The sequence below is a fragment of the Brachyhypopomus gauderio genome, chromosome 8, assembly GCF_052324685.1.
Source record: "Brachyhypopomus gauderio isolate BG-103 chromosome 8, BGAUD_0.2, whole genome shotgun sequence".
NCBI lineage: Eukaryota > Metazoa > Chordata > Actinopteri > Gymnotiformes > Hypopomidae > Brachyhypopomus > Brachyhypopomus gauderio.
Genome location: NC_135218.1, coordinates 25,988,144 through 26,132,322, shown reverse-complemented (window position 1 = coordinate 26,132,322; position 144,179 = coordinate 25,988,144). Strand labels below are relative to the sequence as shown.

The 144,179-nt window shown below is 46.0% G+C and overlaps 3 protein-coding genes and 1 pseudogene across 6 annotated transcripts in view; all 4 read left to right on the top strand.

Moving 5' to 3' along the window:
• Positions 1-1,211, top strand: part of LOC143522253 (axin-2-like) — a 10,389-nt pseudogene extending 9,178 nt beyond the window's left edge. The window contains exon 8 of the transcript XR_013132970.1: positions 1-1,211. This exon is cut by the window's left edge and continues 392 nt beyond it. The product of XR_013132970.1 is annotated as an axin-2-like (transcript).
• Positions 1,212-33,312: 32,101 nt separating this feature from the next.
• Positions 33,313-36,042, top strand: LOC143521098 (myeloid-associated differentiation marker homolog). Its single transcript, XM_077013670.1, has one exon. The coding sequence runs from the start codon at positions 33,648-33,650 to the stop codon at positions 34,506-34,508; it is 861 nt and encodes a 286-aa protein (XP_076869785.1). The 5' UTR covers positions 33,313-33,647; the 3' UTR covers positions 34,509-36,042.
• A 2,186-nt stretch (positions 36,043-38,228) lies between these two features.
• Positions 38,229-65,103, top strand: LOC143522153 (testis-expressed protein 2-like). Of its 3 annotated transcripts, none has more exons than XM_077015891.1 (12): positions 38,229-38,417; positions 51,785-53,318; positions 54,562-54,762; positions 54,992-55,277; positions 55,538-55,767; positions 56,053-56,196; positions 56,300-56,399; positions 59,007-59,127; positions 60,264-60,386; positions 60,738-60,941; positions 61,198-61,318; positions 61,717-65,103. In XM_077015891.1, exons 2-12 carry the CDS (start codon positions 51,810-51,812, stop codon positions 61,861-61,863), a joined length of 3,186 nt encoding a protein of 1,061 aa, XP_076872006.1. In that variant the 5' UTR covers positions 38,229-38,417; positions 51,785-51,809; the 3' UTR covers positions 61,864-65,103. The 3 variants fall into 3 exon arrangements, with proteins under 3 accessions (XP_076872006.1, XP_076872003.1, XP_076872004.1); XM_077015888.1 differs by having other exon boundaries at positions 60,732-60,941; XM_077015889.1 differs by lacking the exon at positions 38,229-38,417 and adding an exon at positions 46,472-46,609 and having other exon boundaries at positions 60,732-60,941.
• A 643-nt stretch (positions 65,104-65,746) lies between these two features.
• Positions 65,747-117,452, top strand: LOC143522154 (cytoplasmic phosphatidylinositol transfer protein 1-like). Its single transcript, XM_077015892.1, has 10 exons — positions 65,747-66,301; positions 104,288-104,436; positions 107,913-108,001; positions 110,299-110,306; positions 111,542-111,613; positions 114,869-114,964; positions 115,386-115,541; positions 115,686-115,749; positions 116,634-116,767; positions 117,313-117,452. Exons 1-10 carry the CDS (start codon positions 66,254-66,256, stop codon positions 117,316-117,318), a joined length of 822 nt encoding a protein of 273 aa, XP_076872007.1. The 5' UTR covers positions 65,747-66,253; the 3' UTR covers positions 117,319-117,452.
• The last annotated feature ends 26,727 nt before the right edge of the window (positions 117,453-144,179 follow it).

Genomic DNA, 144,179 nt, shown 5'->3' with positions numbered 1-144,179 from the left:
TCTGGGTAATGTAGTTTTTGAGTATTTGCTCGGAAAAAGAAAATCATTGAACATGCAGATGACTTCACTACAATGCAGCAATGCCCTCTGGTTGAGTTGAGAGGACCAGCTGCATAACGGAGCAGACACCATAACACCTACTTTGCATATTGATCTTCAGTCTGTGTTAAATCATCTATATGTGTGTATATACATACAGGCCTAAGTGTGTATATATACATGTATTCTTTAAAGAGTGTTTGTTATATATTTTTTTTATTAAGTATTTATTGAACTATACTGTCCCACTTTCCCCAACCCTGAAGTCCACAGAATGGACAAGCTGCTTCAGAACGTTGCTTCAGTTCCTTTCATCACCAGTGCAGCACCCACACGGCCCAGATCTTCAGTGTGGGCAGTGGACCATCACAGATGAGCTTCTGGAAGCTCACGCAGAACTCTGAATGTTCTTCTGCATTGAGGTCACGGGAACGAATCCTGTGTAAACTAAGTAACTACTTTGGGTTTTTTTTTTTTTTTTTAGAATGTTTTACGTCCATGCCGTTACCAGAGTTTGAGGTTAGCACTATGTTTCGATAGCCAGGGGTCTGCAGATCACCAGGTCTTCACTCCACTGTCATTCCATCCTGGCTGCTGTCAGACTGCTGACGGCCTTCATGCGCAGAAAGATCTTCTCCATTCTTGTGGTGCCTTTGTTTGTTGACCAGACATTTGCATCGACAGGAAAACGATTCCTCCTATTAAGAGATCAGGACTATAAGCTTTGCTGTCCAACAGGTGAAATGCTTATAGCTTATTGCTTTCTTTATATCCAGCCATGTCCAGGAGATGCATGCATTTCATTTCAATGAGTCAGATTCATACTATCTGGTCTTCTGTATGTTGTATATTGGAATGATCCATTGTGAACTGTAGGGGGGAGCACTAAAGTTTATTTGATATCAGTGCAGCACCTGTGCCTACATGGACCGTACCATGTGCTACCCTGTTTCAGGGTGTATTATTCCCTTGGTTTTCAGAAGGGTATTATGTTTAAAAACACTTTCTAAGCTTTTAATAATATCATTTACGTTATTGTTTTTGTTACTTCATTTTATTTGATCAAATCTGTAAATTATACATTATAAAAAGAGTTTTCATTTAAAGATTTTACTTTGATCTATAATTATTGTAATTATGAAAAAGATGTAGCCTTTTATTAAAGTTTTATATTTTTCAAAAAAAAAATTCTGCTCTTAATTAATTCACCTCTAAAACGAAAATGACATTTTTTATGAGGCAATATTATCTATATATATATAAAATATCCATGTTTAGCCTACAACACAAGATTGTTTTTTGATGAGCTGATTTCTCTGGTAAGTTTAACGGTTGCTATCTCTCACGCGCTCTCTGAGTCTGTCTGTCGTTCTCTTGGTTACGTTGAGCAGTACTTGACGTTTAGCGTGGTTTTGGCCGTCACAAACGGGCCTCGTGTGTGTGCTTCTCTCTCTCTCTCTCTCTCTCTCTCTCTCTCTCTCTCTCTCTCTCTCTCTCTCTCTCTCTCTCTCTCTCTCTCTCCCACGTCTTCTGGGAGCCGTGGGGCTATTGTGCTCTGAGCCTTTGTAGATTTGCAGCAAGTCCTTAAATCAGGCCTTTCATCCCACCGCTCCCATTAGCATATTTAATTGCCAGGTAAAATCATTTGTTTACAATCCGTTTAATTATTTGATTGTACAGTAACCGTGAGGAACAAAAAGAAAGGGTGGGGGTTGGGGGTGGGGGGGCGTTAGAGAAAGGAGAAGCTGTCCTTTGCCAGAACGCACATCAAAGCAGAGCCTTGATGTGGATGTTGAATGGGCATTAACGGATTCTGAAGGCAAGAGATTGCACGGGGAAAGAAAAAGAATAGAAAAAAAATTAAACCCCTCTCTCATAATCCCGCCAGCGATCTCAGCAAATGCATAAACATGGGAACCTGCCAGAGAGGGGGGGGGGGGGGGGGAGCTGAGTTCAAAAGATCTGGAGAGTTTTGTTAAGTTTAGATTAGAAACACTGGCAAGGCTATTCCCGCCTCTTGAAATCATTGTTAATGAAAAGTGAATTGTTCACATGTTCCAGATCAACCTCAGTAAGTGAATTTTTTTTTCCATTCAATCCGCCTCGTTTAGATGGAGCCAGGGTACTTAGCATGCAATTACGACAGATGGGCTCGGTGTGTTAGCCCACAGCTACAGCGGCCCAGTTCTCTAAACACTAGCAAATGGACCAGCCTTGAGGTGACTTCCAAAAACAGGTGAGGGCAAATATTCATATTTGCGTGCGGAAAAACCCGAAGAAAGCACGTGAGGTTTGTTAGGGCGTCGACTGCAGCACCCCAGGAATGAAATGATGGTTTGTGTAATCATGTAAAAGTTCCACCCTTTGGTATGAATCACCTCTTTTCTCTCTGTATGCTGTCCTGTGCTTATTAGCATGTTCAGGACATTTGCCAGGTGTGTTACTCCCCTTCAGGTGTAGGAGTTGAGGTGACGTCCTTAGCTCCGATTTACTGTATGTGGCCAATTATTTGTGAAGAAGAAAGACCAACTTCAGATCTAAGGGTGCAACAGGAAAACACCAATCTTAAATCAGCTGTGGACCTCAAACCAACTTTGAATCACTGTTGGGTCCAGAACTGAATTTGTATGCAAAAAATCTCTCATGTCTACATGAATGTTAAAAAGGCTGTTCCAGGATCAGGCTTTGCCTTTTTAATCCTAATTTAATCCCACAAACAGGAGCGTGCCAGTCAGAGCTGCTACTCTAGATTGGGATGCTGGATAAAATGAGGTGAACACAGTAAGTTCCACCTTAACAAACAGAGAAGGGGATCATGTTATTTAGACTGGATCTGGTCACATCAAACCCTGATTCCCTGATTCCCTGATTCCCTGATTCCCATCCTGAAGACCAGGGAGTTCTGGACCAACATTCAGTTTATATTACATTTCATTTTCCATAAATGAAACATCTTCGCCTTTCTCTTTTCAATGCTCCTCTGTCTTCCCAAGCCAAATGTGGAAGGGGTGGTAATTCTTTATTTACACAGACCTGCCCCCCCCCCCCCCCTCAGTCCTTGGGCGGGTTGGTCACTTTTGCCTTAACCACTGTAAACAACGGGGACGGTTTCTCTGGCCGGAGACATGTTTACCAAAGTAGAGCCACAAACATTTTTAGCTGACTCTTTTTGTTTGGTAACCACGGCGTCCTCTGATCTTGGTATTATTGGATGTTCCCCTGTGGTCGGTGTGGGTTCTACTCTCTTCGCCATTGTTCTCAAAGCGACATGGATTCAGAGAATTGCGTTGTCGGCGCGGAGATCCGATAACACGGATTTTTTGCTACGCAGAAAGTCCCGCATACCAGTCAGAGCCGCAGCAGAGAGCAGTTCTGTCACCGGATGGACGGGCCTGCCTCGAGTGACGTGCTTCTGTGTTCAAAGTCTCAGTTATAAGGCTTTACTGTAAGTGGGAGGCTAGTTTGAAGGATGGCAACATCAAAAAAAAAAAGACAAAACACCAAAAACTCTCAGCAATATCGATGCTGTTCATACACACCAGACAGATTCTGGGGGTGGACGTGTTGCTGTTTCAGCATTTTCTGACCAGGACTTTAAACTTCAAAGGGAATTTATTCCTGTTTTGTCCGCTTGCTGTTTGAGTCAAGAAGCTACTTTTTTGCATGTCCTCCCGTGCACCCCGTCAAATGAAAAGCATGATATAGAGGAAACTTCGCCCCAAGCCAAGTATAACTTTCCAGAACACAAAAGCAGTTGCCTATTTTTCAAATTCCCAGCTTTGATGTGGTGTGCGCGGAGCCTCCCCATCTGAAAACCGCACCTTTCTGGATTGCAGGCTTGCTGTGGGCTGTTCATGAGACATGTTCCTTGATATATTAGTCACTAAACTCAATCTGTGCTCGCCACAACACCAATACTGAGCAGGGGACCAAATTTCCCCTTCAAATGGCAGCACATGGGTGTTACTGGATGGCAGATTTGTCCGAGAAACTGCTCCCCTGTTTCAAGGTTCTCTGGGTATTGCATGTTCCTTGTGTGACGGTGTCGTGTTCGGGGGGGTCTGTGGTCTTACCGCTCCTGCTCTGGTTTAAAGCCATAAGCTACTCAGCAATGTGCAAGCACACACACACACACACACACACACACACACACACACACACACACACACACGTACATCCAAGCCCACATACTAGTGGGTTTATCTCACTTCATAACCAACCTGCTTTTCTGTCCTATCATTGTGTGACTTCTTAAAGATAGAGAAGAATTTGGAGCTGTTGGTGGATTCAGACGTCTTCATGAACACAAGGGCACTGTGGAACTTCTTGTTGCCTCCTGGATGGGTCAGGCCTTCATGCCGTGGTCCTCCATACGAGTGCCAGCGGCCCCTCACACTCCACATATAGTCGGACCGCTAACAGTTCTACCTATCAGCTAGTAATCAGGCTCTATGGTGTCTTGGCAATGTGTTGTAGACCACAGAAAACACAACAATGCACAGAACATGGAACCAGAACACAGTGAACTTCAATTTCAAAACCATCACTTAGTGATCTTACGTTCTCTGCCTGATCTTGCCCCATTTAACCTGTGAGGTTTAGAGGAAAGCAAAGTCAACACAGGTGTTGCACAAACCCCAAACACAGGCAAACGTCGCTGTGTAGTCAGATGTTCGGAGCTCGCAATTAAATTAGACTCAACCTAAACTGGCTCTAATAGGTCAAATTAAACAGCAGGTAATCACACTGCTGAAACGGTTCATTGAGAAAACGCTTAAACGAAAGCTTAGCAAGCCCTTGAGTTCATAGCTCCAAAAATCTCCCCCGCGCACCTGGGCCTGAGATCAGTACTGCGTTCCCAGCATTGACTCTGAGCAGCACTGGAGCAAAAGCACACCCATACCTCACCATCGTGTTTTCCCGCGCTCACACCTGTTTGAGATTGGGCCTGGCTGTAAATCCCAGCTGTGCACCATTTCGTCCAACACCCACACCGCCAAAGCTGCATCGAAAGCCAAGTGATTCAGCAGACGAATAAAACATCTCGCCCACACCGGCCGCGTTTTAATGATGGGAAGGACGCCACTGTATACAGAAGCGAGTGCAGACGCAGACACGATGGTAGAGACGGAATGTGAAGGAGGGGGAAACGTTCACAACCTGAGCCCGAGGAACAGTTAGTCAGCCAAACATCAGAAATCAGCCACGCTGCGATTAAACGGGTGGAAAATTCCGGGCCACGCTGATCTGTTGCATTTCATCTAGAGATGTGACAGCCAACATGATCATTATTGCTCCTATAGTGTGCTGTATACTATACATACATAAGAACTGCTCTGTAAGAAGAGAAAATGAGGAGACTGAACTCTGTATTTCGGACTTTTCACACTGACATCGTTTACACTGACATTTTGCCATGGAAGGAGTTGGTTCCTTCCGTAAGGAGTTTACGGAGAGGGCCTGCTATCTTAGGAGAGGGAAGTGTCGCTGTTTTTGTCAACCCCACTGCCTTTCAACAGGCCAGTTCAACAATGTGGGTGTTTCTGTGGCACCCTCATGTGGCTGGATGGCTTTGCGTCAGTGGAGATGAAAGCTGTTTGGGCCCAGTGGACTGTTTACAACCCTGTCAGGTTCTGAAACGGCCCGGGCTACGGGAGAGAGGGAGAACAGGAAGCTTCCATTCACACGTTTGAGACATGCCACATGTGGCTCTAGGGTTCTCCATGATGCTTATGGAAAAATAGGCTATTCTCTGATGGGGGCAAAGAGAGAGGGAGAGAGAGGGAGGGAGAGAAAGAGAGAGGGAGGGATGGAGAGAGCGAGAGAGACAGAGAGAGACAGAGAGAATCATATGGTTCTGGTTTGGTGGTATGATTAGATGCAGGCCTGCTTTTTCTCTCTGACAAACAGGAAACAAACACTCATAACTGCATAACTGTCCTCAGATGCGTGTGTGCTGGAATATGAACTAGTGGAGCACAGAGACGGAGCTTTTCTCTCCCTGTGGCTCACCAGGCTTCCTGCACAGCCTTGTTCTGGGTTCCCCTCACCAGCGTGAAGTCACAGTATTTTCCCTCCTCGTCTGTGAAGACTGACTGCTATGATTACCTAGTCGCCTATGAAGCAGAGCGGGGTGCCTCCAGCATCACTGACACCAGAGCAGCGCCGTGTTCAGTTTGCACTCGCACTGCTGTGAAGAAAACACATCAACGTTTGGGTGAATACTGCACCGGCAAAGGACAGGACAAGGACAGGACAAGGACAGGACAGGACAGGACAGGACAGGACAAGGGCAGGACAAGGACAAGGACAGGATGAGTGATAAACTGCATTTTCCGTTTTTTTCTTCTTTCACCCACAACTCTACATTTTCCAATCTGAGATGGGTCCACACTTATGGCAAATGGGGGGGTTTTAAAACACCAGACATGTTTACTCTTCGCCCCCCGGCCTTCAGCTCGTTATCTGAGTTGTTCTCGTCTGTCCTGGGCTGATGGCAGAAGCCCACTGCTCCCTGTTCGCGGGGCCATCACCCAGCAGGGCGATCTCCACCACGGTTCCTCCATCACGGTCCTGAAGACTCCTACCTTGAGAAGGCTGCAGGGATAATAGAGATGATGAGGGAAGAGAAAGAGAAGGTTGAATCGTTGCCGAAAGCAGGACTTTTGATTCCTTGCCCTATCTCAGTTTCCTTCCTCTCCCTCTTTCTCTCCCTCTTTCTCTCTTCTCTTTCTCTCTGTCTCTCCTTCCCCATGATGCACAGGCCCCTGAGCAATGTATTTCAACATCAGTGGGAGCGCCATCTACACGTGAGGACCTGAGACTAGAGTTTGGTGGGAGTCTCCAGGAAGCTTTCAGAAGTATTCAGGCTTGTGTTACGTACAATGTGTGATGCTACAAGAAACTTATTTTGATTTTATACATGAAAAACGATGAGAAAAAATGTGTGAGAATGTAAAGAACACAGAAGAAGAGATGTAATGTTTCTGACTTACAACATTAAGTATTCCTGGTATTTTATATTGTTAAAATGTGATATTTGGAATATTCTTGCTATACAGCCTCCTGGACTATGTGAGCAGCTGTATCACTCACCGTCTGCCCAACATTCAACCCTTTGGTTTCCAGTAAGACATCCCAAACGTGGACTCTGTTACTGATCATAGTGGCATCCGATTGGTTGGTTGTGTTTGGACAGAAAGCTCCACCTAGACTCACCACATCACAGTGTGACATCACACTGAGTTCAAGCAATTTACATTTAAAAAATGAATCCATTTGTCAACTTGGAGTCATCCGTTGTGTCACATTGATGGACGAGACTACGCACCTGAAGTTACAATAGCTGATTTACACAAGCATAGTGAAGCCCTTTGTCAGGCATGACACACACTGCTTCAATGTGTCACAACCAGGTGGCTGTGCATCAACAAGCCTTTTTTAGTTCAACTGTCCAACTGAACCAGAGGGTAATTAATTGGATTTTTGTTAAGACAATTGTTAGCTTGTTTAAAACAAGGTTTCTTTTCTCGCATGCCAGGACACCAGAGCTACAGCTCTGTGTTCCGACAAGAAGAAACAGAGGGTGAAAGAATCGTGTTTGCATCCATTTTTCATTATTACCTGTTGTTCTTTCATTCTTGAGTTAATCACGGAGCTCAACTCACCTGTATCCCGAATCTGTTACCGCATCACCTGGGAAATACCACATGCACACATCTCTGTTGAGTTCTGGGCCTTGTTTATTCAGTCACACCCAGTGTGGATGTGATGTGCTGGAGAAAAAGAAAAAAAAAGATGACAACCCTCAAGGGCAGCTTCGCCAACACTAGTTCTATGTATCCAGGCAAAATGGTATCATCTGGAATTTGAGGCTAGTTCAGGCCTGTCAGACCTTGTCTAAACAACTGGGAAGAGGATGCCAGGGAGACATCCCTGTAGTTTTGAGTTTCTGTCTTAAGCATTTAGTCCATTCATTAGATAGCTTAGCCAAGCTTAAGTTGCAATATGCCGAACACAGTGGTTTCCTCAAGCATCCCTCCTGTATTTTCATTATCCCAAAAGAGCAATTATAGGCATTGAAAGTTCACAGACATTCAAAATCCAGGTTATTTTGCCATCATTAAGTTTGGGTATGAGAAGAACTACTGTATGACCCATTTCCACAAGCTAAACAAGCCGTGGAAGGAGAGACGATCTCACAAGGTTCTTGCAGTTGCCACGAGTAGTGAAGGTTGTTTGATGTGCCGTGAATCAAAGGAATTACCAATTTAGAACTGTTTGAACTCGCTCACATCTGGTCTCTTCTATTGTGCTTTGTGAACAAACAAACTATGAATTTCAGAGAGCAATATGGATAAGAGTGTTCTCCACAGATGCGAAGGCGGCGTGCAAAGCTGCGCGCCATGACTTCCAGAAATGTTTCAACTCCTTTTCTGAACGTCTTATTAGTCTCACTATCAAGCTCTGCACCGAGTCCCCCCCCCCCCCTCCAAAAAGAAAAGGATAAAGAACGTTAGTAGACAAAAGAACCCAAAAGCAGCTCCCCCCAAGATGTTAAAATTAGAGTCTCAGAGGGGTAAAGGGAGAAAAAATCAAAGGGGACGAACGTAAAAAAAAAAAAAGAAAGAAAGAAAGAAAACCCAAAAAGGCTTGAAATGTCGACACTGCAGAGTGAGAAAAAAGGGCAGGAGATAAGAGATAGCAGCAGCACACTTTGGTGCCACTTCAAAGGCCCGGCTTTGAGAAAGTGGGTTAGCACCGAGCTGAACCGCCAGTCGGACCATGCTCCTCTGACCACTTCCGAGGCTGTGAGTTTAAGCCAGCCAGCTTCAGAATTAGCTGCGGCTGGATTGCTCTTGAGAACTTTAGCTTAGAGGAGGGGCACTCGAGGTCGCGGGTCAGCTCCGACACGTGTCCGCGAGGTCCTAAACCCCAACCCCACCCCCCTCCCCGGTCCGTCTCAGCGTCCGATGGTGCGTTTCGCGCTCTTGTTATGACCAAACGATGGCCTGCTTTGAGGTGAAACAGTAACAGCAGGAAACATGTCAACTCCGTGTCTTCTTCGGTGCCTGTCAGAGGCGTGCTGGGCGCCGGGCCTGAGTTTTAACTCATTAAAACCAAACACACACAGCACACGAACTGTGCGCTGCACCGAAAGAGAGATAGAGAGAAGGCACAGAGAGGAAGAGCTGTCATCTTGTCCTTAAAATGGTAAGGATTTAATTGGTTTGCTTACCTGGGTGTGCCGACTGTTATTGGCTTTGGGTTGGGAGGGGGTGTTGTATGGTTACAGACAGTGACAATGGACCAAAAACCCATCCTGATTGGCTATCCTTATGTTGCTAACAGGACATCTTATCTGGAGATATTTGCTATAAGAAAGTGCCAGTACCCAAGTAACAGCATTTATATGTAGCTCATGAGTTACTGTGTCACACTGCTGAATGAAGACGTCGTACAGACACCTGCTTGCTTAGGAAAGTTATAGCGAGGGAAGACCACCTAACAGACATCAGCGTGGGTGCAGCCTGCTTCTTCACTGCTGACCACATGGGACCATCTCAGACTGGGGCCTCAACATGCATGATGTACCATGCAGAAACTTAGAGCAGATTTGTTGGTGTGACACTTTAAACGTCCAATATTGTCTCCTAGTGCGAAGACACGTCGCACCACTGGGATTCAAGCCTTCAAGGATTCAAGTAGTCCCACATCTCATCACTAGATGATGCAGATTATTACTGATGGTTGTGAGGTGGATTTGAAAATCTGGCCTCAATCACACTGTGGTTTGAATCAAAACTTTTTTTTCCAAACTCAGCAGCAGACCAACGACCTGCTACAAATTCCCATATAGAAAATGGTAAAAGGATTCGAATCGATCTGTGAAACGGTTTGCAGAACACAGTTTGCACAGTGAGTCATCCTGGAAGTTAAACAATGAGTTTATAGTCGTTGATTTTAAGTCGATTTTCAGTAGCTCCCCAATTAGTACATTAGATTAGTCTTGATGACAAAAGTTACACCCGGTTTGCAGCATATAGTGTGAAACTATATGTAGAATATATAGAACTGCATATAGTGTGAAACTATATGTAGAATAGAACTGCATATAGTGTGAAACTAGACCATCATTTCATTCACACATGGACTCAACCAGTGTGAAAATTAACCAATATCTTGGCCTCACTGAAGGCATTGATGTGACTTGGCTGTTCGATTAGATTAGTTGGAATTAAACCCAGGCATTTTAGAAATATTATCGAACATCAGTGCTCATAGCGTACTAACCATCTGATTCAGTTTTTGCTTTTTCACTGCCGTTTCGTAACGACTCGGGGTCACGAGGCAATTATTCTTTAATAAATGACACTATAGTGACTGTGGACGCTCTCATTGACATGAACCGCCCGCGGTCTTGGGTCACATTCGTGCTGTACGTGGCACGTGGCACGGCCGTAGATCGTGTTCAGCATTTCTGCAGTACAGTACGAGATGTCGCTCGGCCGAGACGACACGACTCAACAGTATTTACTTAAGACTTTAATTTTCCACTTTCAGGGACTTCAAAGATCTCGTGAATGGACAGTCCGCCTTCCTCCGAGCACTGTCTCCCAGATTTCATTCTTTCATTTCAGCCACGGCTCTTAAGTAAATACGCACAATCTCCCCTTCTTTCCGGGCTGATTCGTTTTCTTGTCATTTATTTATTTTAAATGAATATTATTAGTCCCTTGCGTTCGCGAGCGGCTCTTATGCTAATCTGGTAGAATCAAAGGCGACGGCCTGTGTTAATGCGAGTTATTCTTTAACGACTATTACCCCGCAGTCTCCGCAAATGAGCCGGTAACCCCGGGCCTGCACCAGCCCGCTCCACCACGGAGAAAACGCGCTTGCTTTGATCACAAGTTTTCTTTGGATCCGCTGGTTGTGTATTCCAACATCAATGGAAATTTGCGAGTGCTAACGCATGCTTTTAATATCGGAGACAAGGATCAAATGAAAAGGAGAGCGCGAAAAAGCGAGATTGTTTCATCGACCGTTTTAGTGACTGTTTTAAATGTGTGTTTGTGCTCACATTTCAGAGTCTGTGATCACTCTGGAGACTCTTGTGATTTTCACTGTTCCGATACTGTTTAATGTCGGCCGAAATGCAAAAGCACGCGAGCTCAGGACAAAGCCGCAGGACACCTGCGTTAGATGGTCAAACCACAGAAGACTAAAGTCCATCAAGATGGAGTGATAAAAGAACCCAGCACAAGGATGGCCAACACATGGATGACTAACACAATAACTCACCCATTCATGCCGCGTGTTTGTGGCCACGTGAGTAACCAGTCACACACGTCTCACCCGCAGCCCATCTCACAAACTCAAAGTTTATGTTTTACCCACTCAAACCCGCCCTCCAAAGTTTTGTAGAGATTTTTATACCCCTCAGTTCCTTCTGACAAAGCCCTTAATCTGTCAGGACGTTGTGTGTCGCGGTGTTTGGTCTCGCTCCCCCGCCATTTCGCCTCGCTAACGATCTGCGTGACTTTTGTCAGAGCATCAAGGCTGCAGCGTGGAGAACAAAGACCTTCAGGAGGAGTGAGGAGCACCCGGCCACTTTGAGGCAGGAGAATGCAAGATTGGAGGGAGAACACCACGCAGAAAGCGTTTGTTCTCTCTCTCTCTCTCTCTCTCTCTCTCTCTCTCTCTCTCTCTCTCTCTCTCTCTCTCTCTCACTTTCCCTTCACTCTCCCTCTATCTCTCACGCTCACACACTCGCAAACACCTTCTCTCCGTTGTTGTTTCTTATTCTAATCTCTAATCTCCCATTGTCTACGACAAACACAAAGAACTGACACATCAAAACAAATCAAACTATCAAACGCACAGCGCCCTTTCTCTTGTGTTTCATGGGGGTGGGGTTGGGTGGGGGTGTCGGGGTAAAGAGGAGGGGAGAGAGGGAGAGAGGGAAAGTTCGATAGCGCGAGCCAATCCCGCATTGTTTCCTTTGGCTTTGATGGAGAAACTTGAAACATGGCGTCATCAAATGAGTCCCGGGCAGGAGGGCGCGAGCGACGAGGAGCGGAGTGCCACGAGAGTTCGCGCGCGCTCTGATGTGTGCAAACCCGGGCCTTTGTTTTTATTAGCGTGCTACTGATAACCTTTATGAGGCTGGATTTGTGAAGCTGTAACCATGTCTTTGAAGCCACGACTGTTGCCTTCCTGTGTTTTTTTTTTTGGGTTGGGGGGGTTCGCGCAGAACGCAGGTTGTGGTTGCGAGATAAAACACTTCTGAGGCGTATTAAGACTTGAAAGTCCCTTGGCTATTCACTGGCACATTTGATGTTGTTCTTTGCTCCTCTGGCAAATTAGCATATCTTTTTCAAAGGCCTTCTCTGATGAACATAATACGCAGGCACGGCGCATTTGCTAAAAGTCATGATTGATATGTTATTGTGTTGCGAAGTAAGACGTTAAAAGGGTGATAAACAGATTACTCATGAAGAACCGAGTTTCCTTCTCTTCCTCTCCCCCAGATTTCCAACATTTCTTTTCACTACCACTAGTTTCTTCACCTCTTTCTCACCATCCTCAACCACCAGTAACTCTCTCCTGTGTTTGGTTCGCTGTGTGTGTGTTATTTTGTTTCCCCCCCTACACATTTAGTGTGATCTTTCATTAGCGTAGAGCATTTGATGCCGTCGGTGTACATATCCACATTAACATTCTCTCTATTGACATAAGGGCCAACGTTTCTTTTTAAGTTGCTGGAAGGCGCCCCCATCCACCCTTTTTGAAGAGTATAGGCGAGCACACTGAACGCGCGTGAGAAACGCTCTCTGGCTGCAGACGAATCGCAGCTGCTACATAGCCAGCCCAGGCCTTCCCTCTATGTATGCCATCAAATCAGAGCCTCTGACATCCTGATTGATCTATTATTAATGTCTTCATATTTGATTTCAGCTCAGTCAAACAAAATCATGCAGATGGTGTTGCCTAGATGCTCCATCACGACTATTATTATAAGCCACTTTTGCCTTTTCAATATCTATTTTTATTTATTAATTTATTTATTATTTAGGCCAGTTAGGTTGATGTGAAAAATTCATTTTTATGTAATGGGTGCTTCAGTAACAGATGGGTTCCGATCAGATCAGGACATCACGAAGCCCCACAGAATGGCTCTTTAATGTGTGTGGTATGGGGTGGGGGTGTATCGGCACAGATGAAAGCCGCCCCATCGCGGGGCGTCTGTGTGGGTCCAGCCCCTCATTATTAATGCTAATACAGACTGCGAGGTGCTTTGATGTCAAGCACACAATAGCATGTACAGCTGACGCTTAGCAAGGCGAGAGCCACAGTCTGGGTCTGTGACACGGGGCCCAAGCACGCAGTGGGACACCAACAATCAATCATATCCTGTTTCTGATAAATACAGGGGTAGGGGTGAGAGAGGGAGGGAGGGAGGGAGGGAGGGAGGGAGTGAGAGAGAGGGAGAGACAGATGGACTAGAAAGAAACAAGATGGAAAAGGAGATTGGGAGAAGCAGAGAAATACATTATGACCAGCATAGAGTTGAATTAAAACTGAAGACTGAGAAATTCTCTATGTTTGACGGTGTTGTCTGGTGGTGGCGTTCAGTCTAGTGAAGTACACCCAGTTCTTCCTAAGCAGTGAGTTGGTATTAACCACAGACTCACTTAGGCTGCCGAAACGCACCTAGCCTCCTGTTCATTTGGTGGTTTAGGTTAACTAGCGTAGTGAAAAGCCATAGTAAGCATGTGTGCTTAATAAATCATGTCCACCATAGTGTCATGGGTCCCTAAGTAACATCTGTCTGGGTGAAACACCATTGTTCAGCTCTCGCGTCTCCCATTTGCCGTATTAGCATATCAATGCTAACAGTTGACACCTGTTTTGCTCTATGAACAAACCACCACAATGAAACAAACAAACAAACAAAACAACAGAGGGTCAGTCATGATCCTGTCAGGAAAAGGGGGCGGGAGAGTTTCTGAACAGCGGTAAGCTGGAGGTCGTGCGCTCTGCCTCGCCTGTGCTGTGTGCTGTGTTTATCGTGGCGTTTGTCAAAGCATACGTTGCTAGCGTATCGCACTGAGGGTGGGGTGTTGGGGGGGGGGGGTGTTTCATACCAGTTTCATATTCATTCACAGCTGGAGACAGACAAGCCTGTCACACCCCAGTGATCCTCCCCTCGGCTCACCCGCTCCGCTCCCGACGAGCCTCTCTCGTATTCCAGAGAGGAAAGAAACAATGGAGGGAAAAGAAAGAAGAAAGGGAGAAAAAACGGCGGAGCGGCTTTTATCAATCTCAAAGCTAGAGGCCTTTATCGCAGCCTCAGATACTTAGCGCTTCTCTCCACTGTTCTATTTCCAGCTGTCGCTTCTTTCTGCCTGACTACTGTATAGGGATCAATGTGCAACCTCCCTCTCCCCCTCCACACACACACACACACACATCACTCTTTTCTGTCACATCCAACGCTTCTTTCTTGGCTGGTGGGCGAAAAACATAACTTCCTAAGATGAGTTTGCTGTCTAACTTACTTCACTGGTTGCTGCCTTACTTTGGCGGAGAGGCTAGGTGAGGCGGCCAGAACCTGAGAGCTAAAGTCACACTGCAAAACCCTGAGAGTGCTATGTTGGTTCAGAAGGGTATTCTCTCTCTCTCTCTCTCTCTCTCTCTCTCTCTCTCTCTCTCTCTCTCTCTCTCTCTCTCTCTCTCTCTCTCTGTTTCTCTGTGTCTCTCTCTCTCTCTCTGGAGCCCACTGGCCTCCTCTGTTCCTGCTTCTTCATGACTCCCTGATCACGTGAGATCACACAGCACTTCCTGAAGAACATGGCCGTGCCTGCGTTCACCACGCACACCACTGCTCAATGTTCTTCTGAGCGTCCTCAATATGGTGGAGAGACGGAGGATCAGGATGTGATCTGTTACCACACGGTCTGAAAACGCTTTCCTGGAATTACTAGCTGAAATGTTCCCTGTCACTTTCAATTATGTTAATGTAAAAGCTAAAGATTACTTCAGTAATTTATAATAGGAGCTTGTTGCCCATTAGTGATTTGGGCTCTACCTTAATTGTTTAATCAACACATTGTTTTATTAGTATATTAATTCAGATATCAGGTTCACATTATCTAAGAGCAACAAACCTTCTTGTGTTGTGCCTACAGATGTATCCAGGAGAAGAGTCACCCTTTATCTCATGACAGCTCTCTCTCTCTTTAGTGTCTGCCATCATTACTGGACAGGACTGCAGTCATGTACGTGGTAGAAGGAGGAGAGGTGTGTGCACTCATGTGTTATTAAAGGGACCATCTACTGTTTATTTATTCTAATAATAATAATAATAATAATAATAATTATTATTATTATTATTATTATTATTATTATTATTATTATTATTATTATTATTATTACCATCCAAATATATTTAATCTGATTTGTTCTGAATGTTTTCATATTTTTAACAATAACAGCCATGGCAGTCTGAATAAGCTAATGTGTGTCAATGTCAATGTTATTCAGACTTAATATGCTTTGAATATGAAAAGGCGTGAATGAAACGGGTTTCACCCAGCCCTCCAAACAGGCTCCGTCTCACCCAGCCCTCCGAACAGGCTCCGTCTCATCCAGCCCTCCGAACAGGGTCCGTCTCTCTTAGCAGATCTGAAATTCCTGCCATCCTGTAAGCAGACGTCTCCTTTCGATGCCGTTAGTATTTCCCAGATTATCGTGTGTCCGAGTGAACGGCCGTTTTCATGCGCGGTGTGTGTTTGTGGAGAATTAAAGTCCTCCAGACCCCCTGTGAAGATCTCAGCAGGGAGGGAAACGTCTGATTGGACAGCAGACACTAGTTTATCTTGTCTCGATGCTGTACTGGTGAGTGGTCGACCGGCTGCACGCCAGCCCGATCAGACGCCATCCGGCTGGTCCGACACGGATGTGCCGCGCCAGTTCCAGGCAGTGACCCGACCGCACGGGGGACGATGTGAAGCGATACCTTCTGTACAGCATGTGACGGAGAACAAAACACCCGAGATTTTCGAAAAGTGTTACTGCAATCACATTTTGAACAATCATTTTTTCAGGTCTGGACTCCTAAAGAGTTTTTCATAAACATGTGAGGAGCTCAGAGCTGAATGATGGTCATGAATTCAGCTAGTGAATGAACCTGATGCAACATCTTCACTGTTGGAGATGTTCAGGCATCTCCACTTAGAATTTTGGCTCGGAATTCTGAAATAAAGGGCCAGTTAATTTTCTGCAGCTATTTTCTAGAACTTTCTAAAAATGTGTATAGTGGCTATTGTAATGCGTATGGACTCTGGGGGCCCGGGAGCTCTGGGGGCCCGGGGGCCCGCTGTGGCTGTCTGAGCGTGGGAAGGCAGTGGCTTCAGGCAGGGAGCAGGGTGGCTCAACTGCTATACTCTCATAAAAGAGTCTATGGGAAAACACACACACACACACACACGCATCCATCCACAGCGGACTCCAGCTGTTCACAGCAGCAGGTGCGCCGGTGTGTTCAGTGTGCGTGTGTGTTGATGCCATTATTTTAGATGAAAAACGTGAAACTGAGTGTGTTTGTGTGTGCACACGTGTGTCATGTGTGTACGTGTGAGTGTGCATTGGTGTAAAGGTTTGTTGATGTTTGTGTAGCTGAATAAACATGAATTTGCTTTTGACCTAAACATATAATAAATGTCCATGATAAAATGGATTACAGATTGCCGTCGGTGTAGATTAACTGTAGGGCTGAACCCACACGGAGATTTATGTGTGGAAGTCTTTGCTAATCTTAAATGGTCTTGCTGTGTATTTCTAGAGAGGGTAAAATGGCTCTACCTTCACTTTTACGATACTTCACGGGTGGCTATGAATCCAAGTTTCTCCATTTGGAACAGTATTTTATGGGTTTAATGTATTATTTATTATCTCAGTTCAGTGAAAAATGACAAAATATGGATGTAAATAAAAAAACACTTGGTTCTTTGAAAGATATATTTTACATGTGAATTAAATACACTTTGTTTGATGTTCTGTGTTAGACGTTGTTGCACATTTATGGAAAGGGGCAGATAAGTGTAAGTAAAAACGTAAGACGGCACATACAAGAGAGTTAACGCGTGGCTCTAACTAAAAAATGTCCAGGGGATAATCGGGAGGATGGTCTTCACAGCTTCTCGCCATTTTAGCTCATTTACTATCGATCTTGGGAGAGGGAGCGTGAGATCTTCCTCTGCGTCCATCTCACGCAAAGAGCCGTGCGTGCTTGGTTATATATAAGGAAATAATCAGATTTCATCCATCTTGGGGAGATGTGTCTCGAAGATGAGCAGGTTGACAGAGCGGAGACACACAGTCACGGCGGCGAGCTGATCTCTCGCTTTGATGGGCTGCAACAACAGCCAAATCCCCATCCACTTTCTTCTGTTTAAGTTGCTGAAGGCAGCTGGGAAGAGACGCAACTTCTGCGAAGTGTCTCCGAAGCTTTAGGTGAGCGTGAAAAACGGGGATAATGTTTATGCATTAGAATTTCAAAGTGCTTCTTTTCTCAGCAAGAAAATTCAGATTCGAAAGGTTCTTCTTCTTCTGAGGGGATCTAAGGGAGTTATTTCCTTTCCACCTTCCTTTGCTCCCTTCTTCCCTCCTGCTCTCTCTCTCTCTGTCTCTCTCTTTCTCTCTCTCTCTCTGCTCACTATCTATCTTGTAATCTCTCTGTCTTATAACCACAGGAGTGACCAAGTCAGCAGTCTTATTTAGGTGTGGGTTGGTGTGTCTGACCTAGATCACTGTTGCCCGTGTTCTGTCTGGTGTGGCTTCACCATTGTCTGTGGTGGGTTTCACTATTCTGTTTGGTGGGCTTCACCGAGGTTGGCCACCTGTCCCGTAAAATACATAATCGTATTTGTCATTTAAATGTTCCGTTCCGCATTGAACCAATATGGGTGTGACTTGTTCCGTATTTCCATAAATGTCCAATACACATGTAATTTGATACTCTCCAAAAAACACCCACAATCTCGATCTGTTAATCATACAAACCCCCCACCACCGGATTGCACACAAACACATAACCCTCCACCCCCACCCACCCAACATCAAGGCCTGGTTAGATTCTCTGGGCTGTAGGATTCTATAGGAGTTTAGGTGGGGGCAGAAACTGAAGTGAGTTTAACAGTGAGTGACCCTCTAACATTTAAACATTAGATTAATACAGTCCTGGAGATTATGTAGGGTTGACCGTTACAGTTTTAAACAATGCAGCAGATGAACACAAAGACGTTCTTCCTCAGAAGTCTCTGCTTCCCTGTGAAATATCGATCTCCCCATGACACATGTTCTGAGTAATGGTGAGATGTTTTGAAGTTATGGCTCTTACATAAACCACGTAGCATATTACTTGATTTATTAATCCATCGGCTAGCGTAATCCCTTCTTTCATGTCCTCCCCTTTATCCGGAGCGGCTGCGAAACACTGCTTCATCCGCGAGACTGCAAACTTCCTCTTAAAGAGTTCGAAACGGTGCTTAAAAGAGCAGAAGCGAGCCAAAGTGCGTTAAGGCGAGAAAGAGCTGAGCGCAGCACCCAAAAGTGTGATTAGAAATTCACACGCACTTCGCCTTGAAATCTACGCGCGCCTTTGAAGGTCTCTTAATAAGAACCTATCAGAAGTTAAGCATTCGGAGTGGAAGCAAAACACAGCCCATGCTGGAGTGGAGGGGGGGGGACCCCGTCTTTGATGGCGGCGGATCTCTGCGGGGCGTAGCGCGGAGGCACGGGGGGTCCGCGGGTGGTGGTGGGGTGGGACGGCTGTGTGTGTGTGTGTGTGTGTGTGTGTGTGTGTGTGTGTGTGTGTGTGTGTGTGTGTGTGTGTGTGTGTGTGTGTGTGTGTGTGCGTGTTGTGTGGAGTGGGGATGCTCTCTGAATCCAGTCGTAACCATCCCTAGCGACACGCTGTTTCCAGCGGTCCCTCCCGAGTGCCACGTGAGAGTGGATGAGACGGCACGGGGAGAATAAAGCACAAAAAAAAGAGGACAGCAATAGGAGCGCAATGAAGTGAGTTAATTTATCGTGAAGGCAGATAGAGGGACTGAGAAGAGATGAATCACTGATTTGGCCATGATAATGAGGAAGAAGTGTCAGAGAATTAGTTGAGGGGACAGTAGAGTGACGCATTTAAAAGGCAGTCGTTGGGATTCAACAGTCTCTCTAACATCCTTCTGGGAAAAGGGTCCATATGAGGAGGAGTAACGTGGGTTGAATCAGGTTTTAGGTTACACATGTGTTTGGGAGAGAGAGACAGAGAGAGAGAGAGAGACTTCTATCTTATCTTTCTGAATCAGTGGGAGTCTGGTGACTCTTTGAACCGGGCGCAGTTTTGAAGAGGGCTGTTCAAAGGAACCTGTTCGTTTATGATGCATTCGTGCTTTCTCTCCATCTTTTCTCTTTCCTCTGACAGTCTTTGAAATCTGTCACATTCTCCTCCAATTTAGCAGCGGGAATCTTCTCCTTTTTTCCCCCACAATGCTGCAGTTTTAGAACTACTTTAAAAGGCTTCGCCAGGCTTCTCTGCTCTTTTGGTGTTGGTTTTGAAAGTTTTCCAGTCACACCTGATTATAAGATGCTTCTAAGCAGCTCCACTATCATGGCATTGGTCAGAGGACAAAAACTCAGCAAAACTTCTTTGCTACTGAGAAGTCTGATGTATAGACAGGTGAGTGTAGTGTCATGTAAATGGAGAACGAGCCAAGAAGACTTGAGCAGCAGACGTGTTTGAAGGATCCCAGACCCTCATGAGCTACTGTTAGCTGTTGGCTGCTTGATCGTTGCTGTTCACTGGTGAGCAGGAGCTAAACCCTCAACATGGTCTAATTACTTCAATTAAAAGGCTGATTAATAGCACCTGCTGTGAGGATTTAAAATAAAGAATCAAATCAAACAAAGTCTATAGATAGCCAAAGGTTTACCCACTAAAACTTCTTAATAATAATCCTACTAATAATAGCAATATGTATTAATACATATATTTTAATTGAAAATTGTACTAGATAAAAAGTTTAGCACTGACCTGAAAGTACCAGGATTTTAAAGGCTTTGAAGGCCATTTGAGTGAGATTACAGATATGGGAATGTGTTTTAAATATCCTATTAATGTGTTATTGAATATAGCTCATGATTACTTGAATGAGGAGGGACATTCTGTCAGATTGCTGGTCTTGTTCAGAGATACATGAAGCCCGGGAGTTTTTACCAAATCCAACCCTCTTTTTTCCATTTGAGTAGAGTCACTTTCATCTATAGTCAGTGCTTGTGACTATAGATGTGAATTTGTGAATTTCCCCAGTGTGGAACTAATAAAGGATCTTATCTTCTAGAATGAGGACTCAATCAGCTCATGCCAACAGACGTTTTAAAGTCCCTGGTGTCCAATAATGTTACATTTAATCGATCCTTGAGAGATTTGAGCTTTCTGTGTCTTATGGAGAAGGACCATATGGCAGACTCCGAGCTACTTTCAAACAGTTTGGTAAAAGTTCTTCTGGATGGAGCCCCCCCCCGATGATTGTCTGCGAGGTGTCTGCTAGGATGTCGGAGAAGTTTAGACCGAGTCATTTCTGTTTTATCTGGTTCCACATGCAGTCGTGCGCTCCTGGCCTGGCCCAAAGATTTGCAACACAACAGCACATTCAAAGGAGACAAAATATGGCACATATATGACAAGACATGCAACACCATTGAGGGACAGTGCAAACACATCGATGCATCACCACAATCGAAATGTTTGTGGAAGCAAGCAAAAAAAAATAAAAATGTACAACTGAAAAATGTGGGGAAAAAGTTTCAACATGTTCATTTTAAGCCACATCACAACAGCTTTAATAGGTCACATGCCCAAATCATGTAAATTAGCAATTATCAAACCTCTGATCAAGAAACCAAATCTTGATCCGACTGTGCTATCTAATTATAGACCCATTTCAAACACATCATTTATATCTAAGATCATAGAAAAAGCTGTTGCCCAGCAATTATGCCTATATCTGCATAGGAATAACACATTTGAAAAGTTCCAATCTGGTTTTAGGCCCCATCACAGTACTGAAACAGCATTAGTTAAAGTAACAAATGATCTCCTCCTTGCATCAGATCAAGGCTATGTATCACTGTTAGTGCTTCTTGATCTTAGTGCAGCTTTCGACACAATTGATCATAGGATCTTGCTAGAAAGGTTAGAACGCTGGGTTGGAGTCTCAGGCACAGCCCTTTCATGGTTTCAGTCTTACTTAACAAATCGCTATCAGTTTGTAGAGCTCAATAATATTTCATCCAAACGTACAATGGTTAAATATGGGGTCCCGCAAGGCTCCATCTTAGGACCACTATTATTTACATTATATATGCTACCATTGGGCACAGTTATAAACAAACATGGTGTCAATTTTCACTGCTATGCGGATGACACTCAACTTTACATATCAGCCAAACCCGATGACAAACTCAGTTTAGGAAAAATTGAGGCCTGTGTAAGAGATATTAAATGCTGGATGTCTCTAAACTTCCTACAATTAAATGAGGACAAAACAGAAGTTCTCCTTGTGGGCCCTAAGGCCGCAAGACAGAAAATTCCAAATTTAATGCTTAATCTTGCAGACTATCCCATTACACCTGGCACAGTAGCCAAAAACCTAGGCATCATACTCGACTCTGACCTATCATTTGATAAATATATAGATAATACTACTAGGCTAGCTTTTCTACATCTCCGCAACATTGCCAAATTAAGAAATGCATTATCACAGGATGATGCAGAAAAATTGGTGCACACATTTGTTAGCTCTAGACTAGACTACTGCAATTCACTACTGTCAGGATGTTCAAATAGGAATCTAAATAAACTTCAAGTAGTTCAAAATGCCGCAGCTAGAGTTCTGACCAGAACTAGAAAATTTCAGCATATTAGACCAGTCCTATCAGCCCTGCATTGGCTCCCAGTTAAATTTCGTATTGATTTTAAAATTCTATTATTAGCATATAAAGCACTACACGGGCTTGCTCCTGAATACCTCCAGGAACTTATTTCCTACTATGAACCCCCACGTCAACTAAGATCACAGGGTGCTGGTCTGTTATTAGTTCCACAAATTAACAAGGTAACAGCAGGGGGAAGAGCCTTTTCTTATAAGGCCCCCCAGCTTTGGAATAATCTTCCTAAATGTGTCCGGGACTCTGACACAGTCACAATCTTTAAATCTAGGTTGAAAACCCACTTATTTAGTCTAGCGTTTGATAATTAATATCCCCCTTAGATAAAGGTACAGATCCAGGGGTTCATAGACGAAGGGTTTTATGGTAGACTGGGGTACTGGTGCTGTCATCCTGTCACTGCTCGTGGTCACTCAAGTTTGTTGACAGTGCAGTGGACGGATGCCATTGTCTCAGAATGCCCCCAAGCCTATGTTACCTTCTGGTTCTGCCTTTTTTTAGCTAGGCTGTAATAATTTAACTTAGTGCCGGAGTTGCTGCCACACTCCAGAAATGTTTATTATTTTACCTGTCCTGTATATGTCCTCATACAGAGCTAATTTTCCGTTTCATTTCTCCACATGGCTGCCCGCCTGCTTGAGGAATAATGAGATGAGGAGAGACAAGCGATCCATCCTGGCCGGCCACCTCCTGCCTAACCGGATGCCTACACCATGATGGACATTATTACATATTTTTCGGTCTAAATTGACATTATTGCATCTTTTACATTCTGTCTACATTCTGTCTATATTGTTGTTGTTGTCATGGTGACCGGTGTCGGCCAGAGGAGGATGGGTTCCCCCCCTGAGTCTTGGTTCCTCTCAAGGTTTCTTCCTCATGCAAAAAACTAGGGAGTTTTTCCTTGCCACTGTCGCCTTTGGCTTGCTCACTGGGGGCTAGGACTCGGCACTTGTAAAGCTGCTTTGTGACAACAACTGTTGTAAAAAGCGCTATATAAATAAAATTTGATTGATTGATTGATTGATTAAGCAAAATGAAAAGGTTTGATACTGATATACCAGGCCACCAGGGGGCGATGTTTTCAAAGGAACTTTGAAGGTGTATCTATATGTTTTCATATTTTTGTTTGCTTCCACAAATGTAGCAGTTTTGCTTGATGTTCTGGTTCAGTTTTATTGTTCCCAGACAATATTATTTCATCTAATACTCGTGGTCACCAAACATGAATCCGTTTGGTGACCAGCGTCTGCCCAGATTATGGGTGTGGGTCCACAGTCTCCATCACACTGATTACAGGAGGGACAGCAGGAGAATCAGCCATGCTGCCTGGGTCGGTACAGGACCAGAGTCCAGTGTAGAGAATACACCAGTAGTTCCTCAGACTAGAATAGTTTGTGTCTGCCCCATACAGCCTAGATCTGAGAGACCATCTCACAGCGTGAGTGACTGCAGCCTTGATTACTAAAAGGTGCAGTAATTCCTCAATGAGGCCAGAGTGCAAATGAACGGGTGGAGTATCGTACTGTGGAGTATCGTACTGTGGCTTTGTGTGTGTGATGGAGCAATGGCCCCATGCCTTCATTATGTCATGGAGTTTTCGGCATTTTTCTGTATATTTTCTTATTTTGGAAGCCAAACAGGAAATAAATTTCTGTTCTTTCTTGTTTGGCTGCTTGTCCTCCTCAGAGTACCTGTGTGTGTGTGTGTGCGTGTGTGTGTGTGTGTGTGTGTGTGTGTGTGTGTGTGTGTGTGCGTGTGTGTGTCGGGAGGGGCGTGTTACGGAGACTTGTGTGTGTTATGTTAACCCCTGCAGGTGGTGTGTCCTCTTTCTGCTCTTTCTCTCACAGTGTGTGTGTGTGTGTGTGTGTGTGTGTGTGTGTGTGTGTGTGTGTGTGTGTGTGTGTGTGTGTTCTTTGACAGCATCCCTGTTCCTCATTGCCACAGTAACCAGCAGGATGGTACTGCTCATACAGAACTCTTTTTTCCAAACAGTGTGTGTGAGAGAGAGGGGGGAGAAATAAAAGGAGAGAGAGAAAGACAGAAAGAGACAGGCAGGCAGACAGAGAGAGTAAGAGAGACAGACAGGCAAACAGAGAGAGTGAGAGAGACAGACAGGCAGGCAGACAGAAGAGGAGAGAGAGAGACAGGCAGGCAGACAGAGAGAGGAGAGAGAGACATGCAGACAGAGAGAGGAGAGAGAGACAGGCAGGCAGACAGAGAGAGGAGAGAGAGAGACAGGCAGGCAGACAGAGAGAGGAGAGAGAGTTGGGGGACAGTGTTGAGTTTGGCAGGAAAGCTGTAGCTGCATCTGGTGTCTCGTGTCTTTGTCTTTGATCACCTGTCAAAGTAAAACTCCACCACTGGATTAAAGAAAAGAGATGGGGAAGATGAAGAGGGAGAGAGAGAAGAAGAAGAGAGAGGGAGGGAGAGAGAGAGAAGGAGAGAGAGGGGGAGGGAGAGAGAGAAAACAGAAAAAAGTTTAGAGAAGTGAGAGTGAATACCTGGTATACACACACACACACACACACACACACACACACACACACACACACACACACACACACACACACACACACACACACACACACACACAGACATACAGCAAAAAAAGCAAAAAAGAAAGAGAAGAAAAAGACACAGAAGAAAACAACCATTGGCCCCAGCTGTACATTATAAACATTCTTCATTGTCCCAACGCTCCGCACGCTGTCATTCAAATGAGATCATGTTAGTTGATCTCCTCTGAAGTGTGTAGCCACATTTTCTCCTCTCATTCTCGAGTAGGATCAGCAGTACCATCAGCCCCTTCTGAAGATTTTGGCGAGTCCAATGTCAAGGGCTTTTCCTGGGAGAACCCCCTCCCACTAATTCTCCTCTGATTGGGTGGGGGTGGGGTGGGGTTAGAAAGAGAGAAAGGGAGAGAGGGAGAAGCCGTTTGAAGAAAGAGGGAGTTGGTCAGTAACAGAGAGGCCCAGGGCCCCTGCTGGGATTCTCCGTGGGAACTGGAGGTCCCTTAATCCAGAGTTGGCCTGGGAAGACCCCTCCAACAAAACCCTTCTCCATCCCAAAGACCTGCAGCTCCTGGTGAAGTTCCTCCACACCGCCACACAGACTCCCCCTGCCCTTCCTGCCGCCTGTCTGTAGACTCAGAGTTTGACTTATCTTCAGCTGTCTGTCCTCCCTCTCTTTCTACTCTTTTCTGTCTCGTTCCTCCTTCTCTTTTACCCATTTTCTCACTTTCCAACTTTTCCTCTCTATTTTTCACCTTCTCTCTCTCTCTCACCCTCCCTCTCTCCCTCCCTCTCTCTCTCTCTCTCTCTCCCTCCCTCTCTCTCTCTCTCTCTCTCTCTCTCTGTCTTAAATGAAAAGACACAGCATGGTCCGCACCCCCCTCTTCCATCCAGCTCTTTCTGTTTTCCTTCAAGGAGAGAGATGGAGGGAACAGCAGGGGGAGGGATGGAGAGAGAGAGAGAGAAGAAGGAGAAGCCAATGCCGGCAGGAGGCCTGGGTTGGGGGGGAAGAGAGAAAGAGTCCTGCTCAGTGAGTGGAGTGTGAATAATGGAGTGTGTTACAAAGCAAGAGAGATTAGACTCTCACGGCACTGCAGCGTTGGGCTGCAGACGAACCAACACACCGAGCTGCCAGTTTAGGCCTTTTTCCCAGGAGAACGAGCCAGGTTACCTCCTTAAACCGGCTTTCCATGTGCAAATCCTGCAGCTTATTATTCAGTAACTACATGCAATGAGGGAAGACCATCCCACTGGTGTTTGGGGTTCAAACTACTAAAGCAACGTGGCTCTAATATCTGTCCTCCGGCAGAACCAACTTTTAACCTCTACTATGGGTTCCCGAACACTGAATCACCAACATGTACTGATACTGAGTGCTGAGTGCTGATGTTGCCGGTTCTAATCACTAGGTGCTCAGACTCTCTACTGTGATATTTTACAGTGTATACACAGAGTTATGGACATCAGCTTATGACCTGGTAAAATGTTGTTACTCCAATTAAGCCAAATAAGGGCCAAAAATACGTCATTTTCGTGAGATAACTTAATATATACTCAGTATAATCAGTATTCAGTAGCATGTTGTGTGAATTTTTCTGTGATAAAGAAACGTGGTCTGCTGTTACACTGAACACCAGTGCAGATCGCAGACGACACGACAATCTGAGCGTAGAAGTGGACAATCTGAGTGACCTCTCTGAGCAACCTGACCTTCAACACTGAGGCCAAGGAGCCGACCCTCGACCTCAGCAGGTCCGAAACATGCTAGTCATGTTCCGAATTCCGTTAATGGAGACATGGAAGAGATGGTGAGAGTTTTGAGGTCCTGAGAGGGCTCCTATCTGAAGTTCTTTCATGGACCACCAACACCACGGCTGTAGTGACGAGGGTGTAGAGACTGAACTCAGTAAAGCCAGCAGCCCTGATATCGGCCATTAAACGTTGCACAGTAACAAGGAGATATTGTGGTATGGCCATCTGATAGCATCCTGACATAGCAATCCTACAACCTCCTAAAACAGACCCACATCACCCCCAACCTCCTAAACCACACCCACACCCCCCAACCTCCTAATCCAGACCCACATCACCCCCCAACCTCCTAATCCAGACCCACATCATCCCCCCCAACCTCCTAATCCAGACCCACATCACACCCAACCTCCTAAACCAGACCCGCATCACCCCCCAATCTCCTAAACCAGACCCACATCACCCCCAACCTCCTAATCCAGATCCACATCACCCCCAACCTCCTAATCCAGACCCACATCACACCCAACCTCCTAAACCAGACCCACATCACCCCCAACCTCCTAATCCAGACCCACATCACACCCAACCTCCTAAACCAGACCCACATCACCCCCCAACCTCCTAAACCAGACCCACATCACCCCCAACCTCCTAATCCAGACCCACATCACACCCAACCTCCTAAACCAGACCCACATCACACCCAACCTCCTAAACCAGTCCCATATCACACCCAACCTCCTAAACCAGACCCACACGCCCCAACCTCCTAATCCAGACCCACATCACACCCAACCTCCTAAACCAGACCCACACGTCCCAACCTCCTAAACCAGTCCCATATCACACCCAACCTCCTAAACCAGACCCACACGCCCCAACCTCCTAATCCAGACCCATATCACCCCCCCAACCTCCTAAACCAGTCCCACATCACACCCAACCTCCTAAACCAGTCCCACATCACACCCAACCTCCTAAACCAGTCCGACATCACCCCCCCCCAACCTCCTAAACCAGACCCACATCACCCCCCAGTCAAGGAACCCAGGAACTGTTTCCACTTCAACCAACACTGTCACTTTCCACTCATCTCTCTCTTGATGATTAATCTCATTGGTGTGATTGTGCTGCTCTGTGCTACGTGGCTCATCTTCACATGTATATACATGCACACACAGACATTCTCTTTAGTTTTGTTTGAACATATCAGTAAATAGTTTTGCTTCATTTATTATTGTTTTAATTGTCTTTTTTTCTCTTTTGATCTGTCTGTCACTGCACTTAAACATCAGACCAGGGGCGAGGCTAGGGTATTTTTAGTGGTGCTAGAGCACCACCGTGAAGTTGCTCAGCACCCCCTGGCTCAACACATTTTTTAAATATTATATTATGCAAAAAATTTGCTCTGCACCTGCGCAAAACTTTGGTATTGTCCCTCTGTGAGCACTGGGGGCTGGGCACCCCTAAAGACCAGATCCTAAAATCGCCCCTGCATCAGACACTGGGAGTTGCAAAACCAAATATCATTTTTTCACAGAATGTGAAAATTCAACACAAAAAAGGAATATGTAACTTAATTTGAATGACTACACTGTACATAGATGTAAGTAAGAAGTAAATGTCTTTATAATCTCACAATAGTTTGTTATATAAAGGTATTGGTGTTGAAAACCAAAATATGTTTATGCAGTGTGCATGGATGTTAGTATCAGGGCCGATATTCCCCTGGGTTTTAGGGAGAAATCAAATGAATAAAGCGTAATTGCCTTTTTTGTGGCATTTTGGTGTGTTTCAAATATGTTCACGATAAGTCCGCTCCTCTCTCAGTTATTTGTATCTTCACGTGAAATTTGCGTTTGCATACCGATTTTTAGAAAGATAGGCCTAAATGTCACGTTTCGAGTTGGTGGTTGTGAGATGTTCCACGAGTTTTGAGAGGTTCCTTTCATTCTTAACACGCGTGTCTGAGACCGAGTATAATGAACTTCTGTGAGTAATTACAGGAAGTATGTCCCGTTCTCTGTCATGGATGGTCATTTTGTGTGCAGTTGCCTAGTCTTTTGTTGTCAGTTTGGCTGTTCCCCTCTTTCTCTTGTGGTGTGTGTGTGTGTGTGTGTGTGCGTGTGCGTGTGTGTGTGTGTGTGTGTGTGTGTTTGTGCGTGGGGGGGTGTATTCGTGCGTGCGTGTGTGTGTGTGTGTGTGTGTGTGTGTGTGTGTGTGTGTGTGTGTGTGTGTGTGTGTGTGTGCAGTGCTGAAACAGTGACGGTCCTTTGATGTTGCATCCACGCGCCCCTGCCGGCGCTCCCCTGCCCCGCGCGACAGAATGCTGCACTGGTTCAAAGCGAGTACAGAGGCGACTCTCTCCTTTTAAACGATTAGCTCGCTAAAGCCCCACATAATGACACAGACCGACTGAAGTGCGCAGTTTATTAACGGCATAAAGACGATATTATTAGCCCACTGAAAAGACTATCGGCCGGTGCGCTTTTCAGCTTAGCAGCAGGAGTCACCGACGCTTTGATCCCCGGTTGCCGTTAAATGTTTTTGAAACGCTGGAAACGAACCAACAACAGGAGAGGCGTCAGAACTGAACTTACTTCATCACCAGAACCTCGGCACCACTAACGCTGTTTGTTCTGGGCTGCTTTTCGCTTGTTTTATTCTTATTTGTATTTATTGCTACAGTTGGACCCGATGGTCTTCATGGATGGAGATGCCCGTTTCTGTCAGAAAGTTACTCCTGTGACAGAAAGTCGCAAACACACAAACACAGTTGGGTGAATTAAGGATAATAAAACAGTCCCGTGTTTGAGGTCAGGACTAGTGGGGGGATTTTGGAGTGATCTGCTAAACGTTGGTGGATGCGTGTGTAAAGGATCAGGACTGGTTGTCGGTTTCGAGGTGTGACATAACAGACTAAAGTTTGGGCTAGTTGGGTTTCACCGGCGTACTGACACTTGCCATTTTATTCTACAGCTGTCAATGTTATATACCATAGATTAAACGCAGTTTTCATACTGTAGTTAGGTTGATTGACCTTATTTCATCTATGTGTAGTCCCTGCAGTGGAGGATTTGATGCACGATGATACACGATATGGCCTGGGGCGCATATATGCAGACGTGCCACTAGATGGCACTGTAGATACAATTCATTTTAATCCCCAAAGTTGCAAACATCGTTCAACAGCCGTCCTTTGGACTTTGAGTTTGCTTACGTTGTGTGTGTGTGTGTGTGTGTGTGTGTGTGTGTGTGTGTGTGTGTGTGTGTGTGTGTGTGTGTGTGTGTAAACGAGAGGGGAAGAGCAAGGGAGAGATAGAAAGCTTCCGAGAGGTGAGAAGTACATGTATGAGATGTTTGTTTTGAGTCATACCTGGAGATAGATGTCTAAATATAGCATGAAGGGCACAGCACAGAAATGACAATTCTGTTGAGTTCAGCCTATAGACATGACACCCACACAAACTCACATACACTTGCACACACACACACACACACACACACACACACACATACATACATCTACACACACACACACACACACACACACACATACATCTACACACACACATTCATACACTAATGTGCGCAGATGTTTGACATTCTCTTTAATCACAGTTCAGGAAACAGAAAGTGAAACAACATCAACACTCACATCGTTTACGGGTTCTGTTTGTCTATTCTGAATGATTCATTTTGTCATTAGTTGAATAAAGGGGCTCGTAAACATGAATCCTACCCAACAGATCTGTGTAAGACCTGTAGGCCACACCATTATGTTCTTACTCTTGATACCATGTCCGCTTCAGTAACACGTGAACTCTCTCTGACTCCAACACGCTGAGTGTTCCTGTCTGTCCCACTACTCTGCTACCTCTAATACCCCTAATACCCCTCACGCCCCTAATACCCCTCACGCCCCTCATACCCCTAATACCCCTCACGCCCCTAATACCCCTCACACCCCTCATACCCCTAATACCCCTAATACCCCTCACGCCCCTAATACCCCTCACGCCCCTCATACCCCTAATACCCTCACGCCCCTCATACCCCTAATACCCCTCACGCCCCTCATACCCCTAATACCCTCACGCCCCTCATACCCCTAATACCCTCACGCCCCTCATACCCCTCACACCCCTAATACCCCTCACGCCCCTAATACCCCTCACGCCCCTCATACCCCTAATACCCCTCATGCCCCTAATACCCCTCACGCCCCTCATACCCCTAATACCCTCACGCCCCTCATACCCCTAATACCCTCACGCCCCTCATACCCCTAATACCCCTCATACCCCTAATACCCTCACACCCCTAATACCCCTCACACCCCTCATGCCCCTCACACCCCTCATACCCCTAATACCCCTCATACCCCTCATACCCCTCACGCCCCTCATACCCCTCACGCCCCTCATGCCCCTCATACCCCTCATGCCCCTAATACCCCTCACGCCCCTAATACCCCTCACGCCCCTAATACCCCTCATACCCCACATGCCCCTAATACCCCTCACGCCCCTTATACCCCTCATGCCCCTAATACCCCTCACACCCCTCATGCCCCTCACGCCCCTCATGCCCCTCACGCCCCTCATACCCCTCACACCCCTCACGCCCCTCATACCCTATATGCCCCTAATACCCCTCATACCCCTCACGCGCCTCATACCCCTCATGCCCCTAATACCCCTCACGCCCCTCATACCCCTCACGCCCCTCATACCCCTCACGCCCCTAATACCCCTCACGCCCCTCATACCCCTCACGCCCCTAATGCCCCTCACGCCCCTAATACCCCTCATACCCCTAATACCCCTCATACCCCTAATACCCCTCATGCCCCTCATACCCCTAATACCCCTCACGCCCCTCATACCCCTAATACCCCTCACGCCCCTCATACCCCTCACGCCCCTCATACCCCTCATGCCCCTAATACCCCTCACGCCCCTCATACCCCTCATGCCCCTAATACCCCTCACGCCCCTCATGCCCCTCATACCCCTCATACCCCTCACACCCCTCACGCCCCTCATACCCCTCACGCCCCTAATACCCCTCACGCCCCTCATACCCCTCACGCCACTAATGCCCCTCATACCCCTCACGCCCCTAATACCCCTCACGCCCCAAATACCCCTCATGCCCCTCACACCCCTAATACCCCTCATGCCCCTCATACCCCACATACCCCTAATACCCCTCACACCCCTCATTCCCCTAATGCCCCTCATACCCCTAATACCCCTCATGCCCCTCATACTCTTCTTCTTCTTCTTTTTCCTCTTCTCCTACTCCTTCTTCTCCTTCTCCTTCTTCTCCTCCTCCTCCTTCTTCTTCTCCTCCTTCTTCTTCTTCTTCTTCTTCTTCTTCTTCTTCAGCCCTGGAGTTCATGTGTTGGTAATGAGTGTTTCGACAAAGTGCTGGTGGATGAACACCACTGTACTTTGTCAGATGGGAAAGATCAGAGCAGATCCTGGAACCTAGTGTACTGGTAAAGGTTTAAAAGTTGTTTTATTTTTTCCATGGAGACCACAAGTGTGAAATCAGCTGATTTGGCAACTGCTAATCCTGCCCATGAGGCGCTAATAAACTGCAGACTTTCATATTGGTTCCCATGGAGACCTTGATAGTGGGACGGGAGTTTGGGATCAGAATGCACTGAAATGACTGAGCAGAAATATTTCTGTGTCAATTCGATGCATTTCGCTGTATTCACAGAGTAGACATCTAGATCTCAGTGTGATGTCTACTGTGTGTTCACAGAGCAGTCATCTAGACTTCAGTGTGATGTCTACTGTGTGTTTACAGAGCAGGCATCTAGACCTCAGTGTGATGTCTACTGTGTGTTCACAGAGCAGTCATCTAGACCTCAGTGTGATTTCTACTGTGTGTTCACAGAGCAGTCATCTAGATGTCAGTGTGATGTCTACTGTGTGTTCACAGAGCAGTCATCTAGACCTCAGTGTGATTTCTACTGTGTGTTCACAGAGCAGTCATCTAGATGTCAGTGTGATGTCTACTGTGTGTTCACAGAGCAGTCATCTAGACCTCAGTGTGATGTCTACTGTGTGTTCACAGAGCAGTCATCTAGACCTCAGTGTGATTTCTACTGTGTGTTCACAGAGCAGTCATCTAGATGTCAGTGTGATGTCTACTGTGTGTTCACAGAGCAGTCATCTAGACCTCAGTGTGATGTCTACTGTGTGTTCACAGAGCAGTCATCTAGACCTCAGTGTGATTTCTACTGTGTGTTCACAGAGCAGTCATCTAGACCTCAGTGTGATTTCTACTGTGTGTTCACAGAGCAGTCATCTAGACGTCAGTGTGATGTCTACTGTGTGTTCACAGAGCAGTCATCTAGACCTCAGTGTGATTTCTACTGCGTGTTCACAGAGCAGTCATCTAGACCTCCGTGTGATTTCTACTGTGTGCTTTCATTTGAGAGGAGAGGAGACATGAGAGATGTTTCTTGCTTTGGCAGGAGCAGGAGCTGGGGTCAGGGTCAAGGTCAGGTTTAGGGTTAGGGTAAGGGTCAGGTTTAGGGTCAGGGTCAGGTTAAGGGTCGGAGTCAGGGGTAGGGTCAGGTTAAGGGTCAGGGTCAGGTTAAGGGTCAGGTTTAGGGTCAGGTTAGGGGTCAGGGTCAGTGGCTGCAGGCCCGAGACCTTGTGCGTTCACATTTACAGCATTTAGCAGGTGCATTTATCCAGAGCAATTAACAACAGAGCTTGGTTGAGTCTCTGTGGAGAAATCCCTTCACCATTGTACTAGGTTTGAGTCTAAGGGTTCTGTTAAGCCCAGACCCTCTCGGAGAAAAACAACACAAGGGAAGAACAAAGTTTTTATATTTTTTAGAGAGTTAAATAAAAGATTGTCTTCTCTGCCTCGTCAGGGGCTGCACCGTTGTGTGAGGTTCAGTGTCTACACTGACGCAAAAGAAACAACTACATCAGCTCCTCAGGAAATGGGCGGGGGCAGCCAAGACGTGCAAATATCCTGTTGTGTGTCTATGTGTGCGCGACATGTGTGTGTTGCTGACCGTGTCGTATAAATCATTCTAAAGCAGTCGGAGTTACAGCGTGAAGACACGGTGAAGACACGGCGGTGTGCGACCAGCATTTTTGCGTTCTGCATGAAACTGACAAATTTTTACTGTATGTACGTTCTGCTGCATCGTTGTTGTTTTTCCGATGTTTTTTGTCGATGGGGTTTGAGGTTGCCGTGTGAATGGAGCGCACGTGTGAATGAGTGCAGGAGCGCACGTGAGGGACACGTTCCTCAGGGAAGGCCACAGTGAACCTCTCCACATTTGGGGGCACCATGCCGGTGACGTTCGGGGAGCGTAGCACCCTGACCACGCCGCTGTCGATGGTGCGCTACTTGGCGTTGTTTTGCTCCTGCCTCTCTTTCAGCCTAGCGAAAATCTCCAGCTCTAACTTACTGTACTCGGGCACCTTCTACACCTTCTGCATGGTCACCTGGTGCTTCTTCTTCACCCTCACCTTCCTCATCATCGCCATCAACTTCACGCAGTTCCACAGTCTGCTGCCCCTGTCCTGGAAGAACCTGACGTCCACGGTGGCCTCGCTGGGCTTGCTGATGTACGCGGCCGCCACCTTCGCCTTTCCCTGCTCTCTGACGGCCGAGGAGCTCACCACCAAGCCCGGAGGGTTGACCGTCACCCTGGGCTCCTTCATCGCCACGGTGGCCTACACCACGGAGCTCCACCTCATCCGCAGCCAGGGTGGGGAGCAGCAGCGTGGCTACATGGCCACCGTACCGGGCCTCCTCAAGGTGGTCCAGGTGTTCGGCAGCTGCGTGGCTCTCGTCCTGCTCAGCTCCCAGGACAAAGCCCTGGGGACGTGGCAGGGGGGCGTGGTCGCCACAGCCTACGCCACCTGCCTGCTGGCCTCCCTGGGGACGGTGCTGGTGATGGTGGGGGACTGCGCCGGACGCTGCCCCCTGCCCTTCGACCGGCTGCTGGCCGGGCTCACCCTGCTGGGGTTGATGGCGTACATGGCCGCCACGGTGGTGTGCTTCAGCAGGGTCCTGCAGGAGAGGCCGATGAACAGAGGGGGCGTCCTGCCCCTGTGTGCCGAGGCGGCCGTGGCGTGCCTCACCCTGCTGGCGTACACCGTGGACCTGGCGTTCTCCGTGAAACTGCTGTGTGACAGAAACTGACGGGAGCAGAAGGATTTACCGGGTTTACTGGACAGGACTGTGGACAGTGGAGGCTGTTAACCATGGATAATGTAATTTGTCATTCATTCATTCGTTGTTTCAACAAAGCTAGGTTCTGCGCCTTATAGATTATGATAAACTATTAATGAACTTTATCTCAAGATGAAAAATTAACTGTGTATTTGAGAGCTGCATCTTGAGAAAATTCATGTTCATATGGACAGTCCAGTTGGGCATCTACACCAATGAATTTATGCTGTATAACAAAATGTTTACTAAATGACTGTACTGGTGAGTGTGTAGACACAGTTCAAACTGTTTTTCTCTTGTGCTTCATGATAATCAAACAAATGGGGTTTTTGTATCAGCTGACACCTTGAGGGGAAACGTTTATCTACCGCGTGCACGAGACTTTACTATAAATAAAAGAAATAACAGTGGCTAAGAGCCATGTTGGCAAACCCTACATGTTTCGGTGCAAAGTTGCTTAAGTCGCTTCGACATATTCTTAACCTATTGAGCAAAGAAGAGGAAACCCTATTTGTGTTGGTGGGTTTAATTTTGGGTTGTGGTTAAAGTGAACAGCGCTGCACCGCTTCTGCACACCGTGCGCATTTCAGGCTGCACCTTCTTGAACCTCCAACGCTGAACCTGCAGGGTCACGTGTGCAGCTCAACGAGCACATACACGCAATGGCCACTAGATGGCGGTAGGTTCTCTGATGACGCCCGCGTCACCAGTTGAGTTCAGTGCGCTTTCCCGTGCGGTAGAGTCTGCATAATTACTGTTACAGTGTGGCAAATGTGTAGATTACCAGACTATATACAACTGTTTATAGTAGCTGAACCATTTTCTGAGATATGTCTTGAAATGAACAGGGAACAAATCTATTTGGATAAAACTGAGATGGTGAAAAGCATTTAATGTACCTTATCAAATGAGAACAAAAACAGACTACAACATGCTGATGATAGTACATAGTAATGGCTATTTTTAATACGCACATATTTGTGCGTATTTGTGTGATTCTTGTAGTTTACTAGTAGTCTGACACGGTGGTATCTTGATTTCTGATCTATACAGATCTAGGGTGCATTCTGTGAACGACAATGTCAAAGCACTGTGTAAGTCTGGATAAGAGTGTCAACTAAATGCTGTAATGGTTTTAAATACACTATCAGTAGCAGTGGCGTGTAAAGCTGAGGCCTTATCCGTGATTTTGCGATGATATTTATTGAGGTGGCCAAACTCGGAGCCCTGGTCTGTGGGTGCCAACGTCGTTATCTAAGATCATCTCAAGCTGTTTCTGAACTTCCGTGCATCTCTGTTTCTGTATGTGGCGTGTTCACAGTGGCAAATGCAGCCAGATGTACTGAACAGCTAATACGATTAATCCCAGATTAATCCAGTAATGAAATGTGAATCACTAGTATTGTGTACCAGGCTACACAATATATCATTGATTGCAGGAAGTAACTAGTGTTGTGGAGTTATAGATGTAGAGGTAATAACCTCAGTGCTGTGGCCCTGCACAAGGGTCCTAACGGGACATACGCATGGGTCAGTCGTGTAAGAGCACCTCACTATACATCACAAGGCTTTTGAAATGTGTGTAATATATATATATATATATATATATACACACTACCGTTCAAAAGTTTGGGGTCACTTAGAAATGTTCTTATTTTTGAAAGAAAAGCGGTTTTTTTTTATTTAGCTAACATTAAATGCATCAAAAATACACTCTATACATTATATTAATGTGGTAAATGACTATTCTAGCTGTAAACGTCTGGTTTTTAATGCAATATCTACATAGATGTATGGAGACCCATTTCCAACAACCATCACTCCAGTGTTCTAATGGTACATTGTGTTTGCTAACTCTGTAAGGAGGATATTGGATATTTTGAAAACCCTTGTGCAAGTAGGTTAGCACAGCTGAAAACAGTTTTGCTGATTAGAGAAGCTATAAAACTGACCTTCCTTTAAGCTAGTTGAGAATCTGGAGCATTACAATTGTTGGTTCGATTAAACTCACAAAATGGCCAGAAATAAAACAACTTTCAATTGAAACTCGACAGTCTATTCTTGTTCTGAGAAATGAAGTCTATTCCATGCGAGACGTTGCCAAGAAACTGAAGATTTCCTACAATGGTGTGTACTACTCCCTTCAGAGGAGAGCACAGACAGGCTCTAACCAGTGTAGAAGGAGAAGTGGAAGGCCCCGCTGCACAACTGAGCAAGAAGACAAGTACATTAGAGTCTCCAGTTTGAGAAATCGACGCCTCACAGGTCCTCAACTGGCAGCTTCATTAAATAGTACCCGCAAAACACCAGTGTCAACGTCTACAGTGAAGAGGCGACTCCGGGATTCTGGCCTTCAGGGCAGAGTGGCAAAGAAAAAGCCATATCTGAGACTGGCTAATAAAAGAAAAAGATTAATATGGGCAAAAGAACACACATTGGACAGAGGAAGATTGGAAAAAAGTGTTATGGACAGACGAATCAAAGTTTGAGGTTTTTGGATCACACAGACGAACATTTGTGAGACACAGAACAACTGAAAAGATGCTGGATGAGTGCCTGACACCATCTGTCAAACATGGTGGAGGTAATGTGATGGTCTGGGGTTGCTTTGGTGCTGGTAAAGTGGGAGATTTGAACAAGGTAAAAGGGATTTTGAATAAGGAAGGCTATCACTCCATTTTGCAACACCATGCCTGTGGACAGCGCTTGATGGGAGCCAATTTCATCCTGCAACAGGACAATGACCCAAAGCACACCTCCAAATTATGCACAAACTATTTAGAGAAGAAGCAGGCAGCTGGTGTTTTATCGGTAATGGAGTGGCCAGCGCAGTCACCAGATCTCAACCCCATTGAGCTGTTGTGGGAGCAGCTTGACCGTATGGTACGAAAAAAGTGCCCATTAACCCAATCAAACGTGTGGGAGCAGCTTCAGGAAGCATGGGGTGACATTTTTCCAGATTACCTCAGCAAATTAACAGCTAGAATGCCAAAGGGCTGCAATGCTGTAATTGCTGCTAAGGGAGCATTCTTTGACGAAAGCAAAGTTTAAAGTAGAAAATTATTTAAAATTAAAAAACCCATTATTTCTATCTTGTCAATGTCTGGACTATATTTCTATTCATTTTGCAACTCATTTGATAAATAAAAGTATGAACTCGCACGTGTGGTCTCACAAAACTAACCCCAACCACGTAGGTGTGCAAGGGTGTAGGGTGGCTTTCACGCCTCTCTTTTTCGAAACTTAGTAGGAATGGTTTCGGGGTGACACGTTGGGGTAAGAACGCACTGTTTGCCTTGGTGATGTTAAGGCACTTTAGCCCTTGCTAAGTTTTACAGCGTTGGAAAGTTTACTATTTCCTGTCTTCAACTACACGGCGTTTAATCAAGTTCGCATTTTGACTTTTTAGTTATTTATTTTTACATTTTAAACAAAGTTTTTAACGTGACGTAAGCTCAACGGACTTGTACACGTTTTTATTTACCCTTGCCAAATCGCCTACAAATGACAAATGTCAAATGAATTGACTTTTTACCAACTGCATATATTAATATTAATAACATACAGCATCATATCTCGTATTATAGGCTATATAGCTTTAAGTTACTGCTCCTGTCACAACGGGACGCGGCTCAATCAATTACCGAAACCCAGAACTTCGGCGGAGTTCCGTTTCGATTAGTCTGGCCTGAAAGTCTCAATCCGTGTTTGTGGTGGAGGAACTGGAGCGCGCGCGTGAGCGGGGCGCGGATAAAAGGGCGAGACGCGGCGAGCGGCGCGTGCAGGTCCAACACGGGGCTGATCTAAACGGGCCGGTACCGATGGCCTTCAGCACGCGGGCGGTTTACCAGCGCTGCTTCGCCTCGGACGATGAGCACGGTAGGTCCGCTCCACGGTTCCGCCCAGTTCCTCCGAGGTTCTGGGGACGCGCCCGGCGGTGCTGGTGGATGAGAGTTGGACACACTCAGCCGGACTTACACTCGGATTGTGGTGTTTGTGTACCGGACCGTATGAGTTACGAAGACGGAAACACGCGTGCAGCCTCAGAACTGTTTGGTAGTGTCGCGTCGTGAACATGTGAGAAGTTCGTGTCGGTGTCCGTCTGGACTCGTCCGGCAGCCAAATAACTCACGCGGTCCAGGTGGAGCTCACACTGGTCCAGTACGACACGTTTCCTTTAATGTTTTAATGCCCAGTAACTTTTTACGGCCCCGTTCTCCCCCTGGTGCCACTCAGGGTTCGGGTGGGTCACGTAGGTGAGTTGTAGAAGTCAAAGGCGAAGTGTCCGGCGGTTCCGACGAGGTGACCCGTGTCGGTGGTCATTTCTGTGTCCGTGGGTAGGTGTGTCGGTGCTGTAGTTATCATTCATTAGTGCTGTCGGACCCGGTGACAGGTCCAGGTGTTCAGAAAACAAACGGAAGACGAACTCTGAGCGTTTCACTCCTGCACTCACAACTAAACCCTCTTAAAACGTCCAACCGGCACCAGTTGGTTCTGTGCTGGACGGTGTGTCCCCCCTCGACCTGCAAAAGGGACGGACCTTCAGCAGTTTAACGGGGCTGTTGCGCTTCTGGACCAGGCTGCTTGGTCGTGGCACGCCGAGCTAGGCCACAGGTCATTTACGACCCAAACCGGTGGGCTCGACTCCGTCGGAACCGTTTTCTCTTATTAATCGGTTGCAGGTGCAAACGTGAGCTGCGCTGAAAACGCGCGTGCGTGCGCGCGCGCAGGTGGGGGGTCTCGGGACGCGTTGGGAAGGTTGTACAGGTGCGCCACCTGTGACCCCCACGTCTCCCTGTGCCAGCAGCTCCATGGCCCAGCGGTGTGGTTAATCTTTGACCAAATGTCTAACGTATCCAGGTTTTTTTTGTTGTTTATTTGAGAACGGTAAACTTTTTGTGAGCTTTGAGTCGTGGGCCCGGCTCTGAGGATCATGACATGACTTGTTTAAAGGTCTAAACCGGGTCTGTGTTTGCTGCGCTTTCTGTTTCAACGCACCCATACATCACTCCTCAAGTGAATTCTTCACCCCTTAGGGAGCGGTATCAGGTCGGAGCAGAGAAACATTTAAAACCTTCCAGGAATGTGGGTCTACATCGCTGCTCTGTAGACCCATGCAAAACTGGGATTTTGAGTCTAATTTCAGGGTAGCGTTGCATTTCAATGAGTACTGGCATCGACAGTGTGGTAGACCATCTCAAACTCAAAGGCCCTACATAGGTGGTGTTTGAAAGGGGGCAGGCGGTGGTTTTTGCCTGCTAGGGTCTGTTATTCGTCCGTTCGTGAGAGACACAGTTAGCCGTCTCGTGTCCATCCTCCATGCTCTTATGTTTTTAACCTCGTTATTGATTTCTATCTTAAGCCTGTTAATATTGAATGGAGCAGGTCAGATATCAGATAATCATGTACGTTTCTGCTGCATCTGTCTCACTGTGTGTGTGTGTGTGTGTGTCTGTGTTTGTCACTGTGTGTCTGTGTTTGTCACTGTGTGTGTGTGTGTGTGTGTGTGTGTCTGTCTCTCATTGTCTCTCTCACTGTCTCTCTGTGTGTGTGTGTGTGTGTGTGTCTCACTGTCTCTTGGCCTCTTGACTCCCTGATAGGCCGTCTGTCCTTCCTCCCTGAGCGGAGGTTGTCCATCACTACAGATAAGGAATAAATACACTGTAGAACAGGGCGCTGGTGCTGTTTGGAGCCCAGTAGTGTTGTGCATTAGGAGGAGTTTGGGCCTCTATTTCGGAGAGTGGCTTGCAGTTTTTCAAGATTGTAACTTGATATGATGATATTGATCGACGTTGATTTCCACGTCTGTTTCCGTCTCTTGAATCGAGTCATTACTCAAGTGTCGTGTTGGGGCTCCGTCTGATGTCCTGAGTGGAGTTCCAGGTGCGTTCTTATTCGTTATTGCGATGGCTGCCACGACCACACGGGGCTTCGTGGTACCCTAGTCTCACCTGAACGTATCCCGGTTGACGTCATTAACGGGGAAAGTGTGTTCTGTGAGGATGTGAAAAGGGGGAGGGGACGAGGTTGGCCGGGGGGGACGAGGTTGGCCACGTTCCCAACTTCATGAGTCGAAGTTAGCAGTTCATACCACGGCGTTGGTGTGGTTCAGGTGCGACTGGAACAGCCAGTTCCTGACTAGCGGACGGTGTCTCGCGCTCCCTGTTTAAGTGACTCGTCAACTCGGCTGGCCGACGAGCTCCGGTCCCGACAGGAGCTCGGAGGATTTGCTGGAACAGAGCAAAAGATGTGGCTGGTGACCGTGGTGCCGTCACACCTGCACACGAGCAGGAAGTGAGACCATGACCTGCTTTTAACCATGTGGCTTTCAAGAGGCCACGTGCATGTTTCTGTTGTGGCTTACCACGGTTTCCATGTTGGGCCAGTGTGTGCCCTTCGGGCCGTGTAGGGGCCGTTTTCCGTCTGTATGTGGACTCAGTGCCTTGTGTCTCCTCCATGTCTTCAGTGTGTTTGAAGAATGCATCGTTTGATATTGTAATACTTCATTGGTGAAACTGATACTACAGACGCTTACAGTATGTAAATTAACCCTCTTGATAGCTACTTTTTTAGTGTGCTTTGAGGACCAACCTCGTGTGCACCTAATGAATGATTACTGGATGCTAATGAGTCTTAAAACATGTCTCATTAAGTGTTCATCATGTTTACATCACAAACTGTAGCAATTTAATCACAATATGATATTTTTCCCATATTGTGCCGCCTTAGTGAGTGTTGCGTTTTCAATAGCTTGCTCAGTGTTGTCAGGGAGGTTTGTGTTCTGATTTCGTGGTCCATTAGGGGAGTGTTGCATCATTCATGTGGTCATAGGTGATGTTGGTGATGAACATATAGGCTAATTGTTGTTTCAGGCATGACTGGCCTTGAACTTTAATAAGCCATGAGATGCAGATGCCCTTTGAGATAGTACTTCAAATTGTCAAGACAAGGACAGTGACTTTACTTACTGTACCTGTGTCAAAAACAGCTGAAGCATCAGATTTCTAGTGATGTCAATCTTAAGCGTGACTAAGCATGAGCAAATACCTGTGAAGAAAAGTGCCTCTAAAAATACTGCAGAACCTGTGTGACTTGTTCAGGAGAAAATTGGTAGATTTCAAGACCAATGTCAAAAATGGGTGTTTAACAAGACAGTATAAAGACTTGTTCACGTGATGGTGCGTGTATGTTCGCATTGTGCGATTAAAAATTGTGATTTGCCTTAAAGAACATGGAGATCCTCGAGATGTTGATTGTACTTCTGACTTCTCCCAAACAACATAGTTGGGTCACATCGCATTTTTCAAAGATTAACATACTTTAACCAGCTGCGTCATGTAATATAAAATGTAAATATATTTAAAGCGATCAAGGGGGGAAAAATGTTAACTTGGAACATTATCATTATAATCAGTCAACATCACTGGACATGATGGCAGAGTAAGACAGTGTAGGAATGATGAGGTCATTATCACACAAGCCGTGTGTGTGTGTGTGTGTGTGTGTGTGTGTGTGTGTGTGTGTGCGCGCGCGCGCGCACTCTGTGGCGTTACGTTTTGTGCCTAATTGCACTTAAGCATCATTTGGTCTGAATCTATTAATATTGTATGGAGAGTGTAGACCAAAATGCCATAAGCATGCATGTGTTCTTTTATATGCATTTGTGTGTGTGTGTGTGTGTGTGTGTGTGTGTGTGTGTGTGGTGCAAATGCCGGACTGTGTGGGTCCATTTACGCGTTTATGCCCATGTGTGTCTGCAATGCTGCAGCTCTTTCTAATTGTTCCTCTATTTTCCTTTTGCTCTGCTTGGTTGGAAAACTTCCTGCAAATCCAGATCTACCAGCTCTACGGTCCTGCCCCCGTGGTCCTGCCCCCGTCGTCCTGCCCCTGTCGTCCTGAGCACCTTTGTTCTTGCTGTTAAAGCCTGCTGCAAGCTTCTGTACAGAATCAGTCTCATCAGGCTCACTTTTGTCTCACTGAGCCAAAGGCATGAATTTGCTGTCTCAAATGGCGCACATCTGACAGGCAAAACAAAAGAAGGAATGTCAAGTTGGACAGCAGACTTTAATTACTTGAATGTATAGTGTGTAGTGTCTGTTGTAGAGACCCCCCCCCCCCCCCCTTCCTTAACGTTGGAAGGAAGTCCCAAGCGGAGGTTCAAAGACGGGAGGGACCCGCACTGTGGCTGCCCAATGTCTTTTCCAGCTGTGTTAAGGACACGGACGAACTCTGTGGTGCGGGGACGGCGTGGAGGGACGTGTGGCCCAGCCAGGATGTACGCAATGCGCTAGATCTCCTCCCAGCCACCGTAGTGATCTTAGCCCGTTTCCCATTAGATGTGAGGCTTACTGACGAGCAACCAGGCTGCGATTGGATGTAATTGGTCAAATGTGCGGTGTTATCCAAATTAGCATACATTTGCATGTTCCCCTGGTGTAAAAAGACATGTAGATATTGATAACTGAATATTGATCCAGAGTATCGTTTATCATTAAGAGGAGTAGTAAGGCAAACGTGGATAATGATACCCTCACACAAAGGTGTATTTGACATTGAAATTGTATTGATGGGTGTGGGATCTGATATCGCAGAAGACTGCAATATGCAAATTAACCCTCCTGACATTGTCCTCTTATTCGCCGAGAGCTTTCTCTGTGCATTTAGATGAATCACGGCATTCATGTGATTCAATAAGTGTGAATAGGCTACAAATGTTTCAATAATCTATCATGTAATCACTCAAAGGTTCGGCAGTATGGATTTTAATATAATTCAAAGCATATTGCAAATGCAGTCTGACGCATAATTTGTTTTTTATATTTTTTTCCTCCAGTGAATGTCTATTCGTTGGATGCAATTACGCACATCCTAGTTTGTAGCCACGACCCGCCGCATTGCCCCGCCAGAGGCACGGGACACTGGACACACAAAGCAGACCCCCCCCCCCCCCCGGTCCATCCGCGTGTCCGGCCGCCGTGAGATCTGATGCCGTGTTGCCGTGTTTTGCACACACAGCTGCTGATGCATGAACTGATATCAACCCACGACACTAATTTGGGGAGCTGATTTACAAACGTTCATATACTGGCCTGAAATGGAAACGGTACAAAGGTCTCTTTGAACTTTCAGGACACTGCGAGCAGTTTTGTGTGTGCACAACTGTGCAACACCGTTGATGGGCTTTTGAAATTTGACTCTCAAATCAGCACATTTTGACGTGGTCACATGACTGCATGATCGGTCCCTGGATACCAGTTTGTTCTTGGCTGTTTCCAACAGCAGCAAAACTGGAGCTGAATTGTACATATGTTAACCATCATTGTAAGGATCTAAAAGGAGCCTTTGTCCATATCTGTGAAGATGATTTAACACCAAGTTGTTTTTTTTTAATACCCTGAAACATTGCTTAATATGTCTATATTTATTATTTATAGTTTATATTGAGTCTTTAATTTTTTTGTTGTGAATGGTTAGGGGAATGTTTCCTCCCACACAAGGAAATGAGCAGTATTTCCAGTTCAGTCTGTAAGAACGAGTTTTTCCGGCTCTTTTGGGCCCCTCGGCTGCTGTTTGGGTGTGAAGCCGACCGCATGTACCTGATTTCTGTGAATAAGATCTTGTGAGTTGTGAGCACTGAGATTAAACTGGTTAAACTGCTTGGCTTCCAAACACCGTTGTCCAGGAAACCACTGTCATTTCAGGAAGTTGAACACCAAGGTCCCCTGTGACCTGTTTCCAGGAGATCAGACTCTTATCTTTTGCAAAATTCTGAAAAGAAGGTAGTTAAAATTGTGGGTTATTATGGTAATCCCTATTGTGGGGAGTAACTGGACTTTGATCCTGCGGTGAGATCATGTACGTCTCTTTGTGTGGGTGTTTCTTGTTTGGCAGAGGTCCAGGGTTATAATACCACCATCATTCCTGGATGCCTGTATAACCCGGGCATGGCAGCTGAGCTCTGCTCTGACCTCCTGGTTTGGGTTCCTGTTCTATGGTTCATGATCCCTCTGAAACCAGCTGGACTTCTCCAGGGAGGATGAATGAATCACCCGACTCTCTTCGGATAGTGATTCACTGATTGGAATGTTTGGTTCGCAAGCTCATGATTCAGTCGATGATTGTCGATTGTATTTTCAGAATCATTTTCAGAGTGAAATTGTTTTTGCAGTATGATTAGATTTTTCTGAAAATAAATATTGCACAAGACAACACTAACATATTACACAGCCAATCAGTGAACTGTTTAAAACTGGGCCCGATTTTCCTTACGGTCACCAAAAACGGTTAACAAATGGTTTATGTTGATATTAACGAAGCACATATCGTGATTAATCAGAAAATCGATACTTGCACATCCCTGACACCTAGAGCTGGGCCATCCTGCCTCTGAGCTGGTCTCCCAGTCTCTGCCCACTGGAACACCTGCACTGTGCAGTTTTACAAATCGCTTTAGGGGCCTTTTCAGAACCTTCAAAGTGCAGAGTCAGATGTCAGAGGACAGACTTTTTTTTGTGAGTTTTGTGGGGGGGGGTTTTTTGTGAGTTTTGAGTAAAGTTTGACACACTGGACTTTAATTATTAGTATGGAAGTGGCACTTGCATTCAAGCCGAAAAGGTGAATCAGACTCCTTATACAGTAATGAAAACCTAGGATCAGGTCACAGTCAGCATTTATTGCGCTCTCTGTCTGTCTCTCCCCCCCCCCCCCCCAGACTGTCTAATCTGTTAATTAGAGAGATCATTACCCTGAGCTGTACACTTGCTCCTGGTTATTAACTGAGCTGTGGAGTTCTTTAATGCCAATATACAGTATATTACACCATTTTTCTTTACAAAAGGATTTCTGCAGTAACCGAGGAAACCTTAAAACGCTGGTGGACACTTAAAACAAATCTCCAGAGGTGAAGCCATCTTGAGCAAATTCCTATTGGGAAAAGGATTGTACTCTGCCTTGTAGATCAAGCCAGACCTGTGAGGCAGACCGCTCCACTGTTGCTAGAGGACAGGTGTGTGCAGGGAACCCCCACACACTGTTGCCTCCCTGGGTCCTTGTGTCCACCTGATTTGGAAAACTATGACCAAAATGACGATCCCCTCACACAGGAAAATCAGAAGTCCTTCATCAGCTGTATAAAGCAGTTTGACCTCTCTCGCGCTCTCTCTCTCTCTCACGCGCACACACACACACCGTTTAAAAATATGGTTCCCGAATATATGTGTTGGGGTGCAAAATGCCGAGAGCAACTGTAGTACTGTTGTCCTTTGTGGTGTTTGAGTGAGGGATGACTCTGCTGTAGTACTTCCTGTAGCACTTCCTGTAGGGTCAACACCGAAGTCCGCAGAGTACTGGATGTGTAGCTTTGGTATCGAGAACTAATGGATTCTAGAAGATCACCAGTAACAAAACACTAGATCCTCTTTTCTTTTCTTTTTTTTAAACAAACCTGATAAACTGGTAAATGATGGATAATGGCAGGTTGGTGGGATTAAGAAGACATTTATCCTAAGTGTTAATGTTGAGGTGCACTGTGGTCACTTAAATCTTACTGACCTGCTTCGGTTTATGACTCGGACCAGCTCTGTGTGGAGAACCCGTGGTACTCCGGGTCGGACTGAGAATGTACTGTGGTGGTTGTGAAACTTGAGAGTTTTGAAACCTTTAACATTTTTGCTTCCCCCTTTTCTCAGACAAAATGTTGTTGTCTTTACAGTCCTGGTCAGTGACAATAAACAACAATTATGACATTAAATGACATGTTCTGAGTTGTTTTACATACATTTCATAAAGGAACCCAGAATACTTACAGGCTTTGTGTAGCTGATCACATCTTTTTTTTGTACTTTCTCCCAAAACAAAGATTGAGAAATGCAGGTCAGGTGACTCGTAATGTCTCGGGAGACCCAGGAATGAGATCACTCCTTCAAAATCGCTTCAACAAATCATTCATTAGACCTGATGCAACTTCACGTACGGATGACTCGGGAGTTTTTCCTAAGGACGGAGATGCTCGGCCTGCTGGGATAGCTAATGGGGTTTCGTGAAGTGGTTTCTGATGTTGTAGGCGAATTGAGGTAAAAATCAGTCCTCTTTCTGACTAAATTGATCCATTAGGGTTCTTTGTTTTCTTGTCCAAGGGACAATAAATTTGCATTAATCTGAGTGTCCACGGTTGTTTAGGACCTTAATTATGAGAATGTGAGCTGAAGAACTGCTTATCGGTTTGGAACGCGAGAGAAGTAAAATCGGGGGTTTATTAAGCAGGTTGAAAGTTTGATTACACACTGACAGGACTGTTTTCACTTTGACAGGTTTTGCACTTTTCTGGCTTTCCCCTGTAACTTCTCAGATGAGGAAATCAAACGTCTTTCCTGTAATTCGAAATCTTTGCCTCTCTTGATTCTCCGTCTGACACCAGCATCTGACAGACACGAAGCCCTTTCTTTGTGGAACCAACAACATTCATGCTAATCATAAAGTGGTTTGAAGTGATTGGGTAGCTACGTTTTGATTGAGTTTTTATATCGGTGACTGTGTATTGTCTATGGCATCAGGAGTTTGTTTTGGTGTGCGTGTGTGTGCGCGTGTGTGTGTGTGTGCGTGTGTGTGTGTGAGATTTGAAGTCAAGACAGTAATTAAGTAAAGTAGCAAATTAAGACAGTAACTAAGCATAACCCTGTCATTCACAGCATGACGATCAATTATGCTTGCTGGAATCAAATCAAGTGCATCTAATTTTAGCATTCATCTAAAGTGTGTGTGTGTGTGTGTGTGTGTGTGTGTGTGTGTGTGTGTGTGTGTGTGTGTGTCCATATAAGACATTATTTGAATTAAAGCCAGTGTGGCACATACTGTGATGTGTGTGTGCACACGCAAGGTTACACCCTTGAGTGTTAAAGATAACAGAATTAAGTCCAGTGTGGCAGACATGGTGCTGTGTGTGTGTGTGTGTGTGTGTGGGGCAGTGCTGAGCTGTTTATGGCTTAATAATGGTGTGATTGTACTCCTGACCCTGTGCTCTCTGTCTAGACTGACGTAGCAGCCCCACAACCCCACCCTCTCCCAGTCATATGATGTAGCTCAGATGAAGTTGCTTTTGTTATTGTTGAAATTATCAGGGTGTTCATGACTCTGAGCCAGTCGTCCTGGTGAGGGTAACCATGGAGACGGACTCCACTCGATGTCATCAGGACCAATCAGAATAGCCCAAGACCCAGCTGTCGTGGGCGGGCCCAGATTCCACTGTATAAAGGGAGAGCGTTTGCAGAGTGGGTGGTAGTCCTGACCAGTGAACTGTGTTTTCACATTGCAAAGTGAACATGCCCAACAAACACTTTGCCTCTCATGTGACCTATCGGATGAAGCGTTCACGTAATTCAGCCAATCGTATTAAGACCCACTACCCATTGGCTGTCCTCAGGTTGCACCTGTCTGTTTCGATCTGTTCTTTAACCTGTTTTGTTGCTGTGACTGTTGTCGGTCTTTATTTTTGGTTTTTGTTGCTCTCCGTAGTGCACTTTCATTTTTGTTTTGAGTTTAGAAGAAAATTCTATTTTAAAGGGGATGGGGGAAAAATGTAACTTTTTATAGTTAAATTGTTATTAAAATTTTTCTTTTAATTGGTCGGGTTTTTATGTACAATTTGCTCAAACTTTTACGCACATGTTAGCAGTGTGCTTTATTAATATAGAAATACTTCTGAAGTGTATGATGTGCCATTCTAGTCCTAGTCATGATTGAAGTATGTTATTGCACATTTGCCAGTTTAGTTCATCGTGATCTTCATCTTGTGATGATGTCCCGGTCGATGTGAGAACCTCCCTGTCACTGATTCCAGCAGCTCTCCCTGCACTCAGACACGACCGCCCAGGGCAGCTAGACGTACATCCTCCATAACTCTGCATCACCTCCCATAGCCTATGTTAAGCTGCACAGTCATATCGAAGTCCATGTAAACAGGGTTGTCATGCTCCCACTATCCCTCACAAGGCTGCGTCCACAAGCCGGGCAGGAACGGCGTGGTGTCAGCTGTGTCCCAGATTCAACCCTCTCACGGATTCCACTCTCCAATATCAGAGGTTTTCTGGAAGGATGAGGGTTTTGGACTCTGCTGCGTTTCCTTTTTAAATACAGGGTCCACTGTACACGTTACCCATGTGAATCTGAAGAGGCCTCACACATGTTTAAATGTGCCATATTTTGTCAATTGTGATTTTTTTTTTTTTTTTTTTTTTTCCAACGCAATCAAAATTTGTCCCCCGCTTTTGACCCATTTGTGCAGTTAGAACACACACACACACACACACACACACACTAGTGATTACTAGGGGACTGTGGTGCACATGTGCCCAGAGCGGTGGGCAGCCCTAGCCCGGCGCCCGGGGAGCAGTTGAGGTTAGGTGCCTTGCTCAAGGGCACCTCAGTCATGGCTTCAGTTCTGGGAATCGAACCCATGACCCTCCGATCACAAGACCAGTTCCCTACCACCAGACCATGACTGACCCATCCTGTCCAGTGTAGTGCAGAATGTTGATTATGTACATTTTTCACTGAAGGAAAACGGTGGCAGGCAGTGGCAATCTTAGTAATTTAGACTATTATATTTTCACTTGGTAATATTTAGTTTCGGACCTCGTAGGAAGACTAGTGTTAGCCACATGGTTCACCTCAGTCTTCTCCCCCAAAATTCCTGTCGTTTCTCATTACAATTCAGTATTGTACCTTGTTCCATGAGGCCAGGTTTTTATGTGCCGAGCTCAAGTAAGTTCTCTGATGGTTTTATTTCTGTAAAATGAGACCAGATCGAGCAGTCAGCGTCTCTTCACACTGTTGGACTGAATCGTCTCCCAGTGATTTTGTCTGGCAGCTGCTGAGACGGCCGTCTGTCTTTCTGCTCCTATGCAGCCGGCAATCTGTATGAATTATAGATGACCTTCTACGGTAGAACATTAGCTGTTCTCAGGCCAGGATCTGGCCTGGAGGCTCTGCTGTCATCCCACTCAGAGTACAATGGGCACTGGTCCCAGGTCTGTGTTTTTACTATTATCTCTGTTGATGGTGTTTGGCCCTGGAGGGTCTGCTGCAGTTGACTGATGCACTCGGCACTGATCCTAGATTATGGACTACGCTATGGACAAAAATAAATATTGCAATTTTAGTGCTATGCATTGTGATTGCAATATGCCATGCACAAATTTCTTTAGTGTTTACTTTTTTTGAAATATCTAAAAAATCTCTCTCTCTCTTTCTCTTTCTCTTTCTCTCTCTCTCTCTCTCTCTCTCTCTCTCTCTCTCTCTCTCTCTCTCTCTCTCTCTCTCATATTTATTTATTTATATAATATAGATTGTATTGACATTCTTCCCTGAGGTTTTCCTTTGTCTACTGATCCTATAGTGGTTTTTTTTGTCAGAGTTGTCCTTTTGAAAAATGTTTCGCCACATGTGTCTTCGAGATTAAAGGTTTATAAACGATGTCGCGTGATTGCTGCCAAGTCCTGCCCATCCCATATCATCTCTCCCGCTTTGACCCCTCTCATCCTCTGACCCCTCCCCGTGCCGTGACCCCGCTCCACCTTAACACCACCCACGTATAGACTTGTATTGCTTATTTAATCCTTTATTGCTTATTCTGTTCTTGTTCTGTTCGGTGTCGACCAGAGAAGGGTAGACTCCACCTTTTAAACCTTGGTTCCTCTTGGGGTTTTTTCCTCATACTCTTGGGCATAAACAGGCATAAATTTGACTTTGATCTTAACTTTGACTCTTACCTTTAAGCATCTCGGGTTAATCTGGACATTACGGTCATGTTGTTAACTTTAGTTTTCTCATAAATCACTCGCCACCTTTTCTGTGTCCAGTGTTGTAAAAGCTCATGACGTTGTTGGCGTTCTGGTACCGTTTGACCCGTCTTGTAGTGGACGTCAGTGTTTCTCCCAGTTATTACCCTTGAGCAAACGCATCCTACAGATATCTGTCCTGTTCTCCAGTGCCGGGAAGTCTTCTGTTGTTTGCTTTGTCATGGCAATGTCAGGTTGCTAGCATATGCTGTCTCTAATACTCCATGGTGGTCATACCTGGCCCCCACTGGGTCACGACCCTGGCCCCCACTGGGTCGCGACCCTGGCCCCCTGCGCTGAGATGCCTCGTTCAAGTAGCCGCCATCGCCCAAGTGTGCTCTCCCAACCTCGAGGGGCAGAAGAGACCTGGATTAATGCCACCATGCGTGTGAAAACCCACCAATAGAGATACTGGTGTACGTAGGTTTCAAGAGGCACCAGATAATCCAGGGCTCAGTTCTAGGTTTAATTTTTTCCATCAAAATGAATCTATAGCCTTACACACTCATGTTTTGTAGTTCATGGTGGATGGAGTCTCACCCATCATATTGTGTGCCGAAAAGGGCGAGTTTAGGAGCATAACAGATTTAGGCTCCCTGCCTTGTTAACCCTAACCCTAGGTGTTTATCTCCTTATTAATTATACTTCAAGTCCATTATTTCTACTATGGACTCTGATGTGATCTTCACCACTGAGAGTTTAACCTGAAGTGTCAAAGATACACTGGATAAAACTCAAATCATTCTGTCTGTGTTCTTTATTGACTGTGTGATTTTATAGGAGTTGTCCAGAGAACTCGCCATTGGAGTTTAAAATGTGTGGGTTTTGCTTGCATGATTTACAGTGTGAGGGTTTTCACTGGATGGCAGAGGTCTGTGCATCAGTGCTAGAAATGACTGCTTGTGACTCGAAAGTGGAAAGGAAAAGAACAGCGTTGTTCATAACACTTAGTCTTCAGCCACAGTCCTACATGGAGCCAGACCTGCTTGAAGACCCTCCTCTGTTGCTCAGTGTAAAACCTCTCAGTCTTCTAACCTCCAGAATACATTTCCGAGCAATACGATCTCAAGGTTTCCATAGAGTGCTCTGCGTCAATAAGTAGACCCTGGTACCCGTTACCACCTGTCAGGGGAGAATTGTTAAGAGGCAAAAATTCTCAGATCACTATGTTGGCCTAAGAATGACGGCTGGACTTGTGTTTTTTCTTTACCAAATACCATGTCTTGAGAATCTTGGGAAGAGCTTTTGGGTATTTCTGTAAAATATATGTGGTTTTATGCAGTATTCAGTGCAACCAAGAAGACTGTAGTGACACAAACCTCGCAGAAGTGCTGTATGTGTTTCAGCTTCAGTTTTCACACATTCCTTTAGTTAACGTTCACCCATTATCTCTATTTGTCTGTTTCCTCACAGGCTCTGAATTAACAGGAGTGACACAATGACCAGTGGTCAGGGTGGCCGTGGCAAACGGCCTCCTCTCTCCCCCTTCCTGCCCCCACCATCTGCCCCAAAGCTGCATGTTAAGCGCTCGCAGTCCCGGGAGACCGTCACCATCCATTTTTCAGCACTGGGCAAGGATGAGGAAGAGGAGGAAGAGGAATTGCACTGGCCAACCGCCCCCAGTCCATCCAGCGGCGAGACGACGAACAGTCACGGAGTGGTAACGGCGGTGGAGGCGAGCGAAGACCTCGTGGTCGAGGCGGACGCCGGGGTGAAGTCCGCAGAAAATGCTGCAGCACTTGCGGTTAAGCCAAGCACGATGTCGGCCATGTCCGGTCCTAGTCAAGAGCAGAGTTTTCTTTCCTCTGCCTCGGCCATTGCTGGGTCAACAAAAAGTACTGCATCCTCATCAGGTTCGACCTCAACCTCTTCCCCTTCCAAATCCGTTTCCCTTCCATCCATGGATAAGGCCTTTCTCAACCTCATGAAGTCGCTGTCCACAGAATTAGAACCTCGAGAAGGTGTCCCCGTTCATCCTCCCTTGCGCCAACGGCAACTGGTGAAGAACCTGTACAAGTCTTTGTCCACGGACACGGCCCCTACGGACGCTACGGGGTCGACTCGCCCGACGGACTCGCGCCTCAACCTGCAGCTCTTCAAGCCGTTTGGCCAGCCTCGTGCCAGCAGCAGCGACTCCAAAACCGCGCCGTCTTCCCCGCTGACCTCGCCCGACAACCGCTCCTTCTCCTTCAAGGTGTCGGAGGTGGAGGCACGCATCGAAGACACCAAACGGCGTCTTTCGGAAGCCATTTCTGAGCCCTTGCAGCTGATCAGCAAGTTCATCGGGGATGAAGCGTCCAGCATCTACAGGCCCAAGCCCCTCTCCTCCAGTACCTCGGAACTGACGAGTTTCTCAGCCCTGTGCGACCAGCTGGAAAAAAACAACAATTTCAGCATCAAGGAAGAAGAGGGCGACGTGGAAGATGAAGACGTTTCGCCAGGTGCAGCTGAGTGTGACTTATTTGCCGAAAGCAAACCTGCCAAACCTTCGCCATCGTCTCTGGGGCTGGACAAGTGCTCCATGTCTGCTTTGGCCAAGCAAGAGGACGAGGAGTTTTGTGAGCTCTACAGTGATGACTTTGACTCCTGCACGGACACGGAGGCGGACTCCGAGCATACCGACAACACTAAAGCGAGGGACGGCGCCGGTGTGCCCAGAAGTCAGGGCGCGGATGATTTCATCGACGGAGAGATGGACTTGGAACCTGTGCCCCGTACGCCTAACATGACTTTGTTTGTTCTGACGGTCGTGGTCTATGGATACTTTGTGCTGCCTTTGCCCACGTACGTCGGTGGGATGCTGCTGGGTGTGGCGCTAGGGTTCATGATTGCCATTGGCGTAGTTTGGCTGACGGGCCCTGCACAGCCAGGAGATAAACACCTGCGGCACCGGAGGGGCCTGTGGAACACCACACACTTGGACGTGAAGGAGCCCGACGTGTTCAAGGTAAATCTTTTAAGTACTCTACTGCATTGCCCAAGTTTAGTCATTTATTTTAGACTCGTCACCTTCAATAACATAAGTTACAACGTGTGTTGTGTAAACTGAGGTGGTCACCACCGTTCGTTGGGTTATTAGCCATCGTACATGGCTGTCCTACACTAACTAGCCTCCTCAAACTGGGCACCCTATGTGCTTGTCTCCGTGTGATTTTTGAAGTTTTGGTTCACAAGCGTGAGGTGTTTCTCAAATGGCCACCGTTCAACCTGACATGCAGCATTTTACTGATGTGTCTCCTGCTGGTGGTGTTGGGTGGATGTTTGTGACCACGCCTCCCCCACTCCACCCCTCCCCCACTCCTCACGGCCGGACAGCCTCTGTGGTTCCTCTTTTTTTCCACCCTGATGAAAATGAATCTTTGCTACCAAGGAGAAATGTGAAACGTGTTTCTATAACTGCTGCTTGGCTGGTCCGTGTGATGAATGGCTTTGTCTGCCATATTCGAAAAAACACACCCATCTTCCCAAATCATTGTTGCTAGTGGACCACAGGCTGGACGGCCATCGTCACTATGACTGTGCATCTTGTAAGGAGCTGAGGTGTCTGTGCTTTATTTGAACCAGAGGTGTTTTGCTGCTAATTGCTCATTGTCTTTGTCTATTGCTGCCACAAATGCACGGGAGAAATGTGGGTTATGTGCCCACGCCGAGCCCTGCTGGTGTTGAAATGTGTTGCTATTACAGGAGTCATGTTACTGGCTTCCAGAGCACATGCTTGAAGGATGGTGTCATTGTCCCCTCATACCTGAAGTATGACATCTCAGAATTTGGCCCGTGTGTGTGTGTGCACATTTACACAAATGCACACACCCATACACACACACACACACCCTCAAATGACTCCCACACACTAATGGAATCCCGTTGCCATGGGAATACATTTCAACATGGTTCATGATCACGTCTGTCGCACCTCCAGCCCAGACAGTAACTAACAGAACCTGGTGACTGTGCCGACGTCCTGGACCCCCAGCTTGGGTGGAGATGGACCAAACACTGGAGCACGTTATCCGATAATCACAGGACCTTCAGTAGGGCAGATTGACATGCACTGATCTCCTTGGGTTATGCAGCTGTCTGATAGTTTGTGGTCTTTATCCTGTACGCTGACTACATGCTGCAAGAGGCACATTGGCCTTGAGTTTGAGGTATTGTGGGAGTAGAATGTGACTCTTTTATGTGACCTACAGGGCTGGATGAACGAGATTCAGAACTATGACCCAGAAAGCTACCACGCCACGCTGACCCACTCCGTCTTCGTGCGCTTGGAGGGTTCCGCCCTGCGCATCTCCAGACCCAACAAAAACATCGCCCGGCGGGCCAGCTACAGCGAGCCCAAGCCAGACGTCAACTTTGTCAGCCAGAAGATCTACGACCTTACAGACAGCAAGGTCAGAGAGAGCGTGGGCTTCTGGGACTTGTAGTTTCCTGCTTGTACTCATGTCTGTTTGGGAGCTTTAAATTAAATCGACTTCATGTTCTATATAGTTTGAGTCTACGTGTGTCTGTGTGTTTTTTCCAATCAAAAACAAAAGCCTAATGTGTTTTTTTGTAATAAAACCCAATTCCTCTGGATTGGTCCTGATACCAAGTGGAGCTCCATCTCACCCTGCTGTCCAGGTGTCCGTGGTGCCTCTAGGTCTGGCCAGAAAGCGGGTATTCAACAAGAAGTACCCCATATGCATCGAGCTGGCCAAGCAGGACGACTTCATGTCGAAGGCGGAAGGAGACCGGGCGTGTTCCGAGAGTCCAGACTGTGTGGGCTCGGAGAGGGAGGCCCCTACCATCTTCCTGTTCGGGAGGACGGGTAGGGAGAAGGAGGAGTGGTTCCGGAGAATTCTGCTCGCCTCGAGGCTCAAGTTGGAGGCAGCTAAGAAGCCAGTGGGCCTGCCGTCCAGCAGGAGCGGTGAGAGCAAGAGTCATTGCTACTACATCTCTCTGTCTGTCTCTGTCTCTGTGTCTCTGTCTCGGCACTATTAGTGTAATAATACTTCACTGCTGATATAAAAAAATCCTTTTACAGGAAATGGTAAGGTAGCAGTAGTGTATATACTGTAAAATTTGATTTGTACATAGACACATTATACAAAATCTACAGTACATAATTGGTGTGTGTGTGTGTGTGTGTGTGTGTGTGTGTGTGTGTGTGTGTGCGCGCGTATGCAGTTCCTCTGCTGTCTCATAGTCGCAGTAATAGCCGGAGCAGTTTGGACGAGTTGCTGTCATTGCAGACGTCTAAGAGAGAGTCGTGTGGAAGCATCAGACAGAAGCCTCTCCTGGACTACAGAGCCTACATGGCCAACTACATCAGGTCACCTACAGGGGGCAGCAGCCCCACCTCCAGCCCAGGAGACGCTGTGGAGAGTCCCCTCGGCAGTCCGAGGATGGACAAAAAGGTGTGTGTGTGTGTGTGTGTGTGTGTGTGTGTGTGTGTGTGTGTGTGTGTGTGTGTGTGTGTGTGTGTGTGTGTGTGTGTGTGTGTGTGTGTGTGTGTGTGTGTGTGTGTGTGTGTGTGTGTGTGTGTGTGTGTGTGTGTGTGTGTGTGTGTGTGTGTGCGTGCGTGCGCGTGTGCGTGCGCTGGTGGGTGGCTTGTGTCTGTACATGTTCTCACTTTTTCAAGTGTCACGACCAGTAAATGATGTGTAACCAAACAAAATGGCTTTTTATCACCTTTTAATCAGTTACCAAGCAGCCCAGTAAAAGAGGAGGGGTCTGTGTCCTGGTTGAACGCTCTGATTGGCCGGATTGTGTGGGACTTCCTCAGGGAGCAGCACTGGGCTGACTGGGTGTCCAAGAAGATCCAGATGAAACTCAGTAAAATCCGTGTAAGCATTGTTTTGTTTTTTTTGTTTGTCTTTTAGGAGGTATCTAAATATCTAAAGTGCTGTGTGCTGATTGGTTGACTGAACTGCTGATTTTGTGTCACAGTTGCCTTACTTCATGAACGAGCTGACGTTAACGGAGCTTGACATGGGCATGTGCACTCCCAGAATCCTCTGGGCCTCCCAACCCTCAGTGGACCACCAAGGTGAGGGGGGAGCACTACACATCCACCATAAACAGCCTTTCCACGGAGAGGTCAACGATGAACCAAAACACAGCCTGTGGAGGCTTGGGTGTAGCAGGGGACACACACACACACACACACACACACACACACGGGTTTGTTTTGAAAAACATTTTATAAGAACACTTGTGTTAAAGGCACTGTAGATTCTGTAATTTTTACTTATGAAGTTGTGGCTTCGTTAGAGCTGCAATGTGTAAGTTTGGGGATCGGTGACCTCACTGGTGGGAATAACTTAAAGGCTTTCGGAGGAACGTATAGTAACATGGTTGTGATGCATTCCACTTTCACAAGCATTAGATTTATCTGATCATTTTGTGCAGGTGAGTCCTTCACATTCATGCGGTATTCTGGGGAACTCTGATGGAAGTGTTCTCCGAACTACTGTTGTAATCATATTTTTATTACTATAATGTTGGATTATCTGTCAGTTGCAGATAAGCATGTGAATAAAAAACATTCACTAAGTATTCGGTTAAACCTTTTAAGATCAATCTGACACTGTGTTAGCCTTGGTTACTGTTAGTTTTTTTAGTATGATTTTCAGTATGTTAAAAATGCTTTACTTTCTACTAAACTTGTATGGAGATGCATTGTATGGAGGGGGGGGGGGGGGGGGGTAGCGCCCTGAGAAATACAGAAGGTCTCAGGTGTGGAATAGCACGTTTATGGGTCTGGGTGAAGGGGCAAAGGTCTCGTGTTCCTGGGGAACCTGAATAGAGATGCATGTTGCTACAGAGTGCAGTTAAACACGGTGAAGATGCAGACTTCATCATCAATAGATCCATCAAACGCTCTTAGAATGCTTTAATGTCTAAATTAAGCCTTTACTGGACTTGCTGCTATTATTATTATCTTTTAAAACATTACGTGTGTGTGTGTGTGTGTGTGTGTGTGTGTGTGTGTGTGTGTGTGTGTGTGTGTGTGTGTGTGTGTGTGTGTGTGTGTGTGTGTGTGTGTGTGTGTGTGTGTGTGTGTGTGTGTGTGTGTGTGTGTGTGTGTGTGTGTGTGTGTGTGTGTGGGGTCGGTCAGATTTAAAAACATCTTCCCATGCATCTTCTTTCCTGGTGGTTTTCAAGCGCTTTGCTGTGAAAGTGGCATTTTGTAGCAGCAGCTGTGTGTGTGTGTGTGTGAGAGAACTGTGTCCTTCTCCGCTGTGGGTGACTGTCTTTGAACTAATAACAGCATCATTTCCTGTTTGTGTCATCTGATCAGTTTCACTCTTACATTTGTGATTTTTTTTTCTTTTTGGGAGTCAAAATCATAAGTTATGATGACGTAAGCACATTTACACACATTCATCTAAAATTTATGAATAATATGCAGTAAATAAATGACATATCATAGCCCCCCCCCCCCCCCCATCCAACCTAACCATTACACCAACATATTCATCCAGTCTTTTACACACACACACACACACACCGCCCTTCATTACCAGACAGCCCATTGTATCAGCCCTGCGTGGAACTGGATCAGATCTGTTGCTGTTGTCTTACCCATCTCAGTATCTCCGTCCTCTCCCCTGTGTGACTAATATGATTGCGAAACCATTTCCCAGCGTGGCTGTTTGGCTCTTTTAGCCCCCCAGGGGACAAGCAGGCAGAGTTCAAACAACAGCAGCAGGGCAGGGGGCCCGATTCTGCTCACCCAAACGTCCAGAGGAGTAAAAGGGTGTAGCAGAGCGCCAGGCGCCCACGGGGGACAAACGCCACACCTGGCAACCGCACCCTGCTCGGGGCGCTCTGGTAAAACCGCACAGAGACTGGACACAGCATCATGAGGATGGATGAGCAGAGAGGAGAAGGAACGGGAGGGCGGGGTTACAGGAGGGCGGGGTTACAGGAGGGCTGGACGTTTTTTTGTTTTATGTTTGTTGTCCTTCAAGGCATCGGCCATTTGTTTTGTTTTGCTAAGGCCGGTACTGGACGTTCTGAGCCATATGGACCGAGGGAGCCTCTTGCCTTACACTGCCCCCTGCTGGACACATGTAAATGTTGAACACGCCCGTTCTGATGACATTATGACCCATTTAGTGACTAAACACTGCTCAGAGTTCAGACACGCAACTGTATGTGCGTACACACACACACACACCCCGCTGACAAGGACCCCCCTCTGTTTGCCAGGAGGATCAAGAATCGATATCAAGCTGTTTTTTCCCCCTTCTCAAAGGTTTCTGTGATCTCTCTCTCTCTCTCTCTCTCTCTCTCTCTCTCTCTCTTTCCCCCCCCCCCCCCCCCCCCCTACTCCCCACTGTTGGCAGAGCTGTTTGTCAGGGCTAATTCTGCCCCCATGTGGCTCCGCCCCATTGAGAGGGCGATGAGACGTGGAGTTCTGAAAGTGAACAGCAGGGGGGGCTGAAGGGCGCTCTGAAGGTTGAGGTCTCTGAGGCGAGGCAGGGAGTGGCTGTGTGTGATAATAGAGCCACTCGACTCCCAGCCAGCGCCTTGAGACTTTTCCTCAGTGTAATTCCATGTTGTTTATTCCAAATGGGCATTCTGGACCATTTTAAAAGAAATGTCCTGGTCATTGAAGTCTGTCTGTGTCTGTGTCTCTCTCTCTCAGGGGTGTGGTTTGATCTGGGGATATCCTATAAGGGTTCATTCCTCATGACTCTGGAGACAAAGATGAATCTCTCGCGGCTGGGAAAGGAAGGAGAGGGCCTGGGGGAGTTTGGAAAAGAAGGGTACAGCCACCACACCACACGTAAACAAACAGTGTAAACACTGTAAACAAAGTGTAAACAAACGCCAGAGTCTGTCTGGCTCTGCTCGAGGCTCTAAGCAGATAATTACACCTTATTGTACTTTAAATCTTATGTGGCATAATAAATGTAATAACCAATCCTCTGTTCTGTCTTCTGCTTTCCTTGGGATTCTCTCTCTTTCTCTCTCTCACACTGCCCCTCTTTCTCTCTCTCTGTCTCTCTCGCCCTCCCTCTCTCTCTCACACACTCTGCCTCTCTCTCTCTCTGTCTCTCACTCTCTCTCTCACACACACACACACACACACACACACACTCTGCCTCTCTCTGTCTCTGTCTCTCACTCTCTCTCTCTCACTCACACACACACACACACACACACACACACTCTGCCTCTCTCTGTCTCTGTCTCTCACTCTCTCTCTCTCACACACACACACACACACACACACACACACACACACACTCTGCCTCTCTCTGTCTCTGTCTCTCACTCTCTCTCTCTCACTCACACACACACACACACACACACTCTCTGCCTCTCTGTCTTTTTCTTGGTGAGTAACTCCATTCCTGCATAATTACTTTTCTCGTTTCTTTTTGAGAAGCTTCATTAGTTCAGGAACTGGGGGGCATAAGATAATCAGTTTGTCATGGTGTGTGTATTTTAAGACATTTAATGTCAGTTGAATTCCCCTTACTGAAGATACACACTGGCACACGTGGTCCTGCTGGAGAATGAGGGGTAGAAAGTTCCAGCATCTTATGCATGTTGGTGGTTTACACTGTTGCTTCTCGGTACATGTGATGGTTCTTATAACAGACCGAATCCTCAAAGCACACCCAGGCCCCTAGATGTAAACGCAGCCATAAACCACACCGTGCCCGATTCTTTTGTGTGTGCACACTAGTGTTGAGTAATTTTGTGCTTTAGTAAACTCTAGAGACAGAGCGTGCACGCTCTGTGTGTTTGTGCACTGTACTGATTGAGCTATAGAACACTGATCACTACAGGGACAGGGTGAAAACCTGGAACGGGTACCGGTGTCTCTGGACTGGACTGGGTTCCTTATCCCAAAGGTGTAATGTGTGTGTGTGTGTGTGTGTGTGTGAGACAGACACAGGCCGCGCACCTACTGCCTTGCTGACAGTGACGAGGAGTCATCCAGTGCTGGTTCCTCCGATGAAGATGACGGGACTGAGAATGATCCAGATAAAAACCTTCTCCAGGGTGCAGAGGGGTGAGTGGAGCCCCCCGCACGTCTCCCTCTCAAAGACTCTCTGGGACGTGTCCGCACTTTCAGCTTTTACTCAGGAAACTGACACACTTTTTCCGTGAGCAAAACGCGGTTGGTGAATCAAACTGCAGAGAACCATTTTTGCTGTGACTCACTTGAAATGGCAGCTCTCACTTTCCAAATGAGTGCACACACACATGTCTGCGCTCCACGCCTCAGTGCGGCTAAAAGTGGCGGCAGCCGGATGTTCAGAGGGCCAGGAGAGGGCGGAGCTTATGGCTCTGTTGTGAGGAAGCAAACGCACCTCCTGTTTAAAATGTCTCAGCCAATCACATCCCTCTCTGCCAGGTACAGTGGAGTCCACAAGCCGAGCAAGATCATGAGGTTCGTGGACAAACTGACCAAGAACAAGTACTTCCAGAAGGCAGCAGAGACGGAGTTCATCAAGAAGAAGATGGAGGAAGTGTCCAACACGCCCCTCCTGCTCACCGTGGAGCTACAGGAGTGTCAGGGAACCCTGGCTGTCAACGTCCCCCCTCCCCCTACCGACAGGATATGGTACGCTCCCCTCCCCCTACCGACAGGATATGGTACGCTCCCCTCCCCCTACCCACAGGATATGGTACGCTCCTGCCACTTTCTACACCAATAATGTGTAGGTTCAGGTCTGAACTTCCTGGAGTTTGAACGTTGGTGATTTTTGTATGCCTCTTGCAATAAATGGACTTGTGTGCCTATGACGCCACCCAGTGGCCTGATGTTGACTCTTGCGAGCGTCTGCGCTCTTGATTTAAACAGGTGCTGTGCTTCTCAGGTACGGCTTCCGCAGTCCGCCCCTGCTGGAGCTCAAGGCCCGGCCCAAGCTGGGTGAGAGGGAGGTGACGTTCGCTCACGTCACCGACTGGATCGGCAAGAAACTGGAGCAAGAGTTTCACGTAAGACCGGTTTTGTCACGGCGACGTTTTAGACTTGTTTACACTGCCCGTACCATCGCAGTTCAGGCACATTCGCAGCACCGTAGTTCAGGTTTTCTAGATTAAGCAGGATCAGATGTAGCCACTAGAGTTTTAACTGGATCAGGACCACATTATATTGAAGAATGTTCAACCAATCCAGAACTTTCATTTTGTGTCTGACTGGAGGAAGCTCGGGCCTCTCCAGTGTAGTGTATGGTTCTGTAGATTTACACAACCCTCATTTACCTCAGCGTGGATCAGCTTTGACTTATTACCATATATGTTCTTTCTTTGAATACATCCCTAAAAAAAATTGCCTCTTTCTTGATGAATCGATGAGTTATAAATTCCGTCGCCCCCTGCTGGTTCTCTTACAGAAAATCCTCGTCATGCCAAACATGGATGATATCTGGCTCCACGTTATGCATTCCGCCACAGACCCGCGATCCGACACGACGCTGACAGACAACAAGGGCGTGGCCAACGCCCCTCAGGCAGATAACCCCCCCGCCGAGGTCCTGTGAGCGGTTAGCCATGCACTGGCCCAACAGAGCCATCACGCCGGGTTAAGGGGTGGCCCGTTTGCCTTTCACCACAGCCATAATGATCACGGAGGGTGGGTCGGGTTTCCTTTGAAGATGGTAGAAGATATAACACGTTTGCTGCTCTAAATACTTTGTTGTTGAAGGGTACAAAAATGAAGAGATTAGACAATGAAGAGTGTTGGTAGACACGGTCAGAGAAGGTTGTTGTGGGTAATGTAGTTTGTGTGCCACTTGGTCGGTAATGGAGCCCCACTGGGGTTAAACTAACACCAAACACACTTGTTCACCTCGTACTTGAAGAGGATAGTGATGCTATGGGGGGGGGTCAGCATTATGCCTGTGGACTTTAACTCCTGCTATAATTAAATGAAGAATTGAGTTCAAGGCTTTTGCTCACCCTGGAGCTGCCTGGACCACGATAGAGTTCCTTCACCTCCTGACGTACCTGTTGTATCTCATCAGCCTTTATATGAGCGTTTCCTGAGCTCAGGTGTGTTGGAGCTGGTAAAACGCCAATGCGCGGGTGGCCTGGGGGCTCCAGGACTGACGTCATTGGTTAGGGGTGTTGATGGCTGCTGTCCTGCTAAAGTACTGCTGAACTGCTGGGGGTGGAGCTCCTTCATGCATCTGCACCCATATACTGTGCCTGAACACACCCCACTCTGCACTCCAGAACCTGAACACACCCCACTCTGCACTCCAGAACCAGACCAAGAAGCATCGGACATTTGAAGGATGTTAAAGGACAATACAAGGTGTTAAATGTGTGCCAGAATGTACGTGTATGGTGTTGCTATGACCTAATAACCTGTAGTGGGCGGCATGCTCAAACCTCCCATCCACAGATGCTTAAAAGTAAGTCAGGTGCTTCACGTGCCCTTCAGAGCTAGTGCCCTACAGAGCTAGTGGCCTACTCTGTCTTTTGTGTGCGTGTTCATCACTGAGGCCTCAATCGTAGTCATTACCAGGTTGTAGTGGTTGGTTTACATTGCAAACGGATTGTCAGCTGCGTACCAAACTGAATTAGAAATGATGGAATGTCCTCTAAAATACGACGCGTTGCTAATGACAACAGCGGGGCTCATTGATTGGCCGAGCTGTTTGTAAATGCTCCTCGTCACTTTGCTCTGGCCTTTATTAGACTTTTCTCTGACCTGCTCGATGAGTTCAGTACTTAAATCTGCCATTCCGGTCTTGGCTAATACGGTTCACTTCCATAAGTGGCTTTATTTATCGATAATCAGACTCTGTGAAATACACTTATGTGAGCTTTTATATGACTGTGTCCATGTGTGTTCCCGGTGAGAGCATTATTTAACGGTGCAGTCATGCATGCTGTGTCTGCTTGGTGGGTCAAGGTCCCAGCTACGCCCACAGCTGGGGTTGTCCGAGGGTGGGGCTGACGGAGTTTTGCACACGGTGGTGTTGAGGACGTAGCGTTTCTCTTTTTCTTCCTTCTAACCAAGGTCACCGATACCTTCCAGCCGCCTGGCTGGCTGTACGAATAGATAAAAGTGGAGTGGTTGTGTATGCAGTTAAAAAAGCTCGGTCACATGATCAGACAAAGTCAGAAAGACAAACTTGGTTTCACTTCTATGTACTGTCTTTACCATGCAGTGGTGGTGTAGTGACAAACACCGTAACGAATTCTAGTTCACTACCTTAGCAGATGTGTGAATGTATGAATGAAAATCTAGTAGATGATTATAGGATCATAAATGGTACCGGATATATGCAGTGCATAGTTTAATTGCTTGTAACGGATGAAGTGTGTGTGTGTGTGTGTGTGTGTGTGTGTGTGTGTGTGTGTGTGTGTGTGTGTGTGTGTGTGTGTGTGTGTGTGTGTGTATAAATAAAACTGCAATTCTAGTGTATGCTCTTGGTCCTACTAGACTGAGAATATTACTTGATAGCAATCCAAGGACATTTTCCTTTTTATCACCAAAAAAGAGAAATTATATGAAAATGTGTGCATACATTATGAGGGGGATTTTCTGAGTTTAATCAAACCATTTTACCTGTACCGCTCCCCCCCTCCTTTACTAGATGTTTGACATTCCAAACGTATTCCACAGAGAATTGGTAAAAACACACAAAAACTGTGAACTTGAACTAGTGCTCAACTGTCTGCCCGTCTGTCTCTTTTGTTGCACAGTTGCACCTCACAAAACTAAATTCTCTCCTCAAACTGTTCGGCCCGGTCAGTTTTGAGAAGAGGTGGGAGGCTGTGAAGTCTCTCTCCGACATCTTGCAGGTCTCCTCACGCTACGCAGCTGTTCTGAAACTGTGCCTTGGTGACTTTCACACGCATGGGACCAAAAAAGTATTTTAAAGTAGAACTGTGATGCGCGTCTCCCATGAATACCGCCATGTTCTTCACACGTTTAAGTATGTCCGGCCTGCACAGTGTGCAGCTTGGGTGCACACAAAGTCCACACCAGGACTTTGTTCTGGCCGTTTGACTTGGCTAATTAATCCAGGCCAACAGGTTGAAAATGCTGAAGATCAAAATCTAAAAATAATACAAAATCATGACCGATGCTTTACTTTCTGAACCTATTTTATTCGGTCATCTCCCCTTGTGTCATACACTATGCCGTCAACTGCTGGTGGCTATAATGCTGGTGCAAAACAGTGTGATATGCCATATTTTGCTTTTGTAAAATCTAATTATAAAATGTAAGTGTTCTTTTAACACTACATTTTGTTAAGGTGTGTTTACAGGATGTTTTTTTATGGATAATTACTTGATTTAATGATTCCTTTAATCAGTAATGATTGAATACATTGAGTTTGATTTTTGCCTTAAAAAGGAGTTGATTCTGACTGCACTCCTAGAGGAATGCTTAAATTTATAAATATATATTGATGAATGGCAAATAAAGATATTAAGATAATTCAGGATTTAAATGTTCAGGGTTCATTTTGAAATTAAAAAGATGAGGAATCCTTATAGGCAAATAAATATATGTTACTGTGTAAAACATAAGGGCAGTATTATGAGATGTATCAATATTCTGTCCTTTGAACATGAATGCCTTGTCATATCCTAAGTGTTTGTTGTTTTGTTTTTGCAGACCTTGCTTGTTAGATATATTTTCTTTTACAGAAATATCTTGCTTGGTCTGGTGTCATAGGCTACACTTCTGGGTTAAAATGATGTGTATGGCTTTATTAGATTTCTTAAGTAACTGAAATAAAGTTTGTTTCTTATTTGTCCACATGTTAATGTTTTGTGAATGCATGATATCTGTTTTAAGCATTATGAAGAGTGTAACTCTTTAAACTCTTTGCAACTGGTGGTCTTGTGATGTGTACAGTATACCAACATGTACTGAATACCAGCACATAGTATGCAAATAGATATTTCTGTTGTGGATATTTCATCAAGCCAGCAGGTGTCGCTCTCTATGCGGTATACAGACTCTCATTGTAGTCATTTTTGTCGTAGCCTCGAGCTATTTGATTTCAGTTATGGTAACACATGTAAGATCTTTGATAATCACCGTGGATACCGATTTTAATGCGCTTACATTAATGGGAGCAGTGTGTGTGATATTATTAAAACAACATGGTGGCCGGCTTTCGGTGTTCTGGTAAAGACGCTTTAGCACAATTTTCACGTGGCTAAAATCCATTAGAAAATGTTTTTCAAGTCTCGGACGCGATTACCTTAAATAGTTGCTCATTCAAAACACCCTTTCATCTAAGAATCTAGCGCAAACGTTTTAAAACAAGAAATCCCACGAAGGATGTGGAAGTTTTGAGCGCGCGCTCTGCTCCACCGGCCCCGCTCGCGTGCAGAAACGTCGCGTGCGCGAGGCGAGGCGACGCGAAGCGCGTGCGCCCCGCGTGCGCCCCGCGCTTCCTGCCCGCGTGCCTCGCAGAGAGAGAGCGCGCGCGCGCGCCTCCCTCACAAACTGCAACTAAAGTATCGCGTCGTCGCCCGGAGAGACGGGGCCGCGTTCTGAGGACGAGGTTCGGTTCGGCGGCGTTATGAAGGTCGACGCGCTGAACTAGAAGACGGGAAGACGGAAAACAGCCTTCGGTCGCCCTGAACGAACAACTCGAAACGTTTTTGTGCACAAAGATGAGTCGAAGATTGAATCTGTAGCGTTTCGACGGAGTCTGCGGTCATCTTCTGGGTTTTAGGAGAACCAGGCGCCCGGTCCGCGTTTGGACCGCTGCCCTTTTAATATCGTTTGGCTCCCAAACATTTGGAGTAGCGCTCCGTCCAAGAGTCTTTTCCCCACCCGCGGTTCCGAGGTCCAGGGAGCGAGGGGAGCGCCGCCTCACACGGGCCGAACCGGGACCGTGAACGTTTGTAACTTTGGTGCTCCGTGTGATCGCGGAGAGCCGCGGGGCGAGGATGCTACTGAAGGAGTACCGGATCTGCATGCCTCTGACCGTGGAGGAGGTAAGTGGACCAGTGCATCCTCCAGTACCACCACAACACTGCAGTCAAGTTACTGGACCCACTCCCGCTGTATCCAGCTGCTCCCTGCAGTGGGAACAACTGTAGTGGGATGTTAAGGGCGTCACTAAAGGAACCGACATTACTGGACCCTCCGTTCACGTCTCATATGGCCATATTGTCTTAAACTACGCTAAAAACTGTTTCACATTCACATGATCCTTCCTGCGTGTGTCTGTTTTTTTACACTACACTAGAATTCGCTTGGACATAATGTCTTCACACACGAGTTTTAAGTCAACACTGTCGGTGGTTGTTTTTGTAAGAACTTCTAAGTGTCCCTAACGAGGGTTACTTGACATGTAAGTCGAGGAATTTGCGTTACGTCATTGTTCTGGGTTGCTTATGTGAAATGTAAGTAAGTCGCAGCGCGTAAGTTGTGTGTGTGAAGTGTGTTCCTCTCCAGTTCTCTCCCTTATCCTGGTGTTTCCGCCCCGTTACGCACCACACTCGTTTATGACTCCAGCTGGATGTGTTCTGGGTTCTGGGTCATCACACGTGCGTCTTTCCCCGTTTGATGTGCTCACCTCCACGTGGATGACCCGCAGTACTGGTTGAACCCTTATCACCCAGGTACACATTGACCATGACGCCGCGAGCGCGCACTTCCTGTCCGAGAGGAAAAGCGTGCACGTGGGAGAGAACAGTGCCTGGAAGAGGGCGTGTTGGGTTTTCTCAAATCATCATAGCGCACTGGAACCCTGCAATACGGTACACCAAGCAACGCTGCACGCATGCACCGGCCCAGTCTGCAGTCTGGAAGCCCTCTTACACGGCCACATCGACGGCCACATACGCCTGTGTGGAGCGGAGAACAGACACACTGCCCTTGCCCCTCACCGTCTAGTTAATCTTGCTGAGAGCAGCTGGTTTGTTTAGCACCAGTTCCAGTAGAGCGTCTACAGCACAGAAGTTTCTAGACTGTAGACGTTTCTTCCGCAGTCTGAGTTCTCTAGCCTGGCCACCTGAGTTTACCCACAACATGTCCACGGCGGTAGAACCCTTACTGCTTGGGTAGGACAGTGAATCATTGTGGAAGTTCCTCCACTTATGGGCCTGTGAAGGTTTGTCATAATCATCTTTTAAACCTGCTTTTGGTAGCTGCTTTGGACAAGCGATTTAGAGAAGGAAATTTGTGACTGGTTGATTCTGGATGTCTATCCATCCTGCTGAATAATTTGAGGTTTCAAAACGACTTCTTGGCGCCTTCAAAAACATCTTGGGCCGACTGCATTTTATCTTTACTGTATTAAGCACTTTGTACACACTATAACTGGTGCTATACAAATAAAAATGATTTATTAGTATTAGTGTTGTTTTTTTATTTAGTAGTAGTATATTCTGTCCTGTGCATTGTTACATAATTTGTTCTGGTAAAATGAAATGCACCCATAAGCTTTTAAATAACCTGGATGCAACACACGGGAATGTTTCCTGTAGTTTTTATCATCTTAATAATATATAGGGATTATAACTGGGCTTGTGCAGTTGTGTGTAATCCTCCCTAAAATGCAGGGTAAAAAGCTTCACTGTTTATTATTATTTTTTAAACAAAACCACTTTTTTAATTGAAGCTTTAATCTAAGGGCAGACTCACCGTGTCCCTGTCTCTTCACACACAGGCCCATTTAAAGTTTTGTGTGTTTTCAGTTCCATTCAAAACAGCTCCCTGTCCAAATAATGTAACACACAGACACATTACCCAATTCCTCTAGTTGCAGCAGCCTATAATATACAAGAGTCATATAGATAAATTAATAAACAAAGAAAATCAGTTAAAGTGGCACTCCCAAATACCCTACCACACAATCTCAGAAATAATATCTTCCTCTCTAATGCAGCCCCAAGGTACATATTGTCATCCCAGTGAACCCAGGCGTGGTTACATTTTCTGAGAGGATTGGCTACCATACTTCCCACCGAGCCACTCTAACTCTAGATCACGTGTGCTCCTCTGCTTACACTGAATTGATCTGGCCGCTACTATAAATCTGAGAGGGCGAACCCACGCTAAACCCATTTATGAAGCATGAGAGGAGTTTAAAAAATCCTGTCTTATAGTAATTGAATTTATTTCCGGCATTCCTAGTACATCATCTCACGTTTAAGGTACAGTATTCTCTTGCCCCCCCCCCCCCCCCCTCCCCCAAGCATATAAATTACCGATGCTGAATGCCTGAATGCATTTCCCATGAAATCTTGAACACTTCCTGGACTATTTTCTCGTCACTTGAGCTGGCCTTCATAATCGATCCAGTCGTGCTCCTTAGCGGAAAATACTTCCTAATGTCTCCCATAACTGTTCCCTTAAACTGGCCTTCTAATTCTTCAAATGACTTAAGTATTGAGTCAATATAGACATTACTGTGAAGTTTACCCTTCCTAAGTCTATTACCTGTACAAATCGTATGCATTATTCCACTTGGAGGAATAAGCTTGATTAACAGGACATATTAAATGTTTTGTGTATCCTTGTCCACATGAATGAATGTGAAGGGGTCTTTGATCCCCTTGTCTCCTGCCTGTTTGCCTTTTTCTGGGATAGCCCATCCAAAAATTAGAACCAGAACAGTGCTTTGCTAGTTCAGACATCTTGACCAGCTGTTCAGTTATTCAGTTATTCACTAAACTACCTCTGTCCCCAGAGCATATCGTTGTTTCAGTCGAATTTGAGTCTTTTCCCCAACTCCACAAAAACAAGAAATTCTAACTAGTTATATTTTTTAAAACCCCCATTAGAGATCGTCATCAGCATCGTCAATGTAAACATAAACTCTGTGGCCACCACGAAACTAATTAGTGAAACGGTGCTTAAATCTCCGACTCTGGAAAGTGCATCTGCGACTTCTCCAATATAAACAAACTACTCGGCTTCTCCATCGATGGTTATCGCTCAAGTATGGCGGACGTATGCGATAGACATACGACCGTCACGTGTTTCGCACTTAAGGACAGTTTGTGCTTTCAACACATGTTAATTGCATTTCCCTTTTAACTGTAGTGCGGTTACTACGCTTATTTTTGGATTTATATGACTGCAAGTAAGAACTCACCATAAACTTCGGTCCTGCTTTCCGGTACACGTAGAAAGTGATTTATTGGCATGTCAGTTTTGTCAGACTCACACACACACACCACACACACACACTTAAAGGATATTTCTGTTACTCCTGTCAGTTCTTGATTCTCAGCCCCGGTCCTGGTAACCCCTGGTAACCCCTTGCACTGTGCGTTATTGGTTTGCCCTGTGTAGTTACATACCAGCCTCGGGTCCAGACACACATTGGCTACTTCATGCGTTAGAGCAATAACACTAAAAGAGCCAGTTTGCTTTGCCCGTGCTGCTTGTGGAATAAACCATTCATTTAAATACTGCAGTTAAGTCATGCAGATTTTTTGTGCTTGTGTGCGTTTCGGACCCCCCCCCCCCCGAACACTGAACGTGCTGTGGTTAATTCTCGCGTGCCGACCTCATGAGCGTTCAGTCTCACGCCACCAGACTAACCTCCGTGTTGCACCCCCGTGTCTGGTCAGACGACCTTTTACGAGAACAGAGCTTGAGAATTTCCACCGAGTCTCCACCGGATTTCCAAGACCGCTCTGCAAATGTGAGGTCATCATTGGGCATCCGAACACATCCGCACGGTGGCCTACACCCGTTTCCAGCTGGTATCGGTGAGAGTGTCTCCGATTCCGTCAGGGTCCCCTCGGACGTGTCTTTCGGAAGCTGTGATTGGATGAGGGGGATCTATTAGCGAGGGGGTGTAGACTACATGCCATTTCCTTGATGAGCGCTCTGTGGCTGCAGAGGAAAGAGGCTGTAATGGTGATTCATGCCAACGGATGGCCAGTGTCCCGGCACACTCGTTTACATACACCAGGGTAATATGTTTGCTGCACAGGCATACTTAATGAGCACTGGTTTGATCATTTGCCTGCTTTACGTCCGTGGTACTGAGGACAAACTGGTTCAAGGAAACTTGCAGATGTGTGACGTCTCCTTCGTACACCATTAAAACACTTGACTCTGTGACCTTGAGATAATTGGTTTGGGATGATTTACTAATAATATGCTGGAAGTCGAAATACAACGAGGATGTCCTGGACGTCCAGTGAAGACGCAGCCCTGTTCGACGAGCAAAAGAGATTCGCATATAATCAGAATCAGAGCCCTAAAACCCTAAAAAACTATTTAAAGCAATGTTGAGAGTTCATGCCAGCTGGACCTCACTGTCCATGCCATGTTAGCCGTGTTAGCCATGTTGGCGTAGTCCAGAAGTTTCATCATTGCACCTCCTGTCATGCAGGCTGCACACAGGTGGCGTTTAATCACGTGGTAACGTGAACCGTGACCATTTCACTCACCGTGGTTTTATTTGGCTGGGTTATCATAGACCTGATTTGGGTATCCACAGGAGACATCAGATCTGAGGTCAGTGTTTAGCAGCGCAGGGCCACGGCCCAGAGGCTCAGAGCGCCGATGGGCAGAGGAAACGGCTCGGTGAGGGTAATCACCTGCTAATAGTCATTTCCCCCTCGGTTGACTGTGTTGGAGATGCTGTAGTCTCGGTTCATGCCGTGAGCAGACAAACACTGGCACAGAGTGGCAGGGGTTTAGTGCCACGCCGTCCCTCTGCCACGATGTCGCTCAGTGCCACGCCGTCCCTCTGTGCCATGCTGTCGCTCGGTGCCACACTGTCCCTCAGGACAAAGTCCTGTGCTGAATTGCGAGTCCTGGATGACTAGTAACAGATGGCGCCGCCCTATTTGGACTTTAGGGGAGTATGACAGAAGCAGGTTAACACCGTAATTCAGTTTCCTTTTTCTAGTGGAATGTGGAGGGCCACGTTTGTCACTCTGCTGTTGACCATGTGGGCTGCAGAGCTAACTGGTCAGTCACTTTGTTTATACATTCGTCTAATTACATTAATCTAATTACATACTTATTACATACTTATTCTCGTAAATCAAGTGCAATTCCACAATAGGCCGGTTTGGGCTGCACGACAACGGACCAGAGGCGGGTCGTCGCTGGCCTGAAAACTCTCGTTTAAGCGGAATACAACCAGCTTGCCAATTGTTCTTTATGGATAGAAATTTTCTACAGTTTTCTGTTTTGTGATGTTAGGATGATTTTTTTTTAAGTCTGTGTGCGCGTGTGTGCGCGTGTGTGTGTGTGTGCGCGTGCGTGTCAGAAAAATTGTTCTTCCTCTTTAGGGTTTGATCACTGACTTAAGTGTTCTCTCCATTTCAAGAGCATTTGGGTTCACACACACACACACACACACACACACACACACACACACACACACACACACGCACACATTACCCTATCAGCTAAACCAAGTTCATGAACATACACATGCTCATACGTGCCAGAAAAATATGCAAATGTTGGTTTGGTGTGTGTGTGTGTGTGTGTGTGTGTGTGTGTGTGTGTGTGTGTGTGTGTGTGTGTGTGTGTGCGCGCGCACAAATGTATGCATGTATTATGCAGACTCTTATAAACACACATGTCCATGTTCACGTTTGTATGTAGCTACATTCTGTGGGTTGATGGTTGGTTTTAATGATCTATCAGGCTGAATGCTGAGACTTGTTCTGTCCTCGGGGGTTAAGTGGCCATTTCTCACTGTTACAAGTGCATGACGTCTCCTGTTCATATTAATCCTGGCAGCTCTTTGTAAGTGGCTGGGGTTGGCTTTGCCCGTTTTGATATATTTGTAGTATTCACTGTCTGTCCTTAAATTTACAGTGGAATGATATTGGATGATGCCTCTACACACACACACACTCAAGTCAAGTGCAATTAATAGTGTGCAGAGAAGCATAGCTGATTGTCCTGTGCACATCAGTAATAAAAGGCCCCAGTGTGTGTGTGTGTGTGTGTGTGCGTGTGTGTCGGTCGTTTCAAGCTTAGTGACCCTCTTATTAGCATGTCATTATCACACTAACATACCTTTTGAAAAAACCTTTTAAGGTCTATGAGTTCCCATTATTATGGAAATGACTGCAAGCTGCAAATCTTAAAGCAGAATAAATGCATTTATACGTTTGCAGGGAAAACTATTGAAAATCGAGCTCGGTCAGCACAGGGCTCTGATTCAGCTCCCTTAACAATCAGCCAATCAACACCTGAAGAAAACTCACCGAGCTGACCAATCAGGTGAGCTTCACATCACTTCATCATGAACGTGTTAACAGCGTTTTGTCCCGATTATTGCAGCGCTGCTGTGTGGCCCTAGTTGGGGAGACTCCTCCCCCGCGTCATGTGGTTGTCACGTGGTCGGCACGCTGCCGCTTCTCACGTGAGCGTGCCTCCGGGCCCTTTTCCCCCCCAGCCTGAGCCGCAGAGGCCTCCAGAGGGAAACGTCCGCGTGAGACGCCATCTGCTGCGTTGACTGAAACCCCCGCTCTCATTCTTCAGTCTGGGCCAAGAGCCGCACAGTAGCTCCATCAGCAGGTCCGTCAGCAGGTCCCCAGGCCCCATGTGTGGTTTACACAGGGGACGCGTAAAAGCTCCAAACATTTGTAAATGTTTAGCAATGACATTTTCGAACATGGACAAAAAAAAGAAACTCCGTGGATCACAGCTGGATGGACGGTGGTGTTTCTTGAAGCAGCCAAGCTCAGGAACGCCACACCCAAGCTCCGCCCCCCCATGCAGGTGTAGCCCTCGTGCCCAATTGTGGATGGCAGTTGTTGGAGAACCAGGTGTGTTCCACTGTGCTTGAGTCTACAGCTCCAGCTACAGTTCCAGCTACAGTTCCAGCTATTCCTCAGAGGCCATTGTGTCAGCCTGGGCCTTTACGTCTGAGTTTTGGTGTGCGAGCTTCTTGCTGTGCCACATGGGGCAACGTGGGATTCTTTACCTTTTCCGTACAAACGTACAAATGTGTACTATGGAGTCAAATTAGGGTCTTTAATGGTGACGAAAAAAAATAATATCGCAAATATAAGATTAACATTTTGCATTTTACGTTCCTAATTTGTTTCTGCAATATTTTTCCTCTTTTGCGTTTCTTTCTTTTCTTTGCGTTTCACATTTTATGTTGCTGCTTTTTTTTTGCAATACTTTCTCCCTTTTGCGTTTCTTTCTTTTGTTTGCGCATCACTGCTTTTCTTTGCGTCTCGCATTTTACGTTCATAATTTTTTTTTGCGCTTCTCTCTTTTCTTTGCTCCGGTTTTACCCTCTGTGTGGGGGCCGGGAAAGAGGCGTGGCCAAGAGCGAAAGGCGTGCTGTGAACGTTCAGCCTCAGTTCAGCTTCCTTCCACTCGCTGAACTGGACTGCTGCTGCAGGCATCTGGTGTTAAAGTAAGAGAGAGGTCGGGTGTGTGCGAGGTGGTGGCGCATTTCAGGGCATTGTTTTTATTCGCTCAGGTTTTCAAAAGATCATTTCAAACCGACCTCAGTAAAATGTTAATAATAATAATATATATATATTTTTTTAACGAAGTTTTAAAAAGGCACTTTCGTTGATAAAGGGCAGAGTTGGTGGTGCTTTAGCACCTGATGTCTGTCTGCACGCATACACCTGTGGTCCAGCTGGGCGACCGTCTGCCATGATACCAGTAACCAAATTGCCGCGCTGTGTGACGGTTCAACTGATGACGCTGAACGTTCACAGCACGCCTTTCGCTCTTGGCCACGCCTCTTTCCCGGCCCCCACACAGAGGGTAAAACCGGAGCAAAGAAAAGAGAAGCGCAAAAAAAAATTATGAACGTAAAATGCGAGACGCAAAGAAAAGCAGTGACGCGCAAACAAAAGAAAGAAACGCAAAAGGGAGAAAGTATTGCAAAGAAAAAGCAGCAACATAAAATGTGAAACGCAAAGAAAAGAAAGAAACGCAAAAGAGGGAAAGTATTGCAGAAACAAATTAGGAACGTAAAATGCAAAATGCTAATCTTATATTTGCGATATTATTATTTTTCGTCACCATTAAAGACCCTAATTTGACCCCATAGTGTACGAGTTATATGGGGTAATTGTTCGACCAGAAGTCTCATAGAGTGCAGTGATCATGCAGTGTGTGTGTGGGGGTGGGGGGTGTTTGTGTTGGAATGAGAAGTGTTAAATGAAATAAACCCCTTTGTCTCCCTGTCAGAATTCTGAATCTGTGGTTGCTGGAAAGAACTTTAGTGACTGGTGGTCCAGATATAAATGTACGGAGAGCCGAGCAATATAAAATCATTGAGACCGTTTTCAAGTGGCATGAAAACTGACCAAACACATCTTCCCTGGGCTTTATCTGTAACTTTATGACGAGTTCCACCCACTGTGGGGGACATGAATCACAGGCTAACAGAAAAACAATAGCCAGCTCCTTGGTTGTTGATGCAATTGAATAGTGTTACCGTTGGTGAGGACATCGTTATGAATTTATTATCCATGCCATTTATCTATTTATTATCCATTACACCTTTTAATAAAAAGTTGGTAATTATGCCTAATGACCACTTTCCCAAATAAACCTTAACATTTATATTTAATAGACCGTAGTATGATTATATATATCTAATACATAGTGTGTATGAGGGAAGTGAAGAGGTTGTGCGTTTCTAACCCATAATCATGAGTCATTCCCTTAGCTTCCATTTTAGGATATGAAATCAAGCTCTCCTAGCGGGTCTGTGGAGGGTATGAAGTGTGTGTGTGCACGCCTGCTGGTAGCCTTTCAGGAAAAAAGGAGAACCCGACCCATGACCTCACCGTTGTTCCCCAGTCTGACCTTTCCACACTGTGCTCTCGGGATCAGGACTTTTTTTGCGGGTCTTTCAGGACCCGTTTTCCACAGGAGAGAGTGCGAGTTTGTAGGGCCAAACTTGGAATGTCTGAAGATTCCATGGACAGGAAGTGCTGACATGTTCCTTATGTGTACAAGGCTGTTTCCTGTGCGGGACTGCCACTCAAGAGGCTGGGTTGGGAGCCGTCATCTCATTGGTCCAGGAGTGCGAAGATGGGAGGGGTTCTGTCGTTCACTCAGCTGGAAGCTCCAGTGATGTGCTGTTCAAGCTGAGTCACAGTTTGTACTGCATGTTTGCTCACGTAACAGGATCTGAGCTGAACGCTGCATTTTGCTTATACAATAAGCCATCGGCTCCAAAGGATTCTTACTTTCCCACTGGATTACTCAAACACTTTGCCCAGAAAGGCCACGAGGAGAAGAGGGATGTGGTAACGCCGGCGGGATTCAGAATGTAGCGTGAAACTATGTTGATTGGATCAGCAGCAATGATGGGTTGCCTGTAACATCCAATAATCCTCCTGGGAACTCCGAGTGCATTGAGAAGGGGGTTCAAATGGCATTCATTGGTCTTTAGGTCCTACCGTTTGGCAGGACCATTTGAAGTCCCCCTCTGCCCTCCTCTACTGAACCAAAGCCTGCTTCTGCTTTGAGGAATCGATCCAAAGGCACCAGGCTGGGCCCGATGTCGGGTATGTCCTCCAGTCCATGAGGGATGGAGGTTTTAAACACTGTTCCAGCAGTTTCCTCCAATGAACTTCACTCTTACGGACTCGTGAGGCAGGTTCCCAGGCGTGTGGTGCGCACGGCCAATCAGAATCCCTCTTCTCACCAGTGAAGTGAGGCGCTTGTACATCCTGTTCACGCAGCGTCTAATGTCACGGGTAACGAAAAGCAGTGCAGACCGAGCTTGAATTGAACTCTGTGAAAGGTCCTGGCCAGAGGTCGAAGGTCAGACATGTGTATGTAGTATACCTCAGGACGGCATAAGTTTGTTGAGTAGCAAATCAATCTGTCCATCTCTCTCACTTTCTCCCTCTTTGGCCGTCCGTATATTTTGAGCTCTGTGTGACGGGCGAGTGCTGCATGCACACCCAACGGATGGTCTTCCTCGCCTGCTCAGCAGTTTTCTGGTCCTGGCAGCCTGTGCCGCGTGTGAGAGGCCGTGGAGACGTGTCCCTCAGGGCCTGTGCGCTCTGGCCCCGCGCTGGCCCCCACCGGACGGCCCTCACACACACGCAGGCCCGCTGAAGCTGACTCGGACCAGACTGGGCTCATCTGACCTCACACGGAAGGAATGTGTCTAGTTTTCTGATTAATTTAAGCTGTTCACTCTTCAAATAGACGCGTCCCTGCTTCCGTCACTGCACACGCACGATGGACGTTTGGGCCGCCGTGCAAGCCGTCAGCCTCCCGACCCAGTGAGCGCCTCAGCCCCGCCCACCGGCCATAACATCAGCAACTGTAACTATAGCAGCAGCAACAACACTAAAATCAATGAAGGAACATTTTTTTTGGTTGCTTTCTTCATTCCATCTGATCTTTTTTTTAATTTTATTTAACAGCGTGCTTCTGTCTTCTGACTTTAAGAGAAAATAGTAAAAGGGCTTGCCAGTATTTTAATTTCAGGTTTGGAAAAGGAAAACCTCCTCTCTCGTGTCCACACTAATGCATAGAATTGAAGTTTAAGTTAATTGTGCAGTGTGTACAATTGTGCAGTGTGTACAATTGTAAATACGGACGCGGGTTTTTGAGTTTAACTGATTTGTATCCAGGCACATAGTTCTGAACCCTGTTCTAATTGTTCAGATGGCTCCTTAAGATTATGTAAGGCACATGAAAGCCAGTCAGTACGTAGCAGTCACTCCTTCTCAGGAGAACGTAGGATCTGATTGGCCTGAAGGCGGGCACTACAGCCCAGTGTGGCATTTTTTGGCCTATAACTCAAAGGCATAAAATGTTTTGCTTCCACTATGGTCCCATCTGGTGAAAACCAATGAACTCCACCCATAAATGTATGACAAGAGATTTTCTGGTCATTTACATGCAAAATCTTTTGCCTGCACAAGAGTAAAACAAGTGCAGGAACTTTAAATACTGTCCACAACATGGTGACATCTGCATATGGTACAGCTGCTCCATGTCTCCAGGCCTGGGCAGGACTGTATCTACAGGAACACCTTCATAGATCCGCATGACACCTCAAACATATACATTACTATATGCAAAATAGGATTTTGAGATCGTCATGGATTCGTAAGGATGATCCAGTATTTTTAAAAAAACATGGTCATCATTAACCACTCATATTTTATTAATCAACATATTGACATTAAACAGCATTTAACATTTGCCAATTTGACCTTGATTGGCCTGAACAGAGAGTCTATTCCGTTTTAAATGATTAGCTATTGGGAAGCACAATTGCTGATTTACATTTAAAAAAAAAATGAGCAGAATTCTTAGGTGGTTTAACTTAGTCTTGTAATTGGTTTCAAATTTACAGTTGACAAGTTTGCAAGTGTCTGAAAATTCTGTTATTACTAATTGCGTGCAACACACGCACCTTTATCCAAAAATTTATGCAAAAATGTCAGTGCTCGTGGGCTTTCTGCATTTCAGTATTTTTATCCAATTGAGACTGAATAGAGAGTATTGCTGCTAAATTGCTCGTTATACAACATAAATAAATAAAAAAACTTGTGAGATGCAAAACCCCAGCACAAACTTGGAGAACTTGCATTATTATGGGCAGCGATCACGTCAGCTGCGGACGTACCGACCGGTGCTTGGACCCTGGGCTTGCTGTTTGTGGCTATATTTGCACATAATGAACAGTCATATTTGTTTTGGTCTTTTCAGTGCGTACATGTGTGTGGCACAATTAGTTTTGACTGCCTGTGCAAGGGTGTGATCATTAGAGAGCACTTCAAAGCTGCCCCTTTAGAGCACAGACGGGCTACAGCGCTGAACTGCAGACTTTGATTCACAACAAAGTCTGGCTTCATGAGACGGCACAAAGCCAGAAGGTGTCGGGTCACAGGTTCTGTGTGTTTCCAGCCTTACTGAGTCAAAACTCTGCTCCAACATCACGGTTCACCTCTCGTATTGTAATGCAACATTTTCAGATGTCATCTCACAACCCCATGCCAAGCAAATCACCTCAGTCCCTGTTTATTTAATGAACCAATTACAATTAACCAATCATAGCAAGACGGAGAGGATCATTAAAGGCCGACCCAGCTGGCCACGTCTAAAATCCTGGCCCAGAGAATCAAAGAGCTTTATTTGCTGAACCCTAATCAGTGCGTATTAGCACCTGCAGAGCGTGTGAGCTCAGAAGCCCCCAGAGCAGATGTCCCAGAATGGAGAACTGTTCCTCGTAGCCTGTGGATCGCTAGCCGTCCCGCCGCGTGTCACGCGAGATTCCTTTCTGAATGTTACGTCTCATTAATTTAACTGTAATTGACAATATGTAGTTTTTGAGCTACATATTGTAACTTTTAAAACGCTACAAAGGAAAATGTTAATCGGGTCAGGCCTTAGCTAGGAAGGTATTGTGGTTTCTGCTAATGACTAGGGATTACAGTTGCATAGTGTAACTGTAGCTTTAGTAACTTTAGGTACTTGCAGTTTGAGAATTCTCACTGTGCTACTAGAATGTAGAAGACCATCTTTAATAGAGCAGGAGACCTTTCCAACATCACATGAGGAACCCTCAGTGTTGTGATGTACAAGCCCTATGGTGTGCCAGCCCTCATCACAGCACTATGGGCCTACAGACATTAACACGCGTATTATCAGCTGTGCTAACCCACAGCAGCCTGGTCTGTAGCCAAGTCCTCTGACCATGGGGCTGGTTTGCTGCTTCTAATTTCAATAAGGCTAATCCGTCCTCCGTAGCTTTTTATTTCTTTGATTTGCACAAAGCTTCCCTTAAATTGATCTAGATATTTTCCCTGCATACTGTTTCAGAAGCTTGATTATCAAAACCTTTTGTGTTTATCTTAGAACAGAAGAATGAACTAACTAACCGTTAAATAACAGTTCTCAACTTCCTGTAGATTGTAGGTTGGTTTCTGAGCTCTGGCGTAAGCATGACCGTGTGTGCCTGCATTGTGTGCCCTGTGTGTAGTAATATTGCACTCTGTGGCCATACTCCATATCTCCTGATTCTGATCAATATTTGCCTTTCATAACCTGTGGCCCATGGACTCCCTGGACTCCCAGTAGACCCTCTGGTGGTGATTTTTTTAAAAATTATATATATATATTTGCTAACTTGGAAACCTGCTGGTCTGACTGTGAACTCGTTTTTTAGTATTTCCTGCTTGGAAAGTGAATCTCGGCTTTGAAAACATGTTGGGGGAGGGGACGGTGTCCTGGGGGGTCCTGGGGGCCTCACTGAGCACTGCTGGCTGTGCGGGGTGTGTAGGTGGGGACGGAGATTCAGGCAGGTTTGTGTGGGAAGTTTGGAAGTCAGGTTTGGCTGCTTTCTTTGGCTTTGTAAAGCAGGAAAGACCTTCCGTGTACGCACAAGGAGATGAAAGGAACATGGACTGTAGGGACGAAAAACTTTCCTTGAGTCACTGTGCGCTCGAAAAAATAGGGGTTGCTTTGTACCCTGCACCCTCTCTGAAAGGACCCTTGCGTGAGGGCATTCGTTCATTGAGGTGATCTTTTTGTGGAGACGCGGAGGGGAGGGGAGGGGTCTAAACGTGTCTGGGGAGCAGAAGGTGAGACATTAGGCCGAGTGCAGAGTGTCTTCGACCACACAAACCAAAATGAAAGTCGGCTCAGATGAAAGCCGACACGCATCCAGACGCATCGCTGCATGGCCGCTCACGGCACCAACCCCATCTTCCGCGTGAGTTCACATGTGCATTCATTTACCCTGGTTTTGATTTATAAAATGATCATGTAAATCCACGAAGGTCTAAAGGCAAAACAAAGCACACGTATATGTTGCACATTTCAGACAAGCCACAGATGCAAACGAGACAGCTGATCTGGTTTGAGAACTAAATGCAGCCCTAATTTGAGCCTGGTTTGGTTTTGTTTATATGGGTTTTACTCTGTTCTGGGAGGATATTCTGGTAATCCTCAGACACCCGGTGAGGCAGCCCCCTCATTGACTGCCCCGGCTCTGACTGTCTCAGGGCACCAACACTGCGTTCAGGATGCCGCCCAAACCATCCGCTTGTAGTTAGAGTCGACCGCTTCGGATTCGATCGCTTGTGGCAACGTTGCGTCCCCCAGCAACGGACTTTTTTTAGCAATTGTAACACATGCCATGCTTACATACTTCTGAACGGTGGACACTTTCCCAGTTAAGGACAGAAGGTCCTTCATTAGCAAAACCCTTGCACAGATGATGAAGGGCCTCTTGCTGGAAACGTCCTGTTTCTCTGGAAACTACGAGACATTTTTTCGTAGTATTTTTGAGTTTCTTAATTGCATTGCTGCCATAGCAACAACTGGCAATAAAAACAGATATGTCATTAATGCAGTGTCTATGAACATTAACATGCCACTGAATATGACAAATCCCTCATTCTGATGGTCTGAAGGTGTTCAACAAAATGAGCAGCAAGCCTCGTCTCGGTTTCTCCAGTGCAAAGCTGATTACACCTCTTCCACGTAATGCGGTAGATGACTCGCAGAGCAGTGCATGAGGAAGAACGTGACGATTCATCCGTTGTGTACGTTATTTTAGTGGCCGTGTTAAGTGCACGTGTAGCACAGCTAGAACGGTTGCAGGCTGCAGTGGCACAGCGATGACCTGAATGGTGGTGAACCTCCCTCCTCCTGCCCACCGTGTCAACGCTTCTATCTCACCTGTAGGAGGAACCTCTAAAAGGGGGACGTGAGGTCTGCATCATCCTGGACCATGGAGCGTTTAAGAATAATATTAACCACTGTTTTATTTGTGGGATGATGAGACAACAGGAATTCCTCTGGTACTCACTTAAGTGTGTTTCTAGGTCAGTGTGTCCACTTAAGAAGCAAAGCCCATGGAGAGACATCATCACTACCTTAGGACACCCACAGCCATCAACATTCACACTGCATACTTACCTGGAGGAAGTCGTCATTCCCACCACAGATGTCCTTTAAGAAAAGGATGACGTTTCTGCAGGAATGTGAAGAGGGGTATTGCAAATAGAAATGAGAATCTGTATGTTTATAATAGATGGTACTATTTAAACAAGAGTTTCCAGACTTCCAAAAGGCCATCCTGCTCCCTGGAGATGCTGAATCCTCCAGAGCTAGAGGATCATGCAGACAGCACTGAGAAACATCTGGAGATCTTCAAATGTGCGTGTGGCAATACCGAAAATATCAGCAGTGTAGCTCAAATAGTTATGGCACAGGCACAGTATATTGTTCAGAATTTTTTTTTTCTGTTTTTTCTTTCTCAACAAACTAAACAAAGAGGTTTGAATAGAACGGTCTCATTTTCGGACCCATACTAACTTCTCTGGTTTTTGGGTAGCGCTTGGAGTGTCAGGTCAGAGTTAACTCAAGTTCCACCACACTTGCGAGAACATCTGTGGGAGGATTGTCCTCCGCATTCTCCTCAGCATTCTCCTCTTGCATCACAAAAATGTTTTAAAGCTCTCAAAACCATCTTCATTAGGAATGTGCATGAACCTTTAATTCCCACTGAAAAATGAAAAGTGGTAGCAGGTAATGTTTGTTCTTTCAGACATTCAGGGGTTTGGAGAAAGTGTAAAGTCAACATGTCTGGTTATGGTTCATTGAAATATATAACCCAGAGACTGGCATATTATTGCCTTTAGAATGAAACAGCAGATACACTGGGACGTTCAGGGTTATTTTCCTTCTGAAATGTTGAATCTTTCACAGGTATCAATACAAAAGGGCTTCAGTTCCTCTCCTGTATTAGTCCAGGAATACTTGGTTAAGTTATATTTAGTGTTGTGCTTGTGTCGTAATGTGTGTGGGTGTATTCGTGTGGGTGGGTGTGTGTGTGGAGTACCCTGGACATTTTTAGGGCTGAAATGTTGGGGAAAAAGTGTTAAAAATCTTAAGTAATGTGCTTAAATCAATTATTGACAGGCCTTGGGTACAAATTAGCATTTTTTTGGTTTTGCTTTGATAGGGCAGGTACTTCCCTATACAGTATTTATTAATACACAGTATAGCGTCTGCAGCTGTTTTAATATGTGCTTATTGGAAAAGGTGTGTGTGTGCAGTTTCTTTAGTCTTTGGATATTAGGATGTGTGTGTGTGTGTGTGCTAGTTGTCCCGCCCTCATTTCCCCATAGTTGCTTCCTATTCCGCTTCTTTGTAAGTTTCCAGCACCTTCCATCAGCAAGAGGGCTACAAGGGGCAGAGAGACAGGTTGATGTATCACAGCAAACACAACTGGGCTTCACGGGAGGTTGAGGTCTAAAGTGCTGAGTTTTCAGTGTGCGTGGAGAAGTTCACCCCTGTGCATGGTTCTGTGCAGGTGTGTTCTTACCCCGTTCCTTCCTGTTCTGTATAAATAGGTTTTAGCTCAAGACTCTTCTGTCTTCTGACATCATTTGCCACTAATGTGATCTTACTTATACAAGTACTTATTTGGGCCATGTTGGTAAGTTAAAAGCTTTTTTTTTTTACTCTTTTTTGGATTGTAAAAGCCAAACTGGGAACTCTGCACTCTAAATCCTGTTCCGAAAGCAAGTTGGAGGAAAATGTTTTTAGACTCAAAAAGAACACTGTGGCAGTCATGGCAGTGAGGAGGAGGAAGGTCTTGGTCGGGCGTTCAGAGAGGAGGAAGAGCTGTGAAGTTGTTGGTGTGTTTCTGGGTGTTTGACTGACTTCAGCCCATAAACTCACGGTGCCATCCAAACTCCGCAGACTCTCGGTCTGCAGCTATGGGGAATGAAATTGTTGTACTGAATATTGGAGTAGATCCAAAAGCAGTCTTATGGGGTCATACTTGTGGTTGTAGGTGTGGTTGTAGGTGTGGGTGTAGGTGTGGGTGTAGGTGTGGGTGTAGGTGTGGGTGTAGGTGTGGGTGTAGGTGTGGGTGTAGGTGTGGGTGTAGATGTGGGTGTAGATGTGGGTGTAGGTGTGGGTGTGGGTGTAGATGTGGGTGTAGGTGTGGTTGTAGATGTGGGTGTAGGTGTGGGTGTAGATGTGGGTGTAGATGTGGGTGTAGGTATGGGTGTGGGTGTGGGTGTGGGTGTAGATGTGGGTGTAGGTATGGGTGTGGGTGTGGGTGTAGGTATGGGTGTAGATGTGGGTGTAGGTATGGGTGTGGGTGTGGGTGTAGATGTGGGTGTAGATGTGGGTGTAGGTATGGGTGTAGGTATGGGTGTGGGTGTGCATTTCAAAGGTGGACATGAAGTTTACCCAGTGGTTAATGAGCTTACAGACATGTTTAATGTGTAAACAGCTGTAGTTCATCAGAAGAGATTATGACCAAGTATTTATAAATATTAATGATTTGTTAATTTATTTTTTCATTAATTTCTAATTCTATTCAGCATGTCAAGCTGTATTTTTAGACCAGGCCTGAAAGCACCATACAGCGTTCATGATTGGCTGTAAAAACAATAAGTGACACAGTGGCTTCAACGCAAAGGGGACCAGCAGATCTAAAGGCAAGAACATGGAATTACACTGCTGTGTTGCCACAGGGTATGGCCACAGGTAGGGGGTGTGGTCACAGCTGTGAGGGGTGTGGCCTCTTGGCATGAAATAGGCTAGGTCTCCACAGAAGAGGACGCTATTGTTAAACAGAGTGGGCATTCCATAGTGCAGCATTCCCATGGTTACCGTCTCCTGGTGACGACATTCTTGCCAAGGCGCTAGCTAGTGTATCCTCATAAATATTTCCTTCTGTTGGAAACGCGCTGTTGGAAAAGCACTGGCTGTCATCAAATGATAATTATGTGATGAGCACACAGAGTTTGGGAAGCTTCCATTCACAATCTGAACATTAAGGCGGGCAGGAGGAGACACCACCATCTCACCACCCTACGCAGGACCGTGTGGGAGATATAGTGAGATATACGGAGATATAGGCAGATATAGGGGGAGAGATGAGAAATATGTTTTGGTGCTACACATGTGGTGCTAAATGCTGGTCCTGCTCCACCTACTGGTGGAGTCGATCTGGTAAACGGAAAACTTCCATTTCTGTTGTATTCTGTAATAGGCTGAGCACTTAGGAGTGCAAATTTAATTAGCATAAAATTCTAATAGTCTCTGTAGTAGTTTGTTCCTATGATTTGTATTCAGCTGGGAGCAGCTCTCTCTCTCTCTCTCTCTCTCTCTCTCATACTCACACACACTCTCTCTGTCTCTGTGTGTGTGTGTGTGTGTGTGTGTGTGTGTGTGTGTGTGTGTGTGTGTGTGTGTGTGTGTTTCCTTTGCCATCTTGTCCTCTTGTCCTGCTCACCCAGTTCAGATGTTCCATCTTCTTGCTCCCGGTGCACGTCCTGTTCTCTCATGACCACTGGGCTCTAAAGACAGACATGTGCTCTGTGCTATGGATGGGTCACCTAGAAGAGTCCTGCTTATTTTTGTCATAGGACACCCCACCCCCCGGGACGCCTCCGCTCCTTTTCTCTCTTGCTCTTCATCCTCTTTCGTTTCATTCCTCCTGCTCTCTTTGTTCCCTTCTCCTTTCCTTTCTCCTTCTTCTGCCTTCTCTCTCTCTCTCTCTCTCTCTCTCTCTCTCTCTCTTTCTGTCCTTCTTTGAATGAGGTCCATTGAAATTCAGGGAGATTAAAGCTGTAGTGAACCTCTCTACCAATGACCTCTCCTCCTCCTCTTTATTCCCCTCCCCTCCTCCTCTCCTCCTCCCCTCCCCTCCTCCTCTTTATTCCCCTCCCCTCCTCCTCTCCTCCTCCTCCCCCTTCACTTTTCCCACCCTCCCCAGTGCTCCCCAGTGCTGCCTTTACCATGTGCTTTTCTGTCCCGTGTGACGTTGGACCAACACCTCCCGTGACGTCAGCTTATACTGGCCTACTACACACGGAGTGGAAAGACTTTAGCAGAGCATATGACTCTGTTGCCTGCAGTGTGTGTGTATGTGTGTGTGTGTGTGTGTGTGTGTGTGTGTTTCCACACTTTAAGCTCATTCCCGTCAACTGAAATAGCTGCGGGACAATAAGCAAGTGTGCGTACATGGTTTCGTGAGTTTCTTGTGAACTACCTCAAGGTCCTCATGCATTCAGCTGAACGTCATCACAGCACTCACTTAACGTCACTCTTCCTGGCATTGTGGGCTTTTTTTCAACTTCCAAACACAGATCAGATGTCTGCTGCCAGAATCGTCCTGCCAACTTCAGGGCCGCGCATCATAAATCCCATCAGCGGCGTAAACCATTACTCTTGCCGGTCGATAATCATCGCCGCTTAATTGAGCACTGTTGTTTTTTTCCTGTCAAACTGGGCCAGTAAAAGCACTGGAAGGTAAACTGGGCCAGTAAAAGCACTAAAATTACATGCCATAAAACCTGTATGCCTGTCTGAGCATGAGGCTCACCGAAGGGCAGACCGATTTATTGTGGAAATGTTATTATCGTGATTAAATGTAATAATTTTTTCATTACTTTTTTTTGTCTTTACCATTTGTTATCTCTACTGTTAAGTATTCATTTTTTAGTGGATGTAAAGCACTTTGGTGCCATTGTGGTTTTTTTAATGTGCTGTACAGATAAATGTGACTTGAGTAACATTTGAACAGTTTTAGATGTTTTTGCAAGCATGAGGTTCATATATTACAGGCTAAGACCTGTTCACACGTGGCTACTGAAATGGGTGTGCCAGGAAAATGTCCTTAACTTTGTCCTAGAAATTCTGAAACCCTTCAATGGTGAGTACAAAATAAGTCAGAAGCAGTTGGGTTAGATAATAAGTACAATGATTTATTTAAACATAGACATAGATTAAACCCTTGAGATCTCCGTTACAAACACCCACGTGTCAGTCACAGAGAGAGCTCCTTCCCCATTCCGAACTCTCATCCTTTATACCCTTGATCATCAATACACACGGTGTCCACGAGGTGAACACGCGGTTATTAACTAAATATGATTGGACAAAGTAAGGAGTGATTAACTCTGATTTGACAGATGCATATGATGCGTGCCCCCTCCCTGCTCAGCATCCTCGTGATGGCATGGCAGACTGAGTGTCGCCGTAGTCCTTTCCAAGCTGAGATTATGCGTCTCCAGCGAGGTCAGTTTAGGAACATCAGAGGAACATCAGATTAAATGTCCCAGACAGGCACACATAAACACATCTCTGAGGCCTACTGAAGCCACCAGAATGGCTTCAGTGGCATGATTAACACACATATGTAAAAACCTTATTTCTAATGTGTTTAACGTATACTAAGAAAGCCTGATCTAAATGGAAATCACCAAATTTCCATCACATTTCCCTCCTTTTTGTCCTTTATGGACAAATTACATCAACTACAGATCATTCCAGTATAGGCTTTCGATCGTAGTGTCACTTACAGGAAGTACATGCGTGGTCAAATCAAATTACATTTGATTACAAACAGAATACAACATTGTTCAATGAAGTAATTAAACTAAACATAATCATCATTAAATGAATCAACATCAGGTAGTAGATTGGTGGCCTTGATCCGTCCTCATCGTGAGGTCCTTGGGTTTAGCGTCGTGTCTGCAGCCTGCAAGACACAACTCCTCAGAAGTGACAGAAAACAAGGCACACAGAAAACCATCAACAACAATCGCCATTGAGCTCCATCACCGGATGAGCAAGAGCACAGGGTTCATGGTGGGTGATCGTTGACCATTCTTGACAGCCGTTGTGCTTGGAGTGCGGGTCACGCCCTTTCTGCACTTCCACCCACTCGACTGAGGCGCCCAAACACCCTCCTTTCACCCTACAGAAGCTGGGATGCTTCAGGGCTGCTCTTCGTCTGCTCAGGTACTGGAACCTTCTTGCAATGGCTGGCGTGAATCCACGTTGCCCTCTCAGCCACCTTCACTGCTGTTGGGGTCGTCAGGAGGATCTGGAATGGGCCTCTCCACCTCTGTGCCCTCCAGTTCTTCCTCCTGAAGTCTTTCACAACCACCCAGTCTCCGGGTTTCAGGTTGTGTTGTAGACCTTCCCGTGGCTTAGGCAACGCCTCTTTCACTGCCCTGTGAACTTGTGACAAGACAGAGGACAGGTTTGTACAATAATTCAACATGACATCATTGCACTCGCTTGTGGTGAGTGCAGAGGGTTGTCCTCTCCCGATGCCTGTATTTGGCGGCCTGCCAAATAAGATCTCAAACGGACTCAGGCCCGTTCTCCCCCTCGTCCTCGTCCTCATGTAGAATAACACCAAAGGCAATGCTTTTACCCACGACAGACCAGTGTCAGCACAACATTTTACCAGTTTATTTTTTAACGTTCCATTCTCTCTTTCTACTGCCCCACCACTCGCCGGGTGATAGGCGCAGTGTTGTTTCAAATCAAAACCCAGATGTTCGCTTACTTGTGTTAGAGCTTTATTTACAAAAGGGGTGCCGTTGTCACTACCTATCCTCTCGGGGATTCCCCACCTGGGGATAATCTCCGTGAGGAGTGCCTTTGCCACAGCTGACGCATCCTGTTTTGACGTGGGGAAGGCTTCAACCCACTTGGAGAACATGTCCACTATTACCAGACAATACTTCTTCCCCTCAGCTGGGCTTAATTCAATAAAGTCCATCTGTAAGTGCTGGAAAGGGAGATCAGATGCTGGGTGAGCGCTCTGAAGCGCCTTCACCCCCCTCCCTATGTTGTTATTAGCACATATCATACATCTCTCACAGTACTTCTGGGAATAATTTGTAAAACCCTTTGTAAACCAGTGTTGTGCAATGCTATCATACATCCCTCCTTTTGACACATGATCTTTACCGTGTGTCAATTGTGCATACACAGGAAACATGCTCCTAGGAAGACATGGTTTGTCGTTGGGCCCAACCCAAAGGCCCCCCCGCTTCACCGCACCCGCCCGCTGCCACGCAGACAGCTCCGAGGCGGTTGCTGTCTTCTGGAGCTCGCTTATCTCAGCTGTTGTGGAAACAACGGTGTTATCAGCACACAGAGTGTACATGGTGTCTAAATCCTGCTTAAATGACTGCCCAGCTGCTTGCTTTGCAGCCAAATCTGCCCGTTCATTACCCAAAGAAACAGGATCAGTATTGCTTGTATGCGCATCGCATTTACACACAGCTATTTGCTTCGGGAGGAGGATGGCATCAAGAAGTTCGGCAATCAGTTTATGATGTGTGACCAACTTCCCCGAGGAAGTGAGAAACCCCCTGTGTTTCCAGATAGCCCCGAAGTCGTGCACTACTCCAAAGGCATACCTGCTGTCAGTGTGAATCGTCACTGTCCTACCTTGGGCCACTTTACATGCCTCAGTCAGAGCCACCAGTTCAGCTGCCTGTGCTGAATAGTGCTCTGGCAGTGGTCCAGACTTGACAGTGTTGTGTTGTGAAACCACTGCATAACCCACACAATTTTTCCCTGTTGCTTTGTCACGTGATGCCGATCCGTCCACAAATAGCTCCAAATCTGGATTGTCTAACGGGACCTCCCTCAGGTCCGGCCTTGGAGAACAAATCTCAGCCACTGCGGACACACAACAGTGTGGTTCACCGTCCTCCTCTGTCGGTAAAAGAGTCGCAGGGTTAAGAGTTGTACACCGTTTCACAGTAACATTTGGCATTCCCAACAAAATGGTGTGATACCTCAGCCAACGAGCTGCTGTCATGTGTGCTGTTTTGTGTTCCAACAATAACTGTGCCACGCTGTGTGGAACCAGCAACGTAAGATTATTGTAACCTACGATGTCACGCGAGGCGTTCACTGCTTTCTCAGCAGCTGCCACTGCCCTGAGGCAGAGGGGAAGCCCTGCCGCTACAGGGTCCAATTTCGCGGAGTAGTAGGCTACTGGACGCAGTTTCCCCCCGTGCGGCTGCAGCAGCACCGAGGTCATACACCCCTGCTTCTCATCTGCTGTTTGGACAAATGGAAGTTCAGAGTTAGGCAAGCCCAATGTTGGGGGTGATTGCAGCGCTTGTTTTAATGCATTGAAGGCCTGTTCAGCAGCCGGTGTCCAGCTAAGTGCACCGTGAGCCTGTAGGCCCTGCCCATGAGCTATGGCACTCAATGGGGCCTCGAGACACGCGTAATCCCGAATAAATGTTCTGCAGTAAGAACACATCCCCAAAAATGACATTAGCTGTTTCTTGGTCCTGGGTTTTGGAATATTCTGAATAGCAGCAGTCCTGCTGCTCTCCAACCTCTTACCAGTGCTAGATATCAGGTGACCCAGGAATTTGATCTCTGATTGTACAAACTGTAATTTGGACCTGTTAACTCGATGCCCTTCGGCTGCGAGGTGTTGTAGTAGCTTAATGGTGTCACGTGTGCACTGTTCCTCTGTTGGACAACAGAGGGCACAGTCATCCACGTATTGGAGTAAAACCGTACCTGGAGACAGTTCTAATGACTCCAGGCTGTGCCGCAGCGCTTCATTGTAAATCGTTGGCGACTCACAGTAGCCCTGGCACAGGCGAGTGAAAGTGTATGGCCGACCATCGAACTCAAAAGCAAACCAAAATTGTGAGTCTGCATGTACTGGTACAGAAAAGAAGGCATTAGCCAAATCAACAACTGAAAACCACTTACTGTCAGGTGGGACTTGTGACAGAATTGTATAGGGGTTCGGTACCAGCGGGGCTCTCGCTACCACAGCTAAATTTACCGCCTGGAGATCTTGTACAAATCTCCACTCCTCCGGTTCACCAGGCCCCCTAGATTTTTTCACAGGGAAAATTGGAGATCTCACTGGTGAATTAGCACATGGAACAATTACCCCCGCCTTCAACAATGCCTCAAAGACTGGTCGTACCCCCTTGACCGCTTCCCGCTTCAAGGGGTACTGTGGTTTACAAGGCCTAAAATCCGATTTAGGTGTGATTCTCACAGGCTCACATCCCCTGATCAAGCCTACGTCACACTTGCCCTGAGACCACAGAGATTGAGGGACCTGCTCTAGTCCCACACACACACCCTCTATCTTTGGACAATGGAATGTTGGCAGCTCGCCCAGATGCAGCTGCACTCCCCTGCTCACTCTGACAACCCAATTCAGTGATTTTGAAAAAACGTCCATTGACGGACTGTACCGCACACCATCACACCCACTCTCCCAGTCATGCGCACATAACACTCGCTCAAGCCACACCCCCACATCCTCCCACTGCCAATCAGTGGGTTTGGCCAAAGAAACATGTGCCACACTGTTTACCATTTGAAACATAGCCTGCTCTGCTCTGCTCAAATCAACCTCCACTGCGCCTATGTGTTGACCCCAAAATATCCGTTTTAACACCAGCATTTCACCCTGCTCACGCTTTCTGAACCATTTTTTCTCATAAGCCACATCTGGTCCTCCCTCATGTGTGTGAGCTGTGCAATGCAAATTACACGGGTCCATAAACACAGTGCCCGTGGGGTTAATAGCATTCTGCGCAAATGTTATCAGTTCTGACTTAATATCCCCAGTAGGACAGGTGCTCAGCTGCCACTCGTAACCATAACAGAGCGGCCCTAAAGCAAGCTGTACAGCTTGCACCGAATCAGGTAATTCAACTATCAGGCCGTCCGGCCTGCTTTTTATCTGAATACCTAGCTGACACATTAAATCTCTACCAAGCAGATTTATCGGACACACCTTAGATATCAGGAAACTAAACCTAAATTTAGTCCCTGTCTCCTGCAATGTGCAGGAGAGGGGTGCAGAAAACTGTTCAGCTGTCATAACACCTGACGCACCAACCGACTGGAGATACCTGCCACTCATGCGTGGCTGCCTGCTAAACTCAGAAGCTTTAATAACAGAATGGCCAGCGCCAGAATCTACCAAAAATGTCATCTCGGTACCCCCCACCATAACATTTATCGTAGGCAAATCAGCAGCAGCATTTGTCTCATAAACAGCATATGTCCCCCCACATGACAGTTCACAATTATTTTGCATAAATCCAGTAGCAGAATCAGTTATTTTATCACTGTCATCAACATCAATTTGTAACAACTCAGTATCAGACTGAAGCACCTTACTTATCTCATTAACATTTAAAGGCATAAGCATTTCTTCATTGCAAGGCATTTTATCACTATCAATGATATCACTACAAACAGCATCAGTATGAGTTAGCGGAAGCATTTCTTCATTGCAAAGCGTGGGAAAAATTTGTGTCTTACCTGACCCTTCCGGAACATCACCAGTCGACCCCTCCGACCATCAGTCCCCACCATGACTTTGCCGACCTTGCTTTTCCCGCTTATCCTGTCTTTGTGGACACTCCTTTGACCAGTGTCCGTCTTCTCCACAGATGTAACAAGCGTTGTCGTCATCATCTCTCCTGCGGTTCTTCACCTTTTTAGTCCTCTTCTGCCCCTTCCAGCTTTTGCCTCCTGCATAGTTACCTTTTTCATCGCCCCTCACCACTCGAACCATGGAAAGTTGTGTTTGCCGCGGTTCTTTGTCTTGCTTCCAGGCACTCACCGTCTTCCATCGCTTTTCCGCGTGGATAGCATGTTGCACAATCACCTCCATCTTGGCTGTCTCCCACGTGATGCAAGTGTCCTTGAGCTTCTCGGAAATCTCCGGCTTCAGTCCATTAATGAAAGCATTCCGCAAATGAGCTTCATAGGGTGTGATTGGCCCGTTGTCCATCCTGTCGGGGTAGTCCATGCCGCAGTGAGCATCATGCACCTGGGTGAGTCGATACAGGTACTCCTGCACAGTCTCTGAGTCATTTTGTTTACAATTAGCTATTTTGGTTAAATCCATAACAAGGGGAAAGGCATCCCGTATTGCTGCACATAGTTCATGTAACATTGTCCGATACGGTTCGTTACCTTCATGTGACCACTCACTGTTGACCAACTGAATGTTCTTGACTGACCAGTCCATCTGGATCTTTGTAACCTCTACTCCCAGTTTCAGGCCCAGGAGTCGTCGCAGCTCATGTGACGTCGGCCTGAACTCACGGCAAAACATGTCCAGTTCATGTGCAAACTTACGCCCCCCAATGTCACCAGGGAGCTTGAACTGCTTCACCACTTCCTGTAAATCTGCAACAGTCCATGTTCTCATAACAAGCATAGGCCCCTCCTGACCAGCCACCTCTACCATTGGGCACATCACCTGATCATTGGTTGTTTCCGGAAGAGGGGACAGGGGCGGCTCGCTGACGTGGACCATCCGTCCTTGGCTTGGTCCGGCAGTTGTGTCTTGCCCGTCTCGCGATCTTGTGTGCATAGCCACTGGGCTGATTGGACGTGCTGGAGGAGGCTTGTTTTGTCTGACTGGTTCCTGGGGCTTGACGTCGGTGGGGTTGGGTGGGGCCATCGGGACGGTTGGGGGTCGCCTGAGACATCCGTCCAGGTCTGGATCTGCAACACACTTAACAGACTGGAGATTCTGAAGTTCCCGTTGAACTTCATATTTAGTTTGTGTTTGCAATCTATAATCCCGCCGTTTCGCCTCCCTCTCCCACAAGTCAAAAGCTTCCCAGTTTACCTTAAACCCACCATATTGTTCTTTTATCAGACTTCGTTTTAATGCTGCAATTCGGTTCATGTTAAAACTCCCTTCCTCTGGGAAATCACATTTACTAACCCACATGTGAAATTGTTTTAAACTTTCGGGCCCATACCGTTCTTTCATGTACCTTATTCTAGGATGTGCGTGCAGTATCTCACTGACCTCCCTGTCAGTATGACTACTACCACATCCGCCCATTTTGCTGCTTCTGGGGAGAAAAAAATAACAACACTCCCTCACACAACGCACACACTCACGCAGAGCCTGACTCTCACTCTCCCTGATACTCTGGTCCTCGACTCCCAGCCGAAGGTGAAACACTTAATCACTCAGTTACCCCGCCCGATAACCACTACAGTGTATACACGCACCAAGAGAGAAGTCACAACCTCTGCAATAAGCTTATATCAACACTTTGTACTCACCAGGGTTTAGTTAACTTAAATGTTCGTCTGTTCCTGGGAAAACTCCGACGCCGAGGAGGCACACACACCTGCGAGTCCCACTCAACGGAATTTGTCGTTGACTGACTCAAGTAAGGCCTTCAGGCTTAGTCTCCACCTAAGGTGTGCCGTCCTCAGTCGTGGAGTCCCATCTGGGGTGCCAAAATGTCCTAGAAATTCTGAAACCCTTCAATGGTGAGTACAAAATAAGTCAGAAGCAGTTGGGTTAGATAATAAGTACAATGATTTATTTAAACATAGACATAGATTAAACCCTTGAGATCTCCGTTACAAACACCCACGTGTCAGTCACAGAGAGAGCTCCTTCCCCATTCCGAACTCTCATCCTTTATACCCTTGATCATCAATACACACGGTGTCCACGAGGTGAACACGCGGTTATTAACTAAATATGATTGGACAAAGTAAGGAGTGATTAACTCTGATTTGACAGATGCATATGATGCGTGCCCCCTCCCTGCTCAGCATCCTCGTGATGGCATGGCAGACTGAGTGTCGCCGTAGTCCTTTCCAAGCTGAGATTATGCGTCTCCAGCGAGGTCAGTTTAGGAACATCAGAGGAACATCAGATTAAATGTCCCAGACAGGCACACATAAACACATCTCTGAGGCCTACTGAAGCCACCAGAATGGCTTCAGTGGCATGATTAACACACATATGTAAAAACCTTATTTCTAATGTGTTTAACGTATACTAAGAAAGCCTGATCTAAATGGAAATCACCAAATTTCCATCACAACTTCAAGGTTGGTATCATGAGGACTACTGCTGCTTATCCTGGCCTTTATTTTCCATTTTGTACAATCTAAATGCAACCTAAAAAATCATTTCTGTGTGAGTGTATGTTCTGACATTCCATTTTGTGTGTGTGTGTGTGTGTGTGTGTGTGTGTGTGTGTGTGTGTGTGTGTGTTGAAAGTCGACCATTAAGATAACTGCTACTGTTGGCCTCCAAACATTTATGGCTGTAGGTAATGCATTGATCCACATAAGAAATGTATTACTTGCATAACTGCTTATTGCCTTTCAATATATCACTGGAAATGTGGTCATATGTTGACGGGTCATGTGTCCGGTGGCATGTTATGGGGAGTGTGAGCGCCCCACGCCCGGTGGCGTGTGGGTCGGCCCCGCTGGCTGGGGTCTCAGGACGGGCCTGGCCACCTTGTGATAGCAGTCAGTCACGGCTCGACATCCTGTGTGCTATAAATAGCGTCAGACTGCTGACCTTGCTGCGATTGTAGCAGAAAGCATGCAAACACACACACACACACACACCTCCCAACCTCTAAAGCTGCGGGCGATTCCCATTAAACTTGTATAGATTTTTGCTGACATTTTATACTTACTTACAAGGCAAAGAGTAGAAAACAACGTAAAAGTAGTTAAAAGTTCAAAAATGTTCCTTCATTTCTATACATGCTTTTAGTTAGTTATAATGCTCACATGCTTCTGTTTTTTGTTTCCTCTTTGTTATTATTAATTCATTTTTTTATGTTGTCACAAATTACACACTTTTGTATTTCCACATTTAGGGTCTACTTTTATTATTTGATGAATGGTAATGTTATTTAATGTTTGATTAATACTAGTAATAACTTGATTCCTAGTTTTTGGCAACATCGTTTTTTCTCTGTCATGCCAATGAAGCATATTTGAATATGAGAGAGAGAGAGAGAGAGAGAGAGAGAGAGAGAGCAAGAACGAACAGGGGGCAGAGAAAAATAGACTGAGTGGGAGGCAAACCAAAAGAGGAGAGACACAGTAAGACAGAAGGCTGATGGGGAGAGTGGGAGAGAGAGAAGGAGAGAGAGAGAAGGAGAGAGGGGAGGGGACTCTGTTGCTCTAATGCACTGCCAGAGACATTTCAGTCTTGAAAATATCCAATAAATATATAATTCGGTCTGTTATGTAATGTGTTTTTCCATGCTGAGCCCTACCCTATGGGGCCTCATTGCTCTCTCTCCTCTCTCTCTCTCTCCTCTCCAAGAACAGCTCTGTAGAGGTAAGCCACCTCCTAGGTCAAACAAGGCCCAGAACAGCACAAGATGGGGCTGCTGGTAAATTATACTGTTATTGTGTGGTGTTGATTAGTTAAAAAAAAAAACTCTGAGTTGGACAACAGAACTAGGCTGCCGTAGTTCAGAAACTGAGTATGGTAAATTAAGTCGCCGTGTTTGAGTCCAGATGAGAAAACAGACGTTTCTCAATATAAATACTCTTGATATAAAGTATGCCTGCCTCTCTCTCTCTCTCTCTCTCTCTCTCTCTCTCGCTCTCTCTCTGTTTCTTTCAGTCTGTTTACACTGCCTCACTCTTGCCCTCAAATCACAGTATATCAATTCATTTCTGAACAGTGTAGTATGTGCAAGTCAGTCTGATTTATAATCATATTTCACTTGGCACTCTGTATCTGTCTTTCCACCTGCCAGAATACTAAACGGATCTCGATTAAAACTGTCTCTTTCTTCCTTGTTTACCGGGAAGCAACTGTACCGCATATGGTGTCTACTTGATTCATCTGCACACATTTGTGGAGCAGAATGTCCAGTCATATTTTATCGCAAATTTTATGCATCTGGCTGAACAAGCATGAAAAGGTGTTTTTATGCTGTGCTTGTTATGTCGCTGGAACATTGTTGATTTATTTTAAACAAAAACTAGCACTTTTGTCCTTCACAGGACACCATTTGGTGGTATATTGGAATATTGAAACGGACGGTCTCTGGAGTACTGTGGAGTGCGATTGGCTGGCTGAGGTCAGACGGCGAATGCCATTGGCTGGTTTTAGACTGGCTTGAACGCCGCACTGCTGTCTTTGAGGTGATAATGATTTGTCGCTGGCTTGCTCAGAGCTATGGGAATGTTAGGCAGCTGTAGGATAATAAGTCTGGCTCCATACACCATTCTCTATGCCAGGTAGCAGATGTTTGATTGTGGTCCAGTCTGCCAGTGATGGAGTTACTGTTGTTTTAATACTGATGCACCATAGTCGGGTTTAAAAACCATGTTGTACTTTTTTTCCCTTGTGTGCACGTGAACACCTGCTTGGATGCTGAGATTGTGGGGCCGTCCCATGACTCATAATCGCATTTATTATGTCATAATGGAATCTATTCCTTCACCGACAGTCAGTGTACTATGACGTTGCACGTTCTAGAATCACACACGCCGACCAACGAAAATAAATAAATAATCAGGGTTAAAAGCAAAAAGCAAAGCTTTGAAGCTCAGATCTTTTTCCTCCTATAACTTATCATTTATTAATACAGTCTACAAAACAGCAGCCAACCACACGGAGCGGGATATAAATAGCTGTGGCCAAGGCCCTGGGCGCAGGCAGCGTTTTGTGCGCACAGTCCTCTCCGGTTCCGTGCGGCTCGCGCCAAACGCGGTGCCGCTCGAACTGTGGGTCGTAGCACCTTCCAGCCAACATACATAGCTACTTACGCAAACGTATTTATCGAGCGATTACGCCAATTATTTGACAATGAAACATCGTATTTAGGACGAGCTGGTTGATTGATCTAGCATAGTACAGTACAGTCACGTGACCGACAACACTAGCTAGTGGATCAGTGTGATAATTGGGTTCATTCGTGCAAGCCTGAGTGACACGATCGTCTTTAAATAATTTTACGCGTCATGTACAAATGATTAAAACATGATCATTAACAAAGAAAGACCCTGAGGCTGGACAATCTACACGTGAAGCGGCTGTCGTGTGTCTGGCGTATGAACCCGAGCATAAAACAAAACGCAGGAAATGGAGCAGTGAACACGCAGCGCTAGTATTTGTTTGGTTTTGAAATGGTCGAGTACGTTTCCATGTGGGCCGCGGGTCGTTTCGTGGTGGTTTCAGTGCGGCTCCAGTTGCTAAAGGTTGCGAAGTCTTGACTTGGGCCTCGTCGCAGAACACCAGCCGGGTCCAACAGCAGGAACCCTGCAGCCTGCCTCACCGACCGCAGTGGAAAACGACAGACGTAGCCGGGCTTTGTGCTTGGTGCGGTTTGGCACCTACAGTCAGCCTGACTTCCTTTTCGAGAGTCTTTCATGACCCCCTCTTTCCAACTTCATGCCTCAAGCCCTCAACACACTCGAAAAAGAAAGAAATAAAGTCAAATTCAATCCACTTCCGCCCCCAGAGTGCCCATAGGTGTAACTTTTCAGTTTTTAATGTGGTTGGGTGAGGTTGTTTTGTTTTTATTTATTTTTCTTTCCCAAGATGTAAAGCTATACAAATAATAACAATGAACAATTATTATTAACAATAGAAACGTGACTTGTCCCACAGTTTATTCTGCTATGATTAATATCTCGCGTTAAACAATCTGCTGTGTATATCGTATGCTGGCGCTATCAGCGAGCACATCTGCAGTGATCTGAACTCACGGTCAACATCTAGAGAAGGATTTCCTGTTCGGTTATGCGAGTCACCGTACAGTAAAAGACAGTAAAGTTTTTACTCTTAATTTAAGGAAATTAATTCTCTTGGGTTATTTAAATTACCCTGAATAATTTGCTTTTACATGTTAAACTAATTATGGCTTGATACACAACTAAAACAAATTCGGGAGCAAACGAGCAAGCCCAGACAACTGGTTTCTTTAAACCGTTTAATTTTCTGACATTTCAGGGCACAGAGCAAAGCTTCTGCAAATTTGTTCTGCGATTTTATGATGGTTTCCCTAAACTCGCAAAGTGTGTCTTTGGTCTGGCTGCTAATTGCGAGCTGGCTGACCCTGTGTGCAGAAGGGAGTGGACAGAGCCTGGTTCAGTGTGCACGTGAAGCCCGGAGCCCGAGTTCAGTGTGCACGTGAGGCCCAGAGCCCGAGTTCAGTGTGCACGTGAGGCCCGGGCTCAAGCACTTTATGCGCTACATTGTGATCAGTGATTTTAAATGCAACACGTTTCACTCATAAATGCATAAAATATTGATAACTGACAACCTATTAAACAACTAGCACGAACAGTTGCATCACAGTTTCATACACTTCATAAACTGCATAAATGTCTAATAGTTTGAGCAAACTCACCCCTAGTGGTCGGACAGTGTCATTACACTCCCCGTGCGGCGTGGGAAGGCGTTAGTTTCAGTACCACGCGCTTCAACTTTTGTCATAGTTTGACCGTCGTCTGAACCAAGCGACATGTGGAGGGTTGGGCCTGGTGCTCTGAGCAGACCGCAAACGTTCACTCTGTTCCTGCTCTTCACCGTCTTCTGTCACTAAGCAGCATCATTTCATCTTTAACCAGAGCTCATTAGTGAAATCAGGTGTTGTGCTAAAAAAGGAGTTAATAAATAGTTGGATGTTCCTGATGCAAAAGGAGCAGATTAAGACTTCTACTGCTGTGGTGTGTTGCGTGTGCAGCCATGACATATTGAGCGTTCATAGGGGCTGCTTTATGGCTCTCTGGGGGAATGAATCTCTCCCTCTACCTATGGATCTATGCAGCGAAGATGAATGCTTCATCTAGACGTGTAAAGCTAATAAGTGCCTGGAGTCCTGGCGAACAGGCAAACTATTTTTAGCCATCCGCCATTCACACGCACCACCCACATCTACACGCGCACGCACAAACATGCAGTTCGCGGATGTCACACGCGCACGCACAAACATGCAGTTCACGGATGTCACACGTGCACTCTTAAGTCGTGCAAGAGGCAAAAGTGCAGTATGTATACAGAGAAGAAAATGAATCGATCATCACAGACCAAGCCCAGTTCTCTCTAGTGTTCTCATCCCTCTCCCCTCTCTCTCTCTCATCTCCCCCCTTCTCTCTCTCTCTCTCATCCGCCCCCTCTCTCTCTCTCTCATCCGCCCCCTCTCTCTCTCTCTCATCCGCCCCTTCTCTCTCTCTCTCATCCCTCCTCCCTTTGTATCTCTCCCTCTCCTGTCCTCTGCTATCGGGAGCCGTGAGCGCTTCTTTCCCATGTCCTCCATGGCTCACCACAAAGATCACAATCCATTACACACACACACACACACACACACACACACACACACACTCGTCAGAGGGGACCAGGGACTAGGCCCATATATGCATGGGGCTCTTAGCTTCTGTTCTGTTTTCCACTGAAGTCACCCACTTTTAAAGCCCCCCCAAGGCTTTGTTTACCGTCCCTGAAACACGCGGGTGCCAGAGGGCATCGCCATGGGGACGCTGATGCCACACGGCCTGTTTACCGGTGGTGCCAGTGTGCACGGTTGGAAAGTGAAGTTGAAAGTGATGTCATAGAGGAGGAAGGAGGAACTAAGACGTGGGTTTGCAGCCTCCGGGGAAACGCCCCACGGAGCTTCTGAGGGGTGTGTCTCTACCCCAACCGTTATATGCATTCATACATGTGGATGCGGTCGGAGCGGAAGCTTCAGGAACAGGGTAACAACGATATGGCTGTAAACAGCAGCACTGTGGCTGTATGCCTAAAGGAAGATGTACTAACGTGTCATCAGTGTGAGTCACATGGTCGACCACCACCGTGTGCTAGGGTGCCGTCGGCCTGCCCCCGCGTTACCCGCGATGTCCACGCAGCGTCCATCAGGACGACGGCTCACCACGGGCTGTCGACAGCGCACACTCCGGGAGCCCATCACAGCACGACGGCACGTCCCACGGCTGGGAGTCGAGTCCGCACCGTGTGTTAAGGGCGCTGGGTTGTTAAAGCAGATGTGAGATACGGGCTCGCGTTGCCCCCACAGTGATGTGAGGGGTGAACTAAGTGGCGTGTCCAGGGGGCGGGGCAAGAGCAAAGAGACGCAGCCAATGATTTATTAGGGCAAAGCATGTAGTAGGCAAAATATGATTTTTATTTGTAAAACAAGGTTCACATAGATTGCTGGAGCAATGGCGAAGGCTACAAGATTCTTTGCAAAATGTGGTCAGATTCTCTCTTAGCCGGTAGCGTTGCGAAGTTGGATCTAGCAAACCTGCTGAGCTAATCAGAGGAGCCATTGCACAGCAATGCAATCAGAATGCATGTTGGTTTAAAATGCACACACAAGAAAACATTAAAACTAACAAATGTAAGTGTATGATTTAATTACAGGACTAGAATGGGTGAGGTGATAGGTGTGTGTGTGCAGTGTAAAATATCACACTGATCACAATGACTAATCAGAGTGGGGACGTAGAAGAACAAATGCTGATGACCAAAGCAAAGCATGACCTCTGAAGACACTACATGCATATGTATGAAGTCATTTGCATCAAGCAGAGTGATTTGCATAAGGTAATGTTTACAGTAATTCACTTTAGCGAGAAAATGTCTGATACTCTTTCACATAATATTTGCAAATGACTCCCTTATCTCTCCTTCTCACTCCTGCTCTGAATGATTCTTTGAGTCTTGATATTAAAATGACATTTCAGCATTTTTTTGTCCTGAAAAACTGGCCTCTGCCCTTCTTACCAAAGGTAACTACATTGTACATATGATAGAGATACAAACACCCCGACACACACACCACATTCATGTGGGAGTACAGCACCTGAAGTGAAGTAGTTGAATGTATGCTTTGGATTTAATATTTACATAACCTATGTGCGCATGTGCGTGTGTGTGTGTGCATGTGCGTATGTGTGTGTGTGTGCACATATGTGTGTCAGGTTTTTTTTTTGCAGTCTCTGTATTTTCTAAAACCCGAAGAGAAGAGTTGGGTCACTGATCAAACCCAAAAACCTTCAAGGAATGAAAAGGGTTGAAATATTGTTACTTGGAGTCTGTTAACAATGACCCACACCATACCACCATCTGATAAAAGAATTTAACTCAGAAAAACAGGCACAAAATGTCTCGCTGTAAATTGAACAGGCGTCAGAACTGGAGAGGTCGTTCAGCTGGTCTGATTCCTGCCTGTGTGCTCACTGTTGATGTTTCTTTCTTTACGCGTGTTGTGATTTTGGTTTCACTGAAACAAAACGGGGAAAACTTGAACCGGAACACACTGGAATAAATCTGCATGGTCACTCCCCCCCGAGGTTTTCCCCCCGAGGTTTTCTCCCCTCGATCGGTTTGCGTTCCTCGGTGCTTGGAATCACGTTTGCCAGCCCAACATATTCCAGAATAGTTCGCAGTCGTTGCCATGGAGCTGCAGTGGCATCTTTGCATGTGTCTGTCTTTCCCAATGTGGAGCAAATATATCATCATAAATATTACAGGACTGTACGTGGTGGGGTATAAAGTATATGAATAAAGTAGCCACTAGTTGATTCAGACGCAGCAGCTCACACACACACACACACACACACACACACACAGTGCCTCTGGTGGGTTTTTTTTACCCCATGGCGTTGATCCTGCAGCCCTCAGCACATGGCAGGCGCCTCTCAGCACTGTCGGGTGTGAACACTCCCCAGTGAGAGCAGTGGGAGGGGCTACAGTGGGAGGGGCTACGGCACCAGTCTCGGTCAGCAGCCCTGCCGAGCTCAGGCCATTATTGGCTAAATTATGCTTTTGTGGAAACAGCAGTGACATGAGTGGCCCCCTCAGGCCAAGAGCTCCGCCCCCTCAGGCCAGGAGCTCCACCCCCTTCACTGCCATCAGCAGTGTTTGCTAATCAGCCGGCACTCTTTTCAGTCCCCTCCTTTACCTCCGCCTAGTCCATATTGGGCCGAGTTTTATCAAAGGAGAGTAAGATGGAGTTGTAGAGAGTTCATTTTCTCTCTTATTCTAGCTTTTTCATTCTCATTTTCTCCCTCTGATTCTGTCTCTATTCTCTCAATTTCTCATTCTTTCTTTGTCCCACTCCATCGCTATCATTCTCTTTTCCTCTCATTCTCCCCCCCCTCATTCTCTCCCTCTAACCCATTCTCTCTCCTTCCTCTCATTCTCTCTCCACCTTCGTTCTCTTCCGTTCATTCTCTCTCTCTTTCTCTCTCTCCCCTCCCACTTGTCTATTGAGCACACTATGTGCAAGCAGACAATGGGTTCTTCCCCGTCTGTCTGGCCCGAGGTGCGTGCACACCCGCCCTATTTTTAGGGTTGACTGCATCTAGGGGACCTCTGGGGCCACCGTGCCAATTCATGGTGGTTGTAGTGAACTGAGGCGTCGAGCTGCTACTACAGGAGCACCTGTGCAGAACTCCTTTACCACCCATCCTCACTCTAGAACGTGCTGATGTGATCCGGGTCATCCTCACTCTAGAACGTGTTGATGTGATCCGAGCCATTCTCACTCTAGAACGTGCTGATGTGATCCGGGCCATTCTCACTCTAGAACGTGCTGATGTGATCCGGGCCATCCTCACTCTAGAACGTGCTGATGTGATCCGGGCCATCCTCACTCTAGAACGTGCTGATGTGATCCGGGCCATCCTCACTCTAGAACGTGCTGATGTGATCCGGGCCATTCTCACTCTAGAACGTGCTGATGTGATCCGGGCCATTCTCACTCTAGAACGTGCTGATGTGATCCGGGCCATTCTCACTCTAGAACGTGCTGATGTGATCCGGGCCATTCTCACTCTAGAACGTGCTGATGTGATCCGGGCCATTCTCACTCTAGAACGTGCTGATGTGATCCGGGCCATTCTCACTCTAGAACGTGCTGATGTGATCCGGGCCATTCTCACTCTAGAACGTGTTGATGTGATCCGGGCCATTCTCACTCTAGAACAGGGATGTCAAAGTCAAATACACCGAGGGCCAAAAAACCAAATTTGCTACAAGCCGAGGGCCGGACTGGTTCAATGTTTATTAAAACATATTGAAATGATTGCACATAGCCTATTGAACCAAGACCCAACACAGTGTATACTATTTAATGCTTAAATGAATAAAGCAATATTTTCTTATGGATCTGTCAGTAATTTCAAGTGAAAACATTTTTCAACAAGCAAACAGATAAAAACAAACTTCCTTCAAATAAAACATGTCCTGTACATTAAATTAATAAAGTAATAAAGGTTTGAAAAGTGCTGGAATTTAGGCTAAAGTACTTGAAAATGCTTAAAATTGTAACGACTTCGTTTCACAACAAATGTATTACGTTAACAAATACGAGCCTCTTGTAATTCCAGGACAAAACATCAGAGAACGTGAAGACGTTAAGATTGGGCGTTTTGAAAATAACCATTAAATAATGTGAATAAAAAAGCGAATGATTTCGAATTATTTCGACTATATGTATAAATATCTAACTTAATTAAGTTTAACTGGTGCGCGCACTGTTACAAAATTCGAGAGGTGCACGACCTTGAGAATCGACAGCGTGCGACGCCCTCGCGCACGGGCGGAGCCACTGCGATTGCGTCATTTTCGCCGCGCAGACCCTCGCCGCTTGTGTGCGCTGCAGTGACTTCACGGGCTACCGTTGCATTGTGGGGAATGTAGTGTTTGTGCGTGCAAAACACCATCGGGCGGCTGTGGCCTGCGGGCCGGTTCTAATAGTAATTAAATATCATCCAGGGGGTCATAGATAATCAATTCGCGGGCCGGATCTGGCCCGCGGGCCTTGACTTTGACATATGTGCTCTAGAACGTGCTGATGTGATCCGGGCCATTCTCACTCTAGAACGTGCTGATGTGATCCGGGCCATTCTCACTCTAGAACGTGCTGATGTGATCCGGGCCATTCTCACTCTAGAACGTGCTGATGTGATCCGGGCCATCCTCACTCTAGAACGTGCTGATGTGATCCGGGTCATCCTCACTCTAGAACGTGCTGATGTGATCCGGGCCATCCTCACTCTAGAACGTGCTGATGTGATCCGGGCCATTCTCACTCTAGAACGTGCTGATGTGATCTGAGCCATCCTCACTCTAGAACGTGCTGTGATCCGGGCCATTCTCATTCTAGATCGCGGTGCTGTGATCCGGGCCATTCTAGATCGCGGTGCTGTGATCCGGGCCATCCTCATTCTAGAACGCGGTGCTGTGATCCGGCCCATCCTAGATCGCGGTGCTGTGATCCGGGCTGTTGTCAGAACCCACAGACATGTTCAAACATCCCCGTGGTGGTTTGTTGTTGTTCTCATTGCTGTGCCACTTTAGATTTACTTTCCCTGTTTTCAGCATCCATCTGTCCACCTGCTCAGACACACAGTCGTGAGCTCTGAAGTACTCAGCTGTCACACACAATGATCTCTCCGTGTGTGTGTGTGTGTGTGTTCAGTACAGGATCGGCCAGCTGTATATGATCAGTAAGCACAGTCATGAGCAGAGTGATCGTGGGGAGGGTGTGGAGGTGGTGCAGAACGAGCCCTTTGACGACCCCACACACGGCCACGGCCAGTTCACAGAGAAACGCATCTACCTCAACAGGTGAGTCTCACACACACACACACACACTGCCAACAGTTTTCTCCAGTATACGCACACTAGATGTACAGGCAGACATGTACACATCCACCTACACAGAAGATAGTAGCATCTGGATCTGAGAATGACATGAGACCTGTGAGAGAATGCGCACACACAAACACAACAGGGCTGGTTCCTGGTGCCGGTTCCTCAGGCCGGTTCCTGGTGCCGGCGGTCCGTGTTGGTGCTGTATTACCAGGCCTCCCCCGCACAAACACACACGCAAGTGTTTTGGCATCAAAGAGAAACAAAGGATAAATGGGCTTTAAAAAATGAAGGTGTGAGAGAATGATCACCAGAAAAGAATGAGAGAAAGACAGGAGGGATGACACAAGAGGAGAGTGGAGAGGAGGTGAACTGGAGGAGAGCTGGAGGAGGAGACGCTCCATCAGAAGGGCGGGGTATTGCTGGGGATGCTGTGAGAGGAACAGGCATGTCAGCAGAACTACAGATTAGGGAGGGAGAGAGAGAGAGAGAGAGAGAGAGAGAGGGAGAGAGAGGGGGAGAGAGAGAGAGAGAGGGGGGAGAGAGAGAGAGAGAGAGAGAGAGAGAGGGAGAGAGAGGGGGAGAGAGAGAGAGAGAGAGAGAGAGGGAGAGAGGGGGAGGGAGAGAGAGAGAGGGAGGGAGAGAGAGAGAGAGAGAGAGAGAGAGAGAGAGAGAGAGGAGAGAGAGAGAGAGAGAGAGAGAGAGAGAGAGAGAGAGAGGGACATTAAAAAGAGATGAGATAAAGTGTGCAGAGAGTACTGTGATATAAAGAGAGTTGGAACACAGTAAACATCCCTGTTTCTAATACTGGGCGATTTAATGACCGCATCAGTAGCCCTGAAATTAAAACTGAGAAACTGGAAAAGAAGGAGGTGAGAATGTCTCAACTGTGTGAGTATCTGCAACAGAGGAACTGTGGATCTTTTGGCATGGGCCGCCCCAGTTGTGTCCTGCACGCTTCTGATGTGAGGGGGTGGCGTGGGGCGGTGGGATAGTGCGGGAAACACACTTTAGTCTTCCAAAGTACCTACGGATGGACAGACTCGGTTCTGGCTCTGCGCCTGCCTTACAGTGTTAGTCACAACTCATGTCACACCTAAACAAAATAAGACCAAAAATACAAGGGGAGGATTGGTACGGACGATGGATTTGAGTGTGCCGTTTTAGAGGTTTGTCCTGGGACATAACGTCGTCACTGTCGTCCTGGATTACACATAACTCCACCGAATGGACACCTGTCAGGTCAGCGATCCTCACGCTGGGCTTCCTGGTGAGCGATTGGGAGATGGTTGATGATTTTGATGGAGTTGTGATTGGAGAGCACGTGGGAGGAAGGGGCGGGATCTTCCTCAGCAGCCTGTGGAGAACCTCGGCCACCGCCAGCAAATCCACTCTGGTGTGAAAAACCGTGGGCTTGACAACCGTGCTGTTGCCCTCGGAGACTGTCGCTATGTTTCCTTCCAATTAAATGGGAGGCTTTTTTTGTTGTTTCTTTTTTCTTTTTCTTTTTTTAAAGCTCATTTCTCGGAACGAGGCGGGAGTCGCGGCCATCTTCAAAGCGTGTTGCGTTTAATTGCTTCTGATGCTGCCAGTTTCTGGGTGAATTCAGCGTCGGCTCTACCCACATGATCCCGAAAAAGTCCGTGGTGTTAGCGGCAAGCCTTAATAGGCATGTGCGTGTTAAAACACGCAGGGGCGGTGAGACCCGCTGGAATATGGAGATACGGTGTGTGCGCGCAGAAACTCCACACGAGGGGGGCAACGTTTGGGCTCGCTGTAAGAAATCTGTCCACCGTTTAGACAGACGGACGGACAGACAGAATAGTTTTTTTTATACCCAAGGGAAATTTCTAACAGTTCGTTCTGTGTTCATTTCACCTCTCCATCTTAGCTGTCCAATTTTTTCAAAAAGTCTGTTTATCAGAAAATGAAGAGAAAAACTCCCTCTTCCTATTCGATAGGAACTATTATTCATTTTATCATTTATTCATTTGATCAAATTCTCAACATATTTTAGCAAAATGGCTCCCATTAGACAAATGTGTGCTGTTCACACATATTTGTGTGTATTCATGAACACAAATCCATTATGAATTGATCCGTTTAATGAAACCACTTTGCTGATCATTTCAGATGATCCAGAATCCCACATTCACATGTGCTGAGTGACAGTGACATATTGGGAGAGTTATAGTATCAGCAAAGTCTCCAGTCCCCCAACGGAACGTGTGTTAGCGCGTGTGTGTGTGTTAGCGCGCGTGTGTGTGTTAGCGCGCGTGTGTGTGTTAGCGCGCGTGTGTGTGTTAGCGCGCGTGTGTGTGTGTGTGTGTTAGCGCGCGTGTGTGTGTGTGTGTGTTAGCGCGTGTGTGTGTACCTCCATACACCGCTCTGCTGTTTTCCACCTTTCCTGATGTCTGCATGGTTTCAGCTGAGAGTTTACGGGCCCAATCAGTCATGATGTACGGTTACCTGGAAGGATGTGTGTGGGACAGAGGTGAGGGTGTGTGTGTGCGTTACAGAAGACAGTGACAGTTAGGACAATGACAGCCCAGTGAGAGATAAAACATGAGACACTGGGGGTTGAGTGTGTGTGTGTGCACGCTTGTTTGAACACTTGTGTGTGCATGTGTAGTAAAACAAGAAATGTTGTGCTTGTGGGCCCGAAACTCATTTGTAAAAAGACTTTTATTTTGTAGCTGTGTGTGTGTTTTTGAGTTTTTGAGGCTGGAGCCTCGTGGGCCGTGTGGCCACTGTGTGGGAGGCCTGAGCTTTTAATAACCACACAGGACTTGGTGAGGTAAAGCGGCCTTAGGTGCTGCAGGGGTCCAAGGCCTCTGATGGGGGGGGAGCTATTTCTGAATGCAACCACAGTGGAGGAGTCAGAGCAACAGCAGCCTGTTGGTAACGCTTGTGGGATCCATTGTAGCGATACTTGGCAACCCTGGGCAGGCAGAAATAGGGAGATTTGGTAAACTCACACAAGTGGGTTTTGGGGTCATGGCCTGAAAAAAAATAGTAAGATACAATCGTATGTATGAATTGTTAGAAAAATAGCAAAGACATTCCAGTTGAATTGATTACAACAATGGATGAAAAGATGAACCTTTGGTATCCCCTGAAAATGAGTATGGTGGTGATGGATCACAGTACTGCACAGCTGTGATGGATCACTTCACTCCCACAACTAGATTAAACGGAGCACCAGTGCCACGCGGTGACCTTGGCTTTCGTCTTTTGATTGGACTATCGTTAGGTCACTGACTTGTGTGGAATGTGCACCAACACTGGCCCGGTCCAGATGGAATGTGCACCTGGCCCGGTCCAGATGGAATGTGCACCAACACTGGCCCGGTCCAGATGGAATATGCACCAACACTGGCCCGGTCCAGATGGAATGTGCACCAACACTGGCCCGGTCCAGATGGAGTTAAAACATCTCCTTCTGTTTGCAGCAAACTTCCCAGCTGGGCCAGAGCGGTGGTGCCAAGAATCTTCTACGTGACGGAGAAAGCCTGGAATTATTACCCTCATACCGTTACAGGTAAAAACACACACACACACACACACACACACACACACACTTTGGAAAAACTGCATTTTTGCTTTGTTTCCAGTGTTCAGCAGTGCCTGCTGTCTTTAACACTGTGTGAAGATTCACAATGAATGAAATGAAAAGCTCCTAAATTACTCGGGGGGGGGGCACACATGTCCATTAGCTGCAGAATCTCCGTTTGTGCTGCACTTTCGTACAGACGTATCTTAATCTGTGTCTTTGAAACGGCCCTAGATGCTTTAAAATCGATGGATTGTTGAGGTCAAAGCAGGTTTGTGTAACTGCGGCAAGGCTGGTGGGTATGGCAGCCCGGTGGAGGTGTCAGAACCAAAGTCCAATGAGACGCTGAAAACACCCCAGGCCCTTCACCACAGGCACGTCCATCTTTGTAAATAACTAGAACAGGTTCAGAGTTACAGCAGTCTTGTGAAAAGCAAACCTTATACGTTATAAAGTTTGTGTTCTAATTGACAGTTATTGTTTTCAATTGTAAATATTGTAATTTAGTTTTTATTATTTTTATTATTTTGGTAAAGACTTTCCCAAGGTGACAGATTGCGGGCTGTATTGAGCTTTTTCTGTTTTTATATGAAGCACTTTGAATTGCCATTGTGCATGAAATGTGTTTTTGTAGCACCTTTAGTACACAAACCAACTCGAGCTGGCGTGCCAGTGCAGCTGGTTCTCTCTCTCCTGTGGTTGGCAACGTCACGCAGCCTCCCGCCAAACCCACGGAGGCCACGGCAGAAAAAAAACACCACGCCGCTTCCCTGCGCACGCTCGGGAACGGCAGCCAGAAGTGGTGAAAGTGAATGTGACTGCGACTGTAGTTTTGAAATTCAAACTTGAGTTTGGCTGCGAGCACCGTGTTGTTGATGGTGCAAGTGAGAGAATGTTTGGATTTGTTTGTGTAAGACTTGTTGAACGCACCACATGTTTACACCTTGTTTTGAACCAAACTTGCATGTCCTGCAGTGGCCATAAATAAAAAAGTATATTTCAAATTCCAACTGCAATTTCAGATTTAAATGGGTCCCAAACCTCTATTAGAGATTAATAGTAGAGGTGACAGGGATACTGACTCCCCCCTAATCCACACACATCCAAAACAAACTTGCAAATGATTAGGAAGTTGAGAGAGAATAAATACATCTTTATTTCCTCTGCATTAGCACAGTATAGCAAGGGAATGTGTTCATCACATTCCTGTATTTACCACTGGGCCTTTCTGCAATTAATAGCAGACCTCTCGGCTTTTATTAATCTCGGCAATTAAGCGGGAAAGCCTTGCTGTGTGGGCGGTGCTTCATGGGGGTTCAGTACCAGAGGGGCGTGTCCAGCTGTGAATATCAGGAAGCACCGTGGGACTTAATCAAACCGGTTCTGTCCATAAACGTGTGTGTGAATGACGCTCCTACACCTTACAGCTATGAGGCTAATCTTGGAGTGTTAAAGTCGTTTCTTATGAAAGGAGAAGGTGGGAGACAGAGAGGGCGCCCCCCTCTGGCCACCCTCGTACCCGGCGCTGGGGGCATTAACTGAACACACTCGACAGAGACCACATGGTGTGTGTCAGCAGTTTGCGGCTCTGAGTCCGGAAATATGTTAATCTCTGGGAAGATAAATTCCAACTCTAATCCAGCACTTCTAAACCAACCCATCAAGGGGCTTCTCACATATTTAAATATTAGTGCCTGGTAGGTTAGAAAGGAGGTAAGGCTTAACCCTGCAGCGCTGTAGACCACAAGCTAATCACTTTATCACAGCCGTGGTTTCAAGACCCCTAATGTCAGACAGGATTGCAAACCATGGGAGAGAAAATTCAGCTCTTTTGCCTGAAGCCTTGCAGTATTATGCAGTCTGTTTGGTATGTGAATTAATATGATTTCATTCCTCACGGCTTCATTAATGAGGGATATGTGTGAGCGCTGTATGTATAGTTAGCAACTTTAGCACAGTTCTTTTTAAATGACCACTTCACCCAGGAATACTAGCTTGGCTAAAAATAGCTGAAGGCTAACGGGCACACATTAGCACGCTCTCCGAGACACAATGCTAACGAACGTCAAGGAGTTGAATTCAGACGTAAGGCATATTGACGGGTCATAAAAGGCACAAACCGCACAAGCAGGTCCGTGGTCTTGTTCTGGAGGCGTGTCTGACCCTGCTGCCCCGCCCTGTCGTGTAGCTGGACCTGAACTTGTCTTCCGTTTCCTTCCATGTTCTCCCCTGCTGCGATCCTCCACCGTCTCCCACGCCCTCTCCACCCCAACCTCCACCGGCAGAGTACACGGTAAGTTCACCTCCCACCTCTTCTGAACATGGTGTAGGCTCCGAGAGAGCCCGTGCCCTTCTGAACACCACCTCGTTCCACTAATTAGCTCCTATTCTTCAGTAGGAGCCCCCACCTCCACCTCCACCCACATAACCCCACCCCCGGTGGAATCAGGTGGTGAAGCACAGGCTCCCAGCACATACATCCAAGTCATAGCAAGTCCCGCTTCAGTGTCCGCGTCATAGATACACGCCACACGTTTTGTGCTGCTGGGGGACCCTGAGCATACGTGATTACAGATCCGTAACCGGGTTGTTTAAAGGACCGAGTCGTGATTAAGGACAGTGTTCATGTCACATCCTACTGCTCCTTTTACACACACACACATCCCTTCATCCTGTTAAATTGGCTTGTGCAGTGATAAATGCCTCCATTTGTCTCTTAAACTAAGTTTGAGGGGAAACTCTAAAAGTGAGTCACCCCGCTGTTATTTCTGTGGAGTTCAGGGGAGACGTGGGGTGGGGGGGGGGGGGGGGGGGGGGGGGGGTGATGGCTGAACAGGAAGAGTGACTCACCGTGCAAGGGCCCTTCGTCCCTCTCTACTGTCCCCTCTGATATGTCCTACCCCCTCCGGTGTGTCCTATGCCCCTCCAGAGTGTCCTCCCCCCCCCATTAGTGCGTCCTACAGCCAGCATGCACCCACGCTCACTAAGGCGTCACTTACAGCAACTGTGGAACTTTCTCTGCCATAAAGGGGTTGCTATGGAAATCGTGCATCGTCTCCGTGTTTCAGTACTGTTATTAATAGCTTTAGTGGTGTTGTGGAGGAGACGGAGGCCCTAATTCTCATACACTTTGTTGTAAACGCTACAGCCGTCACTCCGTGTGATGTCCACGTGTCTCCGTGATGCAATTAAGCCGCCAGTCCGTTCCGATCGTCTCGGACGTGAAGTCAGACTGAAGTTGAAGTCAGACTGAGGTTCCTGGGAGAGAAAGAGCTCGTGCCGTCAGCTGGGAGGATCTGAGCAGAGCACACAGTGCCAGACTGGAGTTGTTAACGCGGCCGCCGATGATGAGAAAGATGTCAGGACTGAATATGTTCTGCTTAAGTGCTGAGAAATCTCATTACAAGCATCTTTCTCCTCTCCCCTTTCTCTCTCTCTCCTCTCTCTCTCTCTCTCTCTCTCTCTCATTCTTCCCTTCTTTTGTCCCTCTCTCTCTCTCTCTCTCTCTCACCTTGTCTCCTTTTTCAGTGTTCCTTTTTGCCAAAGTTCTCCATCCACATAGAAACCAAGTACGAAGACAACAAAGGATGTAACGATAATGTGAGTACACAGTGTGTGTGTGTGTGTGTGTGTCTGTGTGTGTGTCTGCGTGTGCGCGTGTGTCTGCGTGTGCGCATGTGTCTGCGTGTGTGTCTGCGTGTGCGTTGTATCTCATGGACGTAATTTTGATTTCAAAAGTGGGGGGGGGGGGGGGGTGGGGGGGGGGGGGGGGGGCATGGATTCGTCGCTATTTAAATATCGACCCGGCTTTTGAAAAAGTGGGGGGGACATGTCCGTCCCCCCCTTCAAATTACGTCCGTGCTGTATCTTCTCCTAAAGGAACAAAATGTTGCTCTTCTCCATGGTGTTCAGAGATCAGCATGAAGTCTTTCTTAAGCAGGGACGTGTGTGTGTGAGTGAGTGAGTGAGTGAGTGAGTGAGAACGAGAGAACATGCTCTGAACATATTTTCATGACAGCCTGTGACTAAAAGGGTTTGTGTTCCTATTGGTCTGGCGTGTAAAGCGCGTGCGCGAACAGCTTCCCACGGCACCCTACACGTCGTCCCTGATGTGAGGGAGTTTAAACGGGCTGGATAGATCTGAGCCACAACTGGTAGCTACTCTTAAAATGTCTTTTGCCTTCTCCAGAAAGTCATGCACTTAAGTCTTTCAAACAGCGACGTTATTATAGAGGAGTGTAGTTTTCTGTTGTTCATACTGGCTGTGGGGCAGGAACCCAAGAACACGTCTGAATTCCCCCTCACGTCCTCTAACAGCACCATGAAGAACGTCCTGTAACAGCACCATGAAGAACGTCCTGTAACAGCACCATGAAGAACGTCCTGTTCACTTCTCCCTGCCAGTTTGTGCACGTCATCCATCTCGCCAGTGTCCCGCTCGGGGAACGGGGCCTTCGAACAGGTGGAATGTGCTCGGAAACCAGTTAAGCCGTTCTCGCCATTGTCTCTGTGAAAGACGCGCGTTTGGGGTTTTTTACGTGAACAAAGGCAGAGAGGAAACCCGAGCAAGCCGCCGGTCGGGATCCCATGCCAGCAGCTTCCCAGCGGTTCTGTGATGCAGCCCTGACTCGGCATTTGACCCAGAGATCGGGTTTAAATTTCAGACACTCAATGTGACCCATGACTGCCTGGTGGGTCCCCCCCCCCCCCCCCCCCATGTTTTTCATTCATGTCTCTGTCTCACTCCGCCTCCACCCACACCTCCACCTTTTATCTGTGCTGATGACCTTTAAAAGCTTCGGTAATGTGCCAAGGCTGGTCCAGTATTAACAGATCAGCTGAGGTCAAAGGAAACCTGTATACACATTACCAAGCGCGCGTGTGTGTGAGTGTGTGTTTGAGAGAATGAGAACTTTTGAAAGGAAATGAGATATTCGAACCTTCCTTAGGTATTCTGTTCCCTGCACTGGTTTTCTGAAAGGGAGGCTGACATTTGTCCTCCGGTGTAACCTGACCCCCATCGTGTCACACACTCCGCACCGCTCTGTCCATCATACCACACACTCACACCCTCACATTCTAGGTTCTCACCCTCATATTTAGCCTCCCTCTCTCTCAGCTCAGGTATCGATCAGCACCTCTGAGTTAAGGGCAGCAGAGAGTCTCACGCACTGTACATCCTTTCCCATAATGCTCCTGTGCACACACTTTAACCTGCTCCCCCCCCCCCCCCTAAAAAAACACCATCTTATAATCCAGCTTGCTCTCACGCTATGAGGTCAAACGTATCCAACAGTCTCTGTAGGGAAAAAAAAAAACATCACTTGGTTTAAACTGGTGGCTTGACTCGACTCTTTGGCAGGTTTGCACAGATCTGGTGGGAATCTAGAAAGTATGTGAGACACCTTCATTTGGGGGATGGGGACACCTGCCTGGGGCTACTGAGACCATGACTGCAGGTCTGCTTGTTGCATGATGTACAATACGAGGAGCATGGACCCAATTATAGGGAGGGTGGGTGTGGACCGTACCAGCAGGTTGGTACAGGTTGAAGGTCCTCAGAGTGGTGACCCAGGAATGCTTACGTTTGTTAGACCTAATCATCCTGCTCTAGGCTTATTATTTAGTTACTAGTATTATGGAGGATTAGTCTCCATTAAACATTAATTTAGTACCTTAAATTATAATGTGCAAGGTGTGTAATTGAATCAGGATCAGTTTTAGAAATTTATCTTGATGCAGATTTGAAAAAAATCTAAGATGGAGTGTAGAGAGTTGATATTTAATCTCTGTCCGATTCCCAACTGGAGAACAGGATCTAGAACTATGCGATCGTGTGGATTTCTTCCACATCATTGCACACACGAAGGCCTTTGCCTTTCTGTTCCTAAAGCAACATAACAGCAAATGAAGCTCACATGAACGTGCAGGTGAGAACGAGCTTCACTCCCTGCGTCTCAGCCATGAGGCGTAGGGAAGACTGTCCGAGATGGCAGCTCTTCTTAATGATCAACTCTCACAGAAAACAGCTGAATCAGGTCTGGTTCAGTTGGTATGAACCTGTTGAACTATCCATATGATTCTAGCTCTCTCCCTCCCTCTCTCAGTGAACTTGTGTGTTTTGTGTGTGTGTTATTCCTCCCCCGAAGCAAAGTGTGATAACACCAGCTCACACAGTGAGCACAGTGCCCCAATGAGAGACACAGATACACTCTGGTCTCTAGCCACTCACACCGAGCACACATCAGTGTTCAACATAATGTAGCCAACCCTTACATTTATTTATTACATGTTGATGTTTGCTTAACCCTCTCAGTAATTATTTGGTGTTTAATCATTTAGATACCAATATTCCAATTATGTCACAAAGCCATATAGAATTAATGTTGTCTTCTAGGACGACAATTAGATTATTAGAAGTACATATACATCCCCAAAGAGAAATTACCCCTTAAAAGTTCAATCTTTATTAAGTCTTAAGAGCCCCCTGATCAGCAGGGGTTCAGTTATGTAATAGCCAGCATATGAAGTGTATAAATAGTTAACCTACGCTGCCCTCTAGTGGACCACTGAGAAAGTAAACTGCAAGTCCGCTGATAATACATTCAAGTCTAAAGAGAGAATGGTTATTGTAAATGGATGACGCCCAAGGCGATTTGTTACAGTTACATAGATAAATGTGTGTCAGTGTAATTTACGTTCTGGACTAGTTAAATGGTGGTCTAGTTGTGTCCTACTAGTTCTGTTTTTTAATGTTTCCTAATGTTGCCTTCAACCATTCTTTGAGCTAGGTGTCTGCATGTATCCTAACCATGTTATCTAGTTATATGAGCAAGTGTGTGTGTGTGTACACAGATCTTTGATAATGAGCTGAAGGACCAGGAGCGAGAAGTGTGTTTTGTAGACATCGCCTACGATGAGATTCCAGAGCGCTACTATAAAGAGTCAGAGGTGAGAGACTGAGACAGTTCACAGCTGAAGCCACAGCATTTGATTACTACAAACGTACAGACACACACACACACACACACACACCTTGTTCCTGGAGATACAGCATCCAGCAGGCAGAGTTCAGCTCCTGCTCGCTGAGATCTACCACCCCTGCAGCTTCTTTACAGCCCTTATCCAGAGCTCCTCGCTCTAGTGATCTCCTCAATGCCCTTGAATATGTGGATTGAGTAGGTGAGGTGATGGCCTTCTAGAAGATGGTCAAGCACCAGAAACTCTTATTTCACAACTGGACTGTCTCCTCCTCCTCCTCCCCTTTCATTTTACACTGGCAAAGACATGCACCATCACAACCGTCCAGGCCGAATTTGCGCTAGAATCTGACCGTTCGATCATAATGAAGTCTGCATGTCTGGACACGCAGGATCCGCGCTACTTCAGATCGGAGAAGACGTCCCGTGGCATGCTTCAGGAGGGCTGGCGGGACACACAAGAACCCATCATGTGCTCCTACAAACTGGTCACCGTCAAGTTCGAGGTGTGGGGCCTTCAGACGCGCGTCGAGCAGTTTGTGCACAAGGTACAGGGCAGGACTCCACCACTCTAATAACCACCTTACAATACCTTAGAGTACATATGAAACATGCTGAGCACAGACATAACCGCTATCTCTCTTCCCCTTCTACCTCTTCCTGCCCCATCACCCTCTCCTCCGTGCCTGTAGGTGGTTAGAGATATACTCCTGCTGGGACACAGGCAGGCCTTTGCCTGGGTAGATGAGTGGATCGGTACGTATGACACAGGGCTCCATGACCGCACGGTGCTATCGACTTCTTAATCACAACATCTCTGCATGGTGCTCTAGCTAAATGCATGATCTCTGTGGCACTGTTTATTCCCTCATAACAGATATTTAGTGTGTGCACACTGCATTATTAACACACCATCAAATGTACTATCAGAGTGGCTTATAAAGAGCAAACTGGCACGCACATGGACGGTCAGTCTTCTCTGGTCACATGGGGCAATATTAACTGGGGTGTACTGGACGCTCCGTAACGAGCAGAGCTCCAGTACCTCTGCAGGCTGCCATTTGATACGGCCCGTTTGAGCCCGAATGGCAGACTGTTTCAGAGCAGGCCACTCCGCCACAGGTAAGTGCAACGAATCTGGCTGATGCTGAAATGAAACGGCTGATGTATAACATTTCTTCTCTGATCTGATCTTTTGATGCCAACATCTCTTTGGCTGCACCATGGAAGATCTTCCATCTGTTTGTTTTTGGTTTTTGGTTTGTTTTCCCTTTTTATGTGTGGAGAATGTCCCTTTTGATTAGCCTGCTACTAAACTTCCCATTTGCCGCGTCTCGAGGGCCAAGGGTGAATATCGCCCAGCCTCGGGTCGGGGGTCGGGGGTCGGGGGTCCCTCACTCCCCTCGCTGTTCCAGTCCTGCTCGACTAACCTCCCAGCTCCCTCACTGATGCCCCTCCCCCCTGCTACCTTGGCCCCTCCCCCCGCTACATTGGCCCCTCCCCCAACTCACTCTCCTCTCACTACCTTTCACGTCGAAGCTCTGAGCCTAAGCCCCCCCTGCCCCCGTGTCAGTAAACGAAGATGCACGTGGTTTTTTGCCCCCAAATCCCCCCCCCCCCCCCCCCCCCCCCCTCTGCAGATATGACATTGGAGGATGTTCGGGAATACGAGAGCAGAATGCATGAGCAAACCAACATTAAAGTTTGCAATGACCAGCATACCACCAGTTCACCTGCATCTCTGGGTGGCTTAGAGGCCCTTAACAAAGTCAGTGTATGTATATACAACAAAACACACACACTCACACACACACTCACACACTCTCACACACACACACACACACACACTCACACACTCTCACACACACTCCTCACACACACACACACACACACACACACACACACACACACACACACACTCTCTCTATGAGCTCCACCCCCCCGGCCATGACCGACATGTTCCATATCCCCAGGATTCCCCCCCCCTGGATAACGTGGCTCACTCACTTTTCTAGACTTCCAACAGTTTGGCACTTTTGTAAACTGTCCCAATACTCAGAACACAGACCAAGTCCACATTCAGCTCTCAGATGATGATAAATGAGGCATGAACAGACTGCAACGACCTTTTCAAATCAAACCCATTATTCTGTTTGTAATTGTTAGTCATTCACGAGTGTGAATGTGCAACCCCCGTATTATAATCACGTGTGCCAAATGTAGGCATGCGTGAGCTGCATGTTCTCATAGTAATAAATCAACCAGAAAAAGAAAAACGCGTTATATGATGACTCACTGTGTTCCTCCCTGTCTTTAAAGACATGACGATGGATGAGGTGAGGGAGTATGAGCGTGCCATCCAGGAGGCAACCAATCAGAAGATTGGATTCTTCCCTCCGTCCATTTCCATTGGTGAGGCGCTCTCGTCTCTGGCTTCCAACGGTCCTGCCAGCGCCCCGCCCACCCCTCTCTACACCGACGCCCCAGAATTCCTCTCCGTCCCCAAAGACCGAGTCCGCTCCCGAAACCCTCACTCTTCGTGAGACTGTCCAATCAGAGCCTGATGCCCCCCCTGATCCAGCCCCCACCCCTGGGTCCAGTCAGCCGGAGTGATCACCCCCCCCCCTCTAAAACACACTTCACCCGGCTTGTTCCTTTCCTCACGTTACCGTTCTAAAAGGCATTTCCTAAAAACTCCATTTCCCAGATGTCACGGACCTCTGATTATGAAAATGGGCTTCCTGTCTTCAAGGTAGCCACTGACTCCGTGTTCAGGCTCGAACATCAGCAACGTTGGGGTTCTGCGGTCACTTAAATGTGACTTCTTGTTTGGTTTGGTTTCTGTTCTCTTTTGTGATTTACAATCAAACTGGAAAGCACCCCACAGGCTACGTTGGGAGGCCGTCCCCCCCTTTTTTCTCTCCTTTGTCATGATATCATTCCAGATGATTAGGTTACTGTCCACATGTGGCCTATCGAAGGTTGCCGTAGCAACCCTAAAGCAGATCTCCCTCGGCAGAGCTGTGGATTATGGGTGACGTGCCGTTTTGAAAAATGGCACCTGGTGAGACGTTGGCAGATAAATAAGCCAGTGATCCATTACGATTCAAGATGACCTGCTTCTCAGACACTTGTGCTTGCTCTCTGCCCCCCCCCCAAACACAGAAGAGTCCAACCAGTAGGTTTCTCAGGTCTTTATAGGTGTCTGCGTTTCCACCGACCACAGAAGGTAGTAAAACTGCTCACACCGGTTTTTAAAAAATTCTACATCCCCCCCAGAGCTCCACTTTAGGCTGACCAGATTCAATCTTCTCATTCGTTACTGACCCCAGTCCCCAGTGTTCAGGCGACCTGTCTGGCGGGGACGTTGCCGTGCCACACGTACATGGGTTTTCCTTTCCATCTTTATGCCTTCGGATACTTAGCAAAAGTGTAAAAGCAGTATGTTGCTTTATCCTGTAGGGGGCAGCACAACCCATGGTCCAACCATCAGGTTCACAAAAACAACCCTCACAGAGCTACAAAAGCCTTTAGTACTAAACCTTATAGTCCTAGACCAAGTAGTCCTAGATCCTTTAGTCTAAACTGTAGTCGGAGCACGAGGTGTAGAAGGTTTGCAGCGTGGCGGCTGTACTTCAGGACGTCAGCGTACGGTCCGCTCGAGCTTCATTACGCCCTTTCCTGGCTTCTCGATGAGACGCCTGTGATCACAGCCCAGGAGATGGAGGAATTAGATGTTCAAAGAGGAGTGTGCGCACGTCTGGACGGAGTTCCACATTTGCACATATGAACGAATGAATTCAGCCTTACGAGCTACACTCCTCGTGCTTCTGAAGGCCTGACGCTTCCAACATTACGGCGGTTGCACTCACACAAGGAAATCCCATTGAAAAAGACATTTTCCAATCTCAGTACATCGACTAGACGGTTGTGGGCACGTAGTTGATTGGACAGAAGGTCGAGGCGGGACCACGTGACCCAAGGATGACCCTCATTTCCCCGGCACCTGTAAACATATCTGAGTTGGCTGCATCTCCTCATAGAGAGAGTACATGGGGTTCATGGACTGTTGACGGGCTTAGCAGAGACCTGAACACATTTCAAAGCAGGTTAATGGTGAACACCAGTTTGGTTCGGTTGACCTATATACATGAAAGCACATCAAAATACAACTGTGCATGCCCCAACAGTGCCTCTGCATGCAAGTGTACATATAAAACTAATGTATGTATACCAAAATCTTACGGTCTTTGAAAAATAATGAATGTCGTTCTAGGTTTACGTTCCTGTTAGGTATTTTAAGTTACTCTTATTTTCCTTTCATTAAATGACAAATATTTTTAGTATTTGTGATATTTTTCATGAGTATTATATGACTGTTGTATTTGAAATTGGTCTGAAGCACCTTGAATGAAACATTGTAACTTGAGCCCAGAGCCATTTGACACACACAAAAACAAACCCCAACCCTGCTGCTACTTGAGTGGTTTTAAGTGCTTGAGTAAATTGCTAGTACTTCACAGCCCACATGTCTGATGCAGGGTTATTCAGACTTACTTTAAATAGGTCTACAGAGCTACAAATGCCAGTAGCTTTTACCAGTAGCTAACAAAAATCCAGCAGAAAAATCTAAGGTGAAAGTGGCAGAGACCAGTTTGCCTTTAATCAAAATTGGTCTGATCAAAATCCCCTGAAACTGCTGTCACTGGCTCAGGGTTTAACAGATCAACAGTCCTACGGTGTCTTGGTGATCGTTTAACTTCTGTTTTAGACCAGCCTAAGCAAGCTGGCCGGTTGCAGCAATTTCTGTTTGGGGCTTTAAACATTTAAACTGATTACCTGTTCATAAGCGATTCATTTTAATGGTCTTATGTACAAATATTGAGAAAACTAGAAGTCCAATTTGAACCTACACGCATGTGACCTACAACCCAACACACTGTATATGCACCATGGTTACAGTGCCACACCAAGTACCACTGGCATGTTTGTCTGAAAAGCTTTTTTTTCCTGTACAGTTTTTTTCCCCTCTTCATCAGGCTTTCAAATCTAATCATTTGTAGTAGAGCTCCTGTGAGTTGATCTCCTTGGTATTAAAATGTGACTTCTCACGTGAAATTATTTGTCTAAATTGCAAGTGCTGTTATGCATTCATGCACACAAAGATTGTTTATCAGAGTTGCCCTTTATTTTGCATTTTCCCCATTTCTAACGGGGGAGAAGATTAATCAGTCGTTTCTCTTGTAACGCAGTGATGCTGTACAGACGTTTGTTTTGTAAGTTGTAGTGCTTGAAGTTAAGCTATTGGTTTAAGTTGCCTGATTGACTTTGATTCGTTGCTTCTGTGATCCGTTCTCTCCCCCAACATGGCTGCTGATGTTTATATAGCACGTCCAGCGCTACAACATGACTGATCACGTAGAACTCCGTTACAGATATGAAACTCGAAGCCTTCAGCAACTAGTGACATCTTTCAGCATCCAACATCATTAAAACTAAGATTGAGGCATTTCATTTACCTCAGCCAGGGTTATAAATTCTCTACTGCATTCAGCATGTTGCTCTTTTCATTCGCCATATTTATCGAGTTCGGCATCACTTGCTATATGCAATAATGTTGCATGCTAAGGTTTTGTACTTAACCAATTATCTCCGATATCTCCTCCATCTCTGGAAGCCACCCTAGAGGCTCTGAACCGAGCTTCACACGGTGTGGTAGAGTTAATCAAGAAGAGCATATAAATCTAAGCCATGTTTTAGTATAGGGAAGTGAACACTAGTCAAAATATCACCGTTTCTAACTAGCAAGTACAGTATTGAAAAAAAACATGTCCTATCTTGTCAGAACCTTCTGGCACAGGAGCTCAGCCATATGAACAGAACCCCAGTGAAGTTCATTACTGTGCCTACCACACAATTGGAGTTCTGCGATTCTCAGGTAATTGATTACCGAATTGGAAATTCATTGAGAACTAAATTTCAAAAACTCAGCAGTAATAGTCATAGGTTTTCAAGATGGGTTGGGTGGATTTCGTCAGTTACGTTATACAGCACAGACCTATGGGAAAAGGTCAAACTTTCAGCATCGCATTGCTGGTGATTGCTGGTGATGTCATCCTTGAATGATGTCCTTGGCCAGTACAAAGTGCCATAATTTTTTTATTTTAGCTTTTGATAAATGGACTCTCTGGGTTCCTGTATTCTGTATTTTACTGCCCTTGGATATATTTTATTCATATTTGTTGGAATTATTGTTTTACTCTTAAATCTTGTAGCAAATAAACTTTACTTGCTTACTTACACATCTTGTATTACCCATGTCATTGAGGTGGAGTAAGATTAATAGAACCAATTAAGAAAAGAAAACTGGAAGAACTCCAGAAAGTCACTATAGAGCCTATAGAGCCTGGGTGAAGGAGGTTAAATTCAGAGATAAAATATGTAAATACTTAAAATGTGTACCACAGAAAAACCAGTCCACAAACTAGTTGATTATGCAAGAGTCATGGTAGAGATAACAGGATATTAAAGCCTTATTGATAGAGCCTAACTGATGGAACATTACTTTCAATACTTAAGTACACTTGAAGGTCAATACTTTTGTACTTCTACTCAAGTAGAAGTCTAAAAAGGGAGGACTTCTACTGATACTGGAGTAATGTTTTACATTGGGTATCTCTACTTTCACTCAAGTACATGGTTTGTGTACTTTGTCCACCACTGCAGATTAGTATAGTATAGAGACCAGTTAAAAAATAAAATATGGAGTAGATTTGACAAACAGCAAGTCCAAGATGAACACCATTTAGCCTAGTGGCACAAAAAGGAATTTAAATTCCTAATGAGTAAATGGAACAATATGATGAGCATTGTAGAGTGTTTATAATTAACAGCAAAATGTTGTTTCCATTCTTAATTGATACACACGAGAACTTTACCAGGGTATGTCAGTTAAAATTAAATGGAGCAAATGGAGCAAAACAGCTACAATAATTTCATGGACATGGAAACCTTAGAAAGTCGTAATCTGGTTGAGTGGATGCAGGAGTTCCAACTGAAACAGAACTCAACAGTCCAGTGTTTCCCGTCAGAAAGCCCAACTGATAAATGGTGGCTAGTCTATGACCAATGGGAAGTAAACAATTGTAGATGCTGAAACACTAACTGTGTCTGATCCGTACCATAAATCACAGATTAAGGGAGCAACTGAAGACAGTGGCCAAGACAGACAGGAGGCCGTGTGTGTGTGTGTGTGTGTGTGTGTGTGTGTGTGTGTGTAATAGCCTTCAAAAAAGACTGGCAAGAACCAAGATGACTGTCCTTAGGCCTACGAGGTAAAATGAGTAACAGACTCCATCACGTGCTGATTATGTGGTCAGGTTGTGTGGGTTGCACATTTTCACTTGGTAAGAATATTTATCCACACTATTGTGGGGCCAAGAAAAGTACTCTAGCGACTCAGAACAGACACCTTACAGCCATGGCACATTCTAGTCCACTCTGTTCTGGACAATCCTGGATGTTTAAAAATGTTCACTCTGATTTCACCGATTTACCTTTAATTAGAAACATTACTCAGTGAAAATGGCTGATTAAGAATATACTGGGTAAAGGTTCTGTTATTTTCACAGATCTAGAGTTGTGTTGACTCGTCTAGCTAGCACTTGCTGCAGTGTTTGTTGACTCGTCTAGCTAGCACTTGCTGCAGTGTTTGTTGACTCGTCTAGCTAGCACTTGCTGCAGTGTTTGTTGACTACGTGTTCTGCTAGCAGTACACTTCTCGTGCCAAGTTTGTTTCATTAAGATGTTTTTAATCAGGTTACTTATGTTGTAGGAAGACACAGAAGTTAGTCTTGATGTTCTCCATAGAGCTCAATTTGCAATCTGCTTAGCTTGTGTTTCAGTCACTGATTGTGAAATTATTCCAGATCACAGACATCAAGTTTCTGCTAATTAGTGCTAGGCACAAGGTATCAGATGTGGGTATCGGAGTCTCAAGTGAATGAATGCGGTACTGGGTGGAAAATACCAGATACAAAGTATCAGTATTCATGCATCTCTATTGAAACGTGACCATTTTAAATGACAACACTAGCTAATTTGGCCAACCACACATCTACTTGAAAGTACACCAAAATCATACCAGTAAGTTAAGATTGGCAAACCACACTGTAGAGTGAGACCTAAAAAGCAGAAGGCGTAGGCCTGATTGTGCCGACGTTGAGGAAATATGAATTTACAGCATCTTCATGGATGGTGGCCTCTTTCTGGCCTATCAGTCCATACACAGGAACCATATGTCCATGTTGGGATTGCAGAGAAGAAAGAAGTATTGTATGCTTGAAGAACAACACTATGTAAGAAGATCTAAGCGTTTGGGGGCGGAGAAATCATATATAAAGACGGCATGCTCAAACACTTGTTGGGTCTCTCTGATGTAAAATGTTAGAATGTGAGATCCCCAGAGATATCTGTTTTAATAAAGGCCTTTTTGGTATTGCTATAATTTTGGTATGGTGGTTCCTGCTATCTCCTTCCCATCAAACGAACACGCTGGGCTAAGGTGGTAAGTAGAAGTTTACAGCTCACAACAGTTTCTACTCCTGAAAGTCAGTGCTGAAGCAGGATTGGGTGAAGGCCAACACTTGGTTTCAAACACCAACACAGAAGGCTCACTAGACCACATACGTGATTCATACTACATCTTTAAGCAAAGACCTAGTTTAATCTTGGCAGGAGTTCCATTTGAAATGGCACAACAAAAGCTACAAATCACAAACAGTCCACAAAGAAAGTTCAAACAAAAGAAGGGAACTAAAGTAAAAGAAAAAACCCTGAAAGAAAAGAACAAGGAACTGCAAGGGGAGGTCTGGTGCTCTCAACGAGTGAGGCAGAAACAGAGATACACCGAACACAAACAGGAGCCAAGAAGGAAAAACACAGAGGGCAAACAAACTTGCCCTTTGGCTTTAGAAAGTACTTCCTGTTAAAGGGAGAAAACAGGAACAGGTACAACCCAAGACAAAAGAGAGGGACTAGAGAAAAAAGAGAATCAGAGGCTTGGGAACAAGTCCCGAAACCTCTACCAAAGATACCGGCTGATCTGTATGCCAGAACACTGACAACAATTCAGCAACTGGTATCTTGGAGTGAGCTGCTTATAAGGGTTACCGAGCAGGTGTAACTCATCTAGCTTGATTAGCCCATCGCCTCCCTCTGGTGGTCAGTGGCGGTATAGCGCTGGAGCCAACCCTTACAACAAAAGTAAGTGTAATGTATTACAACCCGTAAGTGTTTCAAAAATGATTAAAAGAGACTTTTCATAAAAAGCAACAATTAAAAGTCTCATAGATCTCATAAGTCTAAAGGTCACAGATAAATTGAATGAAATACAATTATCAAGGACAGTTATCACACAGAAGGACTGAAGCTACATTGGTATATCCACCTCTTCAGAATAGACCAGTGTCAAACAGGGTTATAATGCATAATTTTCTGATTTCAAAAATGTCGACTGAACTTGATAACATCCACCTGTGCCAGCTCCACTGTGTGATGTCAGAGGCCAGTTTCTGCTAGTGTACCAACACTCTACACCCTACAGAAACACATCTTTGTTCTATATTACTTATTTACAATGTTTTACTAGGCTGTCTGATTCACAAGAGCTGAGGCAATGTTTTTTTTGGGGGGGGGGGGGGGGTAAAGTTGTCCACAAAACAGTTGTTCTATCATTATGCATACTATCAGTATGCAATATAGTCAGATTTAATATTTTACATTAAATGATGCTTATTGGTTTTCTTTTTGATGAAAGTCCACAAATCTTGCTGCTCTTCTAGCAGACGCAAACACTCCACTGAGTAATGAAGGGACAGTCCTACCTGTCCTGGCCCTGTGGTCGTCTGACGTGAAGGGACAGTCCTACCTGTCCTGGCCCTGTGGTCGTCTGACGTGAAGGGACAGTCCTACCTGTCCTGGCCCTGTGGTCGTCTGACGTGAAGGGACAGTCCTACCTGTCCTGGCCCTGTGGTCGTCTGACGTGAAGGGACAGTCCTACCTGTCCTGGCCCTGTGGTCGTCTGACGTGAAGGGACAGTCCTACCTGTCCTGGCCCTGTGGTCGTCTGACGTGAAGGGACAGTCCTACCTGTCCTGGCCCTGTGGTCGTCTGACGTGAAGGGACAGTCCTACCTGTCCTGGCCCTGTGGTCGTCTGACGTGAAGGGACAGTCCTACCTGTCCTGGCCCTGTGGTCGTCTGACGTGAAGGGACAGTCCTACCTGTCCTGGCCCTGTGGTCGTCTGACGTGAAGGGACAGTCCTACCTGTCCTGGCCCTGTGGTCGTCTGACGTGAAGAGTTCCTAATACGCCCAAAGGCAACTGACTCTATAAATTGCACGTATGGTTAGAGTGAAAATATCAACAGCACATTAAATAAAATGGGACTGAAAGGGAGATGAGTTTTACAGAGGGGTCGTTTTCCCCATGTGCCTCCAAAAAGCCGCTCTGAAAATCCTCCAAGACACTCTGTACTTACACAGGTATTTATTAGGGGTGTGACGATACATTCAGCTCACGAGATGAGATGAGACACGATATTGGGTTCACGAAAACGAGACGAGACGAGATTTTAAGAAAACTAAAATGACAAATTATATGACTGGACAACAGACTTTTATTTACTGAGTTGCACATATTTGTAGTTGCAAACAATATTATGTGCAAAAAAAAAATGTTATTATATAGCTGTCAATATATAGAGTGCAAATAGTGCAAACAGAGCCTGACCAAGTATGTCACTGACAATTTGCTGCAACTACAGAGCCATGTTCTTTTTTAAGAATATTAGCATGTGCACATTCTCTGGCAGCAGTTGGGATCTTTGCGCATTGACTCTTCATAGAGGTTTGGGATCACTGTACGGGTAAAATGTGTGATGGGATGGTGTACTTAGGTTCCAGTGTGTGAAGGAGTCGCCGAAATCTTTGTTTCTACCACAGAAAATGGCCTCATATCTGCTGCGATGAAAACACCCATGTCTCTTGATATTGCTGTGGCTCTGGCGCGTGACTGTGGAAGTTGAGGTCCGAATGTGTTTGTCAGCGTTGTCTGGCTTGTTGGTATTTTCGTCACAGTTGCTGTTGTTGATTTGAGTACTGAGCTGTGGTGGCGCTGTAAATGTTTCTGTATCGTGCTTATATTAGCCGCGGTGTGGTGGGGTGGCTGTGTAGCGTTGGTCCAATGGGGGATGGCACTTCTTACCCATGAGCCCCTGCGGCTCCGGTATTGCTCTGTGTTGGTGTATTGTCTGTACATGTATTGATTGGTTATGTATCTGATTATGTGTGTTATGTAGCTTAAGTCTTCCCTTATCAGTTTGTGTAGTTGTACTGTGTGAGTTATCCCCTGCCGTGTGTGCGTGTTTTCATGTTATTAATGCCATTCCCTCATGTGTCTTGTAATATTAATTCTGTTCTACGTGTTCATGGCTTCATACGCCATTACGTTGCTAAGGCAATTCATTAAAGAGCCTTGTTACGTTGACAATGGATCTGCCTGCTGCCTCTCCTTTACACACCATGCCACAATACATTTTGATAATGCAGAGGATCCACTGACAAGGGCCTTTACTTCAATATTGAACTCTGTCGGCATTATACAAAATGTAATAGGACCTACTCATTATCGAAATTATACCCTAGATTTCATTTTAATGCTGGGTATCAGCATAGATAATATAAATACTCTCCCACAAACCGCAACAATCTCCGACTGTCACGTGCGGCTACGCCCCCTCTCCTAGCTGTCACTCTGGGTTCCCTCATGTCCGTGTTCCCTGCCTGTTTGTCGCGTTTATTCCTTGTTTGTTGCCACGCCCCAGTGTCATTGCCATCACCTGTCCCTCGTTAAATGTTATGTATAAAGTCCCAGTATTTCCCCAGTCCAGTATCCGTGATTTTGTCAACTTCGTGCCTTGTGCTTTGTCTATCCAGTTGTTCATGCTGTTGGTTGTGCTTCCCTGTTCGCTGTTTGGTCCCGCTGTGAGTTCGCTTAGTGTTTACCGTCATCCGTGTTCGTCTGCCTGTTCTGTGTTTCCCCGTTGGTTTAGTTCCCTGTCTGATTATGCCCGTTATCCTTTCTTGTTCTGGCTGCCCTCCCGGTTTGACCCATGCCTGTCCGTTTAACTCTGCTTTTGGTATTCCCCGTATTAAATCTCGCTCATCTCAGCGATTGTGTCCGTCTCCTTGCTCCGTTGCGCATGCAACGTTACATAATCACGGATCTAACGAGGACACAGCGAGAGAGCGAGACTCCGGTGAGTTTAGTCGCTGTAACGAGTTGTTGGCTGCTTCCGTGCAGTTTAACTCTCATGTGTTACAGCGCGAACGAGCCGGAGACAGGAATACCCCTGGCGCTGTGGGAACAAGGAAGTCTCGTCGCAGACCGAAGAAAGCGCAGTCTCTCACTACTGGCTTTCGCGGCGAGACTCCTTTTGAGCGCTGTGAGTCTGCCCTGCTTGACGAACGCCACAGGGGTGAGCAACCTGTGGTACAAGCAGCGGGCAGACGGAGGGAATGCACAGACGAGCTTTGGCTTACCCCTCGGTCGGCTCTCAATGGCTGCTGCGAGCTCCCGACGCCTCAGAGGAGGCGGAGCCATCGCAGAGAGAGCCACCGAGGGGCGTGTGTGTCTGTGTGTTCTTCCAGGCTCAACCCGGACACTGAGGAGGAGGACCTAACACCGCTGATCCCGCCGGCTACTCCGCAGGACACCCCCATGTATTTTTTGGGGGGGAGTACAAGCCACGTCGGCTTGGCGGACACGCCCCCCGATGACGTCAGTATAGTGGCTCCGCCCCCCGAGGACGTCGGCTTGGCGGACACGCCCCCCGATGACGTCAGTATGGTGGCTCCGCCCCCCGAGGACGTCGGCTTGGCGGACACGCCCCCCGATGACGTCAGTATGGCGGCTCCGCCCCCCGAGGACGTCGGCTTGGCGGCTCCGCCCCCCGAGGACGTCGGCTTGGCGGCTCCGCCCCCCGAGGACGTCGGCTTGGCGGCTCCGCCCCCCGAGGACGTCGGCTTGGCGGCTCCGCCCCCCGAGGACGTCAGTATGGTGGCTCCGCCCCCCGAGGACGTCGGCTTGGCGGACACGCCCCCCGAGGACGTCGGCTCGGCGTACACGCCCCCCGAGGACGTCGGCTCGGCGTACACGCCCCCCGAGGACGTCGGCTCGGCGTATACGCCCCCCGACCGCATCTCCTCACCCCAGGTTCCAGTTCCCGCTGCCCGTAGGCAGTCCGTGCCGGTTTCTGTCCCCGCAGCCCGTAGGCAGTTCACGCCTGTTCCTGTCCCCGCAGCCCGTAGGCAGTTCACGCCTGTTCCTGTCCCCGCTGCCCATCAGCAGTGGTCGTCCACGCCGGCTCCTGTCCCCGCGACCCAGGAGAGGTCGTCCACGCCGGCTCCTGTCCCCGCGACCCAGGAGAGGTCGTCCACGCCGGCTCCTGTCCCCGCGACCCAGGAGAGGTCGTCCACGCCGGCTCCTGTCCCCGCGACCCAGGAGAGGTCGTCCACGCCGGCTCCTGTCCCCGCGACCCAGGAGAGGTCGTCCACGCCGGTTCCTGTCCCTGCGACCCAGGAGAGGTCGTCCACGCCGGCTCCTGTTCCCGCTGCCCGCCAGCGGACCCTGCCTGTTCCCGCTGCCCGCCAGCGGACCCTGCCTGTTCCCGCTGCCCGCCGCCCGGCCGCTCCTGTGCCCGCTGCCCGCCGCCCGGCCGCGCCTGTGTCCCCAGAGACTGTGCTGCCCTCTATTGGGCCTGGACTCTTTGTGCCCCCTGCTCTGCCATGTGCCCCTGTCTCTTTGCCCATGTTCCCCAGTCCTGTCCCTGGTTTTGTTTTGGTTCCTGTCCCTGTGGTTGTGTCTGTCAAGATCTGTGTTCCTGTTCCCGTGTCTGTTTCCTGTGGTGTCGTCTCTGTCCCTGTCCCAATGTCTGTTCCCCAAGTCATCACCCACCTTGTGCCTGTGCCCGTCTCCGTTGTTCATGGTGTCTTTGCCTCTGTGTTTGCCTCCGCCTTGTCCCCTGGCCCCACTCCCGTGTCTGTCCCCGGTCCTGTACTGTCCAGCCCTGCTCCTTGCCCTGTCCGGTCTCCCTGTGCCCCGTGTACCGCCATGCCCCAGCCCGGCTCCTGGCCCGTCTCTGGTCCCCCTGTCCCTGCCGTGCCCCGGTCTCCGTGCCCTGCTTTCCCCTGGTCTGTTCCTCCGGTCCGTCCCGTGTCTGCTGTCCCTGTCCCTCGCCGTGTTCCGTGGTTCCCTGTCTTGTCCTAGTCTGGTTCCCTGTCCTGTCTGCCTTTGCGTGCCCCGGAGTGGCACGCTTTGAGGGGGGGTTCTGTCACGTGCGGCTACGCCCCCTCTCCTAGCTGTCACTCTGGGTTCCCTCATGTCCGTGTTCCCTGCCTGTTTGTCGCGTTTATTCCTTGTTTGTTGCCACGCCCCAGTGTCATTGCCATCACCTGTCCCTCGTTAAATGTTATGTATAAAGTCCCAGTATTTCCCCAGTCCAGTATCCGTGATTTTGTCAACTTCGTGCCTTGTGCTTTGTCTATCCAGTTGTTCATGCTGTTGGTTGTGCTTCCCTGTTCGCTGTTTGGTCCCGCTGTGAGTTCGCTTAGTGTTTACCGTCATCCGTGTTCGTCTGCCTGTTCTGTGTTTCCCCGTTGGTTTAGTTCCCTGTCTGATTATGCCCGTTATCCTTTCTTGTTCTGGCTGCCCTCCCGGTTTGACCCATGCCTGTCCGTTTAACTCTGCTTTTGGTATTCCCCGTATTAAATCTCGCTCATCTCAGCGATTGTGTCCGTCTCCTTGCTCCGTTGCGCATGCAACGTTACACCGACCACTATCTATTCCAATTCAAGCTTCATCTTAACCTAAATACAGTGTATAAAGCACTCGATAAATTTATCAACAGCAACACAGTTTATTGAAACCCTCCCTGATTTAAACCCTCCCTCCCTGGGCTTGTTTGCGGTGGCGGCTCGTGGCGTCTCCCTGGTCTCCCCGGGTCGACTAGTGTCCCGGGGCTTTGCCCACGTTTGTCCCAGAACCTGTCCCCTCAATTTTAACTGTACCATAGTATCACGCACTACCATACATTCATATACACCTACACACAACCCCGGTGGGGCGGGCATGCGGGGGTCACTGGGACTCCACTGCTCCTGGAGGGGTCGCGGGTGGGTGGGATTCCCGGGTCTTTCTCTACCTGCCTCTGGCCTCTGGGGGAATGTTATCTCAACTTTCTACCCTTGCTAGTAAGTACATTCCATACACTTATCCTATGTTGCACTAACATAAACACACACATACAACAGTCATTTGTTCTTTTGATCCTTACATAAAAATTAAGTTGTCCTCCAAAGATGGGGGGTGTTGTGTTTTTGGAAGAGACACACTGCAAAAAGTACCATCTTGATAAAATTGCTCAAGAATATTATTCTATTTCAAGTAGCTGAGGGTTTTTTGTATAAATTTATGTAAAAATATCTTTACCTATTGGCAGTTTTTCAAAAGACAAAAACTACTTAAAATAAGGTAAAAAAAAATCAGAGCCATTTTGAATAATCAATATGCCACTTATATGCCACTATAATTCAAATATTATGTTTGTGTCAATTTCACATTATTTCAACCTTTCTCAAATAAAATCTCAAACATATGCTCCTGAGATGAGCAGACTTCTTCTTGCAAGAGAGCTTGCAGTCTCATGAGGCAGCCAAAGGTGTGTATTGAAAGGTGTGTCAACAGCAACCACCCACAGCTGACACACGCCTCATTTACATAACACTGGAGGTAAGAAGGGCTTTTCACACATGTCAAAACTCCTGTAATTTGACATGAGTTGGTAGTGGAAGGTATTTCTGTCAAAAGCAGGGGGCTTGGTAGTTCTATTAACTGCTTTAGCCTACTCGCTATCGGATCCAGAGGAGTTAAGATAGTCTAACCGACTGCTTAGAGAGCACCTGCAGATCAGCTCCAGATATAGTAGCTCCACTCAAATATAAAAAAACATCTAAAATGCTCACCCCGTGGTACACTGACCAAACTCGAAACTTTAAACAAATACCACATAAGTTAGAGCGGAAATGACGATCCAATAAACTGGAAGTAATCCACAGTGCCTGGAAGGATAGCATTATTGAATACAAAAGGGCACTCACTAAAGCACGCTCAGCATACTTAGCTTCACTGATCGAGAACAATAAAAACAATCCTAGATTTCTTTTTAGTACTCTTTCTAAACTTACAAAAAATCAAGCAGTCGCAGAACCTCAGATTCCAGGAAACCTCACTAGTAATGTATTTATAGATTTCCTTGATAACAAAATAGAGAATAGACAAACTATAAAACCTTTTATAGGTAATCCAACTGGTATGTCATCTGGTTTGGTCGATATTGATCTAAATTTTGCATTAGGAGAAACGCTTGAAGCTTTTCATCCACTCCCACAATCAGAATTGGAAAAAATAATTTCATCATTAAATTGTACTACCCAGCTAAAAAAAAAAACGTCCTGCGGACTAGTGATGGGCAAAACAGTTCTTTTAGATGAACTGAATCATTAGAATCAGTTCACTAAAAAGATTTGTTCAAAAGATTCGTTCAGCGGTGAGTGTAAATTGTTGGGGGGGGGGGGGGGGGTTCATGAACGGTTCATGTTTCAGTTTAGTTCATGGCCTCATGGACCAGGAGACAAGAGTGTTGTGGAAAATTTATAAATAAAAAATGTGCAACTAAATGTTGGGTTTATTATAGGAAATATAAATTACATTACAAATACAGTAATCCCTCCTTTATCGCATTCTGGAGATTCCAGAACTACCCGCAATAACCAAAAATAGAAAAGGTATATTTATTTAAGTATTTATACACTATATTAAGGCTTTATAAACCCTCCCCACACCTTTACATAAACCTTTCCCATTCACTTAATAACCATCCCCACACTGTTCTGTGCATGTGTGTTTGTCCAGTGAGCAACCAGTCATGTTGTATACAATCTCATGTAGGCGAGTAGCGTCTCAGGCAATCGATGCTGCTTCTCGTTTCCGAGAGTAAATATGCACATAAATATGCAAATATTTCGTACTATTTTATTATTTATAACATTCCTTGTTAATCGTTAGAATTAATACTTATATTTTATACATTTTGGGATTTTGTCATGTTAAAAAATCATAAAATATATATTTTTTTCGGCTGATCAAATTCTGCGAATTATTTTTCCCATGAAAAATAACCCGTGAAAGAGTGAATTTACAAAAGCTGAAGTGCGTGAATAACCTCCTTAGCAACAGTTCTCTGGGTGACAGTACGTTCAGTGAATGAATCAGAAAATGAACGAGAGCTTTCAGTTCATGAATGAATCAGAAAATGAATGAGAGCTTTCAGTTCATGAACGAATCAGAGAGTGAACGAGAGTCATCAGTTCATAAACGAATCAGAGAGTGAACAAGAGCTTTCAGTTCATGAACGAATCACTGAACGAATCACTGAGCATGCGCAGTTCCCTCGCAATGAATGTCTCCGCCTCCAGATTCGTGGGTGATTCAGTAATTCACAGACCACACTGCAGTTCCCCTGCCGGCCTGCACGATGGCTGCTGAGCTGAAAAAGGAACGAATCAGCTGAGGAAGTGATTTGATTCAGTTCGTTCACTCAAATGTTTCGTTCATTTGAACGAATCATTCGCGAACAACACAACACTACTGAGGACGTCCTTCTAACCAACACTGTGAACTGCGTTTTTTGTAGGGTCGCCAAAATGTTAAGGGGACATTACGGGGACGTGTTGGAAAAAAGAAAATTAAAGGCTAATAACTTGATGTGTCAATTTAGTGTTTTTCAGGAAGACTGTGGGAAAGCAGGAGTAAGGAGGCCTCAGTGGCCTTGAGGAGAACAGAAGGGGCCTATTCAGTGCAGGATGTGTAGCAAGCAGTTTTTAGATAACCAGGCACACAGGCTGGGAGAAGAGGAGCAGGTGAATTTCCATGGAGAGCAGCCAGGATTGGGGAGTTATCGAAACTTAACAATTCGAAACTTATGGACAGAGAGTATGAAAGAAAGGACATCGCCCAGCACGGGAGGCTTTTCGCTTGGACACTGCTGAGATCCACTTGGGTTAGGTAGATTCCTAGGCAACTAGCACCAGTGCACTGGAGAGTTTGTACCACGTATACTTCTATTATATTGCATTCAATTATATTCTATATAAATCATTTTAAAAGAACTTTTGTTGTCGAGACTTTGCTTGGACCACTCAGTCAAAAACCAGTCGGTTCATCGGGGCGGTGTTGGGGCCCGTCTGGGTCGGAGAAGAAAATTCCCAACAAATTGGTAGCAGAGGATGGTTTTGGCTGGAGTCGAATTCTGCAATTAGGACAAGAGAGGAGGTCAATCCGTCCGTGAGGTGACTGAACTAAACCGCGCGGTCTGAAAAAAGGTAAGGAGCCATTCTCTCCTATTGGCTGATGTTACTACGTCATAGGCTAAATTAAAGTTCAGTCACTAAATGGTCGAGGCGAAATACTCTCTGTAAATTTAGTATTGAAATTGTATACGTGTTACAAATTCGATATATAGACAGGAGGATTGCCCTACGACTCATAAAGTCGTAGGAGGACGCCCTGTAAACTGCAGTAAATTTGGCAGGTAGCCCGATTATTCTTGGAACAATCGGAGGTCGCGCCCGTTTGTTGTTTTAATTAAGGTAGGTAGCCTGGAATTCTGTGAATTCCGGAGGACGCGCCAGTTTATTATTTTAATTAAGGCAGGTAGCCTGGAATTCTGCGAATTCCGGAGGTCGCGCCAGTTTGTTATTTTAATTAAGGCAGGTAGCCTGGAATCCTGTGGATTCCGGAGGACGCGCCATTTTGATTATTGGGGGCCCCGTGTGTTTTGGTAAAATTCCGTGTGTGATTGGTGAGATTACGGCCGTGTGTGTGTGTTTGCAAATTTGCAGGGTTGGGTTGGTTTTCATGTATCGTGTGGTTTTATGCTGAATAAAGACCTGTATAAGTTGTTTGAGCATACGTGCTATAATAAAACTTGAGAGCCTTTCATTGGGGGACTTATAAACCCACGCCCATAAATCCATGAGCCTCTGTGAGGACATTTGAACCCCTGAGTAAGTTGCATGAGCCCCCAAGAAAGACGTTCGTCATTGTGTACACAAGCACAAGAGAAACATTTCATAAGAGGTTAAAGTGTAAAACAAAAATTATTATATATTTTTTTCATGCATGAAATTATAATTTGGTTTATGACGCTCCGTAAACGTACGATTTAAGTGCTGGAAGTGAAACTTGCGCGAGCTGTGTTGAGCTGGAGTTGTTTGGAGTGTGGAGATATTAACTTGTGTCTGTCTGCCCTTGGGGTGCGCGCTGGCGAGTTAAAGCGCTTGCGAACACGACGATAAAGTGATAAAGTTTACTGAATTAATTTTGGGGTATTAAAGTGCTAGTGAGTACAACGAAAAAGTTATAAAATTTACTGAATCGAAGCAAAAGTAATTTGGAAGTAGTTTAAAAATCAGAGTTATATCATGGATAACATTAAGGGTTTGGAGGATTATTTGGTTGATACTATGGAGAAACGTGCTGTGCCGAGAATGAGGTCTGACACAGTGATGTATGTGAAAAAATGTTTTGAAAAGATGCGATCCGAAGGGTTGTGGCCAGTATGGAAGAAAAATAGTTCCATCGGATTTTGAATTCGTATTTGAAGCACTGAATTTGTTTGCCCTTGAATTTGAAGCTCTGAATTTTTTTTGCACTGAAATTATGCATCTGAATTTTGTTGCCTTTGAATTTAATGCTTATTAAAATACAATGAAAAAAAATTCGAGCGTTAAAAAATTCAAAAGATTTTTTTTCAGGTTGCTCGAATTCGATTGGTCAAATTTGGCTCACAAAATACGCGTGCAAAATTTCGCGTGCTAAAATACGAGTTCAAAGATATTTAGAGTAAACATCCGGGACACAAAGGATGAGCAATCGATTCAAGACTCCAATCGAACCAAATCCAACCAATCACGCTCCACTGGTCACGGCGCTGTTTGAAGCCACAGGCGGAGAGAGAAAGTGAGTTATGTCGGCGCACGGGATCGGCCCATCTTCGGTGAGTGTATTTACTCCTTTATCTGTCTATTGTGGTGTTTTTAAGATTCAGTAAGATACAATAAACGACGTATTGCACATCAGAGGTTTGCGCTGGACTGATCTTTTTTTTAACTCGCTATGTAGTCAACATAGCTGCGTATGTGTGTGTCCGTCAGTCCACACTGTGCTTTATGATATTATATTTATCATAAAATCGTTACATTCGTTTATTATTTCCTTACCAGTCGAGTAGTTTACAACTGTTTATAACTCTCCGTGGGGTAATGGTTAGTGACGAGAGCTTCGGACAAAATGGGCCTGGGTTCGATACCCGCGACTGACGAGCGATTTGTTATAATTAATATTTTTAATTCATTTATATATATACTGGACCGGCGCCAGGACATATACAGTGGGGGTGGCGGCGTGTGACGATTGTTAAGCGGGCAAGGGGACGGTAGCAATAGTAAAATAAATGGGTCTTATTATTTAAATTGAGGGGGCGGGACACCTCGCCTGAGGGGGCGACGCCCTTTTTTGAAGTGGAAGTTTCAGAACTTGAGTGCAAGTTGTTTTTGTTTTTTTAATACAAGGTATTTCAATTTGATCATATTCCAGGATTGAAAGGCTGTGGTGAAGTCTATGGGTCGCTGTAACAAGCATCTACTATGATGTTCTCCATTACCTTGAAGGAGAGGGTTCAACATTTCCAACATCACACACATCTTCTGTTACCACTATGTGTTCCTACCACGCCTGCAGGAAGACCTAGATACTTTTTGTAGTGGTTGGGACAATCATCCAATAAGAACAGAGAGCCACATGACCCCTAATCAACTGTAGGTGCTGGGTCATTCACATCACCCAGTTCCTGCAGCAGATAGAGGTACATGCAAGTGTAATATGATTTTAACAAATAGTATGGTTTATGTATAAAGTTTGGAAGTGGCTATTTTATCCACATAAGTGTATACAACTTATTTGTAGGGAATGGAGATTCCCAATATTGAGTGGGACAACACTGGACTTCCCATTGATGACCACTCAAATATCATTGTCCCACACACAGAATGCCCACTGACAGATGAACAGATGACAGCTTTGAGAGATGCAGTTAACCCAGGAGCTGCATCCCAGTCCTCTGGCTGTGATCTTTACATTTCTGCTGTCCAGTTTTGTGAGAATTTCCTGTCTATTTGAAACAACTGGTCTGAGAATTGGAATAAAATAACACATCTTTACAAAGTTAAGACCATATGAATGAAAAATTAATGGCAAATTTTGTCATCAGTTTTAGTTTGAGTAATAAAAAAAACAAAAAACTGAGATGCAGCTTCATTACTTTTTAAAATTATTTACAGTGTAGGAGACATTGCAGTAAATGGATACAATCAAAAGTTGTTTGATTGCCCAATTTTGTTATTCTGATGTTTGACATAAAGGTAAAAATTATACACCACAGAAAATAAAACTAAATATAGCCGCAAGCGGCAATTGGCGGGTTCACACACGAATAGGCCACTTGGCTTCAATAGGCAATAGACCCAATAGGTCCTTTAGACCCAAAAGAAGCTGTTTGAGTGGAAAAAATGCACAAATAAATCAATGTGCAAAAAAATTTTCAATTGGGGCACTAAAGGCCCAAAAGGATCAAAATAATGTGTATTGGCAAAATGATTCAAATCACAGAACTAAATCACATGCTGAGATCAGCTTTGTGTGTGTGTTTGTGTGGTGTTTCATGTGAGCAATAGTTTTCAGTCCGTTCTGATGTTTGGCCACTAGATGGAGCCCAAGTACCACCATACTGATATCTCATTAATCTCAGTAATGCAATATGACATTTTGGTGAATTAAAAGGTTCATTTCTGGTCAGGCAGTGCACTTTTTGTTATAAGATGCAATTGCAATGTTATAGAACTTATTGATCTGGATCATACAAGACCAATTACTTGTCTGTATTCTGCATAACAAGATTGCAGCATGAGTTTTTATGTTTTCTTAGGTTTTTGGGTACTGTAGCGCCCCCGACAGGCCAATTTGAACCAAACTTGGCATACCTCACAAGGACTTCAGGATATAAAAGCCTTTCAAATTGGGAGTTGATTGCATACATGGTTTATGAGTTATAGCAATATAGGTCATATATGGCATGGCCACAATGATATAATGGGAAAATGGACCAATCAGATAAATAAAAATCCAACATTTTTTTAATCAGTTTTTACCTACAGAGTCTACTGATTATGCTCATAGCAATTTTTCCATAATTGGATCAAATTCCTATGACTAGTTTGTAAATAGCTATTTTCAAACAATAGATGAATGTGACAAAAGTATGCATTTTTTAATAGGACTTGTAATTGCAAAGTTGTCAGGTCTACTGCAAGGAATAAAAAGAAACAAGTTGCATGTTCCTAAGTGAAAATTTGGAGGAGTTATGCATGATTTTCACAAATAGCGCCACCTAGTGGCCAAATGTTTTAAAACTGCACAGCATGACACATAGTCCTGGGATATGCACAGTGGTGAGGTTTCATGTTGTTTGGCCAATGGTAAGTCTGTCAAATGGCCAATTAATTCAAATAAAAATTAATTGGCTCATGGCGGCCATGTTTTTTGAGTGATGATGTCATCATTGCGTGTCTTGATATCACTTGGGCCCCTGATGATGCCTGTAAAGTTTTGGCTTGATGTGACTAATGGTTTCTGAGATACAGTTTTTCCCATGTTATAGCGCCCCCTATTGGACAATCGTGGCCAGCTTTGACGTATGACCTCGTAGTCATGTGCCCTAACAACAGTTAAAATTTTATGAAGATCGGTCAAAGCGTTGCTGAGATATGGCTGTTTAAGTAAATTTGGCCACGCCTTGGAGCTATTGATTGACATGTGACAACCAGACTGTATGCAAATCTCAAAATGTTTTTAAGCAACTTTGATAATGAGACTCTCCTGAATATTTTGACACCAAGGTTGTGGTGATCGGATGAAAAACCAGGGACTAGTACAAAAAAGTAGGTTTTGCATATTATGCAAATTAGCAAAAAATCTAAGTAGGCGGAGCTTAATGGTTCTTGAGGCTTTTTTGTTTGGCTTGAGCCAAGGAATCCATCAGAAGTGGAATTTTGTTTCTAGGCCCTACGGTTTGGGAGATATGGACCAAAACGCAAAATGGTGCGCTATAGCGCCACCATCAGGCCAATGTGGGTCCCTGTCTCTATTTCTCTCATTGCACACCTGCTGCACCTTGCTGCCAAGTTTGGTCTTTCTGGGCCTTACGGTTTAGGCTGCAGTATGCGTTTTACAGGGGGAAAAATAATAATAAATATAGCCGCAAGCGGCGATTGGCGGGTTCACACACAAATAGGCATATTTTGGCCTCAATAGGCAAAAGGAAGCCCAAAAGGTCCTTTAGACCTAAAAGTGAAAAGAAGCTGTTTGGGTTTGGCCAGTGTGTGCTCTACAGATAGTGTGTGATGACATCTGCGTGTGTCAGAAAGGGAGACACAGAAATAGCACATCTGGCTAGGGCTGCATCTATGTGAACAATATAGGAAGGCCTGCATGTGTCTATACATGATTGGGCCTGTATATTACAGACAGAGAGAGATTGAGGGTGCCAGAGACTATGCTTTGTTAATTCACTCCTTGCACACCTTGCACGCCTAACATGACTGCCCGTGTATTCAAAGTATGAATGTAGTCTGCAAAGCCTGGCATTACATGACTGACATGACTGGCATGACTGACATAACTGATATGACTGGCATGACTGAAATGACATCACTGGCATGATGAACAAAAGTAATATGACTGATATGACTGACATAACTGGAATGAGTGACATGACTGGCATGACTGTAATGACATGACTGATATGACTGACATGACTTATGTCTGACATGACTGGACTGACATGACTGATATGACTGGACTGAAATGACTGACATGACTGGACTGACATGACTGTTATGACTGGACAGATATGCATACAAACTATACATACATTTAGGTAGAAGTGTGTGTGTGTGTGTGTGTGTGGTAGTGTATGTACTGAAACTATGACAACATATACTAATACATACATACATAAGTATACATAGGAACTATACATACATATAGGTATAAAGGTGTGTGTGTCTGTGTGTTTGTGTGAGAGAGAGACAAAAAAGAAGCCAAATATCAGTTTGTATAAGCATGTGTTAGTCACTGAGATATGGGTGGGTATGGCTAGGGAAGTGTCATTGTGAATGCTATAGGAAGGCCTGCTTGCGCCTGTATGTGTGTGTGCCTGGTTAATAGACACAGAGAGATCTAGGTAGCCAGAGCAATGTTTACTTAGGGCACAGAGATGGGAGGGGGAATGTGGGTGAGAGTGTGAGAGAGACTGTGAGTGTGAGTTTCAGCTTGCGTGCGTGTGAGAAGGAGAAGGTGACAGAGGGACTTTACATGCATTTTTATGCATTGTATATAATACTGCACTGTAGAGCCATACGATAACCGATTTAGATGAAACTTGACAAATTTGTTCAGGATGGGATTCTGAATGGGCTTGTGCATTTTTGTCAGAATTGGGTAAAATATGAAAGAGCTTTAAGAATATGAATATTATATGTATCGATGCTGTCCATTAAAAAAATATTTAGCAGGTATAAGTGTCCTCAAATCCAAAATCTTTGGATTGTTTTTTGATTTTACACTCTGTAGAGTATTATAAGACTTTGCTTGACATGATAGTATGAAAATCCTAGGAGGAGTATGAAAAGTGATGATTTCAAACTATTATTAACTGTAAATAAACTGTGCATTTTTTAATAGGACATGTAATGGGAAAGTTGCTCGCACTACTGCAAGGAATCAAAAGAGTCCAATTGCATGTTCCCAAGTGGAATTACGTAGCGGATACACTTGCTTTTTTTGCAATAGCGCCCCCCAGTGGCCAATCGACACCCGGCTGGATTATGTCATAGGGGGCGTGCACTTGTCCACACCCAAGAAGTTTCGTGCAGATCGACCAATTGTAAGCCTGTCAAACGCGTGCCGATCACTGATTGGCCGATTACGTCAGCCATTTTGGAAGTATGGCATGTCTGCTTTAGGACCTGGTTTCCAGAGGCCCATAGATGATGTCTGCCAAGTTTCATGTGGATCGGCCAATCTGAGTGCATGGGGCAAATTTTTGCATGTTATAGCGCCCCCTAGCAGGTGAGGTATGGCAACCTCTGCGAGCTGCCCCAGACCCTCACAGGGAAGCTGTCTGTGAAGTGCCATCTCATTACATGCAAGTTTTCTTAAGTTAGAGCTCCATATGCGCAAAATTTACTATTGAATTTACGCCCCCTCATTTGATTGGCTTATACTGACTAGGTAGTGAAGAAATTAGCATTTTTGTTGGATACGTTTTAAAGTTCAGACTCTTCTGAACGTTTTGATACCACATATGTGCATGTATGTGAAAAATCCAGGGACTAGTTCGCGCTCAAAGATGTGTGTGATTTTGCACATTATGCAAATTAACTCGAAATCTAAGTGGGCGGAGCTTAATGGTTGTATATTATTTGTCCTATTGAATTTAGTCAAGGAATGTATAGGAACTGGAATTTTGGTTCTAGGACCTACGGTGTAGGAGATATGGACAAAAAGTCAATATGGTCCGCTATAGCGCCACCATCAGGCCAATTTGGCTCCCTGTATGGGAATCTGGTCCTTGGAGGTAACTGAACCTTTTTGCCAAGTTTGGGGTTTCTAGGCATTACGGTCTAGGCTGCACAATACGTTTTAGGTCAAAAAATGGGACAAAGAATAATAATAAGAAAGAAATATAGCCGCAAGCGGCAATTGGCGGGTTCACACACGAATAGGCCACTTGGCTTCAATAGGCAATAGACCCAATAGGTCCTTTAGACCCAAAAGAAGCTGTTTGAGTGGAAAAAATGCACAAATAAATCAATGTGCAAAAAAATGTTCAATTGGGGCACTAAAGGCCCAAAAGGATCAAAATAATGTGTATTGGCAAAATGATTCAAATCACAGAACTAAATCACATGCTGAGATCAGCTTTGTGTGTGTGTTTGTGTGGTATTTCATGTGAGAAATAGTTTTCAGTCCGTTCCGATGTTTGGCCACTAGATGGAGCCCAAGTACTACCATACTGATATCTCATTAATCTCAGTAATGCAATATGACATTTTGGTGAATTAAAAGGTTCATTTCTGGTCAGGCAGTGCACATTTTGTTATAAGATGCAATTGCAATGTTATAGAACTTATTGATCTGGATCATACAAGACCAATTACTTGTCTGTATTCTGCATAACAAGATTGCAGCATGAGTTTTTATGTTTTCTTAGGTTTTTGGGTACTGTAGCGCCCCCGACAGGCCAATTTGAACCAAACTTGGCATACCTCACAAGGACTTCAGGATATAAAAGCCTTTCAAATTGGGAATTGATTGCATACATGGTTTATGAGTTATAGCAATATAGGTCATATATGGCATGGCCACAATGATATAATGGGAAAATGGACCAATCAGAAAAATAAAAATCCAACATTTTTTTAATCACGTTTTACCTACAGAGTCTACTGATTATGCTCATAGCAATTTTTCCATAATTGGATCAAATTCCTATGACTAGTTTGTAAATAGCTATTTTCAAACAATAGATGAATGTGACAAAAGTATGCATTTTTTAATAGGACTTGTAATTGCAAAGTTGTCAGGTCTACTGCAAGGAATAAAATGAAACAAGTTGCATGTTCGTAAGTGAAAATTTGGAGGAGTTATGCATGATTTTCACAAATAGCGCCACCTAGTGGCCATATGTTTTAAAACTGCACAGCATGACACATAGTCCTGAGATATGCACAGTGGTGAGGTTTCATGTTGTTTGGCCAATGGTAAGTCTGTCAAATGGCCAATTATTTCAAATAAAAATTAATTGGCTCATGGCGGCCATGTTTTTTGAGTGATGATGTCATCATTGTGTGTCTTGATATCACTTGGGCCCCTGATGATGCCTGTAAAGTTTTGGCTTGATGTGACTAATGGTTTCTGAGATACAGTTTTTCCCATGTTATAGCGCCCCCTATTGGACAATCGAGGCCAGCTTTGACCTATGACCTCGGAGTCATGTGCCCTAACAACTGTTAAAATTTTATGAAGATCCGTCAAAGCGTTGCTGAGATATGGCTGTTTAAGTAAATTTGGCCACGCCTCGGAGCTATTGATTGACATGTGACAACCAGACTGTATGCAAATCTCAAAATGTTTTTAAGCAACTTTGATAATGAGATTCTCCTGAATATTTTGACACCAAGGTTGTGGTGATCCGATGAAAAACCAGGGACTAGTATAAAAAAGTAGGTTTTGCATATTATGCAAATTAGCAAAAAATCTAAGTAGGCGGAGCTTAATGGTTCTTGAGGCTTTTTTGTTTGGCTTGAGCCAAGGAATCCATCAGAAGTGGAATTTTGTTTCTAGGCCCTACGGTTTGGGAGATATGGACCAAAACGCAAAGTGGTGCGCTATAGCGCCACCATCAGGCCAATGTGGGTCCCTGTCTCTATTTCTCTCATTGCACACCTGCTGCACCTTGCTGGCAAGTTTGGTCTTTCTGGGCCTTACGGTCTAGGCTGCAGTATGCGTTTTACAGGGGGAAAAATAATAATAATAATAAGAAAAATCTCAGCAATTACAATAGGTTTCCCACACTACGTGTGTGAACCCTAAATATAGCCGCAAGCGGCAATTGGCGGGTTCACACACGAATAGGCCACTTGGCTTCAATAGGCAATAGACCCAATAGGTCCTTTAGACCCAAAAGAAGCTGTTTGAGTGGAAAAAATGCACAAATAAATCAATGTGCAAAAAAATGTTCAATTGGGGCACTAAAGGCCCAAAAGGATCAAAATAATGTGTATTGGCAAAATGATTCAAATCACAGAACTAAATCACATGCTGAGATCAGCTTTGTGTGTGTTTTTGTGTGGTGTTTCATGTGAGCAATAGTTTTCAGTTCGTTTCAATGTATGGCCACTAGATGGAGCCCAAGTACTACCATACTGATATCTCATTAATCTCAGTAATGCAATATGACATTTTGGTGAATTAAAAGGTTTATTTCTGGTCAGGCAGTGCACTTTTTGTTATAAGATGCAATTGCAATGTTATAGAACTTATTGATCTGGATCATACAAGACCAATTACTTGTCTGTATTCTGCATAACAAGATTGCAGCATGAGTTTTTATGTTTTCTTAGGTTTTTGGGTACTGTAGCGCCCCCGACAGGCCAATTTGAACCAAACTTGGCATGCCTCACAAGGACTTCAGGATATAAAAGCCTTTTAAATTGGGAGTTGATTGCATACATGGTTTATGAGTTATAGCAATATAGGTCATATATGGCATGGCCACAATGATATAATGGGAAAATGGACCAATCAGAAAAATAAAAATCCAAAATTTTTTTAATCACTTTTTACCTACAGAGTCTACTGATTATGCTCATAGCAATTTTGCCATAATTGGATCAAATTCCTATGACTAGTTCTTAAAGAGCTATTTTCAAACAATTGATGAATGTGACAAAAGTCTGCATTTTTTAATAGGACTTGTAATTGCAAAGTTGTCAGGTCTACTGCAAGGAATAAAAAGAAACAAGTTGCATGTTCCTAAGTGAAAATTTGGAGGAGTTATGCATGATTTTCACAAATAGCGCCACCTAGTGGCCAAATGTTTCAAAACTGCACAGCATGACACATAGTCCTGAGATATGCACAGTGGTGAGGTTTGATGTTGTTTGGCCAATGGTAAGTCTGTCAAATGGCCAATTAATTCAAATAAAAATTAATTGGCTCATGGCGGCCATGTTTTTTGAGTGATGATGTCATCATTGTGTGTCTTGATATCACTTGGGCCCCTGATGATGCCTGTAAAGTTTTGGCTTGATGTGACTAATGGTTTCTGAGATACAGTTTTTCCCATGTTATAGCGCCCCCTATTGGACAATCGTGGCCAGCTTTGACGT

What these genes read in the sequence shown, in the direction of transcription:
- LOC143521098 (XM_077013670.1), top strand. Translation starts at nt 33,648, where the DNA reads ATGCCGGTGACGTTCGGGGAGCGTAGCACCCTGACCACGCCGCTGTCG.
- LOC143522153 (XM_077015888.1), top strand. Translation starts at nt 51,810, where the DNA reads ATGACCAGTGGTCAGGGTGGCCGTGGCAAACGGCCTCCTCTCTCCCCC. An exon ending in GTCCGAGGATGGACAAAAAG is followed by an intron (nt 55,768 to 56,052) that starts GTGTGTGTGTGT and finishes CCTTTTAATCAG; the next exon opens with TTACCAAGCAGCCCAGTAAA. An exon ending in GGGGAGTTTGGAAAAGAAGG is followed by an intron (nt 59,128 to 60,263) that starts GTACAGCCACCA and finishes TGTGTGAGACAG; the next exon opens with ACACAGGCCGCGCACCTACT.
- LOC143522154 (XM_077015892.1), top strand. Translation starts at nt 66,254, where the DNA reads ATGCTACTGAAGGAGTACCGGATCTGCATGCCTCTGACCGTGGAGGAG. An exon ending in GCTACTATAAAGAGTCAGAG is followed by an intron (nt 114,965 to 115,385) that starts GTGAGAGACTGA and finishes CTGGACACGCAG; the next exon opens with GATCCGCGCTACTTCAGATC. An exon ending in TCGAGCAGTTTGTGCACAAG is followed by an intron (nt 115,542 to 115,685) that starts GTACAGGGCAGG and finishes CCGTGCCTGTAG; the next exon opens with GTGGTTAGAGATATACTCCT.